The sequence below is a fragment of the Martes martes genome, assembly GCF_963455335.1.
Source record: "Martes martes genome assembly, chromosome: 10".
NCBI classification, from domain to species: Eukaryota; Metazoa; Chordata; class Mammalia; order Carnivora; family Mustelidae; genus Martes; species Martes martes.
The window spans coordinates 5032515-5151384 of NC_137898.1; the positions used below are offsets into that span (position 1 = coordinate 5032515).

A 118870-nucleotide genomic window follows, 5' to 3' on the forward strand; every position below is an offset into this window, starting at 1 on the left:
GGGGACTTTAATAAGATAGACAGAAAAGCAAACAGAAAATAGTAACATGTTTTCACCACCCTGACTTAATCCCCATTATCGTTTGTTTCCACTCTGTTTTCTAAGTAACTTATAAACACTTCACAGTAATATATGCATGTACTGACCCTTAAAAATTTAGACATTAACAACAACAACAAGAACAAGGAAACAAAAATCCTTCCACCCCAGAGCCAAATGCTATTGAATCCAATATTCTCTTCCAACCCTTTAAAGAAAAAAAAAAAAAAAGCCTTTATTTGTCCGTGCAGTTTCAGCAGAAAAAATACGAGCATCTGGTGCTTTTTACTTGTAGTAATGAGTTCTTTCTATGCCACAGTTTTTCACCTTGCTTTTTCTCATTCAACACTGTATTTTTGAGAAGAGTCCATGATGCTAGAAATAGATTTAGAGACATGATTATTCACAGCTAACACCAGAGCTTCAAGTCTAAGGACCTGGACTCAGAAATCCTTTCACTACTCATGACCCGTGTGATTCTATGTCTGGTGCCTCATTTCCCTCTAGGGGGAAGTTAGGATAACATATGCCCTAAAGGAGCCTGTGTTCGGGTGGAGAACAGTCTATGAGCGGTGCCCGACACACAGTAAATGAGCTAGGAATGCTGAGCCAAATGCCCTGGATTACAGATTGATTTGGAGAAGGTCGACGTCTTTGCAGTATGGAGTTTCCCCACCCAGGAAATGGGATGTCATGCCTCAGTCTTCCAGATCTTTTTTTTTTTTTTTTAAGATTTTATTTATTTATTTGACAGAGAGAGAGAAAGACATCGAGAGAGGGAACACAAGCAGGGGGAGTGGGAGAGGGAGAAGCAGGGACCCCAATGCGGGGCTCGATCCCAGGACCCTGGGATCACAACACGAGCCGAAGGCAGATGCCTAACGACTGAGCCACCCAGGTGCCCCAGTTTTCCAGATCTTTTAGGTTCCTTACTAAACATTTAGAACTTTTTCTTAAAAAGTTGTGCACATTTTTTTTCATATAGGAATTTTATGTGATGCCTTGTGTTTTTATGAATTGTGATCTGTTTTTATTTAATTTCTTAAAGATTTTATTTATTTATTTTAGACAGAGAGAAAGAGCATGAGTGGAAAGGGCAGAGAGAGAGAATTTCAAGTGGACTCCACACTGAGTGTGGAGCCCGGTGCAGGGCTCGATCCCAGGACCCTGAGGTCATGACCCAAGCCAAAACCAAGAGTCAGAGACTTAACCGACTGTACCACCCAGGTGCCCAATGATCCCTGTTTTAATAGCATTTTCTAACTGGTTGCTTTTTGTGAATAGAGCACTATTGATTTGCCTGTATTAGCTTTGATCTGAATCCCTTAATGGACTCCCTTATTATACAAAAGTTTGTCCATCTAAGCTTTTCTGTTTTCTATGATGATGGTCATCATGCTGAGAAATAATGAAAGTCTACTATCCTGTTTTCTAATATTAGGTGTCTAGTTTCTCTCTCTCTCTCTCTCTTTATTATTGAATTATAACTGACATGCTCTGGTTTCTTATTGTCCCAACTCCGAGCTTCAGAATAAGGTTAAATAGTAGGAGGCTTCCTTACATGGGGCCTGGCTTGAATGCAAGTAGGTAACAACTTAATATTCGAGTCTCCAATTCCATTTGTTAGAATTGTTGTTTTGTTGCCCACGCTTTCCATTCCCTTAGGGCACTCACTTTCCACTGGCGGCTCAGACACGGAATTCCGGGGGCGGGTGTCTGACTGTTCTCCCCCTATGAGTGGCAGCTGCTTCTGAACAGAAGAGCGGAGGGGCTGCAGAAAAATATCAGTGATGCAGACGCCCAAGGAAATGGAATTGTAAACAGCAATACCTTGAAACCTTCTCAGATAAAGCTGGAGCCTGGAAACCTTCCCAAGAGCATCTGTCTAGGCTCCTCTCCACACGGTCGCCTTCCTCTACCATAGAACATCTTCTGCCCCATGAGTCAGAGGATATTTCATGACACCTGCTGCAGCTTGAGGAATTAACCTCCAAATAGCTCGCTAACAAACTCTGCTTACGGAGGGTCCTGGCGATAAAATTTGAATTGCCCTCCCAGATCTGGATATGGCTTGGTTGGGTGCCCAAAGCACCTTGGAAATGGGCTTCCCCTCCCACCAGCAGAAACGGAAAACTTGCAGAGGATTCTGACCCATTTCTTGTCTCAAGATGGAGCGTAAGTGTGACAACTGTCTTGGCACACTGTAAGTATGAGGTTTGCTGAGGCTATTGGTGGAGACCTTGATCATACAGAGGAAACTCCCTTCCAAGGCAGTGTTTTTCATGAATGGGGTGCTCAGCTGCATTGAATGCTTCTTCTACATCTCAGATGGTCATATTTTTTTCTTCTTTCTTCTTAATTATATCAATCATTTTTTCTAATCCATTAGACTATGGGTGACCTAAAGGGGCAGCGGCAGAGTGAGGCAGGGAAGAGAACAGATTGTAGCCAGTTGGGACTACCTTGGGCTCTACCACCTACCAGCTCCGTGGCACTTGGCAAGTTCCTTGACTTCTCTGTACCTCATAGTATCATTGCGATGATTAAATGTTTCAGTCTCTTGGGAACCTGGGCGGCTCAGTGGGTTAAAGCCTCTGCTTTCGGCTCGGGTCATGATCCCAGGGTCCTGGGATCGAGTCCCGCATCAGGCTCTCTGCTCAGCAGGGAGCCTGCTTCCTCCTCTCTCTCTCGGCCTGCCTCTCTGCCTACTTGTGATCTCTGTCTGTCAAATAAATGAATAAAATCTTTAAAAAAATAAATAAAATAAAATAAATGTTTCAGTCTTGGGGCGCCTGAGAGGCTCAGTCACTAGGCGTCTGCCTTCGACTTGGGTCATGGTCCCAGGGTCCTGGGATCGAGCCCCACACTGGGCTCCCTGCTCGGCAGGAGGCCTGCTTCTCCCTCTCCCACCCCCCTTTCTTGTGTTCATTCTCTTGCTGTGTCTCTCTCTCTGTCAAATAAATAAATAAAATCTTTAAAAATAAATAAATAAATGTTTCAATCTCTGTAAAGCCTTATGACAGAGCCTGGTGCATAGTAAGTGCTATGCGAGTGTTTGCTATTCTCATTTTTTATTATTCCAGGAACAAATCTTTCTTTCTTTTCTTTTCTTTTTTTTTTTAAGATTTTATTTATTCATTTGACAGACAGAGATCATAAGTAGGCAGAGAGGCAGGCGGAAGGTGGGGGGGGCAGGCAGCCTGCTGAGCAGAGAGCCCGATGTGGGGCTTGATCCCAGGACTCTGGGATCATGACCTGAGCCAAAGGCAGAAGCTTTAACCCACTGAGCCACCCAGGTGCCCTGGGAACAAATCTTTAGGTCATGCTGTATTAGTCTTTCATTGTAATGCTGGATTGGTTTTTACTTCAGTGCTCATAAGGGAGGGTGGCTTATAGTTACATTTTCCCCAGGGGATCTTGTCCAGTTCTACTAAAATGACATGGTCACTTTCTACCTTTTCCTATTCGTGGCAGGAGTTTGCTGAGGGTTTAAATGCTCCCTTCCTGAAGCATCACTAGAATTCATGGTAGGGCCATCTGGACCTGGGGCCTCTGCTTTGGGGTGATCTGATCACAGTTTCCATGTCTTTTATGGTTGTTTCTTTCTTTGAGCCAATTTTGAACCATGTTTTTTCAACCATATTTTACAGGATATTTTCTTTATGGATTGCTCCTTTTTCTAATGTGAACTATTTCTGAAATTATTGTAACAATTTTGCCTTGAGGCCTAGGTTCTCTGATAGTACTATTGCTACAGAGGCTTTCTTTCTATTAGCTTTTCATGTTTCTCTCTCTCTTTTTATTTCTAGTCTTTCTCTTGTTTTAGGAATGCCTCTTAAAAACAACATCTAATTAAATTTCATTTTGTTTTATTTTAATCCAATTGGTGTATTTCTTTTTAAAAAAATTTTTGACCCCTTTACATTTATTGGTATTGCCACAAGACCTATACTTGCCAATTACAGTATGTGTTCTATTTAACATTCTTTCTATTCCTTGTTCTCTCTCCTCTCCTATCTTCTGTTGAATTACCTGAGTTTTCTTTATGCTATTCCCTTCTCCCCCACGATTGTTTTAGAAGTTACACACTTTGTTTCTATTCTTAGTAGTTCCCCTTACATTTTTAACAGTCCTACATAAATTTCTTTTCCCAGCAAAAAAGCTAATTAATAGGTCTATCCTCCTGCTGAATATGAAATGAAAACACAGAGTATACTGCTCCCCTCTATACTTCCTTCCCTCCCAAACTCTGTACTCCTATTTTCTGGGTTGGCCCCAACTGTGACCTGGCAGGGAAGGCATTTCTGGCCTCCTGCTACGTGCTGCTGGTGGAGACCTGGCCTCAGTCATAGGCAACTCTCAGCTTTGCTCTCCAGAGCTGAGTACAGAACGAGGACCTGGCCCCAAGCCCTGTGCATTCATTCTGGCTGTCTTCCCTTTTCCTGTCTAAGACATAAGCCTTCAGCTCCCATCTCAGATTGTGGGTTTCTTCCTGGTTGTTTTTTACCCCCTTCAGAGAGAGGTTTATTTCAAGCCTATACAGAAAATTATCACATATCTTGAGCTGGAAATCTCATTTTTTCCCCATTAATTTAAATGTTAGAAGATAGAGTCAATCAGTCATGGCTGGTGGGTTACACATAAGACAAGGTGAGTGCATTTGGGGCAAGCAACACAATTAACTATGCATCTCAGCATGGGGCACCTTGCGTGCTCTATAGACTCGAGTCCTTACATGAGAACCACTCCCTGTCAGCCTGCCAGTGTGTCAGGGTCCCTCGTTGGCTCTTACTGGTTCTGAAGCACTGGACACTGTCTGCAGTCTCCACTAGGGAGGACCTGTGAGGTCTCGGTTGGATGCAAGTCCCAAACACCAGCACAGTCCTTTCAGCCCACCCTTCCTGGCACCCCCCGGGCAGCAGACCCACACCCAGACACCCAGCAGGTCAGGTCTAGGATCTGGAGCGTCTCCATGTTGGTCCTCTGCCCATCTCCACATCATTCCCTGGACTCCTGCCTACAGCCCCTTTGTCCCTCCACACAAAAGCTCTTGTCTCTGCTTTGCCCATTGTAGCCCTTGCTGGTTATTTGGGATGACAGACACCAGGAAGAGTTTACCCACTCCTCAACTAATCCTAAGCTGTTAGAAACGTTAGACTCATCTTCCTCATCCCTCAAGCTTTCAGTTTTTAGAAATGCCAGGTCCTATCTTATTGATCAGCAAACAGAGAAAAGAAAAACCTGCTGAGTGTGTATTATTGGAAACAGACTGAGCTGTCTGTTCTTCCACCCATGACCACTTCGCCCCTCACAAAGACAATCTCCTCCCAATATACGAAACCCAGAGCCACAGAGGACATATGGAGGGGCCGCTATTGCTGCAACAGGTCAAGACACCATAGCCCATATTTATGGTTTCCGTCCTTCTCCATGAATCCCATGCTCCCTTTACCTCCAGTGAGCATGTCAGCTGCCCAGGGGGCTTTACTAGGTGGGGTGACTTAATATCACAAAGACGTCTCATCTCACCAAGTTAATCTACAAATACACTTGAGTACCAATCAGAATCCCATCAAAGCTTTTCATGAAGCTGGGAAAACTAATGCTAAGATCTATAGAGAAGAACAAAGGGCCAAGAATGGCCAAGCCAGTTTTGAAGAAGAACAAGATGTGGGGGACCTGCCCTGCCAGAAAGCAAGACTATTTGTAAGGTCAAGGTAATCACAATAAGCAGGTGTTTCCGTGCTTGACCAAAGCAGTGATGGGGGTGGTCAGTACGTGTAGTGTGAGTCGCAGGTCTAAAAAGAAGGGAATGTTTTCTGCTTTTCCTTGGGCTGCTCAGGATGAACAGGAGGTAACTTGCTGGTAAGGAGCCAGACCCCATTGGCTGGTTCAGTCCCGAGTTCGTTTCATCCCTAGCTGCGAGTGCCTTTGGTCTGGAAAGTTGGCTTGTCTTATCATACCCACAGTTAGGACATTCTCTCTGTAATTATGAATTGTCCTTGTTTTAGGTTAACTAAAAGAGAATGTCTTTGATCACTAGGATTTGTCAGTGTTGGATTGTTTCCACTGTGAGGTTCTTAAACTTTTTCGCTTCGTGATATTGAAACAACTCATGTTAGAGACCCTTTCAACGTGAAAGGTTTATAGTTGAGACATTACATCTATTTCATTGTTCATAATAAAAAATCATCTATACAGAAGTCCTGGATGTTAATTTTAGTATTTGCCCAAGACCTGCTTTCCATGATATGTGAATACCTACACTTTCACTAACTGTTGATGCTATTTGCTATTGAGATTCTGGAGCCTAGGGAGCTATGTGTTCGTTTTGTTCATTTTCATTCTTACTTCCCTGAAGCAAGAGATTTTGTATGGACTAGAGTGCGAAGGCTTCAGACCAATTCTTTGCATTACACTTGGTTACCTCTTGGCTATATAAATTCTGAGTGTAAATCATTGATCTCTTTAATGAAATATTGTAGAGAATAAATCATAATGGGTAAAAAAAATGAAATACGGTGCTTCTTTATCATAGTTTGCTAGAAGTTTTGCAATGTTGGCTTTGATTTCTTCTTTGGCGTGTGACATTTTAAGAGAGATTTATAAATATAATATAGATTATAAATTAATATTGTTAACTATAAGCATTAGGGTCTTTTTGTCTCCTGGCTTTGTTATTTTTCATTGTATTGCTTTATAATGGGAGATTGGTGTCTGTCTTATTTCTCTCTTTTCTTCTGGAATGTTCTAAAATGTTCTGTAAGCCATGATATATGACTCTTATAGTCAATGTCCCGAGATCAATGGCAAGGGCAGCCCCTTCCTTGTCTTCCTTGCAGAATTTGAAATTAGTTGTTTCCAGCTCCCAAAGTCCTTCTCCTTCTGTCAGCTTTCACTCATGAATGTTGGGGTCTAGTACTTGGTACACAGAAGCTTTATTGGTGCTCACTTCAGACGTCTCCAACTTTCATGCCAGATGGTGTGTGTGTGGGCGTGTGCATGTGTGTTGGGTTTTCATGGTCTTTGAGGTGTTTCGGGGATTCTGAAAGATTAGTGGGAACTCAGAGGCCAACATTATAAACCACAGGTACTCCCCCGCCCCATCAGATGTTGCAAATATTTCCTTTGAGTATGTCAGCCGATAATCGGATGAACAATAACCATCATTGGACAAGCAAAACCCTCAGTTTTGATGTAGTAAAGTTCATTCATCTGGGGATCTGGTTTAAGAAGTTTATCCCCAGCCTAAGGTCATGAAGAAATCTCTTACTTCTTTTTCTGTTAATATTTTTAAAAGTTTATTTATATTTTTTAACTAATCTATATACCCAAAAGTGGGGCTCAAACTCACAACTCCAAGATCAGGAGTCACGTGCTCTTCTTGACCAAGCCCCTTTTTCTGTTAATATTTTATTTTCTCATCACATGTAGGTGAACCCTACTGCAGGGTTCTCGATCTTGACACTGGACACCCGGGGCTGGATAATTCTTTGTTGTGGACAGCTGTCCTGTCTGCCCATTGTAGAATGTTTGGCACCTTCCCTAAAGTGTCAGAAGCACCCTACGACTGTGACGACAGGAATATCTCCAGGCATTGCCAACTGTAACCTGGGGTACAAAATCACCCCCAGCTGAGAACCGTTGATCCATCTGGATGATGTTGTTTTATACAGTGTGAGGTAAGGATCCAGTATCGGGTTTTCTCAACTTACTAATACTAAATCATTCTTCTTCTCAAACTTATCCACCATGCCACTGCTATGACATACCAACCTCCTATATGTGTGCGCATCTGTGATTGTGCACAGTAGATACCAACTACATACTGAACTCGTTTCCTCTTCCTGGGCACAGAGTCCCCTCGCATCCGCAAGGGGCAGACGTGAAGAATGTCACTTCCAGATCTGAACAGAGGAAAGCAGGTGTACCTTCATGACCGTCTCTTCTCTCTCCCTCCCCCTCGCATAGGACATCTTGCCAGACTATGAATCTGGGGGTTGAAGGGGCTCACCCAGGTCTTTCTCAGGGTCTCACGTGATCACAGTCCGATGACAGTTGTGGTTGGTGCCATTCCGAGAGCGTCTTCCCTCACTTGGCAGGACGGGGCTGTGAGAGGAGTTGGAGTCTGGAACAACCTGGCTGGCCGGCTGTGTGGCCGTCTCTCTCCCTCACCACCTGCCTTCTACCCGCTCCGGTCTGTCCATGTGGCCTCTCCCTGTGGCAGCCGTGGGGTCGCTGCAGTTTTTGCATAAGGACGGAAGGGAGTTGTCTCAAGAGAACCTGCAAAGCTCTGTGACCTTTTCTAACTCAGCTGGGAAGCCCCACGGGGTCCCTTGCACTATGTTCGCTTTATCCCGGCAGCCGCAAGGAGGGCAGAGACATGGCCGAATGTCAAGGTATTTCTGGACAAGTTTCAAAATCACAAGATATCTGTTGGCGCTCCGGTTTTCTTATCCCTCGTGGGTGTGTTGCAGGGTCTCCATGTTCCCTCCGGGGGCTCTGGGACTTCATGATCTGCTTCCTCATTCATTCACGGTGTCTGACACTCATGGTGCTTTTCAACTCAAAAGCTCGTCTCTTCAGTCCTGGGAAAATGTATTGCATTATTCATGTGATAATCTGCTCCCTGCTTTTTATTTATTTATTTATTATGATTATTATTTTTTGGTCTACCCGCCCCTCTCTCCCTCCTCTGGACCTCCTGGAATGATACCTGATTTTTATTATCTCTCCACATTTTTATCCCATTGTTCTAGTTTCGTGTGCATTTTCCAACTTTATCTTGAGAATTTTCATTTCTATCCCATTTTTAATTTCCAAGAGCTCCTTCTTCCTCTCTGAACGCTCTTTGTAAGAGCCTCCCTTTCTCATCTCCTGAATGTCATATCTTTTGTTATCTCCCTGAACATATGATTAAAGCTTATTTGAAGGCTTCGTAAGCAGCCTGCGCGGTCTCTCTCTTTTCTCAGTTCCTTCCCCTCCCCCCCGCCCCCGGTGTATTATTGTCTTTCTTTTATGTTAGAGATTTCTCTGAACTAGCTGGAAATTGTCTGTTGTCCCTTGATATTTGTCGTGTCAGGAGTGAGCCAGAAAGTTGATGGACAGACCCTGTCATTGGGGCCCCCCAGTGTCCATTTCCACTTCTTCCAGAGGGCTCCTCCTCCTCCCCACCCCACCCCACCCCACCCCACCGCCTTCTCCCGCCCAGGGTGTGGGCCTCTCTGCCCATGCTCCAAATGCCGGGCAGGAGGACTAGGCACGGCATCTCCCCTGGCCTGCAGAGTACCCAGTCCCACCCACTGAATATGGCTCAGTGAAGACCTACCAAGTTCACTATGCCACAACGGGAGCCTGGAAACCTGCCCAGTTGGCACTGGGTCTTCTGGCGAAGGGCAGTGCTTGACTGCTGGAGACCATCAGCCCCGGCTGTCTGGATTTTTCTGCAGCTGACTCCTCTGGGCAAGGCATTCCAGGCCACCCCCGAGGCCCACTCTTAAACCTCTTTGCCAACGACCCCAGTGCCAATCCCCCAGTCTTGCTTCTTCCAAGTTCCTGTGATCTCCTGAGGCCTCGGGACCCATTCAGCAGGTCCTATGGCAACCTCGTGCCTGGGGTCGGGGTGGGGGGTGGTTGCTGTGTGGCACACCATCTCTGTCTTGTTTTCCAATGGGTGACTCAGAATGGCCCTCTGGTGCACCCATGATCAAGCGTCCAGTCTCCCCCAGGGCTCAGAAATGCATCAGGAGCTGCTCCCAGAAAGGAGGATGTATTGGCTTCTGTTCTCTCCCTGCAGGATGTCTCCCCACTTGAGTGTCAATCAGATGCCTGAGGGAGAGGCTTCCCATTGGTGTGGCTGGGGTCACACGTCTCCAGAAATATGAGACACTGAGGACACAACAGACCACGTCCAGACCACGTCTGAAGACAGAATTCTCAACCTGCAGTCAACTGCCCAGAAAACGAACTTCTTCCCCGCACCGGCCAGCGAGGATGCCAGCAGTCGTGGGTCACGCTGGTGGGAAGTCGGACTGCTCTCTCCAGGAACAAGCCAGGCAGCCAGACAGTAAGCCTCGTAACAATCACCTGGAATGTCCAGGACTTGACTAATAAGTGAGAGCGTCCCGGGTTTGTACTCCCTTTTCCTACTTAGGACCCACCAGAAAGAGCCAAGAGCAGTGACATAGCACACCCCACTTCTCCTGAACCCACCCACTGGTCTCCAGTCAGGGCACACCTGGAGTCTCCTCTGTACACCCCCCCCCAACCCTGCCACCAAGAAACCCTCCACTCCTCTGCCTGCCCAGTCTCTGCCAAACTCAAGTGGCCCAGCTCCCTTGCTGACAAGTCTGGGTCAACAGGGCTGCTGATTCCCATCTGCCGGTCTTTACTTTCATGGAGGACAGCTAGGACCGGCTCCGAGGGCAGTGGCTCCCAGAGGAGAGAGGAGGGAGGGGCTGGTACAGAAGAAGATGGAGGACAGACTGGTCCCCATCAGTGCATGGGGACAGGGCCTTTGAGATGCGGTAGACGAGATGTCCAAAAGGAATTTACTGCCCTAGGAAGGGCAGAGGGAGCGGGCCCGGTCTCGCTCTGAAACCCTCTTGTGCTCTTCCCCCCCAAGCCCTGCCCCCGACCAGTGGCCAAATCAGCAGGCCGGGGGCTTCAGGCCATGCGCTGCCCCCAGGAGCAGCCCTCGTTGTGCCTACAGTCCTGGGAAAGGGCTCATCCTTCTCTTCCACCTTCTCCTGGCCTGGAGCCAAATGTCCAGTCACCTCCCTCAGCCGGGGGCCTTCCTGCACTCCTAAATGAGGGAGCTGTCCCAGCTGCCCATCGCTGACCACTCTCAGGGTCTGGTCTCAGGGCGGGGAGCGTACTGCTCTAACTACAAAGCATGCTTCTACAAGGGAGCCTTTCCTCCCTCCAGACCGTGGGCACCTCCAGGGCAGAAATCAGTTTTCCTATGTTTTTTGTTGTTTTTTTTTTGATCTTTTTATTCCTACTCCTGGAGTTCACTAAACACAGTACGGGTTGAGGGCTCTAAGAAGAAATCCTGATGTGTTTTCGAATTCCAGCATCCTAGCAGGCCGCCCTGTCTCTCCCCGCAACCTGACTATTGAGGGTCTGAGAGCCCCCTCCCCCCAAGAAATTTGATGCTCACAGCACTGCTTCCTGCTTAGGAATTTTATTAGTCCTGGAGAAAGGCAGGCAGGCAGCCCTGGCTTCCCAAGGGGGTGCACGAGCTCTCACTGCTTCCCATTGCCGTTGATGGGGCGGTTCACGTGCTCGGGGGAGGCCAGGAAGGCCTTGAGCTTGGGCCGGGCGCTGAGGCGCTTCACATAGGCCAAGAGCAGGGGGTGGGAGTCCAGGCAGGTGGGGGACAGGACCTGGTGAATCAGCAACAGGTCCAGCAGATTGTAGTCGGCGAAGGAGATCTGCGGGGCAGAGGACCAGGGACTCAGCAGGTGGGGACATCGGGGACAGGGAGTCAGAGCCGCTCCCTAAGTCTGCCTGGTTTTGCTGAGTAATGGGTTTACATGTTCCCTCTGCACCTTGTTCTCCACCCCTAAGCAGAGGATGGTGCAGAAGGGGCAGGACAGGGCCAGATGCTCACCTGGCTGCCCACGATGAAGGCCTGGCCCCCCTCGTTCTGGGACAGCAGCGTCTCAAAAGGCTTCAGGCACGCTGGCAGCGCCTTCAAGTACTCCTCCTTCCCTGCCTCCTGCCAGAAAGACACCACGGCGTGTTACCCTCCTGACCCGCACACCTCAGCCCCTGCGATGCCCCTCCTGTCTGCCCCACTTCAGGGAATCGCCACCCACCGAGTTCGGAGCCCCCCACGTTCCTCTGCTCACTCCCCACCCCCGGGGTTGCTGCCGCATCCTGCCCAGGTCAGCCGCTGAATCCTCTCTACCCCATTCCCACCTTCCCCCCTCCACCGTGACCTCCCTGGGCCGCTCCAAAGGCCTCGGAAGATCCTTCTAGACCTCACATCTGGACATGGCCCTTGCTTAGACCTCTCGGTGGCCCCCTACTGCCATCAGGGGAGCAACCAGCCAGAGGGTTCAAGGTTCTCGGACCTGGGCCTCCTGTCCCTCCAGTGCCAACTCCTGACACTCTCCCTCTGGACAGGCACACACATGCCTTGCTTCTGCTAACTTGGTCCCAGGTCCCCAAATGTACTCCGTGTCTTCATACGTTGTGCCCCCGAGGTGCCAGCACGCAGCGCCCCCAGGCTGGCTACAGACCCTTCCCCTCCTCCACCTGCTCCAGGAAGCCCCGCCCCCCGCAACCCAGGCCGTGGGGAACCACGTCGGGCTAGAGGACTCCTGCCCTTTCGGGTCGTGCCATTGACAGCTACTTGACTGGGTCCATCGCACGGCAGTGAGGATGACAGCTAGGACAGCTCCTGGTCCTCAACACGGAGCCTGACCTAGCCCGGGGCACCCCGACTTGGAGGGAGTGGTGGGCCAGGGCCGCACGAGGGCGAGAACACACGAGCTTCTGTTTGTTCTCCCGGTGCCCCGCCCCCAATGCCCGGGCTCACGTAGTTGGTGTAGATGAGCATGACGTATTTGCAGCGGAGGTCCTCCACGCCATCGTTCACCACATCCAGCAGGGCCGCCTCCCGCTGGTCCTTCCCGTACAGCCCTGGGCAGCAGGAAAGCGAAATGCAGGACTGGACTCCTGACACGCTACTGACGGGCATATGCGGCTGCCTGTGGGCACAGCCAGGGAGGGGGAAGGAGGATGGGGACAGAAGAGACAGTCCTGATGCACAGTAAGGGCGCAGAATTCAGCAAGAGGCAGTGTGGCAGAGCGTAAGAGCTGTGGGCAGACCTGGGGTTGGCCGAGGGCAGTTTCTAGAACCTCCTCATGCCTCCCCATGCCTGTTCCACGGTGTCACCGGGCAACCTGACTTAAACACAAGAGGGTCAGAGCAGGCACCAAGAAGAGCAGCGGAAGGCGGACTGATGCGGGCCCACACGGGCCGGGGGCCACCCGCAGCCTCAAGACTCACCCAGGGTGCGACCCAGGTGTCGCAGGATGGCATTGGACTGGTACAGGGTGAGGTCTCCGTCCTGGAACTTAGGGAGCTGCCCATACAGCTGGGGGGTGGGGCACAGCGCTGTCAGCCATGCTGAGCTTGGCTGCCCCCAACGGCCCAGCCCCTGTCCCCCTCTGGGCGCAGTCACTCACACAGGAGGCCTTGAGCGGGCCCTGGAGCCAGGTCTCCTTGGTCACCACCTCCTCCTTCCAGCTCTGGCCCTGGTCAGCCAGCAGCATGCGCATGGCCTCGCAGCGGCCTGGGGGCGAGGGGAGAACGGGGTGGTGGGACGTGTGCAGGGACCCCAGCCTCACAGCGCCCCGAGAGGAGGTTGGCTACTCCAGCCTCAGGAGCTCAGGGGTACAGGGAAGGAGGCCCCGGCTGGTACCCACATGATGGAGGGGGTGGGGTCGGGGTCCTGGGCTGCAGGCCCAACCTCTGCCCCCCCCCCCCGCTCGCGGTCCCAGGGCGCCTACCTCGGACAGGAAAGTAGACAATGGTGTAGGGCGGCACTGCAGCAGAGGGAGACAAGTTTGTCAGACACCAGGGTCTTACGGAAGGGAGACGGCCCCCATCGGGCCTCCCTGGGGTCCCACTTCCCGCTCGGCTCACTCCGGGACCCTCTGTGCGCTGGAGGAGCCCGAGCCGCACCCACCACCCCGCCCCCGCCGCGCGCGAGCCTCCGCCGCGCGCCGCTGGCCTCGTGAGTCCCCTGGATCCCCATCTCCGCGCTGGGGTGGAGGCACCGGGGGCCTGCAGGGCCTTCCAGGAACTCTGGCCCGGAGCCCGCGGTCCGGCCTCCAGCCGGAGCGCCCCGAGGCCCCTGGGAGCCACCCCACTCCCCCGGAGGCCCGGGCGGCGGGGACTCACTGGTTGCAGCGCGGGTGGCGGGGGTGGCGGGGGCGGCGGTGGCAACAGCGGCGACGGCAGCGGCAGCAGCGGGGGCGGCGGCACAGCTCAGGCGCGGCCCAGGCCTCGGGCCTTATTAAGGGTCGTCCCGCCCACCCCCGTCCCGCTCCGCCCCGCTCCGCCCTGGTGCTGACTCACCGCGCTCCGGAAGCCCGGCTCCGCGCTCCCCTACCCGGCCCGGGCCCCGAGGGCGGCCCTCCCAGCCCCCGGCCCCTGCAACCCCCTGCAGCCCCCCTGAAGGAGGTGCTGGGCTCCCTGGGGGGGGGCCCGGGTACCAGTTGCCCCATTTTCCAGAGAGCTTAGGGTTTGCCCAATCCTGCTGTTTTCCCTGCCTGGTGGTCAGACCTCAGAGGCACAAAGCCTTTGTCCACACCAGCAAAATGGGTTTATGCACGAATAGCAAAACTGTGTGATCCGAGATAAGCAGGCGGCGGTAAGGCCACAGACAAAGCCGGGGGCTTGGAGAGGAACACTGATTTATAGAGCAAAAGGGGGAAGTCAGGAGGGGCTGCTTTGAAAGGTCTGTTGAAGGAGGGAGGGAGGTGGTGATGGTTGGCTCTTGGCTGAGTTGCGGCAGCCCGACATTGGCTGGGCTGTTGGCAACAGAGGAGAGAAATCTCTATTTTCCCCTTCTGGGGTAGTAAAATGGGAGTGTTCCCATTGCTGTTGGCAGCCGAGGAAGACTGGTCCTCGGTGAGAGCCTCCTCTCTCACCTCCACCCCATTTTAGATGAGGTTTCCTTTTTTCAGTTTCGCATTTACCCCCTTTTGATCAAGATCTCCCCCCTCCCCAAGCATCCCTGATCAAGAATCAGGTTTTCCAAAGCCAGTGACTTTTGTCCCTCCGTGAGAGGAGGGGCCTTTCCTGGGTGTCTTGTCCCACGCGTGGAGGGAAAGTACGCAGATTCCAAGCCACCGAAGTCTCATTCGGGTAACAAGGAGTAGGAGGAAGGGCTCAGGCATTTCCCATCTAATGTCTGTATCTTTTCAAGGTCATGCACTTTGGAAATCATCTCAAAGCATTGAATAACACTATTATACTGGGTACATCGTTTCTACAATGATTTGACAGGCAATAGCTATGAAACTTAAAAGTAATGATACAACGTATAATTAAACTATACAAAGTATAATTCGAGGCAACATGACAATTCTAAACTGTAGGATGGTTCTGAGCCATGACCCTAAGCCTGAAGGTAGCCAATGAACACGTGAAAGGACCTGGAGATTGAGGTGAAATTTACTAGAGCCAATGTACTTGCTCCCTAATGTTGTGCATTTGGGTTTCTACTTGCCCTGAAGAGTTTATCCACATGCAGAGGGATGATGTGTTTGCTCTGGCACAGATGCTTCTGGATTCAGCAAGTAAATAATCAAGGGCTCTGCAATTGTCTCAAAATACCTTAGGCAACAAGTTGAGTTATCTGGCGGTTGTTCTGCTGGCTGTGGAATTGATCTGACTTCCGGAAAAATTTCTTTTTTTTCTTTTTCTTTTTTTCCCTTTTTTTCCTTCCTTCCTTCCTCCCTCCCTCCCTCCCTCCCTCCCTCCCTCCTTCCTTCTTTCTTTCATTTTTTTTTCCTTTCTTTCTGGAGAGATGCCTAATCATGTTTTCGTTGGCACTTATTCTGACCCTGGGGAGAAAAGTTCTTCCTGCAGAGGCAAAGCCGGAATCACGTCCATCCCCTGGGAGCTCCTGTTTAAGGCAGCCGGGGAGAACCGATGGGGTAGACCAGTGCTAGGCTTCTGATTTGTCATGGGAAGAAACGAGAACAGGGGGCAAGGCAAGCGCACATGGCCCTCTTAGCCTCCAGCTGTCGAGACACGGGGTTGCCCTAGCATAGGCATCATTGGCAAAACCTCCACGTTTAATGGAGTACAGGGGACATGCAGAGGGCTCCCTCGTAAGCTGTGGACCCATCGGCCAGTATAGAGGGCTTAGCACCATTCAGCCAAGACTTAGACACTATGTTATCACACACTGATAGACTACCTGGATTTATGGGTATGTCAGGAAACTTACAGATGGCCCTGTTTATATTGGTCACCCTGCCGTGTCCTATATGTGTGTGTGTGTGTGTGTATAATATAATATAATATAATATAATGTAATATAATGTAATATAATTTAATATAAATTGGAGACATCTTTTTTCCTATTTCGGGGCTAGGTTAAATAGAAGCAAGGAATAGGGTTCCTTTACAAAAGCAACCCGGAACAATCTAGGCGCACAGTAGTGAAATGACTCAAAGAGTGAGCTACAGGGGCGCCTGGGTGGCTCAGTGGGTTAAGCCTCTGCCTTTGGCTCAGGTCATGATCCCAGGGTCCTGGGATCGAGACCCACATCAGTTCTCTGCTCAGCAGAGAACCTGCTTCCTCCCCTCTCTCTGCCTGCCTCTCTGCCGGCTTGTGATCTCTCTCTCTCTGTCAAATAAATAAATAAAATATTTTTAAAAAGATTTTATTTATTTATTTGACAGAGAGAAATCACAAGCAGGCAGAGAGGCAGGCAGAGAGAGAGGGGGAAGCAGGCTCCCCTTGGAGCAGAGAACCCGATGCGGGGCTCGATCTCAGGACCCTGAGATCATGACCTGAGCTGAAGGCAGAGGCTTTAACCCGCTGAGCCACCCAGGCACCCCAATAAATAAAATATTTTTAAAAAAAGAGTGAGTACAGGATCACTGTAGTCATACACAGACTGAGGTTTCCGGGGACAAATGTCGCCTTTTCTGCAATAACTGAGAAATGCAGATGAGAGCCTTACCTGTCTGAGGAAGAAAGGGAGAAAACAGAGTAAGAAACAGCAGTGAGACAAGGACACCCAGGCCCGGCCCACTCACCTTGGGAAAGCTGTCTCCACCAGGCATTTCTGCTCCAAATACTGGGAATCTTTACTTTCGGGTCACCCATTCATGTGCAGGTCCATATGGGTTTTGGTGTTTTCTTTATATGGGACGTGTGAATCCCAGAGTGGATTCCCTAAATTTGGAGACACCCGGGCTGGCTAACGGCGCCTGCGAGGGCCCCCCCAGCCCCACCCCAACCCCACAGTGAGCTTGAAGAGAATCATGGAGGTGTCCTTTCCAATAGAGGGAAAAAAATCTCTGTGTTGCGAAGTTCGAGGCTTAACATCTTTGTTTCCTGGGAACATGCTGGAAAGAGGTTGCTCCAACCAAAGCATGATTGCTTTCAACAGAAGCCATTAGGTCTTTATAGCATTGAAGTAGATGTCTTTTTGCTAGCTGTGGGCCAAAGGAGGCAGGGGCCAAGACCATTGGGTATCCTGGGACCATCTCAAAGAGTGAAAGTCTATGAGTTCCAGTGGGGACAGATCTGAGATTTAGAAGGACAAAGGGCAATGCTTTGGGCTAAGGTATAGGAAAGGTCTTCACAAATTTTGCCAGTTGAGTGTTAACGATGCCTTAGTGTGTTGACTAGCCCCAAGGACTAAAGATGGCAAGCACAGAGCACAGTGAAAGGTAATTAAGTCAGTGCCTCCAACCACGGGGAAGCACTGGAGGGGCTCCTCGGGTGGGAATGACTTTTTTTTTAAATAAGATTTTAGCCACAAAGGAAGCCATAGCTTCAGTCCAGTGAGAAAACAGTCAACCCCTGACTGAGATGGGTCAAGCCGAATAAAATCCATTTGCCAAAGCTCGAATGGTCCTTGGGCAATTTTAAATGCCCAGGGTGGTATGGATGGACTTTCCAGCATTGTGTTTTGGACAGGCGGGACAAGCGAGGTGGGCATGTTTTGGTGTGTGGCATTATTAATATTTCCCTGCCAGTGTTGGTTCCCACAGGCTATCATTTTATCAATAGACCAATAATTAATGCACGTACAAAGGTTAGCCATGGAAATTTTAGAGCCTCTGGCTAGACTGTATCTGGCTCAAGACAAAGTCCTCTCTTTTTTATCAAACCAACAACGAGGGGCGCCTGGGGGGCTCAGTGGGTTAAAGCCTCTGCCTTTGGCTCAGGTCATGATTTCAGGGTCCTGGGATTGAACCCCACATCGGGCTCTCTGCTCAGCGGGGAACCTGCTTCCCCCTCTCTCTGCCTACTTGTGATCTCAAATAAAAAAAATAAAATCTTAAAAACAAAACAAAACAAAACAATTACATTTCCAATGCTGTTTTCCCCTCTCTGGGGCCGATTGTTGGGCATCTCTTGTCAATGTTTTCTAGGTCGTCATCTGGAAGAACACCCCCTTGGGCCATGATGGAGGTTTAGTTCTTGGTTTCCTTGAGCATTTTTTTTTAAAGATCTTATTTGTTTATTTGAGAGAGAGAGAGAGAGAGAAAGCAAGAGCCAGAGGAAGAAGTCCAACGTGGGGCTCGATCCAAGGACCCTGAGATCATGACCTGAGAGGAAGATAGACACTTAACCAACTGAGCCACCCAGGCGCCCCTTCCTTGAGCACTTTTGGTGGAAACATCAGCAAGTGGTTTCCTTTGGCCTCCAGGGCATTGGGTCTTGCATGCCCAGGAACCTGACAGCCAGAGCCCAGCTGCAAGCATGCGATGTCTACTACATTTCGGACATGGGAGCCATTTAACATTTTATCCCCACTGGAGGGAAGGATACCTCATTGTTTCCGTAACATTTCGGAGTCATGAGCGACCCCCAAACACCCCAGCTGTTGGTATAAATGCTTGTGGTTTTACCCTTGGCTAAGGCGCAAGCGCGAGGAAGGGCATGGATCCCTTCCTGTGGGTCGCAAGGGGCCAAAGACGATGGTGCTGCCCCAGGACTTCAGAAAGAGTTGCAACAGCACAGCATTTACTGTTTTCATCCTTTAAATAAGAACCGTCCCTAAACCACGAACGACTCCACGCTGGTTTGAGAAGTTTCCTGTCAGTTGTCGTGGGGAATCAAAAGGGTGATCTGCCAACGTCAAGCGGGGGTGAGGGGGTCTCATCAGTGAAAAGGGGAGAGTAGCAGCGTGAAGGTCATTGCAGCCAGAAAGAGTTACATGAGGAGCCTTAGCCCGACGGTTTCACAGCAGGTGAGGCAACTCAGAAGATGTGTGAAGAGAATCGGAGGGCTTCTGCTGCAGGGGGCACAGGACGATTAGAGGAGATCCCCAGACCATTTCTGCAGTGGCCTTAACTAAAGGGGCAGTGCTGGCAATGGCTTTGAGGCGAGGGCATATCTCGAGCTATGGATCCAGCTCTTGGCTACCACACCCTATGAGCCAATGGGTGGACGGTTGTCCCATGTTTTGGGTGAGCATTCCTTTCCTTCTCGCATACAAATAGGAAAACAGGAAGCTGATAATCAGGATGGCCCAGGGAAAGGGGGCTTTATTAAGCTTTTCTCTGGGGGCTCCTGGCTGACTCAGTCGGAAGAGCGTGCGACTCTTGATCTCGGGATTGCGAGTTCGAGCCCCACAGTGGGTGTAGAGATTACTAAAAAATAAATAAACTTTAAAAAACAAAACAAAAAAAATCCTTCTCTTTAAAGTCTCAAAAGCTGTGTCATCCTGATCTTTTCAAACAATACAATCAGATTGTTTTGTTTTGTTTTTTAGTAAAACACATAGGGGCTGGGCAGTAAAAAGTTTGGAGTACAATTTCAACAACAGCCAGCTAGCCTGGGAAAACCTTGCAACTGGTGCTTAGTTTTTGATGTGGGGGAGTTCACGATGCCAGGAAGCCTCTCTGGATTTAATGTAGCTCCTGCCCCAAGATCAGGTTCCGTATTAATATTGAACTTGGCTTGGAGCAAACTACAATTTTTCACTGGAGAATTTACATCCGTTTTGGCTTTAAGTCTTAACAGGTGGACGCTGTCTTCCTCTGAAGAGGTTTGAGAAGGAAAGCAGAGAAGCAAGTCCTGTACATGTTGTAACAAAGTAGAGTGTACAGAAAACTTTATCATCCAAATCAGCCCTTAAGCGCTGTGAAAAGTAAGGACGTTCTGTGAAACCCTGGAGCATGCCTGTCCGGGTGTATTGTTCTCCCTCCCAAGTAAAAGCAAAAATATATTGGCTGGCTTCATCCGTGGGAATGTTAACGCAAGTGCCACAGAAATTGGTCACAGTGATAAATTTGCTTTCAGTGGGGGATGGAAGCCGCTGAAGTATGGGGATTAGGAACAACAGAATGGTGAGGGATAACATTATCATTTATGGCTCAGACCTCCGTCCTGGGACAAACCTCCATTCTTGGCCACTGGGTTTTTTTCTCAGGTAAAACAGGAGTCTTATACGGACTAGTACGGGGGATAGTGAGGCCGGCCCTGAGCCTTCTAATATTTTAGTATGGGCCTGATGCCTTGAAGGGATTTTTTTATGTATAGGATTGATTCATTCTGGGGAGAGGTTTTGATCTGGATTTATTTGAATCTTAATGGAGTACTGTGAATTCTGCCAATATCAGTGGAAGGCTTGGCCCATAAGGAGGATGGTGAGTGACCAGTGTCCTTGGAGTTAATGCCAGGGCCATCAAGAGATGCAGCAAATGAACGATGCTAAAGTGCCCTTTGATTCACCTGTTTGGCTACTTTGAGTGCTACTGTCAAATTCTAGAATGGTTTCCCCTTTGGGGAGAAGGGTAGTCCAGCATCATATTTTTCTAAGAGATCTTGGCCCAATAAGTGAATCAAGGCGGAGGAACTAAGGAGGGAGGGGTGGGTATCTCTTAGAGGCTCTAAACAGAAGGGAATAGGTTCAGAGACAGAAACCTGTTGAGGTTTATCAGGGACCCCACTATTTGGGTACTCCAAGCCAGTGGCCACTTTACAGCAGTGGGATTGAGGACCAAGAGCTAGTTCTAGGGTCAGTAAGAACAGAGACATCAATTCCCAATCTGAAGAGTTATTTCTCTGAGCTGATTAAGAGGGAGGTTGGGGAAGGGCCCCTGCCGTTCTCAGAGCCCATCCCTGGGGATTAGGACCCTGGAAAGGCTGGCCATAGGGTGGAGGCGACTACAGAGAGAGGAGTGGCACGCTACCAGGAGCATTTGGGTGTTGTTTAGAGGCCTCTCCATTTGTTGAAGCTGAAAATTAAGGATTTTCATGGTCTTCCTTTTGGTCAAATCATTCATAGTGCCGTTAAGCTGATCTGGACTGGACATGCTTTCCCTTTCCACCCTGATCCCTTTAAAGAGAAGAGACTGATCCCGATTCAGCCCGTTAATAAACAGAATTAAAAGCTACCCAAGTGGACTTGACAGCCAAAGGAAGACCAGAATTTTCCTTAAAAACAATCTGCAGCCAACTGCAACAGTTATGAAGAGGTCCATCGGGCTTTTGGGTACAAGTCCGAATTTTGTTCCAATCAACAGGTTTAGGAAAAGCTACTGCCGTTGCTTGGCAGAAATTTCCGGTGAGTATTCTAGCATCTTGCCAACAGTTAGGGGTCTGTTTCTCTAAATTCCTTTTGAGATTTCCTATTGGGTAAGTTTCATCCAATGTTGGACCTGACACTCACCAACAAACATGTGGACTAATTGATATGAATCTGAGAAGTTAGGTTGGTAAGTTTGAGTAACTGTTAAATTCTTCAGCAAACCTATGGGGGTCCTTAGTTGCTTTGGGAATTTTTTTTATTTTTATTTTTTTTTAGTAAACTCTATACTCCATGGGGCTTGAACCCATGACCCCAAGATTATGTTCTACTGACTGAGCTACCCAGGTGCCCCGGAGGAAATTTTTTTTAACTTTATTTATTTATTTATTTATTTATTTTTATTTATTCAAGTATAATTAACATACATTGTTATGTTAGTTTCAGGTATACAATATAATGACTCAACAATTCCATGCATTACTCAGTGCTCGTCAAGAGATGTGCTCTTAATCCCCTTCACCTATTTCACCCATCCCCCCACCCACCTCCCTCTGACAACCACCAGTTTCTTCTCCATATTTAAGAGTCTGGTTTTTTCTATCACTCTTTGCAGATGATATGATACTTTATGTGGAAAACCCAAAAGCCTCCACGCCAAATCTGCTAGAACTTGTACAGGAATTCAGTAAAGTGTCAGGATATAAAATCAATGCACAGAAATCAGTTGCATTTCTTTACAGCAACAACAAGACAGAAGAAAGAGAAATTAAGGAGTTAATCCCATTTACAATTGCACCCAAAACCGTAAGATACCTAGGAATACACCTAACCAAAGAGGCAAAGAATCTATACTTAGAAAAGTATAAAGTACTCATGAAAGAAATTGAGGAAGACACAAAGAAATGGAAAAATGTTCCATGCTTATGGATTGGAAGAACAAATACTGTGAAAATGTCTATGCTACCTAAAGCAATCTACACATTTAATGCAATCCCTATCAAAATACCATCATTTTTTTTTCAAAGAAATGGCACAAATAATCCTAAAATTTATATGGAACCAGAAAAGACCTCGAATAGCCAGAGGAATGTTGAAAAAGAAAGCCAAACTTCGTGGCATCACAATTCTAGACTTCAAGCTCTATTACAAAGCTGTCATCATCAAGACCGTATGGTACTGGCACAAAAAACAGACACATAGATCAATGGAATAGAGAGCCCAGAAATAGACCCTCAACTTTATGGTCAACTAATCTTCGACAAAGCAGGAAAGAATGTCCAATGGAAAAAAGACAGTCTCTTCAACAAATGGTGTTGGGAAAATTGGACAGCCACATGCAGAAAAATGAAACTGGACCATTTCCTTACACCACACACAAAAACAGACTCAAAATAGATGGATGAAGGACCTCAATGTGAGACAGGAATCCATCAAAATCCTTGAGGAGAACACAGGCAGCAACCTCTTCGACCTCAGCCGCAGCAACTTCTTCCTAGGCACATTGCCAAAGGCAAGGGAAGCAAGGGCAAAAATGAACTATTCGGACTTCATCAGGATCAAAAACTTTTGCACAGCAAAGGAAACAGTTAACAAAACCAAAAGACAACTGACAGAATGGAAGAAGGTATTCATAAATGACATATCAGATAAAGGGCTAGTGTCCAAAATCTATAAAAAACTTACCAACTCAACACCCAAAGAACAAATAATCCATATCCAAATGGGCAGAGGACATGAACAGACATTTCTGCAAAGAAGATACCCAGATGGCCAACAGACACATGAAAAAGTGCTCCACATCACTCGGCATCAGGGAAATACAAATCAAAACCACAATGAGATACCACCTTACACCAGTCAGAATGGCTAAAATTAACAAATCGGGAAATGACAGATGCTGGCTAGGATGCGGAGAAAGGGGAACCCTCCTACACTGTTGGTGGGAACACAAGCTGGTGCAGCCACTCTGGAAAACAGCATGGAGGTTTCTCAAAAAGTTGAAAATAGAGCTACCCTATGACCCAGCAATCACACTACTGGGTATTTACCATAAAGATACAAATGTAGTGATCCGAAGGGGCACATGCACCTGAATGTTTATAGCAGCAATGTCCACAATAGCCAAACTATGGAAAGAACCTAGATTTCCATCAACAGAGTAATAAACAGAGGATAAAGAAGATGTGGTATATATACACAACAGAATACTATGCAGCCATCAAAAGAAACGAAATCTTGCCATTTGCGATGACGTGGATGGAACTAGAGGGTATTATGCTTAGCAAAATAAGTCAATCAGAGAAAGACAATTATCATATGAGCTCCCTGATATGAGGAAGTTGAGAGGCAAAGTGGAGAGTTTGGTGGGGTAGGAAAGGAATAAGTGAAACAAGATGGGATGGGGAGGGAGACAAACCATAAGAGACTCTCAATCTCACAAAACAAACTGAGGATTGCTGGGGGGAGGGGGCTTATGGAGAAGTTGGTTGGGTTATGGACATTGCAGAAGGTATGTGCTATGATGAGCACTGTGAAGTGTAAACCTGGAGATTCACAGACCTGTACCCCTGGGGCTAATAATACATTATATGTTAATTAAAATTTTAAAAAAAAATCCAACATCCTGGGATATTTCCTTCAGTCCCAGGCAAACTAGAGCAGTTGGTGACTCTATGTAAAGAAAAAAATATATATATATTGAAATCCATTTCAATGAAAGACATCTAATAATGCAGACCATGCTTAATTCTCCATTTAAAGAACAAACAAACAAACAAACAAGAGTCTGGTTTTTTGTTTCTCTCTCTCTCTTTTTTTTTTAAAGATTTTATTTATTTATTTGAGAGAGAGCACAAGCAGGGGGAGCAGCAGGCAGAGCTCCCCACTGGGCAGGGAGCCCAATTTGGGGCTCAATCCCATGACCCCAGGATCATGACCTGACTTGACTGAACCATCCAGGTGCCCTGATTTCACTCTTTTTGTGGTCAAGTAATATTCCATTGTGTGGTATACCACATTTTCTTTATTTATTCATCCATGGTGGACACTTGGGTTGCTTCCATATTTTGACTATTGTAAACAACGTTGCAGTAAACACAGGGGTGCATATGTCTCTTCAAAGTAGTGTTTCCATTTTCTTTCGGTAAGTACATAGTAGTAGAATTACTGGATCACAGGGTAATTCTATTCTTCCTTTGCTGAGAAACCTCCATACTCTTTTCCATAGTGGCTACACCAACTTGTGTTCCCACCAACAGTACATGAGGGGTTCTTTTTCTCCACATCCTCACCGACATTTGTTGTTTCTTGTGTTTTTGAGTTTAGCCATTCTGGTAAGGTGTGAGGTGATATATCCTTGGGTTTTCTTTTTTTTTAAATTTCATTTATTTATTGACAGAGAGAGAGAGAGAGATCACAAGTAGGCAGAGAGACAGGCAGAGAGAGGGGGGAAGCAGGCTCACTGCTGAGCAGAGAGCGTGATGCGGGACTCGATCCCAGAACCCTGAGATCATGACCTGAGCCGAAGGCAGAGGCTTAACCCACTGAGCCACCCAGGCGCCCAATCCTCGGGTTTTCGTTTGCGTTTCCCTGATGATGAGTGATGTTGAGCATCTTCTCTTCTATTCTTGTGTTTCTTGCCCATTTTTATGTCTTCTTTGGAAAAAAGAAGACTCATGTCTTCTGCCCATCTTTAATTGGATTGCTTGTCTTTGGGGCATTGAGTTTTATAAGTTCTTTATGTATTTTGGATATTAACCCTTTCTCAGGTGTACAATTTGCTAATATCTTCTGCCATTCAGTGGGTTATCTTTTTGTTTTGTTGATGGTTTCCTTTTGTTGTGCAAAAAAACTTTTTTATTTTGGTGTAGTCCCAATAGTTTAATTTTGCTTTTATTTCCCTTGCCAAAGGACACATCTAGAAAAATGTTCGTATGGCTGATGTTAAAGAGATTATTAGCTATGTTTTCTTCCAGAGGTTTTATGGTTTTAGGTCTCTTATTTGGGTCTTTAATCCATTTTGAGTTTATTTTTGTGTGTATGGTATAAAAAAGAGGTATGGTTTCATCCTTTGGCTTGTTGCCGTCCAGTTTTCCCAACACCATTTTTTGAAGAGACTGCCTTCTTCCCATTGTATGGTATCACCTCCTTTGCCAAAGATTAATTATATGAATAATAGGTTTATTTCTGGGCTTTCTATTCTGTTCCATTGATCTCCGTGTCTGCTCTAAGCCAGTACCATACTCTTTTGATCACTATAGCTTCGTAGTATATCTTGAAATCTGGAATTGTGATTCCTCCACTTTGGGTCTTGTTTTTCCAGACTGCTTTGACAACTAAGGGTCTTCTGTGATTCCATACACATTTTAATATTATCCCACTTCTGTGAAACATGCCGTTGGTGTTTTGACAGGGATTGCATTAAATCTGTAGATTGCTTTGGGTAGTATGGTCATTTTTTTTAACCTTTTTCTTTCTTTTTTTCTTCTTTAAAAGATTTTATTTATTTATTTGAGTGAGAGACAGTGAAAGAGAGCATGAGAGAGGAGAAGCAGACTCCCCATGGAGCTGGGAGCCCGATGTAGGACTCGATCCCGGTACTCCGGGATCATGACCTGAGCCGAAGGCAGTTGCCCAACCAACTGAGCCACCTAGGTGCCAAGGTAGTATGGTCATTTTAACAATATTTCATTTTTCCAGTCCACAAGCATAGAATCTTTTTCATTTTGTTTGTGTCATCTTCAGTTTCTATCATCAATGTTTTATAGTTTTTAGTGTGCAAGTCTTCACTTCCTTGATAATGTTTATTCCTGGGTATCTTATTATTTTTGGTGCAGTTGTAAATGGGATTGATTCCCCCCCCCCCTTTTTTTTGGCTGTTTTCTTAATTGCTCTTTCTGTCACTTCATTATTGGTGTATAGACGTACAACACATTCTGTATGTTGATTTTGAATCCTGCAACTTTACTGAATTCATTTATCAGTTCTACAAATTTATGGTGGAGTCTTTAGGGTTTTCTATATATAGTATCATATAATCTGCAAATAAGGGAAGTTTTATTCTTCCTTACCAATTTGGATGCCTTTAATTTCTTTTTCTTGTTTAATTGCTGTGGCTCAGACTTCCAGTATTATGTTGAATAAAAGTGGTAAGAATGGACATCTTTGTCTTGTTCCTGATATGAGGGGAAAATCTCTCAGTTTTTCACCATTGACTAATGATAGCTGTGGGTTTCTCAGATATGGCCTTTATCATGTTGAGGTATGTTCCCTCTAAACCTACTTTGTTGAGGGTTTTGTCATAAATGGGTGTTTTACTTTGTCAAATGCTTTTTTGCATCTATTGATCATATGGTTTTTATCCTTTCTTGTTGATGTGATGTATCGTGTTGATTGATCTATGAATATTGAACCCTTGCATCCCTGGAATAAATCCCACTTGATCGTGGTGAATGATTTTTTTTTTAAAAATATGTCACTGGATTCGATTTCCTAATATTTTGTTGAGGATGTCTGCATCTATGTTCATCAGAGATCCTGGCCTATCACTTTCTTTTTTTTTTTAATTTTTTTTTTTTTTTTTTGGTAACGTCTTTATCTGGTTTTGTATCTGGGTAATGCTGGCCCTGCAGAATGAATTTGGAAGTTGCCCCTCCTGTTCCTTTTTACTTTGGGAAACTCTTTAATTATGGCTTGTGATTCAGCTTCAATCCAGAGAACATAAGAAATTTGGGGGTTATTTGGATCCTTGGAAGATTTTACTTCAGAGGGACATGTTTCAATAGGTTCAGAAGAAGAGGGAGTGGGGAGAGGTTTGGAGGAAAAAGGAAATTGGGTGAAAGGATTAGAATCAGGGCTGGGGAGGAAGGGAGGCCGGGTGAAGATGAGATGGAGGAAAATGGCCCCAGAGGTGGGCCCTGAGCACAAGACGGCTGTCACACCTCCAGAGACCAAGGAGATGGGGGAGAGGAAAAAGAGGCCTCAGAGGTCATTTGACTTCTTTCAGTTGGTTGTTTATCTCAGTAATTTAGAAATAGTATTTTGCAAAGAGGCAGTTTTAGAATCCTGCAAATATTTGGAAGCCTCAAGGTACCAATTAAAGAAGGCATCCCATTCAGTTTGTTTAATTTTGGAGCTGTAGCTTTCTAATTTCATCTTGAGAAAAACAAGTTCAGGAGATTGGAAGCTTCCATACTGGCCACTGAGGTGCTAAATGATCTTTAGCTCCGTTAGTCCATTTAGTTGAAAGTGCACAGAAAGAGGGACCATGGTTTTTAAACATAAAGCTGGCCAGGGTCCTAGCAGAAGGGCTATCTTGAAAAAGTTTAGAGGGCAGGCATCCTGTTACTCAAAACTAGAGGTTCAGAAAAATGAGTACTTACCAGAAAGGACAAAGCCTTTAAACAGATCCTGCGGGGCGCCTGGGTGGCTCAGTCAGTGAAACATTGGCCTTTGGTTCAGGTCATGATCTCAGGGTCCTGGGATCGAGTCCCGCATAGGACTCCTTGCTCAGTGGGGAGCCTGCTTCTCCCTCTCTCTCTGCTCCTTGCTCTTTCACTCTCTCTCTCAAATAAATAAATGAAGTCTTTGAAAAGTAAAAGAATAAAAATAAATAAACAGATCCCAGATCGAGCTGGAGGGCTCAGTGCACAGGGCTTGGTGCCTCGATTCCGGTGAGACTTGCCCTCAGTCTCCAGGGCCTGACAGAGGTCTGTGGGCTAGATGAGCATGGACACCTGTTTGCTCACCAGCCTTAGAGCTGTTGGGCATCTTCTCTGGATCCCACCTCTGTTCATCAAGTAATGTCAGCCAGAAAAATAAGACAGCCCTGGGGTGCCTGGGTGGCTCAGTGGGTTAAGCACCTGACCCTTGATCTCCACTCGGGTCTTGATCTCAGGGTTCTGAGTTTGAGTCCCATGTTGGGTTCCACACTGGGTGTGGAGCCTACTTAAAAATGAATACATACAGGGGTGCCTGGGTGGCTCAATGGGTTAAGCCTCTGCCTTTGGCTCAGGTCATGGTCTCAGAGTCCTGGGATCAAGCCCTGCATGGGGCTCTCTGCTCAGCAGGGAACCTGCTTCCCCCCCTCTCTCTGCCTGCCTCTCTGCCCACTTGCGATCTCTCTCTCTGCCAAATAAATAAATAAAGTCTTTTAAAAAAATACATACATACATACATATAAGACAGACCATTATTTTACCATCGAAATGGATTTATTCAGGAATAGTGAAGAATTGCACTTAGGGACAAGCAAGCTACGGTAGAAACACAGGCAAGGCCAGGGAACAAAGCAGAAGGAGTGAGTCGGGGAGGCGTTGCTTTAAAGGCAAGGTCCACTGGAAGAAAGGAGAGCTCAGGGTGGTGGCAGTTTCTCGTTGACTGGGCTGTCGCTGGTTGAGGAGAAAATCTCCCTTCCTCCTGCTGGCTTAGTCATGTATTAGCTCCCTCCCGCCCGGACACCCCCAAATGTAAGGTCCTTCTCTCTGCCCTACCTACAGTTGATGACCTGGGGCTGGGCATGAGAGCGCTCCCTCCTGGCCTCCCAGCTCCATTTTTAAAATTAATTAATTTATTTTAATTTATAATAAATTATAAATTTATTATAATAAATAATAAATTCCTCACCCAGCATGGAGCCTATCATGGGGCTTGAACTCACCACCCTGAGACCAAGACCTGAGCTGACATCAAAAGTCAGATGTTCAACTGACTGAGCCACCCAGGCACCCCTTAAATTTTTAAAGCTTTTTTTTTTTTTTCAATTTAAGTAATCTCTCCACCCAACATGGGGCTTGAACTCATACCCCAAGATCAAGAGTTGTGTACTCTTATGAATGAGCCAGCCAGGTACCTACCAACTCCACTTTAAATGAGGTGTCCTTGAGGAGACTGAATGGCTTAGTCGGTTGGGCATCTGACTCTTGGTTTCGGTGCAGGCCATGATCCCCCTGGATCATTAGATGGAGCCCTGGGTCGGGCTCGGCCTCACCGGGGAATATGCTTGAGATTCTCTCCCTCTGCCCCTCCCCCACTCATGCTCTCTCTCTTTAATAAATAAAATCTTAAAAAAATAAATGAGGTGTTCTTTATGCAGTTCCACACCTAGCATGTAGACACTTGCTCCCACAAACAGAAGACACAGTAGTCATGCCCAAAGACGGGCACACCCACCTGCTCTGTACACAGACATGCGCTCACACACACACTCACGCTCCGAGCTGGTTTTCTCACACCCATACCACTTTCATGACTCTGGTCAGAGTCATGTCCCTCATGCTATCTACTAACCAACTTTCTCGAAATGTCCTAACTTTTTCAATTAAAACATGCTTATTTGATTTTTTTGAAAGATTTTATTTATTTGACAGACAGAGATCACAAGCAGGCAGAGAGGCAGGCAGAGGGAAAGAGAAAAGCAGGCTCCCCGCTGAGCAGGGAGCCCAATGAGGGACTCGATCCCAGGACCCTGAGATCACGACCTGAGTCAAAGGCAGATGCTTCACCAAAGGAACCCCCCAGGTGCCCTGATTTGGTTTCTAAATTTTAAGAGTTTTAAGCTACCCAAGTCTGAGTTGTAATTCTTAGATAGCTGTGATCAATATCAATTGGGAGAAGCTTCCATCCTTTTGGGTTTTTTTTTTTTAGTTTTATTACATTATGGCCAAAGAACACAATCAGTCTCATATTTGTCCATTGTCGTTTATTGAGATTTTCTTTATGGTCTAGGTCGTAGCTTATTTTTGTCAATGTTTAGAGATACTCCAAAAAAAAAGAGTTTACTTTGTGTTAAGTGTAGGTAATTGTTTACACCACTGACGGTAGCGTGTCTTCCTTTTGTGTGTTTGTTCTCTCTGTCTTCGAGATGCGTGGTATTATCACTGTCTCTCTGCAACTCCAGCGGCGCGGACTTGCCGTCCTGTAAAGCTATATTGTCAAGTGCATCTATCTTGATCTGTGGTCTGCTTTCTGAATTTATAACATTCTTGTTTGTTCCTCGTGACCTTTAACCCTGAATTATATTTTTTCATATAGTAAATTCGTCCCATATTAAGATTCCTGCCTTGGCTTTCTTTTTAATCATGTTCATGTGGAATGTCTTTCCTTATCCTTTAGAAAAAAATACTTCTGTACCTTTAAGAAAATGGAAGTGATTTATAGTCAGGAAGACGTATTGATTTTTAAGCCCATAGTACGAAGCATTGTGATAAATGTGTGTACTCCTGCAACCACTGGCCAATCAAGTCACAACACATCCTTCACCTTGGAAGTCCCCTTGGGCTCTTTCTCATTGATCTCCACCCTCTGTAAATAAGCACGGCTTTGCATTTCTGTCACCATAGATTAGTTTTGTTTTACTCAACTTTCACACAAGTACGATCAATTAGTAAGTTTCTAGCTTCTTTCACTCAAGGTAACATCAAAAGAATTTTTATTGAGGGGTGACTGAGCGGCTCAGTCGGTTGAGTGTGTCTGACTCTTGGTTTTGGCTCTGATCAGGATATTCTGGTCTTGAGTCCTGGGGTCCCCTGAGTCCCCCTAGTCTCCCGTGGAGCTCTATGCTCAGCTAACAGTGGGCTCCGGCTTCTTTCCCTCTTCCTCTCCCTCCCTCTCTGCTCCTCCCCACCCTACCGTGTGCACTTGTACTCTCCCTCGAATAAATAAATCATAAATAGTTTTTTTAAAAGAACTTTTATTGGGGCGCCTGGGTGGCTCAGTGGGTTAAAGCCTCTGCCTTTGGCCCAGGTCATGATCCCAGGGTCCTGGGATCTAGGGTCCTGGGATCGAGGGTCCTGGGATCGAGCCCTGCATCGGGCTCCCTGCTCAGCGGGGAGCCTGCTTCCTCCTCTCTCTCTCTGCCTGCCTCTCTGCCTATTTGTGATCTCTGTCTGTCAAATAAATAAATAAAATCTTTAAAAATAAATAAACAAATAAAAAGATCTTTTTATTGAGATATGGATTACATTTAGTAAAATTCACCCATTTTAGTATACAGTTCTATGAGTTTGACAAAAGCCATTACTACCGTAAAGACCGAGAAGTTTCCATCATCCAAAACTTCCTGTGTCCCTTTATAGTCAGCCCCTCCCCCTTCCTGTTGCCCTCCGCAGTCCCTGACCTGCTTTCTTACCCTACGGTTTTGTCCTTTACAAGAGTGCTGTAGAAGAACTAACAGCATTTCGAGTCTGACTTTTTTCACTTAGCGTGATTCATTTGAGATTCATCAACGGTCTTGTATGTATCAATATTTCTTTCCTTTTTAATGCTGAATAGTATCTCATGGTCTGGATGGACCACAGGTTGTCTATCCATTCACCAGCCAAAAGGCATTTGGGTTTTGGGCAATGATGAATAAAGCTACCTGAATCCTCTGCGTGCAGGGTTTTGTTGTTTTTTTTTGTTTTTTTTTTTTAAGTAATCTCTACCTGCAAGGTGGGGCTCGATCTCACCACGCCGAGATCAAAGTTTGCACCCTCCACAGACTGAGCCAGCCAGGCACCCCTGCTTGCAGGTTTTTAAATGAATATAAATGTTCATCTGCCTTGGGGAAAACCCAAGGGGAAGGATTGCTGCGTCATCCTGCAAGCATGTTTAACCTTGTGAAGTACTGCTAAACTGTTTTGCATTCCACGCTCTGCAAGAGGGCATGAGAACGGCGCTTGCTCTGGGTCCTCATCGGCTCTCCGGATTGTCAGCTTTGGGCCCGGTGGTTCCAATAGATTAGCGACGTTGTTTTGCTGCGATTTCAGTGTGCGCTTCCTTAATGGGTAACGACGTTGAATGTTCTTTCAACTTTCAAGTCTCGTTTGCCATGAATGTGTCTTCTTTGTTGACTGTTCAAAAACTTCTGGCCATTTTTAATTGGATTGTTCCTTTCATTACTGAGTTTTGAGAGTTTTTCATACACTTTGGATACAGTCCATGTTAGATAAGGGTTGATAAATATTTTCTCCCACTCTGTGGTTTGTCTTTCCACTTATGTTAACAAAGTTTCATTTTTTATCCAGTTTTGAAGTTTTAAGGGTTTTTTTTTTTAAGATTTTATTTATTTATTTGACAGACAGAGATCACAAGTAGGCAGAGAAGCAGGCAGAGAGAGAGAGGAGGCAGCAGGCTCCCTGCTGAGCAGAGAGCCCAATGGGGGGCTCGATCCCAAGACCCCAGGATCATGACCCGAGCCGAAGGCAGAGGCTTTAACCCACTGAGCCACCCAGGCGCCCTGAAGTTTTAAGTTTTGTTGAAGGAAAGAGTTGCCTGGGTGGCTCGGTCAGTTAAGCGTCGGTCTTTGGCTCAGATCATGATCCCAGGGTGCTGGGATCCAGTCCCGCCTGGAGCTCCTTGCTCAGCAGGGAGTCTGCTTCTCCCTCTGCCTGTTGCTTCCCCTGCTGGTGCTCTCTCCCTCTGACAAATAAATAAATAAAATCTTAAAAAAAAAATTTTTTTGACAAGGTAAAATTTATGAGCTTTTAAATTTTGTGGATTGTGGGGCTCCTGGACAGCTCAGTCAGTGGGGCATGGGACACTTGATCCTGGGGTTCTGAGTTCAAGCCCCATGTTGGGTGTAGAGATTATTTAAAAATAAAATCTTTAAAAAAAAATGTACGGGTCGTGGTTTTGGTGTTGTGTCTAAGAAATCTTTGCTTACTGCAAAAACTACAAGAATTATTGTATGCATTCTTCTGGAAATTTTAGAATTTGGGATTTTACATTTATGTCTGAGGACCATTTTGAATTTTCCATCTGATGTCAGACAGGAGTTGGAGTTCATCTTTTTGCACATGGAGGTTCAAGGGTTCCAGCCCCGTTTATTGAAGAGACGATCGTCCTTTCTTCACTGACTTGGTTTTGCAGCTTTATCTGGGGGTGAGTGCCCAGATAACGTGTCCCCCTGGGGCTTGTGGGGAGGCGTGGAAGGGAAAACCCAAGGTCAGTGGTGTCCACTCTCTTCACCAGTGCCTCAGCCAACAGAGGTCTTGCAGCCCCAGTATAACCCTGTCGAAACCTGCACTCGGTGAACGTGGAGCAAAGACGGCCTCTCCACCACGCCAGGGACGGGCACAAACCACACGCAAACTGCTTCCCTCTGGCGTCCTGCATTTGCCACCTCTGGTCATACTCAGTCCCGCCTGCACACGTGAGCACACATGTGTACATACGCATGCCACACACACGTCATATGCAACACACCTATGCACATATGAACACACACACACACACACACACACCCCTCCACGGTTGTACACGTTTGCCTACACATACTACCAGACACACACAGCGTCAAAACCGCCATCGGACTCCAGGAGGGGATGTGTCGTCCTTTTTTGTCTAATTTTATTTCCCCTGCACCCAAAATCCTCCCTTCTCTCTGCACTTGTCTGGAGTTCATATCCGTCGTCCTTTTTTGTCTAATTTTATTTCCCCTGCACCCAAAATCCTCCCTTCTCTCTGCACTTGTCTGGAGTTCATATCCGTGCAGGACACGGTAGTGCGCTCATTCACCAGCAAGACCAAAGTTGGTGGACTATGGAGCTCAGGCTTTTTTTTTTTTTTTAAGATTTTAGTAATTTATTTGACAGAGAGACGGGGAGAGCACAGCAGGGGGAGTGGCAGAGGGAGAAGCAGGCTCCCCACAGAGCAGAGAGCCCGATGCGGGGCTCGATCCCACGACCCTGGGATCACAACCTAAGCCGAAGGCAGACGCTTAACCGACTGAGCCACCCAGGCGCCCTGACCTCAGGCTTTTATAATGTTGCTTTTGTAAATAAATACTCCAAAACAACAAAACAAAACAAAACCAGAAACCAGAGCTGATTCGTTGACGTTAGTGTGTATTCCCTTCCTGTGTCTGTCCTCTGCGTCTGCGAGAGAGGCGTGGCATTACCCTTGTCTCTCTGTGTCTCCCCGCCACACCATCCATGCGGACTTGCCGTCGTTCATTGTCAAGTGCATTTATCTTGGCCGGTGGTCTCTTTTATGAGTTTATAACATCTTTGTTTGTCCCTTGTGACTTTTGACCCCGGATTATGTTTTTGCACGTAGTAAGTTAGTCACGTGTTAAGATGACAGTGGGTCAATCAGCCTTAGCCATGGGACCCTGAACCCCACCGTCCTTGTAGGGACAACTTCCCTCATCTTCCCCATGTGCCTGATGCCTCTTGCCAGCTGGTACCTTCCCGTTCTTTCCGCTGCCATCCCAGTCGCTCCCGTCCCCTCCCCCAGTTAGAAGGTAGAGACCTTTCCGCTACCTGGTGGCAGGAGCTCTTTGTGACCCGTCCTTACTGTCACTGAGCATCTGCTGCTCGGACCACTGTTGGTACCAGCCATCAGAGCGCGGGATTCCCAGGAAGCAGAGTCTATGCCAGAGCTCGGCACGTGGGAAGTTTATTAGGAATCACTCTTGGGTTTACACCTGGGGAGAGAGAAGAAAGACAGGATTGGGTGGAGGGAGAAATCAGGCTACACTGGGGCATCAACAGAGACTCAGCCAACCCCACAGGAAAGGCAGAAGCTGGATGGTTCTGGAGGATTGGCTTGAGTTGGGACAAGGTTGGGCCTCTATGCTCCTGGGTCAACCAGTCATCGAAGATGGGCTGCCTGGAGAAGGAGACATGACCTTGGGCAGGTGAATGTCTTCCAGAACAATTCCAAAGAAGGCGGACGGCCACGGGCTGTTTGCCACCGGCTTGCTCAAGGGCCCGGGAGAAACTAACTCTTGGCTCAGGAGGGAACGGCTCCTGGCAGTGAGTGTAGCACAGCAGCCCCCCCCAGCTAGGAGAAGTGAAAAACAGAACAAGAAGGAATTCTTGGAAATTTAAAACAACTGCCAAAAGGAGTGCCTGGCTGGCCGTTCGGTGGAGCGTGCACCCCTGGATCTCAAGGTCATAAATTCGAGCCCCACACTGGGTATAGAGAGGTTACTAAAAATAAATACATAAACTTAAAAAAAAAAAAGCCTCTTAAAACAAAACAAAAATCCAAAATGACTGGCAAAATAAAAACCTAACCAGGGACGCCTGGGTGGCTCAGTTGGTTAAGTGTCTGGCTCTTGATCTCAGCTCAGATCTTGATCTCAAGGTTATGAGTTCAAGGCCATGCTGGGCATGGAGCCTACTCAAAAAAAAAAAAAATCTGATCAAAGGACTGGAATATCAAGAGACATTTCATAGGGCACCTGGGTGGCTCAGTTGGTTGAGCGACTGCCTTCGGCTCAGGTCATGATCCCCGACTTCCAGGATCGAATCCCGCATCGGGCTCCCAGCTCCTTGGGGAGTCTGCTTCTCCCTCTGACCTTCTCCTCTCTCATGCTCTCTCTCACGCATTCTCTCTCAAATAAATAAACAAAATCTTAAAAAAAATTTAAAAAAAAAAAGAGAGAGATTTCATAATATTTTTTAAAGACGTGCAAATGAGGGAAAGAAGGCAAGAGACAGGAAAAAGGAACCAAGAGTTTTGACATCCCACTAGTGGAACAGAGAAAATGACGTTATCGAAGAAACAATGTGAGAGACCTCTGTTCGCTCAAGGACACACGTCTCCAGGCTGAAAGGCCTCAGGGGTCCAGGAAAATGAGGAGAGAAAAGCCCCACAGCTACACTCACAGCGGAGAAGGTTTAGGACACCAAGACTAAAACGATCCTCCAGGCTTCTCTAGAGAGAAAAAACAAAGAAAAAAACCACCAACACAGAACAGAACGAAACAACGGGGCTGTGTCCAGGAAAAGGGCCTCTGGCTGGCTTTAGGCCTTGCACCCACGAGGGTGAAGATAGGAAGCCGCCCGGCTTTCCAGGTCATCGGGGAGGATTCTCACCCTTGACTTGAATGTAGACTTGGACAAGCTGAGTCAAGCGGGAAGACACAGACTTTTTTTTAGATAGGGAGGGTTCCGAAAAGTTACCTTCCGTGCCTTTCTCAGGAATTCATGGGAAGTTTTGCTCCAGTCCAAGGAGGGCCTGGGACCCAGTGGGGATCCTGGCTTTCCCAACAGGACCTGGCCCCCGGGGACCGACGCCTCCCATGGGCAGGTCTCGGGGCAGGGCTCAGGGGGAGACCCCCAATCAACACTTCTTGCTCAGGGGCACGTACAAGCCCTGGAGAGCCCCCAGACGGTTCTGGGCCCCTCCGCAGGGTGCGTCCAGCCGCCTGCAGGGGGCAAAGGTAAAGGCGCCCTAGTCACCGCACTGAGAATCAGCCCCATCTCTGTGACTTCCGCGGGCGGCTGGTGGGCGACAGCGATGGGCTCCTATGTCACTGAGTTGTCGGTAAAAGCCCATCGCAGGACCAGGAGCTCCACTTTATGGGCGGGTGACAGCTCTTAAGAGCGGGCAGGCTCACACTGGCGACAGCCCTTGGACCCGCCCCCTTCCGGAGCTAAATCCAGAGCCACCCTGTGCCCACCAGTGCCTGCCACCCGCAGCGTGACCAAGGATTTGGGCTCAGTCAGGGCAGCAAAGGCTAAGCCAGGGGCTTGACCCCAGCTCACCAGGGCATGACGGGGCTGACGGCTTCACCCCAGCCAACAGTTCCCAGCGGGTGGAGAGGGCAGCTGGGCGGGGGGCAGGGGCTGCCTTCCTGGTGCTCCCCGGGCCTGGCCACACACTTCCTTGTGGCATCCCCGCCTAACCTGAGACTTGGATGAGCTCATGAAGCTGTTGGGCCTCCGGATAATTTCCCCAAACCTCCGAGAGTCTCTGGAAACCCCAGGAGGGCTCTCATCGCCGGTCTCGCTGGAGCAGGGCCAAACGGGGACAGTGAGACGCTTTCAGGTCTGGGTCCCCTCAGTGCCGGAAGGCTGGCATTGACCGCGGTCCAGGGAAGGTGAAGGCCACAGGCTCCACAGACCCTCACGTTCCTTCAGACCGCAGCCGCAAACAACCGCGCTCTCGGGTACGCCCGACCTCGGCAAGGCTGTCCGGGGTCCCCACCTGCTCTGCTCAAAACCTGGGAGCATGAAATTGGGATCCTCAGCGGAACGGCTTCTTCTCTGATGAATCAGCAATCGAGAAAGCGCTTCCTGGCACTCGCGTTATAGTCCCCACCGGGAGCGGCAAGAGCCCGTCTCAGGCCCTCGCTCCTCCACTCCCCGCCCTCAGAGACCGCGATCTTGCTCCTTAGAACCTTCTTGCAAAGTGACGACTGACCGCTGTGAGGACTGCAGGAGATGCTCCTTGGCACACCGCGAGGGCTCGGAAGATGCCAGCGGTCGTCCGCGCTCTGCCCGAGGGGTCCTGGGGGCTGCAGAGGACACTGACCAGATCGGAAGGAACCTGGTCCGAGAGCACTGGGCTAGTTTAGGATCCAATCCTTAGCCCTTCTCATGTTCCCTGGGATATTCCCAGAGGCTTTTTCTAACCCCAGGAGCTCTGCTTCCTGAGTCTGGCTCTAGGGAGCGAACGCCACCTGAGCTGTCCCTATAACTACCGGGGGACCTGATGAGCCCCAATTCAGCCAGGGACTTGTCTCCTGGGGCAGGTCCTGGGGCAGTGGAGCTCTAGCTCTTTTAAAAACTAATTAATTAATTTAAAAAATAATAGTAAGTGTATCACTTACTTCCCTTCTCCATGTCAGAAAAACTCAGAAAATGATTACTATACCTACCCCTGCTGTCTTAGGCGGGGTCTCCCCACAAGTCAGAGCCTGAGACCAAGGTTCGCATGGGGCAGCTTCCTCGGGGTGGGGTCCTGGGAGCAGGAGCGGAGGCAGCGGAGAGTGGGGCAGGCAGGAGGATGAGCCCTGAGTCAGAAGTCTCCACCAGCTCCCAGCGGGCCGAGTCAGTGAATGATTATACCACTTTTGTTCGGGGTTTCCCGTGGCTCACAACCAAATTCTTCCTAACTTACTCCAATGGAACAGAGTGAGCTCGGCCACTCCGGGCTGGGTGTCACCTTCACCGTGATGCTCGCCGGAGTGTGGGGCGATCCGCACCATCAACCCCAGAGCGTGGCGCTACAGAGTGGCAGTGGGGCTTAGGCAGGGACCTCTCCGAGCTTCCCTGGTATAGAAAGGGCATAGAAAGGGCCAGAATAGAAAACAGCTGCAATAAGCCAGCGACAGAGCAGCCAGTTTCCCTCCCTAACCCCACGGTTCCTCAAGTAACTGGTGAAGTGAAATCGGCCCCACCCGCTGCAGTACTCAAGAGGAAGGAAAAGGAACTTCTTGATAGAGCACTGGCCTCTTTGCCAAGGGCTCTTGCAAGGGATAGTCACTAGAAGTCCTTGCCAGCTGAAAGTCAGGAATTCCATGGGGCGCCTGGGTGGCTCAGCGGGTTATAGCCTCTACCTTCTGCTAAGGTCATGGTTCCAGGTTCCTGGGCTCGAGTCCCTGCATCGGGCTCTCTGCTCAACAGGGAGCCTGCTTCCTCCTCCTCTCTGCCTGCTTCTCTGCCTACTTGTGATGTCTGTCAAATAAATAAGTAAAATCTTCAAAAAAAAAAAAAAAAGTCAGGAATTCCAAGCCAAATGGAGTTGTGCTGTGGATTGACAAGTACTTATTTTATCAGGTACAGTGTAAACCCTAGCCTAGAGGGTTTACGTCCCTTCCAAGCCTTGCAAGCAGGTACGGTTCAGAGAACCCCCTTTCCCTGGTTGGAGCTGGGAGGGGACAGGACAGCACCCTCAGAGTGACAGAGGCAGCCGGAGTGAGCTAAGGTCCCCAACACCATGGAGAGCAGACGCCAGCCCTGTCCAGAGGACGCTGAACTCTCAGCCGCTGTTCCTTGGAGATTTCGGAACCTCAGCTGAACTTGCATCTAATTAATACTGAAACCAAAGCAAGGGCAGGAACTGCAGAGGCCTAGGAAATGGTTAGGACGATTTTCTTTCTTTCTTTCTTTCTTTTTTAGCCCCTAAAAGAAAAGAAAATCTGTTTCTGTAAACAGTCTTTTTTTTTTTTTTTTTGAGTCGTATCTGAGCCGCCAAACTACATGTTGAGCAAATATTTAAAGACTTTGGTTGGAAAGACAAACATATTCCTAGCCAACCTGTGGCCATATGTCACAGTCCATCCCTCGATGTCAAAAAGCATTTGTTGTCTTTAAGGTATTCCGTGTGGCAATATTATAGAACACACGTATATGACAAGTGTTTGGCATCGTTAGTGATCAGGGGAAGGCAAATTCAAACCGCAATACCCGTAGATCACCGCCATGCAGCCAGGAGAAAAGTGTGGAGCACTGACAATTCCAAGTGTTGACAAGGACAGAGAGCAATGGGAGGTTTCATGTTCCGCTCACAGGAGAATTAGACTCTTTCCATCTCTCTGGAAAACTGCGATATTTACTAAAGCTCTCCTCCTGCATATACTCTTGTCTGTGTCACCTTGAATAGGTATTAGGTCACAGGTTATTCTAGGTGTCCCTGTGAAGGTATTATTAGATGAGATTAACATTTCATCAGCAGGCAGTGAGGTCACCCTCCAGTAATATAGGTGGGCCTCATCCAATCAGCTGAAAGCCTTTAAAAAAAAAAAAAAAGGGTCTCACCTCTCTGGAGAAAGAGAATTCTGCCAACAAACTGCCTTCACCCTTGAACTGCAGCATCAAATCTTTCCTGGGTCTCCAGCCAGGAGCTATAATTTACCAAACTTTCACAATCACGTGAGCCAGTTCCTTACTTAAAATAGCCCCAAACTGGAAACATCCCAAGTATCGACCAACGGGGGAATGGAAAATTAATTGCCAAATTGTCATACCATGGAATACTGCCACGAATGAATCCCATAGACATTATGCTAACCAAAAGAAGCCATACAAAAGAATGTATAGTATAGGGGCGCCTGGGTGGCTCAGTGGGTTAAGCCTCTGCCTTTGGCTCAGGTCATGATCTCAGGGTCCTGGGATCGAGTCCCACATCGGGCTCTTTGCTCAGCGGGGAGCCTGCTCCCCCCCCCCACCTACTGGTGATCTCTCTCTCTCTCTCTGTCAAATAAATAAATAAATAATCTTTAAAAAAATAAAACAAAGAACGCATAGTATATAACTTCATTTACGTGAAATTTGATCACATGCAAATCTAACCTAGGGTGTTAGAAGCCAGAACAGTGGGTACCTTGGAGGGTATTAGCAGCAAGGGAGCATGAGGGAAGCTTCTGGAGTGCTATAAATGTTCGGTATCTTGCTCTGGTGGTGGCTGCACAGGTGTGAATGTATATGAAATTTCACCAAGCAATCCACTTAGGAGCAGTGTACTTTCCAATATCCATACAACATCTCAACAACAAAATTTTAAAACCAAATCCCGAAAATTACAAAAAAAAAAAATAGTTGAGGTAAGCTTTTCCTAGTTTGCTGTGTTGTGAATTGCCATGCTTTCTGTGAAGCAATGATTCCCCACAGTGCTTGCGGTTTGATGATTCTGGAACATAGCACAAAAGCTCAGTGAAGTCTCCTGAAACCATTCCTCAATCACAAAGACTCTCTTTATAGAATTGGTTTCTAGCTCACATGCGCTGTGTACAGAGAACGTGCTTATGATTTCAGTCTGCTGAAACGTGTTATTTCTAGCCCTCTACAGGATCAATTCCGTGTGTGTCCCACGTGTGCTTGGAAATTAAGCGTGTTCTACAGTTGTTCAATGCTTTTATGTTATTCTGATAGTTTTCTCCACCAAGTCTATCAATTACTAAGAGAAGTGTGTGAAAATATCCCAGTATAGACTGGGAGAAAATAGAAACAAAAAAAGATTGACAAATACACACACACACACACACACACAAAATTGCACTTTTGTCTTGCACTTTTGTCTATTTCTCAACTGTAATTCCATCACATTTTGCTTTCTGTATTTTAAGGCCATGTTATTAGATGCATACAGATTTAGAATGTTTATAGCTTCCTGATAAATACTGAACCTTTTCACATGAATAAAATTCAATCTATATTTTTAAAAGTTTTTTTTTTTAAGATTTTATTTACTTATTTGACACAGAGAGAGATCACAAGTAGGCAGAGAGGCAGGCAGAGAGAGAGGGGGAAGCAGGCTCCCTGCTGTGCAGAGAGTCCGATGTGGGGCTCAAACCCAGGACCCTGAGATCATGACCTGAGCCAAAAGCAGAGGCTTAACCCACTGAGCCACCCAGGTGCCCCATATATTTTAAAAAGTTTTTTAAGTGTTATTATTATTTTTGTTTGTTTGTTTGTTTGTACGTACTGTTGACCTGATATTAATGTAGATGCACTAGCTTTCTTTTAGTTAGTGCCTGTGTGGCATATCTTTTCCATCTTTCTACTTGCAACCTTTCTATATCCTTAGCTTTAAATGTGTTTCTTGTAGGAATGCCTGGGTGGCTCAGTTGGCGGAACAAGGGCTTTTGGCTCGGGCCCTGATCCCAGGGTCCTGGGATCAAGTCCTACATTGGGCTCCTTGCTCAGCGGGGAGCCTGCTTCTCCCTCTGTCCACCATTCCCCCTGCTTTTGCTCTCTATCTGACAAAGAAATAAAGTGAAATCTTTAAAAGAAATAAAAAATAATAAATAAATAAATTCATTTACATAAATAAATAAATGTGTTTCTTGTCAATTGAATATAATTTAATGCTCTTTTGTCATTCTGACATCCTCTGTCTTCTAACTAGAATATGTAAGGCTATTTACTTTTCTCACCAAAATTTTTTCTTTTGGGATAACACCTTGCAAAAGTGTTGCTCAATGTCACACCCAGAATATTGACATTGATCCAATCAACCCATCTTGTTCAGATTCCCCCAGTTACAGCTGGGCTCGTGTGTGTGTGTGTGTGTGTGTGTGCGTGTGTGTGTGTGTCTCTAGTTCTGTATAATGTTGTAAGTTCATAGATCCATCACCACGGTTAAGACACTCAGCAGTTCCGTTACCCACAATCACTTACGTCACCCTTTTATAACCACACGCACTTCCCTCCGCCACCTCCCCTCTCCTGTCCTTAATCTCTGGCAACCTTTAATCTGTTCTCCATTTCTATAATTTGATCATATTGAGAAATGTTACATAAATGGAATCAAACAGTATGTAACCTTTTGGGATTAACTTTTCTTTCTTTCTTTCTTTCTTTCTTTCTTTCACTCAGCCCCCAGTGTTCTAGATTCATCCAGGTTGTTTTCTTGTTGCCAAGTTGTATTCCATGGTCTGAATGGCTATCTGGGTTATTGCCACTTTGGGCTACTCTAGATAAAATTGCTATAAACATCCATGTACATTTTTTAAATATGTGACCATACATTTCCATTTCTTTGAGATAAATGCCCAAGAGTGCATTGCTGGGTCATATGGACATTGCCTGTTTAGTTTCATAAGAAACTGCCCAACTGTTTTCCAGTGAATGTACCAATTTACATGTCCATCAACAATATATGAGTGATCCAGTTTCTTCACATCCTTGCCAGAGTTTGGTGTCACTACTTTTTTTAAAAAAGATTTTATTTGTTTATTTGACAGAGAAGGTTCACAAGTAGGCAGAGAGGCAGGCAGAGAGAGAGGGGGAAACAGGCTCCCTGCTGAACAGAGAGCCTGATGCGGGGCTTGATCCCAGGACCCTGAGATCATGACCTGAGCTGAAGGCAGAGGCTTAACCCACTGAGCCACCCAGGTGCCCCACTACATTTTTTTTAAAGCCATTCTGTTAAGTACATAGTGACATCTCATTGTGCTTTTAATTTGCATCTCCCTAGTGGCTAATGAAGTTGAATATCATTTCATGGGCTTATTTTCCATCTGTTCATCATCTTCACGAAGATGTCTCTTCATGTCTTTTGCCCATTTTCAAATAGAATTTCTTGGGTTTTCTCAACTGTTCAGTTTGAAGGGTCTGCTGCATGTTCCAGGTAGGCAGGTAGTTCACAAGGATTTCCTTCTGCCCATAGTTAATATTTTCATGCTCTTTTTTTTTTTAAGATTTTATTTATTTATTTGAGAGAGAATGGATGAGAGAGAGCATGAGAGAGGAGAAGGTCAGAGGGAGAAGCAGACTCCCCAAGGAGCTGGGAGCCCGATGCGGGACTTGATCCCGGAAGTCCAGGATCATGACCTGAGCCGAAGGCAACCTATTTTCATGCTCTTAATAAGACTTTGGGCAGAGCAAACTTTTTCATTTTTATGAGGTCTGATTTATCAATTTTGCCTTTTATGGGTCATGCTTTTAGAGTCCCTAAGAAAATCTTAGAATCTAAGAAATCTTCACCTGGCCTAGATTCTGAACATCTTCTCCCATCTGTTGGCCAATGGCATTCTAATTATTCCAGCACCATTTGTCAAAAAGGCTCTTTCCTCCATCGAACTTTTTTTGCATTTTTGTAAAAAAATCAATTGGTGGGGCGCCTGGGTGGCTCGGTTGGTTGAGTGTCCGGCTCTTGATCTCAGATCAGGTCATAAATAAATTAATAATTAAAAAATAAAAAATTAAAAAAATCAATTGGGCAGATCATGTGTGAGTGGTCCATTTACATTTAATGGAATTACTCCTATCTATTTGGGTTCTAATTTGTCTTATTTTTGTGCTATTTTTCTTGTCTGTTCTGTTTCTTTTCTTTCTTGCCTTTCTTTTGGATTGACTGGGGACAGCATTCCATTTTTCTTGATTACTGCTGTATATGGCGTACTCAGTTTCTACTCGTTGAGGGTTACCTTACAAACTACTGACACATTCACCTTCTCGATTGCTTGCTTTCTCATACCTCTATTCCTTCCACCTGTGCTCACTCACCTTCTACATGAGGAGCATCAGAGGTTGATTGCAAACTGACTCCAAGCTCTTCTTCTCCTACACAGGCCCCCTACAATATGAGTTTGGTGCTTCTACCATCAAGGGGTAAAGAATTTCTCTGCCTCTTGAGTCTGGGTCTGGCACGTGGCTTGCTTTGGTCAATGGGATGTCAACGAGAGTGGAAGAGGCCACATGAGCATTGGGGCTTGCCCTTGCCTGCTGCCGGGAGCCCTTCCCCCACTGCACAATCGAGCTTGGGCTGGCCTCCCAGGAAACAAGGGATCACAGAGAGGGCCATCCCTGCCATCTTCACCCACGGGACATGCAGGAGTGAGGGGGACCTAGACCATCAAGCCCCCATCAAGTTGGCCCAGAGCAGAAGAGCCACCGGGCAAAGCCAAGAAATAAGACGTGCGAATTATTTTAAGCCACCGCATGTTGGGATGGTTTCTTAGGTAGTAAATAAGAGATGTGATCGTATCTGGTGACACCAGCAAACAGTGAGGAGGTCTTTCTTTCGGGAGGCAGGGCTGGACCTGTACACACATGTATAAATCAACGACACTGTATACTTAAGTGTGCCTACTGTATGTAAGTAGCAGCTCAATTAAAAAATGGGAACAGAAAAAGAAAACAAAAGGGCGGTCCCTTCTCTCTACACATTTCTAGTTGAATGGTAAGGAAACAGATGTTAAGGGCAAAACCAAACGTGCCCTTGGAACCTGGAGGCCCAGACAGTGCTTTGGACACATAGAGGGGGAGACACAGAGCGACCCCCCCCAACAATGGCACAAACCACTGGTTTGCAAAGCCACCTCCTACTCGTACATTTCACACCTTGACCCAGGTGAATGCTGAGCAGCTGCTAACTTCATTTCAAACAGCTCAGGCAAACTCCAGGCTGCTGGTGTCAGACCTCCCGTGCAAGATGGGAGGCCCTCAGCCTAGTTCTGGAAGAAGGGCACTGGGTAGCTGGGTAAGAAAAGATCTAGAGGCAGGGGAACGGCATGTTGGGAGACAGCTGTCCCGCACAGTGGAAGCATGAGCAGTGTGCTGAAGTTACAGATCTAGAAGGACCACCACGGAGGGCTCAGATGCAAAACTTTAAAAACAAAACAAAACAAAACATGGACTGTGTCTTATACACAAAAGGGAAAACTACCAAAGAAATTTGTGATGGTTATTTTGATGACTGGGCCAAGGGATGCTTCTGGGTGTGTCGATGAGAGTGTTTAGCAGAGAGATTAGCACTGAAATTGATGGACAGAGTAAAGCAGATGGCCCTCCCCAGTGTGGGTGGGCCTCATCTAATCTGTTGAGGGACTAAATTAATGAAAAGGCGGAAGCTTGAATTCAGTTTCTGTCTGATTGGTGAGCGGGGGTGTCGATCTTCTCCTGCTCTCAGCCTTCCCTGTTCTCAGGCCTTCAGAGCACACCCCATGATCTCCTGGGGCCCCAGCTTGCAGACAGCAGGTCGGCAGAATTCTCAGCCTCCAGAATCCTGTGAGCCAATCCCTTATGATAAACTTCTTTATAGATAGATAGATCTAGATGTAGGCGTAAATAGGCACATATATGTAAATCTATAGGTAAAGATATATATATTGGTTTTGTTTCTCTGGAGAACCCTAGGAATCATTTATCAAGGCCTGTGTCTGAAACGGTAGCTTTTCAACCCGTTTGACGTGATTAAAACAATCACTTTCATCTCGATTCTTTTTTTTTTTAAGATTTTATTTATTTATTTGACAGAGAGAGAGGGATCACAAGTAGGCAGAGAGACAGGCAAAGATAGAGGGGGGAAGCTGGCTTCCCACTGAGCAGAAAGCCCGATGCTATAGGGCTTGATCCTAGGACCCTGAGATCATGACCCGAGCCGAAGGCAGAGGCTTAACCCACTGAGCCACCCAGGCACCCCATCATCTTGATTCTTTTTAAAAAGATTTTATTTTTTAAAAATTTAAATTCAATTAATTTAATATAGTGTGTTATTAGTTTCAGAGGTGGAGGCCAGTGATTCATCAGTTGCATATAACACCCAGTGCTCATGACATCACGTGCCCTCCTTCATGCCCGTCACCCAGTTACTCCATCCCCACTCCCCTCCCCTCCAGCAACCCTCAGCTTGTCTCTTATGGTTAAGAGTCTCTTATGGTTTGCCTCCCTCTCTGTTTATTTTCTTTTTCCTTCCCTTCCCCTATGTCCATCTGTTTTGTTTCTTAAATTCCACATATATGAGCGAAATCATATGGTATTTGTCTTTCTCTGAGTGACTTATTTCGCTGAGCAAAATAACCTTTAGTTCCATCCTCGTCATTGCAAACAGAGGGATTTTGTATTTTTGATGGCTGCATAATATTCCATTGTGTATAGACTCCCCCATCATCTTTCTCCATTCATCTGTCGTTGGACATCTGAGCTCTTTCCACAGTTTGGCCATTCTGGATGTTGCTGCTGTAAACACTGGGGTGCACGTGCACCTTCAAATCACTATGTTTTTATCCTTTGGATAAATACCTAGTTATTTTATTTCATTTTTTTTGAGAGAGAAAGCAAGAGAGTGTGAGCAGGGGAGGCACAGAGAAGAAAGAGAGAGTGATCCCAAGCAGGCTCTGCGATCAGTGGGGCTCGATCTCATGACCCTGAGATCATGACCCAAGCTGAAATGGAGAGTCTGACACTTAACCAACTGAGCCGCTCAGGCACCTCAAGATTTTACTTTTAGGGGCGCCTGGGTGGCTCAGTTGGTTGAGCCTCTGCCTTCAGCTTAGGTCATGATCCCGGAGTCCTGGGATCGAGCCCCGCATCGGGCTCCCTGATCCTCAGGAAGCCTGCTTCTCCCTCTCCTTCTGCTGCTCCTCACTACTTGTGTTCTCCCTCTGTCTCTGTCAAATAAATAAATAAAATCTTAAAAAAAAAAAAAAGATTTTACTTTTAATTAGTCTCTGTTCCCTAAGGTGGGGCTCAAACTCACGGCCCTGAGGCCAGGAGTCACATGCTCTACCGACCGAGCCTGACAGGCACCCCTGGTTCTGATTTTTAAATAAAATGATTTTCAAAATTGAATCATAAAAAAATTGGGTTTAAAAAAAACTTTCCTTGGAGAGGAAATCGTAACGTAGTAATATTTACTTGTTTTGTCCTAGACTCCAGAGCCCCAGGGATGACTTGGCTAAAAATGTCAACCTTGAAGTTTTGCTAGAGGTCAAGTCACCTGCTAGTTTTCTTCTCTTGCCCAATTGCTTATTGGTACAAAAGACATAGTGAAAGAAGGGGCGTGGCTTTCTCAAGACTTTGAGGTAACGCCAAAGCTGAGGGTGATGACAATATCCGCAAAGCTGGGTTCTTAGAAATTTTGCCATCAGCTGTCCACTGGGCACCTGTCATGCGCCGGGCCCCGCGCTGAGTCAGCCTTACTGAGCGACCTCAGAGAAGACATCATGTCTCCACTAAAGGAACCAGAAAGCCTCTGGGAAATAGCCCAGGAGACCTCAGGGCCCCTGTTTTGCAATGGGAACCCCGAAAGCTCTCTGCCCCGCACCAAGGCCCTATGGTGTTGGCTTGGTCCCGATTTGATATTCATTAGCTATTACGGCCGAACAAATCTCACAAAAATTAGCCACTTAGAACACCAGCATTTATCAGCTGTGTCGAAACTCAGGCATGGTCTGGCTGGGTGGTTGTTGCCTGCGGTCTCTGTTTTAAATGTAACTTGAATTTTTCTTCTTTAGGTGCGGCAAAGGAAGCAATTGTTGTTGAAAAGATAGTTGGTTACTCACAGATCCCAAAAGAGCAGGACCGAGTGGGGCTGGCCTTTTGGGAGCTGGAAGCAGTGACCTAAAAAGACTCCCTTCCCCTCTCTCCCTCTCTAGGACGGGTCAGGGGAGGACCCTGATGGACCCAGCTCCGTTCTCGCGTTCCCCCAAGCCCTGTGCCTGGGTCGCAGGGGTCCGGAGGACAAGGCTGGCTAGCAGCTGGGGGGGGGGGTGTGGGGGGGGTTCTGGGGGGGTGTGGAGGAGGAGAAGCACCGGGACAGGGCCAGCCTGGAGCTGGGCGGCCAGCCCAGCGTGCGTGCCAAAGTCGGAGCTGCCCTATTTTGGGAATAACAGGAAAATGCAACCGCTCCAAACTCTCAGGATGGTGTCTTTGCGCAGACATGGCCTCATCAGCAGGTCTGTTCCAAGACCAATGTACTGAGCCTGCATCTTCAAGAAGCCCCCTTCTTGCGGACACACGCTCAACCCAGAATCCACTCTCGCTGACATGACGGGTGGGCGGGCCAAACATCTCCGTTTAATTTTCTTCCCTGCGCCTTGCTCTTGAGAACAAGGCTCATGAAAACAAGTCGAAGGGGCAGCAAGCAAAGCTCCTAACCCCAGGATCCTGGAGTGGTTTCCTGATCTCGTGGACAGGCCCCATCACCCAGTTCAAAGTCCTCCAACGGGGAAGATATGATCTCAAGGGTAATTTCGCTGCCAAAAACATGTCCCCAGCACACGGCACTTCCCCGGGAGGGGAGTAAATGTTTCTGCAGGTTCTCGGAGAGGAGACTTCCATCTGGCACACACACCCCGTCTCCAAACGGGCACGTTTGTGGGAGCCTGCAGCAAAGCCCGGCCAGGCTTGGGCAGGACCCACGCTCTTGCTTCTGAAATCCCCGTGGCTTGGACGTGATTTCAATCAGGATATTTAACATTTAACTCACATGAACATTTTAAAAACCACTTCATTGGCTACTGGATGCGTCCAGAGCCCACCGAGAGCATTTTCTGGGGGCAGTTTGGGAAAGAATGTAGGCGCGCCGCTTGGCTCTGTCTGACCTGTTTGCTTTCTCATCTGTAAAATGAAGGCCCTAAGACTTGCCAAGTGGCCTGGCTGTAGGAGGCGCTTGGTGAAACGGTGGGGGGCTTTGTGACCAGTGGGATGTCAGGAGAGGATCGGCTGCTTGTCCCTGGCTGCGCATGGGGTAGGGGTGCCCAGGGGGTAGAGAAGAGACATGGAGGAGGAGGGGTGGGTCAGTGGAAGAGAGCCCAAGTCAGAGTCACCCGGAATCCTAACAGAGCTGGCGGAAAGTGCTAGAGGCGGGATGCAGGGAGGGATGGAACCAAAGGTGGTGTGGTTGGGGGGCAAAACCCATAAGCTGAGACTTGAACTCAAGACCTTGAAGCGGCCTCGGGATGCACCCCTGAGGTCTGGGGTCCCTCCCTGTACCCCTCATCCCCACCTTCCCAGAGCTGCCTTGGGTGAACTGACATCGGTCCCCTGGGTGCCTCCCCACCCGACTCGACGGCAGCTCCTTGAGGACCGGGAGCTCCCAGGGCGGGGGGAGCTTTTAATCTGTGACCAGCTGGGGAGCGAGGCCAGTCAGCGGTCCCCAAATGTGCCAGCCTTCAGACGGGAACTAGCCCCACTTCAGCCCCCGACAGGCTGGAAGCCCAACCTTTCTCTTAGGGTTCCTGTCCCCCCATATAATTAGAGGGATCACCAGCATCATCAACCCCTTTGGATAACTGCGGTCACCCTGAGCCAGGATGTTAAAAAATCGTGGCTCAAGCCCTCCTACAGCAGTGTCAGTGTAAGCATAGGGTGTGGGGCCAGAGAGACTGAGTTCAAATCCTGCCTTGGCCTCTTAACCAGCTGCCTGTCCTTGAGCAGGTTACTTCACCTCTCTGGGCCTCAGTGTCCTCATCTGTACAATGGGGATATTAATAGCATCTATTAGGCGGGTTCTCCTGTGAAGACTAAATGAGTTAATATGTAGGAAGCACTTGGGACATTGCTGGGAGAAAGCTTACCCTTGGGGGATGTCCCTTGTAACCTCTCTAGCTGGAGAGGCTCCCAGCCCGTCCCCAGCTGCCTAAACAGCGGCCCTGCCACTCCCTGGAGTCCCTCCTCCTGGCTGCAGGATCTTTTTCTCTCCACCTCCCCATCCTTTCAGGGACCAATGGGCCCTTCCTGGCGCATTCTGCCCAAAGAGGCCAGCTATCTTCTAGAAACCCAAACTGCCAACCAGCCCCCCAAATTCAACGCACAAAAGACCCTCTGCACAAGGCCTCTAAGGGGGGGCCAGGCCTCCAGCTTGGAAGGGTCACATCCACCTTGCTCAGTGAACGCCTCAGTTTCCCCATCTGAAGGGGGAGGGTATGGAGTTCCACGATGCCCATGGCCTCCTGAGCACTGAGGCCACTCTTCCCACTTGTCCTCTTTCACATCATCTTCCTGCTCCGTAGCCTGCCATGGCTCCCCAGCGCGCTGGAGTCAACCCCCCCCCCAGTCCTCACAGCGGGGGGGCAAGGCCTCCACAGGGGAGGCCAGTGTCCCCGCCCACTCCACCAGGAGCCTCGGCTGCCCTCCGGCCCCCCTCCCCACTTCTCTCTCCAAGGACCACCCCTGAGAAGCCTGGGAGTCCCTCAGACTGGGTGTGAAGGCTGCCTCTCCCATGTGAGCTGTGTGGCCTTGGACAAATGGCCTTACTGCCTCACTCCTCTGAGTCTGAGGGGGTTAGATGAGAGAACTAAGCCTCCAGCATGGGATCTGATCTCTGACCTCCCAGGAGTGGGGGGTTCTGAGCGGAGACGACTGGGCGGGCCAGGACCCCACAGGGTGGAGTGGAGAGAGGGGCAGTGAAGTAAGTAGAGGTGGGGCAGGGTCAGGAATGTTCTGGAGAGTAGAGAGTTCCTGTGAGGGAAGGCCTGGCAGGCTGGTCAGGCTGTGGACTTTGTCCACGGGGTAGCAAGAAGCCACCGGCCGATTGGCGCTGGGAGCACCAGGCATTCTGGAAGTGTCCGAGTCCACGCTGCTCCATGAGCGGACAGGAGGCGCAGGTCATCTGAGGAAGCCAAGTAGGAGGCAGCACATCTTAGGACAGAGAGATGGGCTAGGACTGGGCTGGTGGCAGGAGACTCCCGCCGGCGGAGCTGAGGGAGATCGCCCGTCCTCCCTCGGTCCCCAAGCAGCCGGGCCACCGGGAGCTCTAGCCTTGCCTTCAGCCACATGCCCGCTGGGCCCTGCCGGCCACCCCACACCAACCTGGGGGTGACCCCGGCTACCACCCGAGAATGAGCCACACTGACGCTCCTGCAAACCCTCCAAGGGTATGTGTTACTTCCCAGGGTCCACGTGGGCAACCACACTGTGGCACTCTCGGATGTCGGTGGCTGCCACATTCACGGCTGCCCTTCTCTCAGACGGACAGGCTTCCCTGGGTGGCTGTCGTCACGCGTGGTCCCGGCGAGGGCACCTCCCTCCTGCAGGAAGACCTCTGGGGTGGCTCCTTAAGGCTCAGAGTCTCATCTTCCTGTCTGGACCTGGAACTACTCTGTCTAATTCTGTTCCGGGGCCCGGATGCCCAGCCCGACCCTTGTCTCCCTGAGGCAGCTGGGAAGGCGTGCGGGGTCCCCTGCGCCCTCCAGCCCCTCAGGGACCACGGCACAGCTCTCCTCTCTCCGTGTTTATTGGTTCTAAAGGGCATCCGTTCTCCCAGGGGAGGCTGAGCAGGCTCATGCCTTCTGGGCTCCGTGGACAGGGCGGTTCACGTGCTCGGGGGAGGCCAGGTAGGCCTTGAGCTTGGGCCGGGCGCTGAGGCGCGCCACATAGGCCAAGAGCAGGGGGTGGGAGTCCAGGCAGCCGGGGGCCAGGACCTGGTGATTCAGCAACAGGTCCAGCAGATTGTAGTCGGCGAAGGAGATCTGCGGGGCCAAGATCAGAAGAGGGCTGGAGCAGGGTCAGAAGAGGCAGGGCCGCAGGGAGCCAGGACCCTGGCGGTTCACCACGGCTCTCCTCCGGGCCTCCGTGTGCCCTTCTGAGAAATGGGCTCTGCCACGGGCCGGACCCAGCACTCACCTGGTCGCCCACAATGAAGGCCTGGCCCCCCTGGTTCTGGACCAGCAGGGTCTCAAAAGGCTTCAGGCGCTCCGGCAGCTCCTGAAAATACTTGGCCTTGCCCTCCTCCTGCAAAGGGCAGTGATCCAGTGGTAACTCCCAGCGTGCCAGGCCAGGGTGACTTCCCCGGCCCCCGCCCGGAGCACCAGCCCGCCCCTGCTTACGTAGTTGTGGTGGATGAGCCGACCACAGTGCCTGCGGACGTCCTCCACGCCGTCGTTCACCACGTCCACCAGCGCCGCCTCCCGCTGGTCTTTGCCGTACAGCCCTGGGGCAGCAGCCGGGCAGCGGGTCAGGCTCCGTCCAGGCCGGGGCTCCGCTGCTCCCCTCTCCCCCAAACACCCACAGGTCTCAGGCTGGGGCACCCGGGTCCCCCGATTGGGAGGGGCCGCTCTGCCCAGCTCTGCTGCTCCCAACTCCGAAAGCTCAAGGGGAGGGGTGCCGCGGGGGCTCAGTCCGTTGGGCAACCGACTCTTGATTTCAGCTTGGGCTGTGATCGGGCCCTGCATCAGTGTGGAGTCTGTTTGGCCCGCCCCCTCCCTCTCTGCCCCCCAGCTACTCTCTCCAATAAATAAATAAAACATTTTTAAAAACGCCCAAGTGGACATGCCCATCTGAGGACCATGCCCCTTCTTGGTCACATCTCAAGTCTCATCCCGAGACTCAGGAATTTCTTGACCCCATGGCCCCAAGGCCTCTCCCCCAGATCTATCCCCCTACCCCCACTCCCTTGACCCCATGGCCCCAAGGCCTCTCCCCCAGATCTGTCCCCCTACCCCCACTCCCACAAGGGTGAACGAAGCCTCCCTTCTTCCCTGGGCCTGAGGGGCAGCTGGCTGGGGAGTCCGGACAGAACTGGGCCGAGGGCACTGGTGGGGCTGTGTGCAGCGCTGGGCAGCGTCATAGGGGCAAGAGGAAGTGGCAGGCCACAGCCAGAGGCCTTTGTCCTCCCACCCTGGGTCCCACAGAAATCGGGGCAGACTTGGCCTGGGGGCCACCACGACTCCTCTGTCCCATTCCCTGATTGCCACATCCCACTGGGACCCAGGGCTTGCCAAAAAAGAGGCCGCTCTTGCAGCCATGTTCCTACCACCAGTGCAACGAGGCCACAGGCTGGCTCACTGAGCGCGGATTTTCTAGATTCAAGAGAGGCCAAAAAAGGGGAAAATGGCCGGGAGGTCCACTGTGAAGCCTGCGGCGGCCTGTAGCCTACACCGCACACTGCGGGGGCTGCAGCCTCCTCTGACTTGTCTTCCAGGAAATGGGAACACGCAACGCATCTGGCACCATCTGGCTGGCAGAGCCCTCACGACCCAGGCCCTGCCCTTCCCTTGGGATCATCGGGCCTGTCCTCCAGACAGGCAGACTCTGGTTCTCAGGAAATCCGAGGGGGACCCATCGGGTACTCTGCTGGGCTGCCCTGCCCGAGACTCTGAACTCACCAAAGGTGCGGCCCAGGTGTCGCAGGATGGCATTGGACTGGTACAGGGTGAGGTCTCCGTCCTGGAACTTAGGGAGCTGCCCATACAGCTGGGGGGTGGGGCACAGCGCTGTCAGCCATGCTGAGCTTGGCTGCCCCCAACGGCCCAGCCCCTGTCCCCCTCTGGGCGCAGTCACTCACACAGGAGGCCTTGAGCGGGCCCTGGAGCCAGGTCTCCTTGGTCACCACCTCCTCCTTCCAGCTCTGGCCCTGGTCAGCCAGCAGCATGCGCATGGCCTCGCAGCGGCCTGGGGGCGAGGGGAGAACGGGGTGGTGGGACGTGTGCAGGGACCCCAGCCTCACAGCGCCCTGGGGAGGGGGGTCCGGAGTGTGGGGACGGGACAGAAACTCTAGCTTCTGAGCACGCTGAGGAGATAAACCATGGAGAAACAGTGGCGACCACGGCCCCAGTGCCGTCCTGGAGAGGGAGACAGGGGCGGGGACCCCAACCCATGGTGCCCCAGTTTGGGAACAGAGGCATAGGGACAGTGCGGCCGGCAGGGCACCGAGAGGATGCCGCCTTGGGAAAGCCGGACCTGGCCCCGCCCCCGCCGTCCAGGCTCCGCCCCCGCCCCACTGGCCCCGCCCCACGGCCCGGGACTCCTGGTCCGGTCTTCGGCCTCGGCTGGACCGCGGGGAGCAGCCTAAGCAGGCGGCCTGGCTCCACCGGTGCCCTTCGCCCTCCTGAAGGAGCAGGGGCCGCACCTCGGGTGGGGAAGTAGACGATGGTGTAGGGCGGCACTAGGAGAGACAGACAGGGCGTGAGACAGGACCCCTCACCGAGCTGCACCGAGAAGGGGGTGGCTCAGCCAAGGTCCCGCCCCCGATCCCCACCCCCCCACCCCCCATCCTCACCCCCCCACCCTCCACCCCTGGCCTGGTCCAGACCCTACTCACTAGCTAGCGGGGGAGTGGAAAAGCAAGCAGCAGGAAGTGGCGACGAGCCCAGTGACCTTATATTTATGGTCTGTTCCCCAACCCCCCTCCCTTTTCGCCCCACCCAGGAATGCGCCGAGTCACCGAGCGGAGCTTGGCCCTGGGCAAGGCTGGGTGTGGCGGGGGCAGGGCCCGACGGGCTCACCCGCACCTCCGCGCCGTGTACCCTGCCTGAAGGGCACTGACTGCAGCATCGCGCAGCCACTACCAGCATCCGGGCCACGCCCAAACCCGCAGGCTCAGGGCCCACGGAGGGCCAGGTCCCGGTCGCCAGCCCCGGCACACAGCAGGTGCTCATTAAGTGCTTCTGGCACGAATGAATGCAATTTCGATAGGCATATCCATTTTACATCTCTTCTCTCCAGAATAATAATTATGGCAAACCCTTAGGGGCCGAGGACTGTGCTGAGAACTGTCTGTAGATTACCACCCTAGGACTCGGTATTGTTCTGATCCCCATTTTACAGAGGAGGAACTGAAGCACAGAGAGGTTAAGTGACTTTCTCAAGGTCGCACAGCTGGTAAACAGTACTTTTACTGTTCACTTTAAAAAGCCTCGCTGTTAACCCTCAGTCTTTCTTCTGTAAAGCCTTGTCATCTCCAAACCGTGTTTTGATGGAGCCTAAGTGCTAACGTGCTCTTCAAATACCGAATGGACATGGGGATACGGGTGGCTGGAAAGATGGACTGAAATGGGCAGGACCTCCTGAGCCTGAGGGGGCTGTGTTCTTCCAGGCAGAGCCCGGTGACTACCTCCCTGCGGGCCCATCGATGGCACCCCCAGCCCGCTTCTGGCTGCCCCTTCCTGGGTGGGAGCGGGGGTTGGGGGGTGTCTCAGTGGCAGTGGCAGTCCTCCCCGGGAACTGGAGCCTGACTGGACCAGACGTCTCTCGGCCAGGTTTTCCCATCAGAGCCAGCAGGAACGAGGAACGTATCTTCCCCTTCTAAAGCCTGGGTGGGGGGGGGACCCAAAACAGGCCTCATCAGGAGCATCGCTCAGCCTCCTTCGAGCCCACAGCTGTCTGGGGCAGGGAGGGGTGGGGGAGGTGGTGCCAGGGCTGGGTTCTATCCCTGACTCACAGCTGGAGGAACATCTGCCCGGCACTTAGCAGCTTACAAAGAGCTTTCACATAAATGGTCTCATTTCATCTCCACCATGTCCTGAGAGGGAGAGAGTCTTGTTCCCATTATACTGACGAGGATACCAAGGTTCACAGAGGTTCGTTCACCTGCTCTGGCCTGGAACATTCACTGCCTCCCTTTGCGCTCAGGTGCCCAGGGCCAGCTGTCCCCCTGCTCAGCCGGGCACTGTCCGGCGGTGTTCTAGGGGGCTGTGTTTACCCACAGTCCTCTGGCTCCCCAGGCAAAGCCCGTGGACTCGCTGACCACCCCGGGGGCCTCCTCCTCTGGGGTCCAGAAGCACAGTTTTCCCAGCCCCGGGGGGCCAGGAACTTCCCTGTGTCCATCCCCCACTTCCAGTCCACGTGTATCTCAGCACCGGTCTCTGGCGGTTTTGAAAATATAAACAAACCGCTCTGTTGTTACTTGGATTTCAGCCTTATAAAGGGTACCCTCGGGCGCCTGGGTGGCTCAGTGGGTTAAAGCCTCTGCCTTCAGCTCAGGTCATGATCCCAGGGTCCTGGGATCGGGTCCCACATCGGGTTCTCTGCTCAGCGGCGAGCCTGCTTCCCTTCCTGCCTCTCTGCCTACCTGTGATCTCTGTCTGTCAAATTAAATAAAATCTTTAAAAAATAAAAATAAAAAAAATAAAGGGTACCCTCGGCAGCTTTAATACATTCAGTGTCGCGCAACCTTCACCACTACACAGTCCCAGCACCTTTTCATCTCCCCCCAAAACACCCTGTACCCATGGGCAGTCCTGCTCTCATCCCCACTCATCTATTTTGTTGCCGTGGATTTGCCTATGCTGGGCATTTCATATAACCGGAAACATACATTCTGTGGCATTTAGGGTCTGGCTGCTTTCACGTGGCAGAATGTCTTTGAGGTTCATGCATGTCATAGGGGGTAACTGGGGCGTCTGGGTGGCTCAGTGGGTTGACCGTCTGCCTTCGGCTCAGGTCACGATCTCAGAGTCCCGGGATCGAGCCCCAAGTCCAACTCTCTGCTCAGTGGGGAGGCTGCTTCTCTGTCTCTGTGTTCTGTCTCTCTCAAATAAATAAATAAAATCTTTAAAACAAAATAGTGCATCATTCCTGTCTCCCGCAGAGGACTATGTCGTGACATGGACACTCACATCTTGTCTACCCGTTCCTGCACCGATGGACATCTGGGCTGTTTCACTTTGGGGCTTGTGTGAATCAGGCTGCTGTGAACACTTGTGTGCAAATTTTTGCATGAACTTACGCTTTCCACTCCCTTGGGTACATACCCAGGGGTGGACCGGCTGGGTCACATGGTAGCTCATTTTGAGGAAATGCCAAACTCTTGCCCAGAGTGGGTTTTATAAACCCACCAGCAGCCTGTGAAGGCCCCCGCTTCTCCAAGTCTACACCAACACTGCTACGGTCTGTCCTTTTCACTTTAGTTATCCTGGTGCGTGTGGAGTGGCATCGCCACGGGGTTCTGTGCGCCAAGCCTGGGGTGACTTGTGGGAAACAGGGAGGAGAGGGAGCCATTGTCTTTTGTCATCAGAATCACAGCTCAGGGGCACCTGGCTGGCTCAGTCAGTGCAGCACCGGAGTCTTGATCTCAGCGTCATGAGTTCAAGCCCCATGTTGGGCATGGAGCCTACTTAAATATTAATATTAATATCAATAGGGGCGCCTGGGTGGTTCAGTGGGTTGGGGCCTCTGCCTTCGGCTCAGGTCATGATCCCAGGTCCTGGGATCGAGCCCCGCATCGGGCTCTTTGCTTGGCTGGAAGCCTGCTTCCTCCTCTCTCTGCCTGCCTGCTTGTGATCTCTGTCTCTTAAATAAATAAATAAAATCTTTAAAAAATATATTAATATCAATAAGAATTTTTAAAAGATTTTATTTATTTATTTGAGAAAGAGAGAGAGAGATCACAAGTAGGGAGAGAGGCAGGCAGAGAGAGAGGGGGAAGCAGGCTCCCCGCTGAGCAGAGAGCCCCACACGGGGCTCAAACCCAGGACCCTGAGATCATGACCTGAGGCTTTAACCCGCTGAGGTGCCCCAATAATAATTTTTTAAAAAGAAGAAGGATCACCGCTCAGAGTGGAGGAGATAGACACAAGGCTTCATTCATACTCTGATTAGTCTTGATCAGGCTATGAGTGGGCTAGGCCTCATGGCAAACACCAGAATAGGTAAGATACGGTCTCCACTCTAATTGACTCTTTTAATGAAGAATATAAAGTCTTCACCAGCAGTCCGTCCACCCAGCTGTCTATCCATCTCCATCCATCTCTGTCTGTCCATCTATCTACCCCTCTATCTAATCGTCCACCCATCCAACAACCGAACATTTGGCCAGCAGTCCATCAGAACATCTACCTATTGTCTACCCACCCATCCAGCTACCCATTTACCCACCCTGTCATCCTCCGCCTGTCCATCCGTCCATCCATTCACCCAACCATCTATCAGTGCAATCATCTACCCGTCCATCTACCAACTATTTTACTACTAGCCTATCAAATCATCTACTCATCCTTCCATCCAGTCAGCTACCTATCCGTCCATCTGTCCATCCGTCCATCTGTCCGTCCATCCATCCATCCATCCATCCATCCATCCATCTCTCTGTCAACCTATGTGGACATCCTAGACGCTGGAGCCGGAGCTCCAGCTTGGCTAAAGTGGGCTGGGCAAGTCAAGGGCATTGAAACAAATACCGTAGAATGTTGCTCACCGAACACGCGTGAGGGAGGATTTCCAAGCCAGGCTTTCTCCACCTAGATGCAAAGGCTTGCTTCTTGACTGATAACACTTTTATCCACTCTACCCTGACCACTTAATGCCCCCACTACTTTGGCTTATACTTGGGGGCACACGTTTCTCTCACTTCCCACCTTCTTAGATGGTCCTTTGGACATAGGATCATTTGTCACACGTGGCATCCACCATGTTTTTGAGCCTTTCTTATGTGCCAGGAAACTGCTAGGTCCTTTACTTAATTTTCACAAAGGTACCAGGAGGCCTCGGTCGACATCCATTTTCCAGAAGGAAACTGAGGCTCAGAGAGGTGAACTACCTTGCTGAGGGCCACGTAGTGAGCACACAGGGAAATCCTGGCCTATAGGCCTTCTAGAAGACCTTGCAGAAAATGCTAGAATTCCTGTGTCTGAAGGATGTTTGCAATGCTGCCTGGGATGTACTGCCCTTCTGGACTCCAGGAGGAGGCAAGACCCCGAGGGCAGAGGGTGATGGTTGCAGGCTGCGGGAGGCTGAACCTTCAAGGGGTCAACTTGAGCGTCACAAGGAGCCCTTCCCACCCTTTACCACCTGGCCGGCGTCTGCTCACTTCTGAATCCTGACCTTTCCTCAGATCCCCAGCCCTGCTCAGGGCTGTGTGGGGACTGTTCCCTCCTCTGCCCGCTGGCCACCCTTCCCTTTGGGTGGTCAGTCCCACCATCTTTCTGGTCTTGTCTTGCTGTGACCCCCAGTCACAGCAAGGTCGCATTCTCCTCTCAAGAGCCTGTCCCATCGTCATCCTGGGCTTGCTGAATGTGCATCTGCCCCCAGCTGGAAGGTTCCAGGAGGCAGGGACTGGTTCCCAACACTCAGGAAGGCGATGTAGGTACTCCTCGACGCTTGCTGAAGACACAGCCCCTCTGAAATTTTCTCCGGCCTCTTGCCACCCATACTCTCTCCAGGAGCTACTGACCTCTGCCTCCCTCCTGGGGGCCTCTCCTTAACATACTCTGCTGGGTGCGGGGGCCTGGAACATTCCACATTCACAGTTGATCCCTGCCAGGGTCCCGGCACTCACCCAGGGCTGAGCACGGGTCAAACCCTAAAAGGCTGCCCCACCCTGTCTTCTCCATGAAGCCCCCCTGTTGCCTGGGCCCGTGCTCCCAAGCACCTGGAGACTGTCTGTGGTCCTTTTCTGAGTTCAGTGTGCCTGAAAGCAGGACCCTCAGGACAGACCCAGTCTGTATAGGCCCTGAGGCTCAGTCGCAACTGGCCTCAGATGTTTGCAAAAGGAACACATGAATGGGTGGCCGCTCGTGTGGCTGAGCGAGGCCAGAGCCACCAGCTCGGGTGGCAGGTGTCTGGCGGGATCTGTTTCCCTCGGACAAAGGCTGGTGCGGGGGGCAGGTGAATAAATCATGAGGGGCCTGGAGCAGGGCGGGGGCAGGACAACTGACCTCATTGTGGGAGGTGAAGACCAGGCAGCTGGGCAGTAAGAGGGCTGGGGACATCACTAGGGGGCACGAGAGGCCGGTGGGGGCTGCCTGGCCCACCCCCACATTTCTCCCTGAAGGAGGTTGGAGGTCAGCAGAAGGTAGGTGGGAGATGCTGGAGGAAGGTGGGGAGGTGGTGGAGGTGAGGTGAGGAGGTGAGGAGGTGGGGGAGTCCAGAGCTACCCTGGGGTTCTGCGTGGAGAGAAGGGGGCATGTCTGGGGGCAGGCTCAGGTTGGGGGGGCTGTCTTTCCAGAATCCGACAGTCATCCTGGGAGGGGGTGTTGGTGGAGAGAATGGAAAGAGGAGGGGTGGACAGACAGAAAGACGGACAGACCAGTGTGAGAGAGATTTTTATGCCACAGAGGGAGGGAATGACAGAGGTGGGCGAGAGTGGTCAGAGAGACCCACAGAGACGCAGCTGGACAGACGTCAGCAGGGGGAGGCAAGGGGCTGCAAATGGGATAGACACAGAGAGACAGACACAGAGCTGAGGGGGCAGAGAGGGGCGGTGAGCGAGAAAGAAGAGCGGGGAAGGCAGTGTGGGGTGCAGAGACCAGGAGTCGAAGAGGCCAGGTGGCCAGGGGTCTGGAAGGGTGACGTGGGGGCGGGGACCAGGGCTCAGTCTGTGGCCAGCGCGGGGCTGGAGGCTGGTGGGTTGGGGGAGGCTTGGATTTGGGGGAGGGGCTGTGTAAGCAGCGTGGGGACCTAGAAGAGCTGTGGGACGGGGACCCTGGGCCTGTGGAGAGAGGAACCGGGGGAATGAGTAGCAGGGACCCTGCGGGGACCCCACGCACAGCTGCCCACTGAGCCACCCTCCCACAGGAACGGGGCGACCAGAGTGCGACCAGGAGGTGCCACGCGCTTGTCTCCATGGCCCTTCCCCAGGGCCAGGCAGATGGCTGTCTCCCCGCGGGGGACCCCAGCCCCTCTGAGGGCACCCCAGGGCCCAGCCAGGCTCCCGCCAGTCCAGCAGCCACCAGGAGGCGGGCGCTCCTCAGGGAGCTGGAGGCCCAGGTGCAGGCAGCCTATGGGCAGGTAAAGGGGACAGGGCTGTGGGGCATGTCTTCAACCGAGGGCACCCTAAGGGAACAGCGGGACCCCACACCCCATCAGACAGACCCAGGGCAGAACTCAGGGAGGAGACCCCGGACGTGCCTGTTGACAGAGGGCTCAGTGAGTCTGTCAGCTGCCCAGGAGGCTGGTGTCTCTCCCCACCTCTGCCCTCACTGAGCCTTGCATCCAGTCTGTGGCCCCCAGGGCTGGCCCCTTTCCACCCTTCCCCTGAGTACAAGGGCCAGGGCACCGGTGCAGGCAGGGGTGCGGAGGGTGGGAGGCTGGCCAGGTGCTCCAAGGTGAGAGCCACGGCCCTGGCAGGGAGGGGCAGGGAGCGTTCTGGGCCCTGCCAAGATTGCCTCCTCTCAGGACAGGGAGGAGCGGGGAGCGTCTGCCAAGTTCATAGCACCATTCTGGGGCGAGAGGTGTCCCAGCCCTCCCCGGCACACCAAGCACCTGGTTTCTTCCTCCCGGGTCCAGGAGCTGCTTCTGAAGGCAGTAAATCTCTCCTGATGGGGGGAGCTCAGGGGTACGGGCTGGAGGTGAAAGTGCTAGAGGGGGTTTCAGGAAGACCCTCAGGAGTGAGCACAGGGACGCTGTGCCTTCCAGGGGGCCTTGGGTCCTGAGTGGCCCCCCTCACCAGCAGAGATGCTCAGAGATAATCCTGGATTAGGACCCAAGCCCCCGTGCCCAGGGCTCTCCGCCTGCCCACCCGCTCCCAATCTTCCCCACAAAACCCTAGGAAAATCCCCTGCAGTGCTCCCAGACTCTCACTGGGAGCAGCTGGGGGCTGGCAGGAGCCCACAGCACCCGCTGAGGCCCGGGCCTGGGCTGCCCCCAGGACTCAGGCCTGGCATGGTTCAGGAGCCCATGGGAAACTGTGCCAAGCGGCCTCGACACCGGGGGCCTAAGGTAGGACGGCTAAGGGGGAGAAGCCAAGGCCAGGAGGCTGGGCTGTAGCCTGGGAGGGTCAGGTGGGGTGGGCAGAGCCCTGAGTGAGGGCCAGGCTGGGGTTAGAGAGGGACCATGGCAGGGGGATGGAGGGGTTGGTTCCCACCTCCCTAGACCAATTAAGATTTTCCCAGGGAAGACCCTAGACTCTAGCCCCTCCCATGGACCGCTGGGCATTCCCCGCCAGCCTCATGCGGGACCCCAGCTGCCCACCCGGCTGCCTGTGCCTGCTGCCGTCCCTGCTCTCCGCTGGTCAGAGGTGGGAGACGCAGCGTTTGAGCTCAAGGTCCCATTCTGCCACCGGCTTTCTGAGTGACCTTGGCCCGGTCCCTTCCTTTTCGGGGGGACCTTGAGTAGCCCAACTGAACAGTAAGGGGACGGACTCTTCCAGCCTAGAGTGTTGATGGGTGAGAGCCCTCGCTGTCCTGTGCTGGGCTCCAGAGACGGGAGAGGCTGGTCACTGAGAGTGGAGGGGCTGCTACCCCAGCTCACAGCTGGCTTTGCTACAGGACCCCTGGCAGCGGCCCAGCTCCCCCCCAGGGGGCTCCCGCTGCGGCCCCGGCCCCAGCCCTGAGGAGCAGGGGGGCCCAGGGCCGGGTATCCAGGGCTACTCGGTTCTCAACAGCCTGGTGGGGCCCGCCTGCGTCTTCCTGCGGCCCAGCATCGCCGCCACCCAGCTCGTATGTACGGCCGCCCCTGTCTTTGCCTCCTCCCTGCCTCTCCTTGAGTAGCGGGGAGAGGACGGAGTGGGGTCTTCGGAGCAAAGGCACCCAGACCCAGGGGGTGGGGCAAAGAAAAGTGGGGACACAGAAACAAGATCAAACAGGGGGAAGACCCAGGGAGACATGCCAGGAAAGAGAGAGGGGAGGACAGAGAGAGACCCAGAGAGCCCCAGAGATGGCCACCAAGGGGGTGGGCAGGGAGGCGGCTGGGCCTTCAGGAGAGGAACAGAGAGAGAACAAGAGACATACAGTGACACTGAGGTCCCCGGGGTCAAGTCAGAGGTTCTGCCTGACTCCAGATCCACTTCTGGCACATGGAGCACCCTACAAGACGGTGGCGGCAGGAGGTGGGCAGGGGGCAGGGAAGCGGGGGGGCCCAAGACACCCAGGTCAGTCAGCAGAAATGGGTAGGAGCAGGTCCGAGCAGTGTCAGACAGACACAGGCCCTGCCCGTCCCATTGCGGGTGCCGAGTGGGGGTCCCCAAAGAATAAGAGGAAGGGGTGCGGGTGCCTGGGTGGTCCAGGGGATTCTTAACCTCTCTGTGCAAACCGCCCCCCACCCCGCCCGCCCCAGGACCGGGAGCTGCGGCCAGAGGAGATCGAAGGTAAAGGGTTCTGGAGAAGACTGGAGTGTCCAGAAGGGTGGGCATAGGCGGGGCCTCAGCTGGTCTCTAGGAGGAACTAGGGGCAAGGAGGAGGCTGCAAGGAGGAGATCGAAGAGATGGGGCCAGACTGAATGGAGAGGGGCTGACAGAGCCCAAAGCCGCCAGTTCTCAGATCTCAGCTGCCAGGCGGGCCAAGGGCCCTTTTTATATTTGTTCGTTCAGGAAATACCTCCTGGGTGCCTACCATGTGCTTAGCCCTGTGTGGGGAGCACTGGGGAAGGGGCGAACCAGACAGAGGCAGCCCATGTCCTCCGGGGACAGATGTCGATAAGTCAGCTGAGTACAAATGGTGCTAAATGATCTCAAGAAAATGAACAAATGGGCTGGAGGGGACTCAATGTAGAGGGAAGACTTCCTTGAGTAGGTGACGTAAGGACCAGAAGAGGGTAGAAGGTTCCAGAACGTGAACTCCGTGAGGTCAGGGATTGTTTCCCTTTCTTTCCCTCCCCTCTCTCCCTCCCTCCCTCCCTCCCTCCCTGCCTTCCTTCCTGCCATATCCCAGTACCTAGAGCAGAGCTTGGCCCATAGCAGATGTTCCTTAAATATTTGAATTAAAGGCATACCACGAGCCAAGACACTGAAATGGCAGAGGAACTGACGTTTACAAGGAGGAAGTGATTAGACCAAAGGAAGAAGGGTGTGCTGGTCCAGGCTGGGGGCCAGGGGGACGTGTGGGGGGTGCTGACCCCGCCCTGCCCGGCAGAGCTGCAGGTGGCCTTCCAGGAGTTTGACCGAGACCGGGACGGCTACATCGGCTACCGGGAGCTGGGCGCCTGCATGAGGACGCTGGGCTACATGCCCACCGAGATGGAGCTCATCGAGATTTCACAGCAAATCAGTATGTGCCTCAGACGTGCCCCAGCCACCCCCAGTTCTCCAGGGGCCGTGGCCATGGCCACGGCTCAAGCAGCTGGGCAGCCCGGGGGACGCAGGTGCCCACACAGGTTGCCCCCAGAGCCCGGGCCCCTGCTCATTCCCAAGGCACTCTCTCTGCCTCTGAAGAATCTCCCCACCCCCGGCAAGATGCGCAGGGCAAGGACGATTATCCCCATTTTCGAGATGAGGAAACTGAGGCTTTGGAAGCTTAAGTGACTTAGCTAAGGTCCCAGAGGCAGATCATTGGAGTGAGGACTTAAACCCAATCAAAAGTCTTCGGGAAAATTAGGAAAAGCCACCAGAAAACACAGATGACCCAGCCTGCCCTCCCCCCCACCACGAGAGGGAAGGGCCCACTTACTGGGGCAGGGGACAGGGACAGAGGCCAGGAGAGGCAGGAGGGGAGGGGCTGGGCAGGGGTCCCTGATGGCTGGGGTCTCCGATGGGCATGGCCCCCAGGTGGCGGAAAGGTGGACTTTGAAGACTTTGTGGAGCTGATGGCCCCCAAGCTGCTGGCAGAGACAGCCGACATGATCGGTGTCAGGGAGCTACGGGACGCTTTTCGGGAGGTGCGGCCACTGGGGCTGGAGGGCAGCGGTGGGGGGTTGGCCTGCGGGTCTGCTGTGAGTGAGGGCCAAGTGAATGAATGATTCGGTCGGGGACTCAACGCCACGACCAATGCCATCACAGTTTGACACCAACGGGGACGGCTGCATCAGCTTGGCTGAGCTGCGGGCAGCCCTCAAGGCCCTGCTGGGGGAGCGCCTCAGCCAGCGGGAGGTGGACGAGATCCTCCACGACATTGACCTCAATGGGGACGGCCTGGTGGACTTCGAAGGTACCACCCACCGCCCTCCGCGCTTAGTGCCACACACCCTGGGAGGTTTCTAACAGACACGGAAAGGATAAAAGGAGCATTGTCACTGCGTGCCAGACCCTGGGCTGAGCACTCTAGGTCCCCTCCCCGTGAGCAGGACAACAAAGTCAATTCTTAGGAAAGTGTGAGTGCTTAGCCAAAGTTGTGGATGGAACCCAGATGTGAAGCCAGGCAGGCTGACCGGAACTCAGTTCTCCCTCTATGCTGGATTCCCACAGGGCGAAAACAAGGGTTAAACACTAACAGGAAGCCAAGGAAAATGAGCATGTAGAAATTCTCCATAGTAGGCCCCAGAGTTGTTCCTGAGCTTCCTAGCAGCCAAAGCAAAGAGGAAAATAGGTTTAGTTACAAGGGTTTTGTCTTTTCTGTTTTTTGTTTTCCCCGTAAAACAAAGCCCCTCTTCTTAGCCCAAAGGCCTACTCCCTACAAGATTCAGAAGACTCCCTTGCAGGCCCTGCCCTGGACCGCACTCTCTCCCACCTCAAAGCCAGTATATTGGTCTCACAGCTATTGGGCTTCCGAGAACAGACCTGCAACCTTGGCTTTGTCCTGGCAGAGTTTGTGCGAATGATGTCTCGCTGAGCCATCCGGGCAGAGAAGCTGGAGGCAGCAGACAGGAACCTGGGACCACAGCCAGGAAGCCCACCGCCTCCAAATGGCCCTCCTCCGCCCCTCCTTCCTCCTGCCTGTGTCCCTCATCCCCACCAAGACCCCATGCCCGTCCCTGTCTAACAATAAAGTATTTTGGGGCCTGGGGAGATGGCTTTTACCTCTCACTGGTATACCCTGCAGGACCTGGCCTTTGGCCCCCAAAAGTTAAGTCCTGGGCTGGGAGGCCCCTCGACTGTGAACTCCACCACGGGCAGGGGCCCCTTCTGGATCCTGGGCCCATCAGAGAGCAAGTGTCAGGAGACGTCCCTGGAGGAGGAAGCGCCCCCTGCTTCTCCCAGAGCTGGGATGCGTTCGGCCCCTCATCCTGTAAAAAGGCCCAGGGTTACACATGCCCTAGCGCGTGTGGCCAGATTTTTCTTCCCAAAATGTGACTTGCGGTGTGTCACACTTCTGCTCCGGAACCGGCCACAACCGACCACCCCCATGGTCCCCAGGTTAATCCAGCTCCTGCTCCCGCCACCAGAAGGCTCTGGGAGGACGAGGGCTGGCATGGAGTCACACGGATTAGGACAAAGCAGAGGTGGGACTTAAACCCTGGCTCCAGGGCCGACAGGACAGGGTGGCTCCGGGTCAGGGAGGCCCTGGGCCTCACACTCTCCTAGCTGCAGCCAACACCCGCTTGGCAGAGCACGGCCTGACCTACGGCTATGCCCACCTGCTGGGAGGAAGGACGATCCCTGACCTGGTCAAGAAGGGGTGGGAGCTTTCAGCCCCCTTGCCCAGCCTTTACCATCACCACCGCTGCCAGCAAGGTGGCCTGGGGACTGAGGAGGCAGGCTCATGCCGGTGTCCCAGCCAGCCAGGAGCCCAGCCCCGAAGTGTGAGGGTTGGCTCCAGCAGCCTCGGCACCACTTCCTCGCCCGGCAGATCCCAATTAATCCTAATACTCAATTATGTGATCTTTCCTGCCGGCCGGCAGGCCCCAGGATGAGGAGGGCATGTGCGGGCCCCACGGCGTCTCTAGGAACTGTGGTCCTCCCTCCCTCCCACCACCCTTCGAGGGCCCACACAGACAGCATTGCTGCCTGAGAAGATGTCTGTCCCCTCTGCAGGGCATGGGGGTAGTGACTGGGTGTGCGTCGGAGGAAACCCAGAATCCTTCTCAGGGTCTGCCTCCCACCGCCCCCTGGCTCCTAGGCTGGTAGGCTCTATGGTTGGGGGTGAGGGGCGGGGGCAGGAGGTGAAGGTGGGATGGTCTTCATTGGCTGCCGCATTATCTGCCAGCACCAAAAGCATCCTCCTACCCCAAAATGGCCCAGAAGGTCCCAATGAGGTAACTGCTGGAGCTGGGACCAGGGCCGGGAGGGAAGAGTGAGGAGGCAGAGACTGTGCTAAGAGCCCCTTGTCCACTTCAAGGGGGCACCTGTCACCCAACGCCAGCGACCCTTGCCAGGTGGAGCGGGCCGAAGCTCAGAGACCCTCGGATTTTCCCAGAGAAGCTGGAAAGTCAGACATACGTTAAGTCCCCTTCAAATAGTTTGACTACTGCCGACAGCATTTAATAAGGTGTATAAACCCTAAGTGCACATGAGTTTCACACGTGTGTGCGCCCAGGTAGCCATCACCCACATCATGATATGCCATCCACTTATTTTATCAGAACAGTTGTGGGCTTACAGAATTACCCTGAAGGTAGTACAGAGAGGTCCTGTTCACCCTCCACCTCGGCCAGCTTCTCCTGTGTTAGTCAAGGATTCTCCAGAGAAACAGAACCAATAGGAGATACCTGTGTGTGTGTGTGTGTGTGTGTGTGGTGTGTGTACTGGATATAAAGATATTTATAGCAAGGAATTGGTTCAAGTGACGATGGGTGCTGAGCTGTCCCAAGATTTGCAATCAGCAAGCTGGAGACCCAGGAGAACTGGGGGTTCGGTTCCAGTCTCAGCCCGACAGCCTGAGAACCAGGAGGGTGGATGGTGTAAGTTCTAGTCTGAGGACAGAGGACTGATGTCCTAGCTCAACAGTCGGGCAGGAGAAGTTCCCTCTTACTCAACCTTTTTGTTCCCTTCGGGTCTTCAACTGATTGGACAAGGCCCACCCACCATGGGAAGGGTCATCTTTACTCCGTCTGCCAATTCAATGGATGATAATTGCACACGGAGACACCCTCACTGACACACCCAAAATTGTGTTTGACTAAGTATCTGGGCACTCGTGACCCAGACAAGTTGACACTTAAAATTAACCATCACACACTATTAATATCTCACATTAGAATGGTACATTTGTCAGTTAATGAACTAACACTGACACAGTTATTAACTAAAGTCTGTATTTCATGCAGATTTCGTCATTTTTTCCCTGATTATCCTTTTGCTGTTCCAGAATACCACCCAGGACACCACATTGCATGAGGCATCGTGTCTCCTCAGACTCCTCTTGGCTGTGATAGTTTCTTAAACTTCCCTTGTTTTCTTATGATCTTGGCAGCTTCAAGAACAACTGCTCAGGTATTTTATAGAACATCCCTAAACTGGGATTTGCGTGATGTTTCTCTCACGATTAGTCTGGGGTTATGGACTGGCAGGTGGATGACCACAGAGGTGAGTGTCCTTCTCATCCCGTCAGATCAAGGGTGCGCACTGTCAACATGACATCACTATTGATGCTGGCCTTGATCATCTGGTTTGAGGTAGGGTTTGTCACGTTTCTACACTATAAAATTCCTCTTTTTCTTTCTCCCATTGTGTACTACATACTCTGGAAGAAAGTCACTATGTACAGCCCACACTGAAGGGGTGAGGGGTTATAATCCACTTTATTAAGGGCTGAGTATGAACATAAATTACTTGGAATTCTATACAGATTTGTCTCTTCTCCCCCTTCATTTATTCAAAAAAAAATATATATATATATCTCAGTATGGGCTCATAGATATTTATTTTGCACAAGTTATAATCCAACACTTACCTTTAAATTTCCAAATCGCTCCAGCTGTGGCCACTGGGACCCCTTTCAGCTGGCTCCCGTGTCCCTTTGGCATATACCCATTGTGGTGGCATTTGGGGTTTCGGAGTATGGTGGGTTCGGGGTTTTGTTTTTGTTTTTTTTAGCATTTTCTTACGTTGTGGCACTATAAGATGCTTCAGGATTATCTTGTGTATTTCCTGCCCCAGTCTTAGAATTAGCCATTTCTCCAAGGAACTCTGGTTCATTTTATCGGAGAATGCCATTAGAAACCAAGATCTGGGTGCTAGGTTGCTTCTAGGCACACCCAGCACAGAGAAGAGATGTATGTACACTCATCTGTGTATATACAATTTTTAAAATATTTCTGTATGCAACTGACTGTATCTGTGTCGAATAGGGTTCCTACTGATGTCTCCAGTTCCAACCCCTTATCACGCGGATCATACTAGCCTCCTCGCCTTGCTTACCTGTCACTTCTCATTCCGGTGATGAGATCTCCTCCCTCCTGACTGACTTAATTTTTTATTCTGGTGGACGTGTGCTGTGGTTTCAGAACTGCTAACGCACACGCCACAGGAAACCCCTTCACCGACTAGAGTACGTGCTCCCTTGCAGTTTCTCTGCATTCACTCTCTAGTCATCCACTCTTTCCTCCGCCCCATCGTGAGGCTGTCTCATTCATTTATGATACGGCTAGATCCTTTGGTCACATTCTGTTCCATCCTGGGATCCCCTGACCTCCTCCATCATTTCTTTAATTTTGCCTACATTAGAGTTTACCCTTTATGACTAATGCTTAATATCGTGTATTCACCATTACAGATTCATACAAAATAGTTCCACTGCCTTAAAAGAAAAAAAATCCCGTGTCGCCCATTTAAGTCTATCCCTCACCACCCCGGCAACCAGTAATTTGTTTACCTTATGTATACATCTGTCTTTTCCGGAATGTCATATGGTTGGAATCATACAGTGTGTGGCTTTTTCAGACTGGCTCCTTTCACTCAGCAAAATGCCTACCTGTGTCTTTTCATGGCTAGACAGATGATTTCCCTCCACTGCTGAATAAATGGTCCATTCTGTGGATATATCACAGTTTATTTGTTCCTTCACCAGCTGAATGCCACCTCCTCTGGGAAGACTCCTGTGATGTCACCAAGCAGGCTCCTTCCTCTGAGTTCCAATGCATCCTGTACCAGTCTCCACACTCTTACTGAACAGTGTGCCTTTGCTTTCCCATCTTTCTCTCCTTGAGACCAGAATCCGTGGCCAGGTTATTTCCATATCATCAGTGCTCAGCACAAGGCCTGGAATGGAGGATGGAGTCAGAAAACATCTGTTGGGGTGCCCGGGGGGCTCAGTCAGTGAAGCGTCTGCCTTCAGCTCAGGTCGTGATCTCAGGGTCTTGGGATCGAGCCCCAAATCAGGTTCTCTGCTCAGCAGGGAGTCTGCTTCTCCCTCTCCCTCTGCTCGTGCTCTTTGCTCGCGCGCTCTCTCAAACAAATAAAATCTTTAAAAAAGAAAGAAAATGTCCGTTGGATGAAATGAATGAATGAATGAATGAATGTCCTGGAGATGAGGGAAATGCACAGACCTGGGGCATGAAGGACACACGAGGCCGGAGAAGTTTCGAGAAGCCGCCTGGGAGAAAGGGTTAGTGTCTGGAGGAGAGTCTAAGGTCTGGGGTCGTGAGGAATGAAATTTGAGGGGAGGGGCCTGGATGGAGAAATGGACAGAAAAGACACAATGAAACCAGCTTCTTAGGAATACTCATTTATCCACACAACAAGCCTGCGAGATAGTTATTATTAACGTCCGCATCTCGAAGACGGGGAAACGCAAGCGTACTGAGGTGGGTAACTTGCCCAAGGGGGAACCGCGGGTGGGATGCTGTGAGATTCCAGCCATCACCCGGCGCTCTCACCCAGGACCGTCTGGTACGGGCCCGGCGCGCGGCGAGTATTCAACAAAGGTGAGCTGCTCCTGCGGTTGTAGGAGGCGCAGGCTCGGAGTCTCGGGGGAGAGCTTGAGCGGTCTTTGAGGTCGCCTTCGGACCCAACACCAGCCTGGACCGACGGATGAGGCAAATGCGAAGAGGCGCGGCTGTAGCGTCGGTAACGGACCCGTTGCCATAGGAACAAACGAGGGCTTCAGGGGGGGCGCATGCGCAGACCGGAGATAGGGGTGCTGAACCGGTGAAAGGTGACGTAAAAGCGCACGGGGTGAGACGCAGGGCTCGGAACGTCAAAGCCTCGCGTCCTCCGGCACTGAGAGCTGTGGAAAGGCGCGCTCGGCGGCGGCGGCGGCGGCGATAGCAGGCCCAGCTGGACCGACACCAGGAGATGCGAAGCTGACGTGCAAAGCAGCGCGAGCGAAACGTGAGGGCGGCGCCTGCGCCGGGAAGAGCCCTCCGCGCGTACCGCGACTGTCCAGACCCGGGTCCCGGCTTCCGAGGCCCCGCCTCTCGGGCCTTGGGACTAATCGGATTGAGAGCGCGCCGGCCCGGACCGCGAACTCGCCAATTGCGTAGGGCGTCAGCTACCGCCCAATCCGGAGCAGACAGGTGCGAGGTCCGAAAGGCGGAGACCAATCAGCAGCGGTTGCGGCCTGTTGGGGTCGGTCTCGGCCAATGAGGAGCCCCGAGTGACATCCTCACGCACCAATCGGGAGTGAGAGAGGATTCGTGCCCGCCCGCCCTTCCGGCCTGGGCTCTATTTACCAGGGGCGTGCGGCCGGTTTACCAATCAGAGCGCGGCTGAGCGGCCAAGCAGCCAACCCCGGAGGAGCGGCCGGCCGGCGTCCGCCGCACCCAAGAGTTGGGGATGTCCTACAAACCCATCGCCCCCGCCCCCAGCAGCACCCCCGGCTCCAGCACCCCTGGGCCCGGCACCCCGGTGCCTACAGGTGAGGATCCAGCTCTGCCCCTGCTCGCCTGCCCGGGTGGTCGAGGTCGCGAAGAGAAGACGGCCTGAGTTCTGCACCCCCGGGCCTGCCGCCTACCCTCGCGGAGCCTCAGTTTGCTGGCCTGTGAAGTGGGCGTGGTCACGTAAGGGCTAGTTGGTGGAGCGCAGGGGGAGGGGTTTGTCCCCGAAGTTGAGCGCCGGGAGTGAAGCGTCCCTTTTGGAGGGAATCGGGCGAATCCGGTCGGGGGTTTGGAACGCTGGGCAGAGGCGTCCCAGCCCCGTGCTGACCTCTTACTCGCGCATGTTGCAGCCGGAAGTGTCCCATCGCCGTCGGGCTCGGTGCCGGGAGCCGCTGCCCCTTTCAGACCCCTGTTTAACGACTTTGGACCGCCCTCCATGGGCTATGTGCAGGTGAGTGGGGGCGAAGGATTACGTATGGATGGGGACTGGAGGTCCCCTCGGGGCCTGAGCTCATCACCCTGTCCTCTTCTGACATAGGCAATGAAGCCACCCGGAGCCCAGGGCTCCCAGAGCACCTACACAGACCTGCTGTCAGTCATAGAGGAGATGGGCAAAGAGATCCGGCCTACCTATGCTGGCAGCAAGAGCGCCATGGAGCGCCTGAAGAGAGGTAAGTGAGGCCTCCACCCTCCCTGTTTGGGAAACTAACAGGACAATCCCTCCTTAGGGAAGGAAGGACGGACATCTGGAGGCCACTTGAGCCAAGCCTAGACAAGGGCCAGTGTCCACTATCCAGAGCGGTGTCTGGAATGGAATTAAAATTGAGCCGGTTTTCGGGGAAGGACCAGGACATTTGTCTTTAAATTTAAGGATTAGCCAAACCGCTCATTTCCCTAGGCCCCTCATTAGATTATAGTCCTGGTCCCTTTCACTGAAAGGGAAAGGGGTGAGGAGGGAGGGGTCTTCCTCTGGAGGGTGGGGGTAGGACTGTGGAGGGTCGCTGTATGTTCCTTGCCCGTCCCCACCTCAGGCATCATCCATGCCCGGGCCCTAGTCAGAGAGTGCCTGGCAGAGACAGAGCGGAACGCCCGCACGTAACAGGACGCAAGTCCGCCACCGCGTCTGGACCTTTCCTGGCCACTGCAGAGCACCTGCTTCTCCCTGGCCTTCACCCCGAGTTGCACTTCCCAACCTGGGCTTCCCGTCCTGTGTCCCTTGGTGGGTGCCCTCCAGGAACGAGGGGGCGGCTCTCACTCCAGTCCACAGCACTGACTGGGACTCTATCAGGAGTCAGCAGCGAGGTCACTGTGAGCCCCACCCATGACCTGCCAACAGTGTTGATCCAACTGGAGCTTGCTCTCTCTGTGGCCCCCACCACTCAGCACTTACCCAGGACTGCCACCACTTTTCCCAGACTCCTCCCCCAGCAGGGCCTCCGAAGGCCTGTCACCTCCCTGCCTTGTCTCCTGGGCCATAGCGACTCTTTTTTCAGTGTCTTTTGCTAAATACACCCTTTTTGTATAAATAAAAGATAATTTGGAGTTGTTCTCTCTACCTCTTAGTCTTTCTGAGTGTGATACTTCTAAGCCAGGAAGAAATTGGGAAAGGGGAGACTCGGGGAGGGGAAGGGGCCGGTGCAGTGGTGGGAGAGAGAGGGTCACTGAGCCTGGCCTTGCCTGGCCCCTGCTTTCCATTGACTTGGGTGGGGACCCTGCCCTGCTCCAGCCCTCAGCCTTCCCAGTTTTAAGTAGTGGAAAGGGTTGAGCTCCAGTAGCTAAGAGCCCTCCCCTCCTACACGTGCTGCCACCAGGGGGCAGCGCAAGGCCTTTGCAGCCTCCACAGCTGGAGGGCACTGTGGCCAGCCTGGGTCTAGAGGGTTCTTTGGATCGGCAGTCATGCTTGGCAGGGTGGAAATGTCAGTTCATGTAAGACAGGCCTTCACATGCCGTAATGCCCTAACGTCTTAAACTCCGAGTCAGCCCTGGGAGGCTCTGAATACATCCTGACCCCTCAGAGGAGAGGGGGTACTGCTGCCTCCTTCTCCCCAGCAGGTGGGAAGCAGAGCCAAGGGGAGAGGACTGGCTTCCAACAGGGGTGAGACCCAGCTCGGTGCTGCCATCCACTGTCCCAGCACCTCCTAGCTGGCTGGGTGTGGTCCCATGAGCCCAGCCCTCAAGTGTCTCAGCCTTTGCCCAGGGTCTGGTTGGCCAGACTTCTGGACCCGGAAGGCATCGGTGGGAAGTCATGGGGCCCCATTCAGAGTGACTGCAGCTCTCTGCCTGAATGTTTAGCTGAATGACCCTAGAAGCCTGGGGCACTGGAACCCTGGCCCCTCAGAAGAGGCAAGCCTTAGACCAGCGGCTTCTTGCCAGACTTTGCAGGCTGAGGCATTTCCCCTACCCTGGGTCTCAGGTTCGAGGGCTGGGGAGAATGGGGATGGGGTCCTGCCATATTTCCATGGCCCCCGGGAGGGCTGGGCGAGGGTGGGGAAAGGAACTATGAGAGCTCAGGGGATCCTAAAGAGTAGAGGGAGTAAAAAAGCGCCAGCAATCGGAGAACTGCCTCTTCCCCGGCCGGCTTGGGGAAGAAAGGCGGGGGCCGCCCTCCTCCGCCGCGGGCGGGGCCGCCGGGACCCCGCAGGAGTGGGGAGGGCCAGCCGGGCCCAGGAAAGGGGCGGGGCGGCCGCAGTGACGCGGCGGGCCTCGGGGAGGGCCGGCAGGGGCGCCGGCGGGCGGACCCGGAGGAAGGTCGGGGCCATGGGCCCTCGCTGCGCCTCCAGAGGGTCCGGCCACTGCTGGAACCCGAGGCTGGGGCCGGGGGCGCTCCGGGCTCCGACCCACAGCCCGTCCGCCCCCGCCCGTACCGGGTGAGGGGTGCCCGCCCTAAACTAGAGGTGAGCCGGGACGTTGGCGGGCGGGCCAAGAGCACGGCAGGGGACGGGGACGCCGGGGAGCAGAGGGAAGTGGGGACAATGGGGCCTCTCGCCCGTTCGCTGGGTGTGAGGTGGGGAGGTGGGAGGGGTGCCCGCAGCGGAACCGGGGCGCAGGTGGGCGGAGCGGGTCTCCCAGGGTGGGGGCCCGTGGGATACCCAGTGGAGCCCCTCTTGCCTCAACCCGAAGAGGGGTCAACCCCGGGAAGGATGATGGGGTAGCTGCATAGACGAGTGCCAGGGGTCCAGGAAGGATGCTGAGGAGGGGACGTCAAGGACTGGGCCGCGGGCCAGGATAGGGAAGGCAGATCTGGGGGTCGGAGGGGTTAGTTATGTGGTCCTGGAAGGTGGGTTCAGATGCGGGGGGTGGGGAACACTGACAGACGCTCAGAGGAGGGGCGCACGGAACTGCTCTGCGGAGAGACACCCCGGGGGACAAGGTTCTAAATGGATGTCCGGGAGTGGGGCACATGCGACCCCGCCAAGTAGGGGAAACGGGGTGCAGGGGGCGGACCCCCAGGGGCTGGTCGTGGAAGGCGGGCAAGGAAGGAGGGAACGGTGGCTCCTGGGGGTGGGTCCCCGAGAGATTTGGAGGGGGCTTGGGCCACGGCCGCGGCTGGAGAGGCGAAGGTGGCCCGTTAGCCGGCCGGCCCGCGCCCGCCGTTCCGGGGGGCCCGCGTCAGCGCGCGGTTGCCATGGCGACGGGCGGGCGGGGGACGGGGGCTGCGCGGAAAAGAGGTCAGCGCTCAGCCTCGCTGCGGCTCGCGGTCCCCGGCGGTGCTGGCGGCAGCGCTGGGCTCGCCTCTGCCTCCCCGGTAGCGGGCCCAGGCATGGGGTCCCGCGGCCCGAGCCCTCCGGCCCGCGCGCAGGGCTCGGGGCCGCGCGCCGCCGCCCCGCACTGACTGCCGCGCCGTGCCCTGCGCCAGGCGGAGCGGAGGCCGCGCGCGGCCGGCCGAGCACCTTCAGGATGCTCATCAAGGAGTACCACATTCTGCTGCCCATGAGCCTGGATGAGTACCAGGTGGCCCAGCTCTACATGATCCAGGTGAGGGCGGTGGGAAGCAGGAGACCAAGGGGGCCACACTTCTTGATGGGGTAGTGGCAGGAGCGCGCAGGCCGCACCTGGGACGAGGGGTGGGCCCAGCTCAACCCCCATCAACCCCGTTCTGGAGCTTGGAAGGACTCAGAGCCTAGGGGAGGACAGAGAAATCCCCCTTCCAGTGCAGGGGGTAGGGAGGGGGTGGCTGTGGGGAAAGGGGCAGAGGGCCTAGTGGTGCCTCCCCATCCCCCAAGTGTTTGGCCCCTGGTTGAAGCTCAGCCCACTTCTGATCTCCTTTAATCCTCCTTAGAATCGTAACCCCTTGCGGGAGGGAAAGGAGTGCATGAGGAGGCAAGAATGAGAGGCAGGGAGCCAGGAAGGGTGCCAGGTGGTAGAGAAGACTGGGAGGGGGGTCCCCAGAGGGTGCACGATCCTTACAACCCCAGATGGTCAGGGAGATGGGAATGAGGGTCAGACCCCAAAACTGTGACAGAGAGGGGCAGGCAGAGATCCAAGAGGGTGAGGTAGGGGTCCAGGCTTGGGAAGAAGAATGCAGCGAGGCAGGCTCTCAGGGAGGCAAAACGGTTCAGGGCCTCAGGGAGGCCTGTGTTCTCTAGAAATGAGGGTTAGGGTCTCAAGAGGCAAAACGGCCAGGATCTGGCCTCAGAGGGTTGAGTGGGCTGAGTTCAGGCTCCGGAGCTATAAACAGGCAGGCTATGAGTGCTCTCAAGCTACAAGGGGTGTGGCAGGAGCTGGTATTGGGTCCTAGAGAGGGAGGGGACTGGGTCAGGTTCTCAGAGAAGTGCGGATCCCCTTTACTGTCCTCCATTCTTCCAGGCCACCCTCCCTGGCCTCCTTGCTGCCCCTGGAGCACAGGAGGCACACTCCCGCCTCAGAAGCTTCTGTCGGCATCCCCTCTGCCTGGAATAGTTCCCCCCAGCCCCCATCCGCACCCCACATCTACCTCCCCCACTTCAAGTCACATTCACACTGTCAGATCACGTTATCTTCTCCATGAGGCTCTCCCTGATCGTCCTGTCATAATCGTAATCCCAACCCGATATCCCTGACCCTGGCCTACACGTCCTTCTTCCCATAACACTTACCCCTTCTAACATACCATGTGCTTTGCTTCTGTTAAGTCCCTCCCTGCACTGGGACTGAAGTCCCACAGGACAGGCAGGGGTCTTTGCTTTGTTCCTCAACAGCAGGTCCCAATTAATGTAATCCCAATATGCCTGGAACAGAGCAGACAATCAGTACGTGAATGAGTGCTGGGCTGCAGGCCCTATGGAGGACTGGACAGCAGCTGTGATCCTGACTCCCGGGAACTGCAGGGGACCAGGGTTGGGGTTCAGGGAGGTAGAAAGGCTGGGGCTAGGGCTCTGGCACTGTGCAGGGGGCCAAGCTGAGCTGGGGACCGCCAGGAGCTCAGCAGGGGCTGAGCTGCCCTTTCTGCTCTGCCTACTCCCCCCTCCCCGGTGCAGAAAAAGAGCCGGGAGGAGTCAAGCGGTGAGGGCAGTGGTGTGGAGATCCTGGCCAACCGGCCCTACACGGATGGGCCCGGCGGCAGCGGGCAGTACACACACAAGGTGTACCACGTGGGCTCCCACATCCCAGGCTGGTTCCGGGCACTGCTGCCCAAGGCTGCTTTGCAAGTGGAAGAGGAATCCTGGAACGCCTACCCTTACACCCGAACACGGTGAGTGGGGGGGGGGGAGGGCAGGCCCGGAGTGACAAAGAGAACAGCCCTGGTGGGCACAGAAATGACCATCACCCCCGCCCTGTGCCCAGGTACACCTGCCCCTTTGTGGAGAAATTCTCCATTGAAATAGAGACATATTACCTGCCTGATGGTGGGCAGCAGCCCAACGTCTTCAACCTGAGTGGAGCTGAGAGGAGACAGCGCATCCTGGGTGAGGTCCAGGGCCAGCGAGGGGACTCCCAAGCCCCTCCCAGGCCACCTGCCACCTCAGTGGGCAGCCCCTGACAAGTCGCAGGCTCTCTCCCAGCCTGGGCTTCCTGGCCGTGGAAGACCGCCCTCCCCATCCCAGGGCAGGGAAGGTGGGGAGGGGGCTGGTGTGACCCAGTGCCACTGGAACTCCCCCCCCCCACACCAGACACCATAGACATCGTGCGGGATGCAGTGGCCCCGGGAGAGTACAAAGCAGAAGAGGACCCTCGGCTGTATCGCTCGGCCAAGACCGGCCGAGGACCGCTGGCTGATGATTGGGCGCGCACAGCGGCCCAAACAGGGCCCCTCATGTGTGCCTATAAGCTGTGCAAGGTTGAGTTCCGCTACTGGGGCATGCAGGCCAAGATCGAGCAGTTCATCCATGATGTCGGTGAGCACCCCGCCACGGGAGGTTCCCTTGACCCAGCATGCACCAGACTCCCCCGTGTTTGAGCCAGGAATGCTCCCAGGCTACTGGGGACGCAGAAGCAAAAAGCCATCATTTCCATCCGATATTGCACTGAAGCAGAGGGGAGGAGCCCCGCCCGGCTGGGGTTCAGGGGGGCCTGGCCTTGAGGCATAGGTAAGAGTCAGGAGGGCAAGAAGCTGGGGACGTGATCTCTGAGGTCCATGCAGGCTCTGACATTCAGAGAGGCTGCTTTTCATCCCTTAAGCTTCCAGGGTTCTCCAATGTTCTGCGGATCAAGGGAGACTTAGAAACTGTCAAAAGGGTCAGCAGCCCTAACCAGCAACACACACAAGTACAGCCTAAGCCTCGGGCTCTGCCGTCATTCTTGGGGTCCCTCCCACTCCCAGCTCCCATGGCCCCATGCTCTGGCCCCGGATCCAGGAGTCCTGTTTTTAACCCCACAGTGCCTGTGGCTCAGCCCCGCCCCGTCCCCCAGCTCTGACCGTGGGCCACCTGCTGGTAGGGAAATCCTCAGATGGGGCGTCCAGGGGTCTGGGCCCCATGGGACCTCCAGTGAGCCCCTTCCGGTCTCTGCACCTTAGTTCTCCCTTCTGTGAGCGAGCAGGAGGCTGGGCCAGGCATTAAGAACTAGGACTGACTGAGCGTCCACGACATGGGAGGGGCCTGGCTAATCCCTTCTCCTGCCAGGATTCCTTTAACCCCCATGACACCCTTGCAAGGTAAGAACCACTAGTCCCATTTTACAAACCAGATGAGGAAATTTAGCTTAGAGAATAGTAGAGGCTCCGTGACTTGCATTTGTAAAAATACCAGAAAGCACAAATAAGAAAATGAAATCACCCACATGGAACCGCTGGTAAGATTCTGATCGATTTCCTTCCAGAAGTTTATAATTATAATCCAACCATTATTAGTTTATCTCCTCGGTATTGAAGTTTCTAACTTTATTCCTCTGCCTCAGATGAAAATATCCCAGAATGGGTATCATCTTTCGCTACAAACTTCATTAAGTGCCAACACTTCCATTAACTATTAACACCTTCATTAACTATCAACAATTTCATTAACTGTTAATGTCTAATTGTCAACTTCTCTGAGGAAGTCGGGAGCTGCTAGTGAGAAAGGCAGCGAGAAGCCTTGACCCCAGCTTCCCAGGTTGTCGGCATCGGGTTTGTGCTCAGAGTTGGGGTGTCCAGAGGGATAAAAGAGGCAGGGATGGAGGGAGGGAGGTGGAGCCAGAAGACAAATGGCCCAGTTTCTATTCCCATCTCCCGGATGGGCCTCACCCTGCCCTACTTTATGGCTCCGGGTGGGTGGTGTGCCCAGGGGAGCCATCACCAGTGTAGAGGACTGGGCTTGTGGCTACCCCGTGGCAGCGGCAGGGAAACTCAGACTCGGGGCGGAGGGGTATGGTTCTGATGCCTGGGCACTTGCAGGTCTGCGACGGGTGATGCTGCGGGCCCACCGCCAGGCCTGGTGCTGGCAGGATGAATGGACAGAGCTGAGCATGGCTGACATCCGGGCGCTGGAGGAAGAGACCGCCCGCATGCTGGCACAGCGCATGGCCAAGTGCAACTCGAGCAGTGAGGGGCCGGAGGCCCAGGCCCTGGGGAAGCCTAGTGTTGAGGCCCGGGCTGCGGCCAGCCATGCTGGCACCCCCGACGGGCCTGAGGCACCGTCCGGCCCCGACGCCTCACCTGATGCCAGTTTCGGCAAGCAGTGGTCCTCCTCCTCCCGTTCCTCCTACTCATCCCAGCACGGAGGTGAGGCTGGGGCCCAGAGGCGGGAAGGAGCCACCCGCAGGCCCGACGCCCGGGCTGAGGGGATATGGCCCTGCAGGGGGCGTGTCTCCCCAGAGCTTGTCTGAGTGGCGCATGCAGAACATCGCCCGAGACTCCGAGAACAGCTCCGAGGACGAGTTCTTTGATGCCCATGGTCAGCACCACAGCCCTGCCGGGGGTGGGGGTGTCCCTGAACGGCTCCCGCTGCCCCGTGACACAGCCCCTCGTCCTTTCAGAAGGCTTCTCGGACAGTGACGAGGTCTTCCCCAAGGAGATGACCAAGTGGAACTCCAATGACTTCATCGACGCCTTCGCCTCCCCCGTGGAGGCCGAGGGGACACCAGGTAAAGACTGCCGGCCACCGGCACCCTGTATGCCTTGGATGCTCAGAGAGCCACGAGGCCTTAAGCTTAACGGGGTCCTGAATCAAAAGTCAGTCCAGAGAGGGTGCTCATAGTGAGTGGAGGAGGGGTGGATAGACGGGGGTGGATAGACTCTTCCAAGTTCAGACAGAGCCCAAAACGTGAAGGAATTAACCTGGAGCCCAGGAAGGCGTCACATGCGAGGTGATGTCTGAGCAGGGATTTTTTTTTTTTTAAGATTTTATTTATTTGACAGCGAGAGAGACAGCGAGAGAGGGAACACAAGCAGGGGGAGTGGGAGAGGGAGAAGCAGGCTTCCCGCCCAGCAGGGAGCCTGATGCGGGGCTGGAACTTAGAACCCTGGGATGGTGACCTAAGCTGAAGGCAGACTCGTAACAACTGAGCCACCCAGGCACCCCGTCTAGGTGGGATTTTGAAGGATTGGATTAGCTCTGTCTAACAGAACTTTCTGCAATGATGGAAATGTTCTAGCTACTGGCCACATGTGGTTTCTAAGTACTCGAAATGTGGCTAGTGCGACCAAGGCGCTGAATTTTGTACTGTATTGCATTTTAATTTATTTCAGTTTAAATAGGCACATGTGGCTGCTGGCTGGGACAGGGCAGGATTAGAAGGAATTTTCCAGGCAACCAAGCACTGTGGGGAGAGGCATCCCTGATAGTAGCAGGACCAGCATGTGCAAATGCCCAGAAATGTGAAATGACACATGAGAGCCTGATGAGGGAGGACAGAGGAAGACAGGGGGGGTTGCTTGGGTAGACAGCAAAGCAGGGGTATCTGGAGTGCCAGATGAAGGGAACCCCGTAGGCTCCTCAGCCTCTTTCACTCGCTTCCCCATGTCCTACAGACCCCGGAACCGAGGCCACCAAAGACACTGGGGATGGGGCCCGAGCACCCAGGGACTCAGAGGTGAGTATGGTCCGCTACCCCACATCTGCAGTTCTGCCCCTCCCTGCCCGCCAGACAGGCTACTGGTCTGACATCCCCGGCACCCCACTGTGCCCCACAGGGCCCAGACGGAGCCGGGGAGCTGGGGGCCGAGGCATGCGCAGTCCACGCCCTCTTCCTCATCCTGCACAGCGGCAACATCCTGGACTCGGGCCCCGGAGATGCCAACTCTAAGCAGGCCGACGTGCAGACCCTGAGCCTGGCCTTTGAGGCTGTCACACGAGTCCACTTCCCTGAGGCCTTGGGCCACGTGGCACTGCGTCTGGTGCCCTGCCCGCCCATCTGTGCTGCTGCCTATGCCCTTGTCTCCAAGTACTGGTCAGGGGTTGAAGGGTGGGGGACAGCCAGGGTCTCCAAGGTGCAGATCGCATGGGGCTCCCGGGACCAAAGAGGGCCCACAAGGAAAGGGGGAGGAGGCCAGGAAGCCGACCCCTGGCCCTGTCACAGCCCCCCCTCCCCCCGCCCAACTCCAGTTTTTAGTCAATGGTTCCATCACAAGGGCCCCTTGGGCGCTGTTGCTTCCCACAAAGGCTCCCCACAGTGCTAGGACTTGCCACCAGGCCAAGGGGACTTGGAGGGGGGCAGTGGAGGGGCTGGAGGCCCTCCCACCCACCCACCACCCCTCCTCCTACAGCCTGAGCCCCTACAGCCACGACGGCGACAGCCTGTCCCGCTCCCAGGACCACATTCCACTGGCTGCGCTGCCACTGCTGGCCACCTCGTCCTCCCGATACCAGGGCGCTGTGGCCACTGTCATCGCCCGCACCAACCAGGCCTACGCTGCCTTCCTGCGCTCAGCTGAGGGGGCTGGCTTCTGCGGGCAGGTCAGCCCTAAGGGATGTCCCCGGGAAGCTCGCTGCCGGAGCCCCCCCATCTGCCGGCCTCTGCCGCAGCCCCTCCTGAGGGCGCCACTCTCCCCACGCAGGTGGTGCTGATTGGAGACGGCGTGGGCGGGATCCTGGGCTTTGACGCCCTCTGCCACAGTGCCAGCGTGGGCACGGGGAGCCGGGGCAGCAGCCGCCGTGGGAGCATGGTCAGTGGGGCCGAGCCCTGCCTGCTCGGGAGGCGGGTGTCACGCCAGCTCTAGGTCTCTGCCCCCCGCAAAATGACTTCTCTTCAGGCAGCGCCCTTGCTGCCTTGTGCTCTCCTACCCCTTGGACTCTGCCCCGAGTTCTTTCTGGAGGCCCTGTCCAGCCCCCAAGCCTCTCTCCTCACTTCCAAATCAGTAGAAATTGAATCGTCTCCAACCCTAAGGATATTTCTGTCCCCTATTTTTGTCTAGACTAATGAGCTGCTCTCCCCGGAGGTCGGCCCAGTGCGGGACCCCCTGGCAGATGGGGTGGAGGGGCTGGGCCGGGCCAGCCCAGAACCCTCAGTCCTGCCTGCCCAGCGCACCCCCAGTGACATGACCAGTCCTGAGCCCGAGGGCCCTCAGAACAGGTGACACGTCTGTGCCATAACCCACGCCCTGGGCTCGTGTTGGGCTGTGGAGGCAGTGGCACTGAGCACCCCTCCCCCCGCCCCAGCCTGCAGGCAGCCCCCCCAACCACCTACTCCGGGGACCCCAGGCGGGCAAGCACAGCCTCCTGCCCACCTGCTGCCACTTCTGAGGCTCCCGATGGCCCCACCAGCGCTGCCCGCCTGGACTTCAAGGTCTCCGGCTTCTTCCTCTTTGGCTCCCCGCTGGGCCTGGTGCTGGCTTTGCGCAAAACCGTGATGCCCGCCTTGGAGGGTGAGCCCTCGGGCTGGGGGTGGGAGCCGCACCTTCTCCTCCATCTGCCCCCCCCAGCTCTTTTGTCCCCCGGGAGATGCTGGCAGTACTGCCACACCCCACCGTACCAACTAAGATGCTGGCTAGAGAAGGGGAACCTGAGGCCCAGAAAGAAGGGACTTGCCAAGGCCAAGTTTCCCGAAGTGCACCAGGAGGAACTCAAGCCCATACGCGATGCTCCACTTGAGAAGGGCTCTGACAGGCAGGGGAAATACGTCATCCCGAATCACGTCAGCAGATAAAGGGTCTGATCTCTTCTTAGCCGAGACACCTGTGTCACTTTCCCAGGACCCTGGTAACCTCCCGGGGAGTGCAGTTTGGGAAGCGCTGGCTCTGGGTCACATAGCCCATCAGGTGCTGTGTCCCACACCCCCTGCCTCCCAGTATGCCCAGCTGAACCTCCTCCTTCCTTCATCTTCTGGGTTCCAGTGGCCCAGATGCGCCCGGCCTGTGAGCAGATCTACAACCTCTTCCACGCGGCCGACCCCTGCGCCTCCCGCCTTGAGCCCCTGCTGGCCCCCAAGTTCCAAGCTATCGCCCCACTGGCCGTGCCCCGCTACCAGAAGTTCCCCCTGGGAGATGGCTCATCCCTGCTGTTGGGTATGCCCCCAACCAAGATAAAGAGGAGAAAGCGGGGGGCAGCAACAGGGAGGGATGGGAATGGGCTCCCCTCCCCCAAGAAGACATGAGCTGGTTCTTCCATCGTTGATGAGCTCTCATGTCACCAGTCCCCAGACCACGGAGGCCCTTTGTGAGGTCTGGATCCCCAAGACCCTCTAACATTCTCTGCCAAGGAGGGGGGGGGCGGGCAGTAGTGACGGCTGGGCTAGAGAGAGGAGCCAGTGGTGCTGGGGAGCTAGTGTCTGGGAGCAGCCGCAATGAGGGGGACTGCCGTATCTGCGTGGAGGAGTGCACAGTTTATCCATAGACACTTGTGTTCATGTATCATTGTGGGGCACATACCCAGATGCATGCGAGTGGGTACCCATGTGGCCCCACGAGACGAATGGGCTTGTGTTGGAGTGGTGGAAGCAGATGTTCTGGAAGGAATACAAATGGCCCGTCAGCGGGAGCTAAGAGGAGACAAGGCCCCCACTCTTCATTTCCACCCAATTGTGGGGCACTTCAGCCTCAGCCAAGACCTGACCAGGGAGGGCTGGCAGGCGAGATGGTGGGGTGAGGGGGGGCCAAGCTGCCTTGGAAGCCCTAGGTGGGAAGACAGGAGGGCAGCCTGGTTCCGACGGCCACTCAGGTTGGCCTATCTCCCCCAGCTGACACTCTGCAGACGCACTCAGGCCTCTTTCTGGAAGAGCTGGAGATGTTGGTGCCCTCAACACCCACCTCTGCCAGCGGTGCCTTCTGGAAGGGCAGTGAGTTAGGCTCCGAGCCGCCGGCCCAGCCAGCTGCCCCCAGCACCACCAGTGAGGTGGTTAAGAGTAAGTCAACCAGCCACCCCGCCGTGGGGGTGGCACTTCTACCTCCAGAAGCCCAGCTGAAACACCCTTGCCCCCAGCATCTGCTCTGGGATGAGAGGGCCCCAGCACCCAACCTTGGACTTGGCAAAGAGCAGGCTTGGCAGGAAGGAGGGAGGGAAGAGCACCCGGGGGCCAGACACGTGGGCACGAGGTGGGAGGCCACCCCTGACTCACTGCCCAACGTGGCCGTGCAGTCCTCGAGCGCTGGTGGGGGACGAAGCGGATTGACTACTCACTCTACTGCCCCGAGGCGCTCACCGCCTTCCCCACCGTCACGCTGCCCCACCTCTTCCACGCCAGCTACTGGGAGTCGGCTGATGTGGTGGCCTTCATCCTGCGCCAGGTGGGCTCGGGGATACGGGGTGGGAGATGAGAACCGGACCAGGGGAGCCCCGGGCCAGGGGAGGCGCAGCCCCAGGTTCCCTGTTCACGTGGCCCCACGCGCACAGGTGATAGAGAAGGAGCGGCCGCAGCTGACGGAATGCGAGGAGCCGTCCATCTACAGCCCGGCCTTCCCCAGGGAGAAGTGGCAGCGCAAACGCACGCAGGTCAAGATCCGGGTATGTGCCCTGCCCCTCGCGTCCTGAGGGGCCAGGCCCCGCCGTCTCTTCCCAGCATCCCCGCCCTGCACTTTCCCGGGTACCGCCCCGCCCCCTTTTGGTCCTGGCCCCGCCTCCTCGAGCCTCGGCCCCGCCTCCTCGAGCCTCGGCCCCGCCCCTGGAGACCGGGAATCTCCTCCCCTTTCGTCGGGAATTGGGACCTCGGATCTCCGCTCTCCTACTGAACCTCACCCTCTGAATCCCGTCCTGTCAGGGCTCCATCCCCTGGGAGCCGCAGTTTACACGCACCCCTGACCTCAGGTCGGGTCGGAAAAGCGCCCACTACTTGGGCGTCGCCCCTGCCTGGGCGCGGGTCCCCCACAACAGCTCCTGCCGCATCGCTGTCCCGGCTGGGCTGCGGGCTCACGCGGTCTCCTCCCGCCAGAACGTCACTTCCAACCACCGGGCAAGCGACACGGTCGTGTGCGAGGGCCGCCCCCAGGTGCTGAACGGGCGCTTCATGTACGGGCCCCTGGACGTGGTGACGCTCACGGGAGAGAAGGTCAGGACACGGCGGCCTGGGCCCCGGGTACACCCGCGCCTATCGAGCCGACCTCGCCCACGGGGAACTCTTGGTCCCTCCACCCCCGACGACAGTGCGCCCAGACCCTCCTCTGCTCAGGGTCCTGGGGTGCGTGGGGCTGCGGCCCACGGGCCCTCTCGGCCGCTCTCCCCATCAGGTGGACGTCTACATCATGACGCAGCCGCTGTCAGGCAAGTGGATCCACTTCGGCACTGAGGTCACGAACAGCTCCGGCCGCCTCACCTTCCCGGTGCCCCTCGAGCGCGCGCTGGGCATCGGCGTCTACCCGGTGCGCATGGTGGTCAGGTGAGCGCCGGGCCGGCCGGGCTTCGTGGGCTGGGGCTCTGCCGGGCCTCGCCCGCCCTATGCCGCTCACCCCATACGTGGACCACAGGGGCGACCACACGTACGCCGAGTGCTGCCTGACCGTGGTGGCCCGCGGCACCGAGGCCGTGGTCTTCAGCATCGACGGCTCCTTCACTGCCAGCGTCTCCATCATGGGCAGCGACCCGAAGGTGCGCGCCGGCGCCGTGGACGTGGTCAGGTAGGAGCAGCTCCCCCCGCCCCGGCCCGCTGGCTGCGGCGACCAGCCGCACCCCCGCCGGTGGAGCTGACCTCCGTCCCATCCTGCAGGCACTGGCAGGACGCCGGCTACCTGATCGTCTACGTAACGGGCCGGCCGGATATGCAGAAGCACCGCGTGGTGGCCTGGCTGTCGCAGCACAACTTTCCTCACGGCGTCGTCTCCTTCTGTGATGGCCTCACCCACGACCCACTGCGCCAAAAGGCGATGTTTCTGCAGAGCCTGGTGCAGGAGGTGAGGCTGGGAAAGGGAAGGGGGAGGGGAGGGTCCGCCTCCGCCCCCTCCCTGGGCAATAGGACTTGCAGAGGCCCACCTGGTCCCACCCCCACGGGACCGGGACCCTAACTGGCTGGAGAGGACCCTATGGCCCGGCCTCCTAGTGGTCTGAGAAGCCCCTGGTCCTCTCCACCCACTCGGCTAGCTCCAGGGGCCTGGTGACGGCACCCTGTGCCCCCACCTGTGTCCCACCCGTCCCGCCCTCGAAACCCTCTAACTGGGGATGCCTGGCAGACGCCCCAGGATGGCTGACTGCCTCTCCCAACACAGGTGGAACTGAACATTGTAGCTGGCTATGGGTCCCCCAAAGATGTGGCCGTGTATGCGGCGCTGGGTCTGCCCCCGAGTCAGACCTACATCGTGGGCCGCGCGGTTCGGAAGCTGCAAGCTCAGTGCCAGGTGAGGGCCTAGGGAAGGTGGGGACTGGGCGGCCGACCGGCAGCAGAGCCTGGGTCCCAGGCCGCGAGGACCACCTGTGCTATGAAGCACCTGAGGGGACCACTCTAAAAAAGCCAGCTGGCCTCAGGGGACTGGGCTCCTCCTAGGATAGGGTCGTGAACAGCTTGGAGCTGCTGGGCAGGCCACGATGGATGACAGAGGCGGAGCGTGCTCAAGCCCTTGAGCGCCGGTTCCCTCCGGCTTGGCCCTGGGCATGGACCTGGAGCTTTGTGAGCCCCCGTTTCCCGTCCGTAGAACGGAAATGCTGGACCGGCACCAAGGTCCCCAGCTCTCAGGGACATCACATAACATGCACGGGGCTGGGAACAAAGCAAGCGCTTGCCGGACGTCCATGGCTGTTCCTTCCCGCCAAGACCTCAGGACACTGAAGGCCAGAGAGGCGCAGAGCGAGGAGGAAAGCCAGGGCGCTCTGGCGGCCAATCTGGGGTTCCAGCTGCTGAGAGGAGGCTCCGGGTCAGACCGTGCCCGGCCTAGAATGCTGCCAGCACTGCCCCAGGAGCCTGCGCGGGGTGGGGGTGGGGGGTCCACAGGCCAGGGGTGCATGTGAGCCCGAGACCAGCCATGCCCTCATCCCTGCCCACCTCTGCCCACAGTTCCTGTCAGATGGCTACGTGGCGCACCTGGGCCAGCTGGAGGCAGGCTCCCACCCTCATGCCCCCACGGGACCCTCCAGGGCCGCCCTGGCCAAGAGCAGCTACGGCGGGGCTGCCCCCGTGGACTTCCTGCGCAAGCAGAGCCAGCTGCTTCGCTCCAGGGGCCCCAGCCAGGTGGAGCGTGAGGGCCCGGGGACACCGCCCACCACCCTGGCCAGAGGCAAGGCCCGGAGCATCAGCCTCAAGTTGGACAGCGAAGAGTGAGGCCCGCACCGCGGATGGCGCTGAGTTATTTATTCATGGACGCGAGGGGCCCAGGTGGCATATGCCAGGGATTGGGGGGCCCTCGGCCCCCCAACCCCACAAACTGCATCTTTGTCTGCCCCTCAATGTTACTTCCCTTTCATGTCGGGGGCACCTAGCCTCGGTGGGGGAGGAGGGAGCGGCAAGGGCCCGGAGGCTTTTCCAGTGTGTGTAAATCTATGGAAATAAACCACCTGTAACCCACTGACTGCTCACCTGCCGGGCACCACAGCACAGCCGAGCCCAGATTCCAATTTGATGGGGACACCGAAGGGCCCAGAGGGGCCAGGATGCGCCCAGGGTCACAGCACGGGTTAGGGGCAAGGCCAGGATGGGGGCCCGGGCCTTGGAGGTCTTCTGGAAGATTCTGTCCTCCCTTCTACCCGAGGCCTCCTCCTTAATAGTCAGGTCACTGCACCCCACGCTCCTGCCCTGGGTCAGCCCTTCAGTTCGCAGGGGCGCAGACAGCTTCTGGCTGAAACCTCTGCCTCCAGAAGCAGAGACCGCGCGACCAGAGGCTGGAGGGGAGCTACGCTGGGGGGCCCTCCCGGCTGTGCCTCTGTCTCCCCTTGAAAACTGAAGGCCCCCAGGCACTTGGGCCCTGGCCAGCAGAAAACACTTCCTTTGAGACAGCGATCCTCCTCCTCATCTCTGTTGGGGACACTGAGGCCCAGAGAGGTCTTGGAGCTGGTAAATGGGAAGCTGGGATCAGAACCCCAAGCCTCTGCCTCCCCAAACCACCCGAGTACCAGGAAATTCAAGGTGATCAGCCCGGGTCCCCCAATGGATCAGCTCGGCAGGTCCAGGAAGAGATAAATACAGCCTTTATATACAGGGAAGCGGGACGCAGCAGGGGAAGGGGGCCTAGCGGCGGCAACAGCGGGACAGGCAGGCCAGGCAGGGCCGGCCGGGCCCTATCAGTGGGAGAAGATGCCCCGGAAGCGAGCCTTGTCCTCTTCGTCCTTCTGCCGGATCCGTGCCTCCAGGGCCCTCAGCTCCCGGCTCACGATGGGCGCCAGGGCGGGGTCCAGCTCCAGCACCTTGGCAAAGTCAGCCTGGGCCTCCTGGGCGTTCCACACGGCCGCGTGCGCCTTGCCCCTCTTGAAGTAGGCCTTGACGTTGTCTGCGGGGGTACCGGCGGGCAGCAGGCATGCAAAGGCATGAGGGCGGGGGATGGGGGGACGAGCCAGCCGCCCGGCCTGACTTCTGGCACTGGGACCCCCTCCTGGGTCAGAGCCCTCCCAACCTGACGATGCCAACCACACCCCGAGCCCCACACCGCCGTCCCTCCGTCACTGGCATCACAGAGCCCACGGCCCCCCCCCCGGGTGGAGGACGTGTGCTCGGGCTCGCGCCGGCGCTCACCGTCGTACTTGTTGAGGATGGACGAGCAGTGGTCCAGCACCTCGTAGTACTCCTGGGCCACCAGCTTGCACTGACAGTAGTTGAGGAGCAGCGGGGTGATCTGCTGGTCCAGCTGGATCCAGTCAGGGGATCCAGGCTGCTCCTGGGGACACGGGGGCAGGGAGAGGGCAGAAGCCGCTTAGGGCCGGGTCCCTAGGCTCCCCCTCCCCGCCACCCCCACCCCCGCCTCCAGGCCACACCTTCATCTGCAGGTTCTTGAGGCAGGCGATGGCATCGTAGTACTTGGCAGCGGCCTCCTTCACGTGGCCCTCACGGTACAGCTTGTTGCCCTCCTGGTGGATGACCGGCACCGCCTTCGCCTTCTCCTCATCTGTCATGGCCCAGGGGTCCTGCTGGTACGTGCCGGGGCTCTCCACCTGCCAGAGCGCAGCCCTCGTCAGGGGGCGGCCCCGGGGGGCACCTCGGCTTCTCAGCCTCTGGGCCCCGGACACCAGGAGCGGAACCACCCGTTCATTCCTTGATCACTCGACAAACGTTCACGTAGCACCTCCTACCTGCCCAGCACCACGCCAGCTTCCTAGACTAGAGCCATGAACAAGGCGGCAAAAAGCCCGCCCTCACGGAGACCTCTGGAGGCAGGGGAGCCCCAGGGGCGGGACCCTCGGGGACTGCTGGAGTCCCGCCAGGCCTTCTTGTACCTGCCTGTCCCGACCTCCCCGCCCGGCAGTCCATGCACGGAGCCCACAGCCCCGGGCAGGCAGGCAGGGCCTGTTCCTGCCGTGAGGCCCCCAGGGCTCGGTGGCCTCTCACCTTGAGAATCTCAATGTCGAAGATGAGAGGCTGGGGGCTCTGCTGCAGGGCGTCCAGGTCAGCGTGGCCCAGGGAGTTGTGCTCGTGCATCTGGGCGATGCCACAGCAGTGTCGCTGGCCCTCCAGGGGGTCCTTGCCCGCCGCGATGTTGCGCAAACTCTTGGCCACCAGCGGGTACAGGACCACGTGCTGCGGAAAGGCGAGTGGGCTGCCTGGTTGCCACGCCCAAGAGGGCCCAGCCCCTGGCCCCATCACCATCTGGGAAAGGACACTGAAGCCCAGAGAGGGCCAGCAACTGGCTCAGGCCCCGCCCCGTCAACACGCGGGAGGGCTTTTCCCTCAGGAGTCCTCTGGCATCCCAGCGTTCCGTTCTGGAGAAGTCCCCAGCTCCTGCCACACTCTCTGGCCACCCAACCAAGCACCCCTGCCATGCCCGACATGAACATGCCCTGTCACAGTCAACCCAGCTTCCCAGCTGTTTCAAGCTCAGTGGGACTCTTCCTCCTCCTCCCCGAGGTGTAGCCCACAAGCTGGACTTCTCACCATCACTGAGGTCCCTCCCTCCACATTCTGTTCTCAGCATCTCTTCCTTCTCTCCTGCCCCAGTCCACCCCATTTGGAGCCTATCTCAGGTCTGGGCCCAAGGTAGCAACTCAAAGCCCTTGGCAGAGACCTCCAGGCACAGAGGACCCAGCCTTTGACCTTCCACTAGGAATAACTGCTCAGATGGTGGAAACCAGACAGCCCCCACCCCAGTCCAACCAGCTCCGCTCACTGCCCCTACTGTCTATATGGGGGCAGATTGCTAGAGTAACGTCTGTCTTGCCAGCAAACATGTCCTAAGTCTTGGTGCTGAGCGTTCTGAGCTAAAGGTAAACAGGTCCAGTCCCTGCTCTGCAGTAGCTGAGACCCAGGTAGATCTTGCCATATAGGGCATGAGGGGTTAGAGGACCAGAGGAGGGTTTCAAGCCAACCACCAGCAGTCAGGGAGGACTTCCTGGAGGTAGTGACCCTAGGAATTCACTCTGAAGTATGAGGGAGGATCTTGGCCAAGAAGGGGATGGAAAGGGGGCGCTTGGGTGGCTCAGTCGTTAGGGGTCTCCCTTCGACTCAGGTCATGATCCCAGAGTCCTGGGATCGAGCCCCAAATCGGGCTCTCTGCTCGGCGGGAAGCCTGTTTCTCCCCCTTCTACTTCCCCTGCTTGTGTTCCCTCTCTCGCTGTCTCGATCTATGTCAAATAAATAAATACAATTAATTTTTAAAAAAGAAGAGGAACAAAAAGGGAATGGAAAGGAAAGGCAGGGAGGTGAGTGGGAGGGGAAAATTGGTATGAGTCAGACCCTGCAGGGCCACGTGAGAGTCTGACAGTGACTAGGGTCCAGAGAGGATTAGAGATGCCGTTGTGCAGGTCATTTGCATTTGAGAACCAGTCCCCTGGCTGCCATCTGGCTCATAAAGAGGAGAAGGCAGAAGAGGCCAGGACCCCAAGGTCCTGTTGGTGTGACGCCCTGGAGGGAGTTGGTGGCGGCCTAGCTAGGGCACAGGCCCTGGGATGGAGAAGAGGGAACGGCAGGACAGACACCACAGGCAGTGGACGCCAGGTACCTTGACATCGCAGCAGAACTGGGCGATCTCCCCCTCACGCATGGTGCACACGATGGTCTCCCACACAGGCAGCTTGAACTTCTTACCAATGATGAGCTCCATGGGCTTGCCACGCACCCGGCTGTCGTCCAGCACGGTGCCCTCCTTGTCGCTGTGCAGAGTCCGGTAGTGGAACGTGGCCTGCAGGCCACATGTGGGATAAGACAAGGGCACAAGCGCTCACCAAGCCCCCAAGGACAAGCCTGGTTCCGAGCCTGCAGACAGCACAGGGCACAGGACTCGCCCAAGGGTCACCACCTGACCTCTACCCCACTGCCCAGGGGTAGAAACTAAGTGACAGAGCGGGAAGTGAGGGGCCCAAGTCACACGGATAGGGGGTGGACAGGCTGGGCTCCCAAGCACTCTGGCACCAAATGTTCTTTCAACAAATATTTACTGAGCACATATTATGGGCCTGAGCCCTGTGCTAGACACAGCAGTAAACAAAGACAAAAGTCCCCACGCCCACGGAGTTCACGTGGAACTTCTAGAGGAAGGAGATGAAGCCAAAACAAAACAGTGCACTGTGGACAGTGGAGCTAGGGGCTACAGATCAGAAAACAAAATATAGCCGAGTAAGACAGGCCAAATTATACACCGGAGGTGGGCACTCCCTGAGGAGGCAACATTTAGGCGGCGATCTGAAGACAGAAGGAGAGACAGCACGCCAGACAGAGGCTGGGCTAGGAAACTGGTGTGGGCCTTCTAGGCCAAGAGAACAGCAGGGGATGGTGTGGTGTGTTCCAGAGGCATCAAGGCCAGTGTGGCAGAAGCAGAGTGAACGAGGGGAGGGGGGCACTGCGGGGTCACCGGAGTCTAGGGGACAGACCCCGCAGGGCCTGGAGGCTGCGGTGAGGACGTCGTGTTTTCCCTCTCGGTGGCTCCACACACAGGAGGGGGAGGATCTGACCTGGGTTCCACTGCTGCCAAGATGAGAGAACAGGATCCGGGGGGGGGGGGGGGGTGAGGGCAAATGCAGGAAGGTGAGAGCTGTAGGCCTGGGGGGACAACAGAGGCCTGGACCAGGACAGCAATGGGAGAAACCGTGTGAAATGGTCAGATCCTGGGTGCATTCCCAAGACATGAGAGAACAGAGGGGCCGTGGAGACTGGGAGGGTTTTGGCCTGAGCAACCAGAAGGCCAAAGGTGCCCTTCACCAAGATGGGGAAGGACTGGGCACAGCAAGTCAAGCCTGAGCGGCCAACCAGAAATCCAAGGGGTGATGGTGAGTTGGGAGCTGGATATCAGGTTTAAGAAAGAGGTGCAGCCGGAAATACACCTGGGGGAGTAGTCCAGGCATGGAGGGTTTTTTTAGGGATGAGCCTGGGGAGAGCATCTGCGGGTGAGTGCGGAGAGAAGAGATCTGAAGACTGAACCCTTGGCAGGATATAGGTAGAGAAGCCCACGCTCTTGCCCACCACACCAGGCCGCACCCCTGAACTCTGTTTCCAAATCAGTACAGTGGAGGCCCCCATAGTACCCATCCTGCATCGTGGGGATCAAAGGAAATAAACCTGTGTGGTATTTAGCACAGGGCTCACTGTGAGCCCTCAGTCTACGCTGGGGATTGTTATTTGGTATTACCTGTCCCTCGTTTTTGGTGCCACTGTTCTCCTACCTTCACTCTCTTTATGATGTCTCTCCTTATGGGGTCTGTTCCATCCAGGATCTCCTTTGCCAGGACCTTCTTCAAGGCCATCAAACCCCCACCCCCAGCCTCTGTGGGCATGCACACACCCACACTTCTTCTCTCCACACTGAAAAGATCCTGATGGCCAGAACGATGCACCTTCCCTCTGCTCTCAGGGCACTCGCACCGGGCCAGCCTAGGATCTTTACCTGCCCGACCTCGGTAGCTTGAGGACAATGCGTTCATTCATAGGCACTCTGGCTTTTGGGGTCCCAGTCTAGGCCAGGATCTTTGGTCATTCGTTCAATATGCATGTTCTGTGTGACTGCTCTGCTGGGCCCAGGGGCTGCCCCTGGGAAGCTCCTGACTCTACAGACAAGTGGCAACCGGGAAAGGCCCTCCGGGAGAAGGAAACTGCATGAGCAGAAGCAGGGAAGCCTGGAGCCTAGGAGGCGGGGGCTGGAGAGGCCTGGGTAGCCAAAGGAGGAAGGTGGTGGGCTCTTTGATTTCCCAGCCCATATCTGTCCTGAGCAACATCACCGAGAGCAGTCCAAACCCCTGCCGACGAGTTGCAGTCTGGCAGACCTGACCTCTGGAAATGGATTTGCGCACTCAGGGGCCTCACCTTCCCCATCTAACAATGGGAGCCGCTCTAAGTGTTTTCAGAAGTCCCTCCCATCTATAAAAGAACTTGAACCTTGCAACCCAGAGGCCCCGGAGCACCTCCCAGGTCCCAGGTCTCCTGCTCTGGGTCTCCTCCAGCGCCCGGTCTGTGCAAACACTGAAGCCAAACCCCCTCAACCTTCCGAGGATGACTGACGGCTCCCCGGACCAATGCGGCCACACGGCCAAGCCACGGGGCGAGGCAGACATAGCTAAATTCACCCCCTACTTAAATTCAGACCAACCAGCGTCGAGCTCAGCATGTGAGCAGTAGAGTCACCGGCCGCTGCTATCTGGGCATGCGCAACCTCTCGCCTAAGGCCTCCTCCCGCCTCGCATGCGCACCGCGCCGCAGAAGGGTTGAGGAGAGGGGGCTACGCACGAACCTTGGTTCCATCCTGAAAGTCGGGGAGCTCTCCTCGGCCCTCCTGTATCACACGCTTTTGGATCCCGTCCTCCCGGAGTCTTGCGATGATATCCGCCATCCTTCTTCCCCGCTGCTCTCTTTCGGTAACTTCCGGACTCCTTCGGCAGCTTCCGGACCTGCTTCGGCAACTTCTAGCGCTTCGGCAACTTCCGAGATGGCGCCATTTTGGCTGAGGGCAGACGCCAAAAAGGGACTAAACGTAGAGGTGGCCTGTGATTGGTTGTCTGCGCAGCGGCAGAGCGCGCGGGTGTGACCAGGGGCGGGTCTGACCCGGGAGGTCCCGGGAGGCCTATCGGAGAGGCGGGGCCAGGGTCTGCCGGGCGGGGCCGGGCGGGGCCGGGCGGGGCCGGGCGGGGCGTCCCTAGCCGCCTTGTCCTTGAATGGATTTGGACTGGCCTTCCCCGTCGTTGCGTTCCCCCACCCAACCCCCTTAAAGCTGTAGTACGGTGACGGCATTGCAGGGCTCGGGGAATGCGGGGGGACTCCCTTTGGAACACTGCTCCCTAAAGCTGCTATTGTTGTGTATCCCTTTCTGGCCTTTAGTTTTCTTTTTGCATATCTAGCACAAACAATAGTGACTCTTGGGTCCTGGATTTTTCTCGTGGAAAATAAATAAATAAATAAATAAATAAGTGACAAATAAAAAATAAAACCAGGAGTAAGAAAGAGGGGAAGGAGGGTTTCCGTATTCCTGTGAGTACAGTAAGCTCCCTTCGTGGGGGTCAGGAGTGGGCGAGTCGTCCCCTGAATCCACTGTGTCAGGCACACAGTAGGTGCATAATAAATGTTAGGACATACATGACTGATAAAAGTGAGGTACTTTGGGGACTAAAACAAGGTTTTTCTTGGCTTCTGGAAACTAGCTGTGAACAATAGCGATAGGAGCCTTTTCCTAATTATTACTTTTTTTTTTTTTTTAAGATTTTTTATTGATTCATTTGAGAGAGGGAGAGGCAGAGGGCGAGGGAGAAGCAGACCCCGCTGCGAGACAGAAGCCGGACATGGGGCCTGGCATGGGGCTCCGCATGACTTCCATCCCAGGACCTGGATATCATGACCTGAGCCCAAGGCAGATGCCCAAATATCCCAGCCACCCAGGCGTCCCTCTTCCCCCAGTTTAAAGGATTCCCCACTCCAGGAAGGGAAATGTCTTGAGGCCTGTGTCATGTCTTCATCCTACCCTCCTAACTCCCCTCTGACCCAGGTGCTAAGTGCTTCAGACATTCACACTGGTTCATTGCCCACAAGAAGTCCCCTGGGAGAGGTGGGACCTCCAAGGTGAGAGGGAAATGTGCTTTGTTTGTTTGGTTTTTGCTTTTGCTTTATACCAACACAGGAAGTTTGTGGCTAAGGTTTCCCAAAATATGAAGCAATTTTGAAGCCTGTGTCTTATACGAATTGTTCCAGAAAATGGAAAAGGAAGAAAAGCTGACCAATATATTTTGAGGCTAGCTTAATCTCGATTCCCAAACCAGGTGAGTATACCGTAAGACAAGAAAGGCATAGGCCTGTTTTACTGATTCGCATAGATATAAAAAATACTAAAAGAAATATTAAGCTAATTGAAACCACTAGTGTGTACAAAAATGCGTCAATATGCTAAGTGAATGTCATTCACAAAAAAACAAGTATTATATAATTCCATTTATATGAGGTGCCTAGAAGAGTTAAATTCATAGAGGCAAAGTTGAATGGTGGTTGGTGGGGGAGAGGCAAATGAAGATTTGTTGTTTAACGAGTATAGAATTTCAGTTTTACAATATGAAAAAGTCCTAGAGATTGGTTGCATGACATTGTGAATATACTTAACACTACTGAACTGTGCACTTAAAAATGTTTAAGATAGTAAATTTTGGGTGTATTTTCTGACAATTAAAAATTAAGCTTTTAGAAAAGATTTTATATTTATTTTTTTGAGAAAGAGAGAGAGACAGAGCAAAAGCAGGGGGGAAGAAAAGAAGGAGAGGGAGAAGCCAGCTCCATATGGAGCAGGGTGCCTGACACCAGGACTCCATCCCAGGACAGGATCCTGAGATCATGACCTGAGCCAAAGTCAGATGCTGACTGAGCCACCCAGGCGCCCTAAAACTTTCTAAAACAAAACAAAAAAACCATCAAGATCAAGTACAGCTCATTCCAGTAATGTAAGAATCATTCTTCACATCATCAATCATTCATCACCTCAATGAACTAAAGGAGAAAACTCCTGTGGTTATCTCAAAATGTTCAGGAAGAGCATTTGATGAAGTTTTATGAGTATTTATGATAAAAACTACAGTTAGGTGGGGTGCCCGGATGGCTCAGTCGGTTGAGCGTCTGACTCTTGATTATGGTTCAGATCAAGACCTCAGGCTAGTGAGACTGAGCCCTGCGTCCAGCTCCCTGTGTGGTGGGAGGTCTTCTTGTGATTCTCTTCCTCTGCCCCTCCCCCTGCTCTTGCGCGCGCTCTCTCTCTCTCTCTCTCTCTCTAAAAATAAGTGAATCTTAAAAAAACAAAACCAAAAACGTACAGTTAGGAAAAAAGGAACCTTGTCAGATTGATAAAAAGCCATATGTGATTAAGTATGATGGAGTAAGTTTCAGATTCCCTTCAACATCAGGAACAAGACAACTAGCACTCTCTACCAACAATGCTGTTTAGCATAGTATTAGAAGTCCTGACCAAAGCAATAAACCAAGAAAAATAAATTGTAAGAGTAATTACATCTACATAGAAAATTCAATAGAATCTATGGGCAGACTATTTTAACAAATTAGAGAATTTTGCAGTATTACAGGTATAGAAAATAAAACTACAAAAAATTAACAACACTCTTCACACTATCAATAACCCAATAAAAAGGTGTAATGGAAAATAAGGTACCGTTCACGAGAGAAATAAAACTCAGAAAGTATTTAGGAAGTAAAAACACAGTCTGGAACTTGTTGGAGAGAAAATATTTTCAGGACATAAATGAAGACACAGATAACTTGAGTGACATACCTTTTTAATGAATTGAAAAGCTTAACATCTGAAACTGACTTCTACTGAAATTAATCTAGAAGTATAATTGAAATCCCAGTGAAAATTCAGATGTTTTCTGAAGAACTTGGAAAAAATTTTTGTAATATTTCTACAAAACAATAAAGGTGCATGAAAACCTAGGTCAAGTTTGAAAAAAGTGACCAGAAGGCAGAGGGGGGCGGTGAGGAGGGTGGCTTGTTCTATTTTAAACCACACTGCAGACCATAAAAATAAAAAGCATGTGATACGGAGAATTAGTCAAGCAGACCAAAGGACCCAAAAGAGAGCTTAAAATAGATACATATGTCAACAACCATATACCTGACATACGATGAAAGTGTCACCACCATTTAGAAAGAGGAAGAACTGATTGGTCGGTGATTTGGGGAAAACTGCTTCACCCTACAGTGAAATAAATACGGATCCCTTCTTGTACCACATCCAGAGATAGTGTCCGTAGGATTAAGCATCTTAATTTAAATTGTAATACCTAATATGGATTGAGTGTTTATATATGGCAGGCCCTGTGCTATGCTCCTTAATATGCATGAACTCATTTAATCCTAAACTAATGCAGTGAAGGAAATACTTTATTACCTCCATATGACAATGAGGAAACTGAGGCACAGAGTTTGCATAATTTGCTCAAGGCTGGATGAGGGTGAGGTGAGTGACGTGAGTCATGCAAACTCAAATCGTGTCTTTATTTAAAATTTTGATATTTGGGGGCACCTGGGTGGCTCAGTCAGCATCTGAGTCTTGGTTTCAGGTAGGGTCATAGTATCGATGGGTGCGATTGAACCCCTCATTGGGCTCCACACCCAGCATGGAGTCTGCTTAAGTTTCTCTCTCTCCCTCTGCTCCAGCCCCCTGGGCACTATCTCTCTCTCTCTCTCTCAAATAAATACATAAAGATTTCTTTCTTTATGTATTTATTTGAGAGAGGAGAAGAGGCAGAGGGAGAAAGAGAATCTCAAGCAGACCCCAAGGGCTCAGTCCAAAGACCTGAGATCACAACCTGAGCCAAACCCAAGAGTCAGACATTTAACCAGCTGAAACATCCAGGTGCCCCTCTAAAATAAATACATAAATAAAAGCTTTTTAAAATAATCATAAATAAAGTTAAATGTCGATATTTTGCTCATCGCGTATTTTTGCCTTAAATTTTATTTTTAAAAGTAGTGCGTTAAAGTATTATTGATCTTGCTTGGTCTTTTGATGACCCCTTAAATTTTTCACCCTCGTCCTGGCCCTCCAAAATCCCGGCGCTAGTAAGGAGAGGATGAATTCCAGTGAAGTTTGCCTCTAGAGTCAGTGAACTACCTTGTTGCAACACTTTTCTGGATCATAAAACTATCAGGCCAGGACACTGTGACGTTGGAGAATATCTTTGTGATCTTGGGATGAGGAAACACTTCAAACAAGACTCAAACAGCACAAACCTGATGGGCTTGAACCTATAAAACTGAGGATCCTTTTTTTTTTTTTTTCTTTTAATGAGTCTTTGGGTGTAAAAATAGAAACAGAATAAAATGAATTTATTGACCAAGTTATTTTTCAGAAACGAACTGAAAATCTCATTTTACAGCAGTGGGGCAAACAAAACAAAACCAAGCCCAAAATACCTCTGTCACATTGCAGTCATTTGACTAGTGACCCAAGTATATGGTGAGAGATGGCGAGTAAAGGAACGTTACCTCTCTGAAAGCAGGAAACAGATCTGGGGGAGTTTCAGATGTTAGTGTGCATCTGCTGGGGGGGGTACCCAGTGGCCACAAGCTCTCCCCTTTTGCCTTCTTAGCTTGAACTGAGCATTCTGTAATGCTTTCTCTCTTTTTCTTTCCTTCCTTCCTTTCTTGTAAATTCACAGAACTCTGAAAGGAAACCCAATAAATTTTTGCTTTCAAATGGCTTGATCTGCCTCTTTGTCTTTGAAATGACTTTGAACTGTATGTCTAACTCCTTGTGAGAGAATCCGGAGCCCTCTAGCCCCTGGTCCACGAAACAAACCAGGCAGTGGTCCCCAGCTACGGACTAGACGCACGGCTCGGGCGATACAGCCAGCCATCAGCCAGCCCAATGTGACTTGTAAGCAAAGCAGAGAAAAAAGAGGAAACCAAACAGAAACAGTTTCTATTTTCCGTGTGTGTTCCCAGGATTTTCCTGTTTGTTTTTTGAGCTGGCCTTGAATGTGAATTTAGAGGGGGCTAAGGAATACCAAGTACCACCACGAGGAGATCCTAGATTTACACAACAGGTGTGTCGTGCCCAGCTGCCCCTTGGCTTTGACGGAGAACAAGGCCAGAGGGTGATTAAACTCTTAGGAAGGGTGGGATGATCCCTCAGGAAACACACTTCCAGATCAGCTGGAGATCGCAGGCCTCAAGGGAAGAGGACTTGTGTTAGGTGCTCTGTAAGAACACAGGAGATGCCTGGGCACCCGGGTGGCTCAATTAGTTAAGAGTCGGCGTTTCGGCTCAGGTCATGATCCCAGGGTTCTGGGATGGAGCCCTGTATCAGCCCCCCTGCTCAGCAGGGAGTCTGCTTCTCCCTCTGCCATTCTCCCTGCTTGTGTTCTCTCTTCTCCCTCTCTCTCTCCTTCTCTCTTTCTCTCTCAAATAAATAAAAATAAAGTAAATATTGAAGACTAAAGTTTGGAAAGAGAATAAGTAAGGAATGCTGGGGAAAAAAAAAAGCAAAAAAACCTCTTCTGGGCTGACCTGTTCAAGACAGAAACAAAACATCTTACAGTTTAACCCATTTCTGACAAAAAGTCATACCAGGGCTGACCCTTGAGGAAAAGTTAAGCTTAAACCTCTCCCAGGGGAGCCTGGCTGGCTCGGTTGGTAGGGCGTCCAACCCCTTGATCTCAGGGTCGTAAGTTTGAGCCTCACATTGGAGAAGGCCTCCAAGAAGAATGTGGAGAGAACTGGAATTTGAGTTGTCATGGTGTGAACAGAGAAGAAGAGGGCATGGGGTGCGGATCCCCCCTGCAGCCTCATTTGGAGAAGGCCTATGTGGCAATGGGCCAGAAAAGAAGCTGAAACAGAAGGCACCAAACAGGACGGGTGTCCCGGGGCAGACAGTCTGGAGCAGGTTTTTCAAGTGAGCCCCAGGGAGAATTCTTGGGGCACCCCCTGCAGGTCAATGAGGGAGGGTGCTAGGTGTGAGAGAGGAAATCGAGGCCCATTCCAGCAGCCACTTCTGGGCAGTGCTGGTACTTGGAGCCCCAGTCATCCATTGGTTGAGACCCAGCAGGAGCCAAGGCTGTGCTCCCCGAGAATGCCCATGAGTGACGTGGGCCCCAGCCTGCACTCCATCCCAGGACTCCGAGCATTGTTAACTAAGGGATGCTTAGACAAATAAGGAGACAAACCGGGGAAAAGATCTGCACAGCACCAAGGCATTGATACTTACCCACATATAGACATGCAGATCGGCAGAAAGAAGGCTAGAAACCCAATAGGAAAAATGGACAAAGGATATGAATGGAGTTCACAGAAGAAGGAAGCCCCACGACTGCCAAGTCCATGAAGAGCTATTCAAATTCCCCAGTTGTCAGAGGACCCAGATGGAAATCAGGAACCCTTTTAGATTCATCAGACTAGTAAGCTTTCGAAAGCTGGAATACCAAGTGCTAAGAGAAAATCAGAACCGTCACAGTGAGTGTGACAATTCATACATTTGTAAAGTCAAGGGGGCCTGTACCCTATGGCCTGGCAGTCCTACTTCAAGAATCCTCTCACCGTCCATCAGGAGGTAGCGTGAAGGTTGTTCATGACACTGATGCGACAGGCCTTTGAGACCGAGCTAAGCGGGCCTCGCCGAAGGATGTCGTGGATAATAAAAGTGTTGGATGTCCAACGTCCTACGCCGCATGCGACTGGCGGAAGCAACAAAGGAGAGACGTGTAGACACCACAAGTGTGGAGTGTACAAATACAAAAATCTAAACAGCAGAATGAGTTTTATACATGGCACCTGTAGATTGCAAACATTCATGTGGCAGCCGAGACATGTGTGTAGAGAACAGAGCGGGATGCATGGAGGCTGACGGCCCACGCTGAGAGGGCCCCGGTTCAGAGCAGTGATGTGTCCTAAACCGAGAAGTAGAACTCTGTCCATGAGGTCTCAGAATGAAGCGTGGGCAGTGGAGGGTCAGCACTCCGGATCCCTAGTTCCACCACCTGTGAGCATTTGGGATTTGGGCAAAGCATTCACTCACTCGGTTCAAAGCATTCATTCATTCATTCATTCAGACACTGTGGACACAGTGGCGAAAACAACCAGGTAAAATAAGTTAACTTTAGGCAAGTGCTGTGTAATGTGAAACTGACTTTAGATGGCGTAGTCAGGGATGGAACCCATGAGAGGTGACATTTGAACAGGGACACTGATGATAAAGACCCACTTGTGAAAGAACCAGGTTAAATGCTTTCCAGGTATAGAGCACGTGCAAAGGCCCTAAGGATGGCCTGTGCTGCAGAGGGTAGGTGAAGGAGGGGCAGAGGAGGCTTGATGAGATTGGATAGATAGAGGGACCAGAGCGTTCACAGCTTTATGGGCCTTAGTCAGAAAGACCTCAGCCACAATGGAAAACCAAGGGACAGTTTTATACAGACGACTTAGCCCCATACTTTTTTTTTCTTTTTAAATTAGGAATAACACACAAAGAGGGGCACCTGGGTGGCTCAGTCCTTAAGTGGCCAACTCTTGGTTTCTGCTCAGGTCATGATCTCGGAGTCCTGGGATCAGGCGACCTGGGACTCCTCGCTCAGCGGGGTCTGCTGGCTGATTCTCTCTCTCTCTCCCTCTGCCCCTCCCCCTGCTCGAGCCCTGGCACCCTCTCTCAAATAAACAAACCTTTTTTAAAAATAACACACAGGGGCACCTGGGTGGCTCAGTGGGTTAAAGCTTCTGCCTTCGGCTCGGGTCGTGATCCCTGGGGTCCTGGGATCGAGCCCCGCATGGGGCTCTCTGCCCAGCGGGGAGCCTGCTTCCCTCTCTCTCTCTCTCTCTCTCTCTGCCTGCCTCTCTGCCTACTTGTGACCTCTGTCTGTCAAATAAATAAATTAAAAAAAAAAAACACAGAGAAAAAGATCGGATATATTTTAAAAGATCACTTTGGCTGCTGAGTAGAGACTGGGTTGGAGGAGCAGAAGCCACATAAGCTTTCTGAGCCTCAGTTTCCATATCTGCGGGGGTAAGTCTACCCATCCCATGCAGATGCGCCGTGAGTCAGGGTGGGACACAGTCTGGTCCCTGGAGTCTCCTTGGCACTGGAGGCGCGGGTTGGGATGCGGAAGGCCCCATCTTGGGCCGGGGAGGCTGGCGTCCGGCTGCCTCTCCAAGCCCAGGACACAGACCTAGGGACTGCCTTGAGTACGGCGCCCGCTGTGGCTCGCGGAGGCGGCCGCTGGGAGGCGCCACGGCCCCTGTGCGGTCCCCAAAGGAGGCCCCGCCCACTGGTCCGCTCGGCGCTCGGCGCTCGGCAGCTCGGGCCTGCTGTCGGCGAGCAGGGGCGGGGCCGTTACGTGAGGGCGGGGCCTCGGCCAGGGCGCCGGACAGTCGCGCTCCCAAGACTACGGCCCGGGGCGGGGTCTGCGTGCGGGGGCGGGACCGCGGCGCTAGGGGCAGGCGGGCTCGGATGGCGGCGGCGAGGGGCGCCTGAGCGGGCCGGGGCCATGAGCGCCGCCCGGCCCCAGTTCAGCATCGATGACGCCTTCGAGCTGTCCTTGGAGGACGCGGGCCCGGGGCCCGAATTCAGCGGGGTCTCCCGCTTCGGGCCGCTGCACTTCGAGCGCCGGGCCCGGTTCGAGGTGGCCGACGAGGACAAGCAGTCCCGGCTGCGCTACCAGGTGAATGGTCCGGCCCGGCTCAACCCCAGCCCGGGTCCGAGCGGGACCCCAGGCCGGACCCTGGAGAGCCCCAACTCAAGGGAAAATCCTTCTAGAGGCCCCAGCCTGCGAGGCCACTGATCCAGGGCCCAGCCCAGATCCTCTCAGCTCTGATTTTGGTCCCCAGCCACCACTGGAGAGCCCAGAACCGGAACCCGGGAGCAAGTCTCCTGGCCCCACCTGGAAATCCCACCCGGTGTTACCACCCATTCCTGAATACTGACCTAACCCGCCCTCCCCCGCCCCTTATCCCCCCGGGCTGGAGAGTGCTCTGTACGTCGGATGCAGACTTCCCACTGAACTGGAAATCTCCATTCGCCCTAGGGGACTTCCACTGACTCTAGGATCCTTTTCTTGGAGACCTGTACCAGATTCCTGTGCCCCAAACCTGGAAACCATGGGCTTCTGCCCCCCTTGGCACCCCAAATCCAGAACCTCCATACTGGGCCTGTGAAATACCATTCTGAAAGCTCCACCCTGACTCCCGAACTTGGGAGAACTCCGGGCCCTGGGACCCATGCTAGGAGCCCTCAACCAGCCCCGGTGGCTCCTGCCACCGCCTAGCCCCCCAATCCCCCAGCACCCACATCCTACCTGGGTTTCGGTTTGTGTGAATCATCAAACCCGTTCTGCGGGAGGGTGGAGGGCCAGGTGAGCAGCTGTCACGCAGCCAGGCCCACAGCTGTGTGGGCTTGCTCTCCTCCTCTCCCTGAGGGGGAAGGAGGAAGGGCCTGGGCCCAGTAACCTCTCTGAGCCCTGTGTTCTGGAATAGAACCTGGAGAACGATGAGGAAGGAGCCCAGGCCTCTCCGGAGCCGGATGGGGGAGTCAACACCAGGTCAGGGCCAGGTGGGGACCCATCCTCCGCCTCTGCTCCTGGCTCTTGTCCCGCAGGTCCCTGGCCAGTCTTCCACCTCAGGTCACCCAGCTCTCTCACAGTGTCCTACAAGGATTCCTAGCCTGATCCCCACTCCCCTCACGGGTTCCCCTGTCCTGCAGGGTCAACCTACCCCAGTGCCAGCCCCACGCACCCACCCCCACCAGGCTCTTTATCCTGAAGAAACCCCCCAGCCTGGTCTGGCCTACCTTCCCACCTGTCCTGCAGGAATCCCTAGCTTGACTCCCCAGCCTTTCTCCACCTTGAGTCCTGCAGAGACCCCAGACCTTGAATTCCTCATCACCCCATCCCCTCTCAGTGCCCCCATCCCGCAGGAACACCCTGCAGTAGTCCCTGCACCATCCCCCACCACGTCATCACCACCCCTTCCTTGCTTCCCCGGCCTCTCACTGGGGCCAAATGGCCTGCAGGGATTCCAGCCGAACGTCCATCCGCAGCTCCCAGTGGTCCTTCAGCACCATCAGCAACACCACCCAGCGCTCCTACCACGCCTGCTGCAGGTGAGACCCGGCCCTGCTCAAGCTCCTTGCGCTCTGCGCCCCCAGAACAGGCGGCCGGGCTTTCCCCTTCGGTCCTCTGGGCGGGGGAAGGGTAACAGGAGGGAGTTGGGCTCGCGTCACCTCCCATACCCGTCCTGCTCTCCTGCCACCCAGCTGGACTCAACACCCTTTGATCCAGAAGAACCGCCGGGTAGTGCTGGCCTCCTTCCTGCTCGTGCTGCTGGGGCTGGGTGAGTGCCCTGAGGGTCCCCTGCCTGCCCGCATGCGGGGCCCATCCTCCCTTCGTGCCAGCTCTGCGTCCCCCTTGGCACACGGAGCCTCCCTGCATCCTAAGGAGGAAGCTGGCTGCCGTCACCCCGCCCCCATTCTACAGGTGAAGAAACTGAGGCCTTGGGAGGAGCAGGCCCGGCCTCCCGGTCACACAGCCGGGAAATTACACATAATTGAAATGGAACTTGGTTCGGTGCTCTAAACTTAACTTTTCTTTTCTTTTCCTTCCTTCCTTTCTTTTCTTTTTTTCCTAACTTACCCCCACTGAATCCATCAGGGAGCAGAAGAGTAACCGCTCTGCCATTTATTCTTTGTCTGCTTGGAGCCAGGTGCAGCATAGGCTTATTTCCCCTCTTATGGAAGTCACACGGCAGGTGAGAGGCAGGGCCATGACCCAGAACCTGAATAGGGACAGGTGCTCAGGGATGTCCCTACCAACCCGGTCCCCAGTGCACCTGTCATTTCCCCTTCTCTGGAGTCTGAGTGCGGATGAGGACCTATCCCCGCCCCTCGCTGGGCACATCCATTGCCCAGATGGGAAAACTGAAGCCCAGAGCAGACAGATCGCACAGCCAGATGTTTTCGGACTCGGTCTATGGGGCTGAGGACTCAGGATCCCCAGAAAGGACAAGGGTGGGGTCGAGAGGGGCCCGTAAAGACAGCCCAGCTGTGGCAGCTGCTCTTCCTCCTCCAGGTGGTCTAAGTCCCCTGGCCAGAGAGGTGAGCAGCAGCCTTAGTTCATCTCTGGGCGTCTTGGGGGCAGGGAGAGATACTGCTTTTCCAGCAGCCACTGCAAAGCTGGGCACTGGTCACACTGGCCACCTGCCTTACCCCCTTTCATTCTCTTAGTACCCATGAGGGCAAGCACTAATCCCATCGCAGTTCAGAAGTAAGGACAGAGCCTCAGGCAGGTGAAGGGACTTGCTCAGACCTCAGCTGGGAAGTGGATGAGCTGGGATTCAAACCCACATCACGGACATTACCTGGAGGCCACCTTAGACATGTAAAGTGCCTTTGCAGGAATTAGAAAAACAAGCCTCCTCTGAGTGGGCAGGGCCCCCAACCCTAAGCCAAGGTGGTAAGTAGTGTTATCAGCCCCCCATGTGTACCCTTTTTGAGGTGCTCTGTGCAGGGCACAAATCCCATAGCAGTCCATGGTGGTCCTCAAGCTTCCATACTGTATCGCCCCCCTTGCTACAGAGCCCGACTCCCTAACTCCCCCCCAATCCCATTTTCTAACTAGGGACCCAGGACTCTCTGGGCCTGAAAAGTTGATCCAGCCATGACTTCCCCAACACCCACTGTCCTCACCCAAAGTCCACGTCCCTTGCCGGGGTCTCCAGGCCCTGCCAAACTCCTCAAGCCTGGGCACTTGCCTCTCTACTCTTGCAAAATCAGGAAGCTCCTAGAAAGCCCCAAGTTCCTTCCATGGGAAGGAACTTTGGCATGCTGTTCCCTCTGTCTAAAGCACTCCTCTCCTTTTCTGCCTGCATGATCCCCACAGCAAAGTCTCTGGAGTCAGGTCATCTCCTCCTTCTAAATGCAGCTCTCTGCCTCAGTTTCATCTTCTGTGAAATGGGGATGATCATATCTTTCTCATTCAGTCACAGTGACAATAAAGCAGTGCAGGTAACAAGCTTAGCCCAGTGCCTGGCAGCACCTAGTAAGTGGTAACTAAATGTTACCTGCTGTTTCAACTGCTACCCCTGCTCAGCTTAGTGGCCACTGCCTCCAAGAAGCCCCTCCCTGATGCCCCAGGCTCCAATGCTGCCAGATCTGGCCCTCCCCTGAGCCCCCCAGGGTTGTAGCCTGGAGGTTCTTGTTGGTTGCGCCACCAGGAAGGGCCATGAGCAGGGACCTTTGCCTTTCCCTGTGGGATTCTCAGTACCAGGCACACGGCAGGTAGCCCATAAATATTTGTTGATTGACTGAAAGAGCACACCGAGGAGCAGAGAAGAATCTCTTTTGGGATATTTCCCAGGGCCTGCCGGGGCCCTGCTTGGAAAACACAGAGCTTGGTGAGCTTCCCAGGAAGGGCCTATGGCAAGGGAACCTTCAGTTCAGGTGGGGGATACCATTCCTAGGGCCTAAGCCTTGCTGGGGGTTGTGGGTGGAGGACCCCGCCCTGGCCCCGGCGCCGTCCCCCTCCTCCCGCCCTCACCCCTCGCGGCTCCATCTGTGTGCAGTGCTGATCCTGATCGCCGTGGGACTGGAGGTGGCCCCCTCGCCAGGTGAGCGCCCCCTCCTACCTCCGCAGGCCGCGGGGGTCCCCCTCAAGGGAAGAATTCCTCGGGGACTCGCGAGTCCCTAGGCCCCTCGGAAGCTTGCTTCCGCCTTCCTAGCAGGAAACGGCCCCTTCTGCCGCGGACAGTGACACTTGCCCAGGCAGTGACCGTGAGCCCCGCCCCGTGCCCCCCAGCCTTGACTCGGCCCCTCTTCCTGCAGGTGTCTCCAGCGCCATCTTCTTCGTGCCGGGCTTCCTGTTGTTGGTTCCCGGAGGTGTGAAAGGGCTCGGGGGCGGGGCGGGGCGGGGCGGGGCGGGGGCGGGGCGGGCTGGGCTCTGGGCGGGCCCTCGGCGCTGACCGGCCCCGCCCCGCAGTCTACCACGTGATCTTCATCTACTGCGCCGTCAAGGGCCACCGGGGCTTCCAGTTCTTCTACCTGCCCTACTTCGAGAAGTGAACCGCGGGGCGGGCAGCCGGGATCCAGCCTCGTCTCCGAGCGGCCCCAGGAGGCGCTCCTCGGGTCCGCTCCGGCTCCCTCATCTCCAGGGAAGAACTCCGGGACCCCGGAGCCCCTAACCCCTCGAAGTTTGCTCAGGAAGTTTGCCCAATACCCAGGCCTGGAAAAGTCGCCCCTGGCCTGTTCTGTGCCTTAACTTATTCTTGGCCCCTGGGGCTGCTGGATTGGTGGTGTTTTGTGCTAATAAAAGAATGTACTTCATTCCAGAAGAGACCATTGATCCTTCTTTCCCACCAGCCCTGCCCAGCCCACCAGCTTGGCCGCAGCCCCCCTCCCGCAAAAACTGAGGAAAGGGCTGATGGAGCTCCGGGGCTCCAGGACCACCCATCTTCCCACTGTGACAGTCCTGATGCTCTAAGACTTGCTGCTGCACTCTGGGGGCAGAGCTGGGCCTGGGACTCTGTCTTGCAAGCCTGGAGGAGATCCCACCAGCTTCCCATCTCCCCTGGCCCTTTGCAGAGTTGGCCCTGCCCATTCCTCTACCCGGAGGCGCGGCATTGGTGCCTGCCCCGGATGGCCCTGGCCAAGGGCACTCAGATGACGCAGGCCTGGGCCCTGGAGGCTAGTATCCTGGTTGCAGCCTGGCTCTGGGGCCCTGGACTGCCACAGCCAGCTCTGAATGTGGGCCATGACAAGACGGCAGCCCAGCCCTCTCCGCCCACTGCCCTACTTCCCAAGTCCCGGGATTGGGAGAAGTAAGGGCAAAGACAATGGGAAACGGCCAGTATCACAGAACCTCGGTGATCGAAGGCTCTTAGAACCACAGAACGTTGTAAACGGACCATCTCAGACTTTTGGAAAACCCAAGCATCTCAGAATCTTGAGAGCCAGGAAACAGAATCTTCGAGAATCCTGCAATCTGAAATCCTAATAGCTACCATTTATGAAGCTCTTAGAAGGCAGCAGGTCCTGTGCTAAGCACTTAACACAGGTGATTTCTGATAATCACCACCTTAGCCCCATTTTATAGATGAGGAAACCATGGTCCAGAGAGACTGATTGACCCAAGGGCAGAATCGAACATAACGCAAGGTTTCCACGACACCTGGGTTTAAGAGGGAGAGGAAAGGAGACAGAGCACATGTGTCCCCAGCCGACCACCCAAGGGGCTGGCTGAAGGACTACGAGCTGGGGTAGATCTCATTCATACACTTAGATGTTCACAGTCTTTCTACCCAATAACCCACGAGTGCCACTAAGAAGAGACATGGCCTGCTTTCCATTGTGTCTGCAGCAGCCAGAATGATGTCTTTAGATTCCTGTAACTTTGTTGGAAGACGTAGCCCCCAGACCCCTTCTCCCACTCCTGTTCTCGCCCACCCAGACTTCCCACCCTCAGCCTCCCAGTCAGGACACTTTTAAGGGCACCAGTGGAGTGCGGGAATTCCTAAACCCACGGTTCTCAAACCAGCTGTGGTAAAGGACCAGTTTTCATTTCTAATCCATCATGGACCAGTACCTTGGCAAAATAAAATAAAACCTGGAAAAATGAAATAAAGACATACAGAATATAAGCCCACAGTCTGTATTACCAGATTTACCAGACGTAAAATTACATTTCAATGACTATAATCAGAACAAACAGAAGAAGAAAGGAAACTTGTGAAAACCGCTGTGAGCAAATAGGCAATTAAGACAGAAAGTTGCTACTCTGCCCATAACTTTCCGTCATTCCACGGTCTTACCTTTCTTTAATTGTCTTTTAAGATTTTATTTATTCATTTGAAAGAGATAGAGAAAGCACAAGCAGGGGGAAAAGGGAGGGAGAAGCAGACTCCCCGCTGAGCTGGGAAACCCACATGGGACTCGATCCCAGGACCTTGAGATCATGACCTAAGACAGACGCTCAACCATCTGAGCCGCCCAGGTGCCCCTCCACAATCTTAACTAAACAAAGTTATTCCAGAAGTTGTGATTCTCCATATGATAAGACTACAGCAGGTGTCAGCAAGCGATAACTCACAGACCCGATATGGTCCCCGGGCTCAAAGTGGTTTTTACATTTTAGTAATGGTTGGGGAGAAAGTAAAAGAATAGTACGATTTCGTGACACATAAAAGTGGATAAAATTCAAATTTCAGTGTCAATGAATCAAAGTTTAGTTAATTCATTACTAAATTTCCAGCCCAGCCACAACTATTCATTTCTGTGTTGGCCATGGCTGCTTGGGGATACAAAGCTGGGCAGTCGTGAGAGAAACCGTATTTCCTCCAAGCCTAAAATCTTTACACTGTCACATTTTACAGAAAAAATTGACCAGCCCGTGGTCCATGTGAACACACGGACAGGACACTGAATCACAACATTTAAAGTTTCACCATGACCAGTGTGCTTGACTTGGGCTGGTTAATTTATGTAAACCCAACTGAGTTGACAGTAGCCCTATCCTCAGGAGATAATGAACCTCTAAATGTAGCTTCTTTCTTTGTTGAAAAATACATCGATATTTGTGTCCAGATGAGAAACGTTAGATTTCCTTAGTGAATTGTGCGTCATTTTACCCCTAATGCTTTTTGCCTGATAGCCCATTTCTGTTTGCTCTCCCTGTACTTACACCGTTTCTCTTGGTTTCTTTCATTTTTTCCTAGTAAATCTGTTTTCCAAGCCATCACTTTCGGCCTTTCCATTCTCATTGTGCTGCTTGAGTGTGTCTTAGATCCTGCACTCAGCTGTGGGGAAGAGCCCGGCATCTGCTCTCTGTCCCACCCAGACACCCCCCCAGAATTCTTATTTTTAAAGGATTATTTCTGCCTTCTGTTTTTGTTTGTTTGTTTTGTTTTGTTTTTTAACATAGGCTCCAAGCCCAGCGTGGAGCCCAACTCGGGGCTTGAACTCGTGACCCTGAGATCACAACCTGAGCTGAGATCAAGAGTTGGATGCTCGGGCACCTGGGTGGCTCAGTGGATTAAAGCCTGAGCCTTCCTTTGGCTCAGGTCATGGTCCCAGGGTCCTGGGATTGAACCCCGCATGGGGCTCTCTGGTTGGCGGGGAGCCTGCTTCCTCCTCTCTCTCTGCCTGCCTCTCTGCCTGCTTGTGATCTCTGTCAAATAAACAAATAAAATCTTTAAAAAAAAAAAAAGAGTTGGTTGCTCAACTGACTGAGCCACTCAGGCACCCCTTCCTACCTTCTGTTTTAATGTTTCCACGGACTTTGTTTTTCTTTACTTTCCCCCCATCTTCTGTAGCCTTCTACTGGTTTAATCAAGAATTCTTCACTTTCCCTCTTTTCTTCCTCTATGGATTTGACTATTGAAAAAAACATTCTAGGGGCTCCTGGGTGGCTTAGTGGGTTGAGCCTCTGCCTTCAGCTCAGATCATGATCTCAGGGTCCTGGGATTGAGCCCTGCATCGGGCTCTCTGCTCGGCGGAGAGCTGCTTCCCCCTCTCTCTCTGCCTGCCTCTCTGCCTACTTGTGATCTCTGCCTGTCAAATAAATAAATAAATAAGAAAATCTTTTTAAAAAAAAACATTCTATCTCTATTTCTATACATTAATGATTCCCTTTAAATGGTTAACTAATTCTAAACTGATCGGTGAATCTCTCCTCCTCTAGGAAAGATGAGAAAAAAAGATATCAGCATGTTTAAAGTATCCCCTCCCATCTTCTATTTTATTTTGTCTATATTTTAGTCCCTCCTTTATTTTTAAAATCCCCCAAATTAACTTTTTTTTTTTTTTTACAGTTAATGCTTCTTTGAATCCACCAATGTGTTTACTGATCGCTTTCCCGACCATGATTTAGTACCCACTCTGCCTTTGTTCAGGTCTAAATTTCCTTCTTACTGAAGCCATCCCTTCCACAAGAGCACATGGGTGGGAAGCTCTTCCCAACGTTTATTTCCTGAAAAAAGTTGATGTTTCACCTTCCTTCTGGAGTAACGATTCGGTGAGGGATAGGCTTCTTGGCCGGCGATCATTTCTTCTCGGCCTGGTGACCTGCTCATCCCATTGTCTTCTGGCATTTACTGCGGCCAACGAAAAGTCTTGGCGGAGCCGAGTTGCTCTTCCTCGGTGAGCCATCGGACTTTTGTCTCGAGATGAGTTGTTTATAGGGTTTTCCTTTTGTGACAGGGTTGTTGAGCCCATCGTGTCCAGGGTTGAAGAGCGCCCTTCCAGTAGCTTCCCCTATCTCTTCAGCTCTCCTGCCTCATGTGCAAGCCTCAGTTTCATGTTCCTTAGAGTAGCTTTCTCCCCTCAAGGCCCTGGACATCTGTACCCTTGCCACTTCCTCAGGCCGGTAGGTGGAAATATATTTGATCCTCTCTTCAAGAACAGGGTAGCTCTTTGCGACCCTGGAAGGTACTCGGGCTCACGTTCTGTTCCTTGGCCTCTTACAAATCTTCTGTCACTCGTAAGGGTCAGAGCCGGGGCTCCGGAACTTCTCTCTATGTTGAGACCCCCATGGTGTCCCCACTCTCCCACCACCCAGCTTTGAGTTCTTGCCTTGTCTTTAGTACCTGGGGTCACCCCTGGCTTTCTTTCAAGTTCAGCTTTTTTTTTTTTTTAAACATTTTTACACAATAGTGTGAGGCACCCAGTCACCCTCCCAACTGACCACGTTACCAGAATCCCACCAGCGCCGTCCCCCTGCCTTTGAACGCTGCAGTTCCCCGGGAGCTTGTTACCTCCCAAGTTCTGGAGAGTTCCAAAATCTTGCTCATACTGGAGAATGACAGGCCGCCGGGGGGCAGGTTTCCTCCAGGCAGCTCCGCGGGGAGGCAGGCGAGGATGGAGGCGGGCGGGTGACCGCACAAGCACCAGCCAGACGTTGTCAAGGTTCTGAAGCAGCCTGGGAGCTGCTGGGTCTCTTCCATTCCGGGGCCTCATGGGGAGGGTGTATAGCGTGAACCCTGCCGGCCTGGGGCCAGAGGGGCAACGCGTTCTCCCTGCTGGCGCCTCAGTGGGTGAGAAGCATCATCACAAACTCTGGAGGAAACAAGGGGCGGGGCTTGGGCCAGTTCGGGTCGGGGATCCCAGGACACGCTGGGCTCCTCCTGGGCGCAGGAAGGGTGGGGGGTGGGATGGGAAGGAGACTCACCGTCAAAGTCTACGGTGCCATCCCCGTTGAGGTCCACATCTCGGAGCATCTCATCCAGCTCAGGACCCACCAGCGGCTCCCCCAGCAAAGCAGGTGCTGCCTGTCGCAGCTCTGCCACGGTGATCCGTCCATCTCTGTCCCTGTCGAACTAGGATTCCAGCAGGGCTCAGCCCCTCCCACCCAAAGCCGGCTCTGCCTGAACCCGCCTCTATCTTGCCACATCCTGGGCCCAGATGCCCCCACCTGGCGCCCATCCAGACCCTCCACCTCTTCCGAAGCTGGGACAGCAGGCCCCCCTGCTCTAGGAAGTCTCCCTGGGTGGATCCCCCAGCTGAGAGGGAGCTGGACCTTCTCCAACCCCTCCCTGGCCCTAGGCCCCCCATCTGCAGGGCCGTGGGCCTCCAGAGGCTGAACCCCACCCCCAGTCTCTCTGGCCCGGATGGGAGGCCAGCAGGCCTGCTGTCCAGTCACCCAACCAGCACCCGACTCGACCACACTCCACACCTCTCGGAAGGCGATGCGCAGCTCCCGCACCCCCAGCATGTGCGCCGTCTCCTCCCTCAGCTTTGGGCTCATCAATTCCACAAACTCCTCGAAGTCCACGCGGCCACCCACTGTGGACCCAGGCAGAGCGTCACGGTGGAAAGGGCCGGGCCCGAGAAGGGACGTCACAAGCATCAAAGGTGCCAGCCTCTCCCCAGCTCTGCATCTGGGAAGGAATCCCCAGGGTCCAAGCCCTTGGGGGTGGAGGTGGGGAGAGGAGGAGGGAGCCCCGTTCTCCACGGGGACGACAGGGCGAGGTGCTTGGGTGCTCTCAGTGAAGCACGTGAGTGTGGGGGAAGGAACCCAAGGTTTGGACCCAGGCAGCTCCAGGTTCAAACTCTGCCTCAGCTGCCGAGGGGCATGGCCTTGGGGGGACTCGTGAACCCTCCTTCCTCATCCTGGGGCAAGGATGAGAGGACCCACTCTTGGGTGCTTTTGAGGCGGCAGTGCATGGCTCTTACATGCTGGGACCCCATGGGCAACAATAAATGCCCCTTAAGAAGTGTGCCCAGGTGGTTTCTTGAGTCTAAGCTACCATCCACTGTAAAAAGCACCAATAGACAAATAACAGCGTTGGGGGAAAGAAAAGAAGCACAACACTGAATGTTCGCATTAACCGTAAGTCACATCGCATTTTGGAAACCATAGAAAAACCAAATGCAGGTGTCCTGGAAGGAAGGGAATCTGATATTTGACAAATCAGCTAATGATAATCACAAGTGCCCCGTCTATCTGATACTTAATCGCAAAGAAAGGCCAGTGTTCGGTCGCACTAGGCCTCACTGAACCTCGGAGGCTCTTTTCAGGGACCTCAGGAGGGTCAGAGAGACACAGAGAAGAGAGCCAGCTGGGAACATTTTATTGCTAGTATCACAGAGACAGAGGGGGTCCTCAGCCAAGCCCCAAGGGTCTCTTGGATCACGGGTGCCTTTCATGACCCCTGCACCTGACTAGGCTAATGTCAGATGGTCAGAATGCCCTAGAAACTGCCACCCACTCCCACCACCACCCCTGCAGACTCCCAGAGCCACCTCCTGCCACCTCCTCGTCATCCCCCAAACCACGAGACTCAGAGAGGACCAGGGCTGCCGAGCCTGGGCACAAAGTTAGGTGACTCCCACCCCACCCTGCCCCGGGACAGTGGGGGTCAGTCACTGACTCCTCATCTTGACGTGCTGGGAGACCTCGATGAGCTCCATCTCGGTGGGCATGTAGCCCAGCGTCCTCATGCAGTCGCCCAGCTCCCGGTAGCCGATGTAGCCATCACGGTCAGTGTCAAACTCCTCAAAGGCGGCCTGCAGCTCTGCAGGGGAGGGAGGTCAGGCCCAGGCAGCCCGGGTCAGGGACCCCTCCCACCCGCCTCTGCCACCAGCAAGGGCCACTCACCATCCAGCTCCTCGGGGCCCAGCTCGCGGTCCTGCAGAAGCATAGTCCGCCATGTCCCCAGGGCCCATCCTTCCTCCTCCAGCCCTGGGCCACGATGGCCTGGGTAGGGCCAGTCCCAGAAGGGCAGGAGAAGGCATCTGACTCCCGTGGGCCCCTGGAGAAGACAGGACCACCCCCCTTCCTGCTCCTGGGGCCCAGAGCTCTCACAGAATCCTGGGTCTGGAGCAGAGGTGGCTGGAGGCCTGAGTACCAGGAGCAGGGCAGGCCGAGTCCAAGGGCACAAGTGTGATCCCTGTCCCACCCCCACCCCCAGCCCGGGCCCCACCTGACCTTCCCGAAGATGCGGTTGAGCAAGGGCCCGTATGTCTTCTGAGCAGCATCGTGCTGGGGGCCGGGGCGATGCCGGTGGGACTGGCGACGGGAGGCTGGCCCTGGGGTTGCAGGACCGGTCCCCTCCCGTCCTCCAGTCCCAGAGGGGTTCCTGCTGCTCCCTGGGGCCTCGGGACCCGGGAGAGGGCTCTGCCCCTGAGAGCTGCCAGCACCCTTCCGGGACCCTCGGAGCCCCCTCTCCTTCTTGCTCCTCTTCCTGGTCAAGGGGAGGCCCTCAGCACCACTCCTGGAAGCCACGACCCCCGCAGGAGGCTTCTGCGGGCTGGGGGCCGGGTCTGGGCCGGGCAGCGCCCTCGCCTGCTCTGCGGCCATGTGGGGAGGGACGGCGGGCTCAGAGACGCAAGACCAGGGAGCACCCCTGGTTCTCAGGAACCATAAAGCTGCTTATGCACCCCTACCATGAGAACTGATGGCCGGGGATGGAGACTTGAAGGGGATTAGGGTAAGTGAGGCGGGCAGCGCAGGCCCTAATCCGGACCCTCTGCCTGGGGGCAGAGCCACATGGGTGAAGAGAACTGTCCCCAGCCACAGGGGAGCCAGGACACAAGGCTACAAGGAGCTTAGGACTCTTGCTCCGCCCCCCCACGAGCTGGGAGGCCCAGCAAGTTCACCTCTCAGTCGCCTTGTCTATGAAACGGGAAAGGGGGGTGGGGGGGGCGGGGGGGCGGGGGGGCATATTGCCGAAGAGGCAGGGACTCTCTGTCCTTGACTCCAGTCCCCAACTCCAGCCGTGTGACATGGGCAGGACTTAGCTAAGACAGGACAAGGGAAGTCACGTCAGGAGGCAAAGTGTGGGCAAAAGCTGGGAGAAGGGAGAGCCCAGGATGAGTCGCCCACTGCAGCCCCCTGATAGCGGGACACGGTGGCCAGAGCGGAGGGTGTATGAAGTGGCGGAAGGGAGGCCCGATCACAGAGGCCTTGAATGCCAGAGTGAGGGACATGGAGGGGCTATCAGAGGAGGTGGACCCTAGAGGTGGGGGGAAGCCAGAGCTTGATCAGAGGCAGCCAGGCCCAGGGCGAGGAGGTTTTAGCCCTCCGGCTCTGTCAGAGATGGGGTGGCCCGGCTGGTCACTTGGCCCTGCTAGGCCGGGGTTAGGGTTTCCCGGCGAGCAGCCCCATGAATGATTGATGTCTTCTCAGCTTGGGTTTCATGCCGGCCGCCCTAGCGCCGCCGGGCGCCATGCAGCAGGCCCCGCTGGCGTGGGGCCCCGCGGACGGCTGGACCCCTGGGCAGGCAGGCACGCCCCAGGCCGCACCTCACAGGTAAGCCAGGCCTCACCTGTGGGGGCTCAGGGCAGCTCAGGGCTATGATCCAGCAGAGGCTGGAGCTGGCAGAGCGGGGTCTGCCTGAGGAAGAGGCTAAGCGGGAGGAGAGCCCCGGGCTACAGGCAGAGGGGCCGGAGTGGTGGGCCACAGGCAGGAGCCGGCCTTTGGGGGCTGTCTACGTACCCCCTTGACTCGGCCCTCAGCACCTTCTCCACCCTCAGAGGGAAAGTCCCTCCACCCATAAGGCCCGTGAGGGAAGGTGGAGGCGGGGTGGGAGAGGCAGCAGGCCTCCAGGGTCCCAGTCACGCCATCCTCATCACGCTGCTGAGCCCCCGACCCCTTCTGTCCGCTGGCCTCAGAGGACCACCTCCTGCCTGAGCTGTGAGAATGAGGACAGGGCCCCAGAAGGGGGTCGAGGATGGTGAAGAGGGTGGAGCTGCTTCCGGGGACGGCTGTCCTGGCCTGAGCTGCAGACCCCCACCTGAGCTCAGGAACTGCACTTGCTGCGGGGAGGGCCTCCTCTGGCCCGGGATCCTGGGACTCCTACGGGCCCATGGGGCCCTGAGCCTCCCCGCTCTGGGGATCTTAAAGCACTTGAATCCCACGATACCAGATGGGAAGAGGCCTGCGGCGATTTGACCAAGCAGTTTGCACAAACTGTCCTCCCTGGAGCCCCAGGGGTGCTCCCCTGTCCTTTAATCTGAGCACTCCCTTCTCGTTCACGTGGGAGTTCTGCTGTGCTATTTTATTTGAAGAAAACATTCACAGCTTTAAAAACATGTTCGAAAGCCAACTCTATCGGGTGCACTGGGATTCCGAGAGGCAGAATGGTTAGGTGTGAGTTTCAGGCCCGGAGCCTCTGTCCTACCTCTGCCCTTGGGCGAGTCACCGATTCTCTGAACCTTCCTTCCCTCTCCTGTAAAATGGATTGTCTGAAGACTAGGTGGCGTCGTCTACTTAAAGGCCCCGGCCGAGGCTAACCACCCAAAGGGCGATGACGATGGCTCAGAGAAGGACAGTGTCGTGCCTGGAGATACACAGCACCCTCTCTCTCATACTCAGTCCCTCATGATTCCCTTGATCCATCAGGCCCCCGCTCTGTGGACAGCACACCGGGGACCTCGGACGGACACCGCGATGGAAGCCGACCCGGGTGCCGCCGGCCTCGGGCCCCGCACAGAGCCAGACGATGAAGACTACTATCCCCAGGGTGTCTGGGACACGGTCTTCCTGGTGGCCCTGCTGCTCCTGGGGCTGCCGGCCAACGGGCTCATGGCGTGGCTGGCCGGCTCGCAGGCCCGGCAGGGAGCGGGCAGGCGGCTTGCCCTGCTCCTGCTCAGCCTGGCCCTCTCGGATTTTCTGTTCCTGGCGGCGGCGGCCTTCCAGATCCTGGAGATCCAGCGGGGAGGACACTGGCCGCTGGGGACGGCGGCCTGCCGCTTCTACTACTTCCTGTGGGGTGTGTCCTACTCCTCCGGCCTCTTCCTGCTGGCGGCGCTCAGCGTGGACCGCTGCCTGCTGGCGCTGTGCCCGCGCTGGTACCCGGGGCGCCGCCCGGCCCGCCTGCCCCTCTGGGTCTGCGCCGGCGTCTGGGTGCTGGCCACGCTCTTCAGTGTGCCCTGGCTGGTCTTCCCGGAGGCCGCCGACTGGTGGTACGACCTGGTCATCTGCCTGGACTTCTGGGACAGCGAGGAGCTGCCCCTGCGGATGCTCGAGATCCTGGGGGGCTTCCTGCCTTTCCTCCTGCTGCTCGTCTGCCACGTGCTCGCGCAGGCCGCCACCGCCTGCAAGACCTGCTGCCGCCGGCCGAGGCCCGCGGCCTCCCGTGGCTTTGCCCGCGTGGCCCAGACCATCCTGTCCGCCTACGTGGTCTTGCGGCTGCCCTACCACGTGGCGCAGCTGCTGTACCTGGCCTTCCTGTGGGACTTCTACCCCGGCTACCTGCTCTGGGAGGCCCTGGTCTACTCCGACTACCTGATCCTGCTCAACAGCTGCCTCAGTCCCTTCCTCTGCCTCCTGGCCAGCGCCGACCTGCGCGCCCTGCTGCGCGCCGTGCTCTCCTCCTTCGCGGCGGCTCTCTGTGAAGAATGGCCCGGCGGCTTCACGCCGGCCGAGCCACAGACCCAGGTGGATTCTGGGGGCCACACTTCGCCAGGGCCCATGGCCCAGCCACAGTTGGATTCCGTGGCCCCTCCGCAGTTGGATTCTGTGGCAGCCCCACGGGCGGACCCCACAGCCCAGCCACAGTTGGATTCTGTGGCACCCCCACGGGCAGACCCCACAGCCCAGCCACAGTTGGATTCCGTGGCCCCTCCACAGTTGGATTCTGTGGCTGCCCCACAGGCGGACCCCACAGCCCAGCCACAGTTGGATTCTGTGGCACCCCCACGGGCAGACCCCACAGCCCAGCCACAGTTGGATTCTGTGGCTGCCCCACAGGCGGACCCCACAGCCCAGCCACAGTTGGATTCCGTGGCCCCTCCACAACTGGATTCTGTGGCACCTCCACAGGCGGACACCACAGCCCAGCCACAGTTGGAGCCTGTGGTCCCCCCACAGTTAGATTTTGTGGTCCAGCCTCAGCTGAACTCCTCAGCTCAGCCCCAGGTGAACCATGAGGCCCAGCCCCATTTGGACGTTGTGGTTCAGGCACAAGAGAGCCCTAAGGCCCAGGCCCCCGGACCCCCTTCTGGCTCAGCCCCCAGGCCCCGTGATGAAGCTTCCTCTGCTCGCTCCACAGATCCCACCCCAGAAGCCCCCGAGAACCCAGCTGTGCCTGCTGCCTCTGAGGGAGAAAGCCCCAGCAGTGTCCCCCCAGAGGAGACAGGCCCCACGTGAGGGTCTCGGAAAGCCCAGGCCCATAAGGTCAGGGGAGGAACCTGAGGGAGACAAACGAAGCAGCCAGTCGGAGCAGAGGGGAGCCATGGAGGACGTCCTCGTGGAAAGCCCCACCCAGTCCCCGGGGCCTGGCAGGAGGACTTTGGGGAAGTGAAAAATGAAGCACCAAAATGTCCCAGGCAGTTTGTCGCAAACGTCTTGTCCCCCCTCAGGTCCCGCTTGTCCCCTGCACCGAGTGGCCCAGCAGTCGGAGCCCATGGTCTCCGGCTGGGCTCTGCCCCCAACAGCCCAGACCCCACGGACAGTCTCCCCCAGCCTCAGTCCTGCAGGAGACAGCCAGCAGGG

The 118870-nt window shown here is 53.6% G+C and overlaps 9 protein-coding genes across 27 annotated transcripts; 5 read left to right on the forward strand and 4 right to left on the reverse strand.

Moving 5' to 3' along the window:
• Window positions 1-11208: 11208 nt before the first annotated feature.
• Window positions 11209-14121, reverse strand: LOC308350649 (glutathione S-transferase P). The gene is made up of 7 exons (XM_080816155.1): window positions 13958-14121; window positions 13564-13599; window positions 13240-13346; window positions 13061-13148; window positions 12587-12690; window positions 11654-11761; window positions 11209-11474 (listed from the first exon to the last, which is right to left on the reverse strand). Coding segments are annotated over exons 1-7 (633 nt in total). The 5' UTR covers window positions 13959-14121; the 3' UTR covers window positions 11209-11285.
• A 37267-nt stretch (window positions 14122-51388) lies between these two features.
• On the reverse strand, window positions 51389-69425 carry LOC308350426 (glutathione S-transferase P-like). Of its 2 annotated transcripts, XM_080815667.1 has the most exons (7): window positions 54211-54423; window positions 54019-54054; window positions 53455-53561; window positions 53276-53363; window positions 51998-52101; window positions 51795-51902; window positions 51389-51640 (listed from the first exon to the last, which is right to left on the reverse strand). In XM_080815667.1, coding segments are annotated over exons 1-7 (633 nt in total). In that variant the 5' UTR covers window positions 54212-54423; the 3' UTR covers window positions 51389-51451. The 2 variants fall into 2 exon arrangements, with proteins under 2 accessions (XP_080671793.1, XP_080671794.1); XM_080815668.1 differs by lacking the exons at window positions 54019-54054; window positions 54211-54423 and adding an exon at window positions 69326-69425.
• CABP2 (calcium binding protein 2) lies at window positions 60450-65305 on the forward strand (the record flags this gene model as incomplete). Of its 3 annotated transcripts, XM_080817097.1 has the most annotated exons (7): window positions 61488-61544; window positions 62093-62263; window positions 62880-62910; window positions 63674-63808; window positions 64306-64415; window positions 64537-64684; window positions 65280-65305. In XM_080817097.1, 7 exons carry the CDS (start codon window positions 61488-61490, stop codon window positions 65303-65305), a joined length of 678 nt encoding a protein of 225 aa, XP_080673223.1. The 3 variants fall into 3 exon arrangements, with proteins under 3 accessions (XP_080673224.1, XP_080673223.1, XP_080673225.1); XM_080817098.1 differs by lacking the exons at window positions 61488-61544; window positions 62093-62263 and adding an exon at window positions 60450-60614; XM_080817099.1 differs by lacking the exon at window positions 62093-62263.
• Window positions 69426-70503: 1078 nt separating the features above from the next.
• CDK2AP2 (cyclin dependent kinase 2 associated protein 2) lies at window positions 70504-72723 on the forward strand. 2 transcript variants are annotated; one of them, XM_080815669.1, is made up of 4 exons: window positions 70504-71209; window positions 71519-71619; window positions 71707-71839; window positions 72200-72723. In XM_080815669.1, exons 1-4 carry the CDS (start codon window positions 71128-71130, stop codon window positions 72265-72267), a joined length of 384 nt encoding a protein of 127 aa, XP_080671795.1. In that variant the 5' UTR covers window positions 70504-71127; the 3' UTR covers window positions 72268-72723. The 2 variants fall into 2 exon arrangements, with proteins under 2 accessions (XP_080671795.1, XP_080671796.1); XM_080815670.1 differs by having other exon boundaries at window positions 70521-71351.
• A 1165-nt stretch (window positions 72724-73888) lies between these two features.
• PITPNM1 (phosphatidylinositol transfer protein membrane associated 1) lies at window positions 73889-87454 on the forward strand. Of its 2 annotated transcripts, none has more exons than XM_080815741.1 (24): window positions 73889-74062; window positions 75025-75143; window positions 76625-76839; window positions 76932-77053; window positions 77258-77482; window positions 78958-79284; window positions 79361-79456; window positions 79539-79646; window positions 80533-80594; window positions 80695-80945; window positions 81268-81457; window positions 81559-81666; window positions 81916-82073; window positions 82160-82365; window positions 82834-83004; window positions 83676-83840; window positions 84074-84222; window positions 84329-84439; window positions 84864-84980; window positions 85159-85307; window positions 85396-85545; window positions 85635-85818; window positions 86131-86259; window positions 86913-87454. In XM_080815741.1, exons 2-24 carry the CDS (start codon window positions 75066-75068, stop codon window positions 87174-87176), a joined length of 3735 nt encoding a protein of 1244 aa, XP_080671867.1. In that variant the 5' UTR covers window positions 73889-74062; window positions 75025-75065; the 3' UTR covers window positions 87177-87454. The 2 variants fall into 2 exon arrangements, with proteins under 2 accessions (XP_080671867.1, XP_080671868.1); XM_080815742.1 differs by having other exon boundaries at window positions 73893-74062; window positions 79542-79646.
• Window positions 87455-88016: 562 nt separating this feature from the next.
• On the reverse strand, window positions 88017-93944 carry AIP (AHR interacting HSP90 co-chaperone). 2 transcript variants are annotated; one of them, XM_080815744.1, is made up of 6 exons: window positions 93715-93944; window positions 90997-91176; window positions 89391-89579; window positions 88820-88996; window positions 88589-88722; window positions 88017-88338 (listed from the first exon to the last, which is right to left on the reverse strand). In XM_080815744.1, the coding sequence occupies exons 1-6, from the start codon at window positions 93811-93813 to the stop codon at window positions 88266-88268; spliced, it is 852 nt and encodes a 283-aa protein (XP_080671870.1). In that variant the 5' UTR covers window positions 93814-93944; the 3' UTR covers window positions 88017-88265. The 2 variants fall into 2 exon arrangements, with proteins under 2 accessions (XP_080671870.1, XP_080671869.1); XM_080815743.1 differs by having other exon boundaries at window positions 88581-88722; window positions 93715-93942.
• Window positions 93945-102296: 8352 nt separating this feature from the next.
• Window positions 102297-107273, forward strand: TMEM134 (transmembrane protein 134). 13 transcript variants are annotated; one of them, XR_013967534.1, is made up of 9 exons: window positions 102349-102616; window positions 103428-103492; window positions 103963-104052; window positions 104206-104282; window positions 104600-104696; window positions 105172-105400; window positions 106509-106553; window positions 106768-106821; window positions 106922-107273. XR_013967534.1 is itself a non-coding variant. In XM_080815748.1 (9 exons), exons 1-9 carry the CDS (start codon window positions 102474-102476, stop codon window positions 107002-107004), a joined length of 723 nt encoding a protein of 240 aa, XP_080671874.1. In that variant the 5' UTR covers window positions 102350-102473; the 3' UTR covers window positions 107005-107273. The 13 variants fall into 13 exon arrangements, 8 of the variants coding, with proteins under 8 accessions (XP_080671878.1, XP_080671871.1, XP_080671876.1 ...); XR_013967535.1 differs by having other exon boundaries at window positions 105343-105400; XM_080815748.1 differs by having other exon boundaries at window positions 102350-102616; window positions 103428-103503; window positions 105343-105400.
• A 4608-nt stretch (window positions 107274-111881) lies between these two features.
• Window positions 111882-114733, reverse strand: CABP4 (calcium binding protein 4; the record flags this gene model as incomplete). Its single annotated transcript, XM_080817876.1, has 6 exons — window positions 111882-111990; window positions 112103-112250; window positions 112607-112716; window positions 113805-113948; window positions 114032-114062; window positions 114362-114733. The coding sequence occupies 6 exons, from the start codon at window positions 114731-114733 to the stop codon at window positions 111962-111964; spliced, it is 834 nt and encodes a 277-aa protein (XP_080674002.1). The 3' UTR covers window positions 111882-111961.
• An 838-nt stretch (window positions 114734-115571) lies between these two features.
• Window positions 115572-118525, forward strand: GPR152 (G protein-coupled receptor 152; the record flags this gene model as incomplete). Its single annotated transcript, XM_080817877.1, has 3 exons — window positions 115572-115684; window positions 116626-117871; window positions 118199-118525. 3 exons carry the CDS (start codon window positions 115572-115574, stop codon window positions 118523-118525), a joined length of 1686 nt encoding a protein of 561 aa, XP_080674003.1.
• Between the last annotated feature and the right edge of the window lie 345 nt (window positions 118526-118870).

Excerpts from the sequence above, each read along its gene's own strand:
- LOC308350426 (XM_080815667.1), bottom strand. Across the intron at positions 53,562-54,018 it reads CGTCTACTTCCCCACCCGAG|GCCGCTGCGAGGCCATGCGC; the intron begins GTGCGGCCCCTG and ends CCTCGCCCCCAG. Across the intron at positions 51,903-51,997 it reads GGCTCATCCACCACAACTAC|GAGGAGGGCAAGGCCAAGTA; the intron begins GTAAGCAGGGGC and ends TGCCCTTTGCAG.
- AIP (XM_080815743.1), bottom strand. The coding sequence starts at position 93,813 with ATGGCGGATATCATCGCAAGACTCCGGGAGGACGGGATCCAAAAGCGT. Across the intron at positions 89,580-90,996 it reads AGTTCTGCTGCGATGTCAAG|CACGTGGTCCTGTACCCGCT; the intron begins GTACCTGGCGTC and ends GCCTTTCCGCAG. Across the intron at positions 88,339-88,580 it reads CATCCTCAACAAGTACGACG|ACAACGTCAAGGCCTACTTC; the intron begins GTGAGCGCCGGC and ends GTACCCCCGCAG.
- TMEM134 (XM_080815745.1), top strand. The coding sequence starts at position 102,443 with ATGAGCGCCGCCCGGCCCCAGTTCAGCATCGATGACGCCTTCGAGCTG. Across the intron at positions 102,617-103,427 it reads AGTCCCGGCTGCGCTACCAG|AACCTGGAGAACGATGAGGA; the intron begins GTGAATGGTCCG and ends GTTCTGGAATAG. Across the intron at positions 106,822-106,921 it reads CCTGTTGTTGGTTCCCGGAG|TCTACCACGTGATCTTCATC; the intron begins GTGTGAAAGGGC and ends CCCGCCCCGCAG.
- CDK2AP2 (XM_080815669.1), top strand. The coding sequence starts at position 71,128 with ATGTCCTACAAACCCATCGCCCCCGCCCCCAGCAGCACCCCCGGCTCC. Across the intron at positions 71,210-71,518 it reads CGGCACCCCGGTGCCTACAG|CCGGAAGTGTCCCATCGCCG; the intron begins GTGAGGATCCAG and ends CGCATGTTGCAG. Across the intron at positions 71,620-71,706 it reads CCTCCATGGGCTATGTGCAG|GCAATGAAGCCACCCGGAGC; the intron begins GTGAGTGGGGGC and ends CTTCTGACATAG.
- LOC308350649 (XM_080816155.1), bottom strand. Across the intron at positions 12,691-13,060 it reads ACACCTGGGTCGCACCCTGG|GGCTGTACGGGAAGGACCAG; the intron begins GTGAGTCTTGAG and ends CCTGCTGCCCAG. Across the intron at positions 11,475-11,653 it reads CCTTCATCGTGGGCAGCCAG|ATCTCCTTCGCCGACTACAA; the intron begins GTGAGCATCTGG and ends TCTGCCCCGCAG.
- PITPNM1 (XM_080815741.1), top strand. The coding sequence starts at position 75,066 with ATGCTCATCAAGGAGTACCACATTCTGCTGCCCATGAGCCTGGATGAG. Across the intron at positions 77,054-77,257 it reads GAGGAGACAGCGCATCCTGG|ACACCATAGACATCGTGCGG; the intron begins GTGAGGTCCAGG and ends CCCCCACACCAG. Across the intron at positions 80,595-80,694 it reads GAGCACCCAGGGACTCAGAG|GGCCCAGACGGAGCCGGGGA; the intron begins GTGAGTATGGTC and ends TGTGCCCCACAG.